This window comes from Stegostoma tigrinum, chromosome 23, assembly GCF_030684315.1.
Source record: "Stegostoma tigrinum isolate sSteTig4 chromosome 23, sSteTig4.hap1, whole genome shotgun sequence".
In the NCBI taxonomy this organism is placed as follows: Eukaryota; Metazoa; Chordata; class Chondrichthyes; order Orectolobiformes; family Stegostomatidae; genus Stegostoma; species Stegostoma tigrinum.
The window spans coordinates 33890453-33999458 of record NC_081376.1 but is presented as its reverse complement, the minus strand read 5'-3'; the positions used below and the strand labels follow the sequence as shown (position 1 = coordinate 33999458).

At 40.7% G+C, this 109006-nt stretch overlaps 1 protein-coding gene across 1 annotated transcript; it reads right to left on the bottom strand.

Annotated features, from left to right (window-relative positions):
- Positions 1–2613: 2613 nt before the first annotated feature.
- LOC125462488 (uncharacterized protein C16orf52 homolog B) lies at positions 2614–91190 on the bottom strand. Its single transcript, XM_048552563.2, has 3 exons — positions 90725–91190; positions 25630–25842; positions 2614–7469 (listed from the first exon to the last, which is right to left on the bottom strand). The coding sequence occupies exons 1-3, from the start codon at positions 90828–90830 to the stop codon at positions 7285–7287; spliced, it is 504 nt and encodes a 167-aa protein (XP_048408520.1). The 5' UTR covers positions 90831–91190; the 3' UTR covers positions 2614–7284.
- Between the last annotated feature and the right edge of the window lie 17816 nt (positions 91191–109006).

The following is a 109006-nucleotide window of genomic DNA, read 5'->3' as shown; positions in this document are numbered from 1 at the left end:
CCTTTTGTGATTTTAAGAGTGTGAAATAAATTGTCAAGTTGCCTGCCATTCTTCAGGTAAAACAGCAGAGGGAGCAGCAAACTACTCTCTAATCCTGGTCACAAAAACAGAACTTGCTGGAGAAGTTCAGCTGGTCTGGCAGCATCAATGCAGAGAAATCAAAATCACCGGACGCAAAACTTTAACTCTAATTTCTCTTCGTAGATGCTGCCAGACCTGCAGAGCTTATTCAGCAACTTCTGTTTTTGTTTCTGATTTACGTCTGCAGTTCTTTCAATTTTTCTGTAATCATTGTGGCTATCTCAAGATCCATCAGAATTAGACCTTTGTAACAGTAACTTGTGTAGCTCTTAATGTAACAAGATGTCCCAAGGATCTTCAAATAGCATTTTAAAATATAAGAGTAACACTAGGTTAGATGATTAAAGCTTGATCAAAAAAGGTTTTTAAGAGAATATTTTAAAGGAAGAATGTGACATTGAGAGATTTGGAATGGGAATTCCAGGACTTAGGGCCGAGGTAATTGAAAGTATAGCCATCAATGGTGCAGTGATTAAAATCAGGATGCTGAAACACTGAAATTTGGTCATTACAAAATCAGGATATTGCTTGTTGATCAAGAGCCAATGGAGGTCAGCAAGATGATGGATGAATGGCCACTGATGATTTAAGACGTAGGCAGCAGAGTTAAACCTGTATTAACTCTAATTAATCCATAAATATGATACTGTGTTGTCAGTCACCAGTAGTTACAGAAATCTATGCACACAGACAACATTCTTGTATTCCTAAAATAAAACAAAGCACTGCAGATGCTGGAGATCTGAAAAAAAACTGGAAATTTGTGATGAAGGTCAGCAGTAACTCTGCATTCTTCCCAGACATGCTGTCAGACCTGCTGAGTTTCACCAGCAATTTGTTTTAATTTCTATGTTCTTTTCTTAAAACAATGTTTGAATTCAACAAAATCCAAAGAAAACCAATAAAACTAAAATCATGTTTTTTGGGAATGTTTACTATCTGAAGGGACCATTTATCCTTCCATTCTTGATGACACTAATGCTCCTTATCTTTGAAGCAAGCGTGGAGGGATGAAGGTTAAATTTATGCCACCGTTAAGATATTTCTTAAAATCCATCTCATTGGCCAAGTTTTTAGTCATCTAATAGTATGCAAACATGTGAGTTAGTGTCAAATTGTGTTTTTCAGGTGTGTTGAACTATTCAAGAGTGTGATTCTCAGGTTCAGGTTCAGGTTGAGCCTGGCCTTGTTTTGGGGAAGGAATATAGGGAGGTCCACTCTGGCCTATTCCAGAGTCTGGTCTGCGTCCAGGAATCCTTGGAACTTGCACACTCAGGGCTTACAGCAACTGGTGGATACTGAAAGGCACAGTGTCCATAGATACACAAAATAACATTGATTTAGTTTTGTAGAACTCTTATGCCAATTAGTCTGTTGAAATTAAAAATGTGACAGCTCAAACTGCATGGCTCCAGAACGGAGGCATAAAACTACTCCAGCTTTGCTGTTTCGGTTTAACAATAATTTGAACATCGAGAGATCCATTGTTACATTTTTGTATCCATTTGGCTTATTAATCTGCTGGGCTTCCCTGTCAGTACCATAACTACACTGTTCAACTCCCACACCCTACATTCACTCATTATTCCCCATTTTCAGATCTTTTTGTTGATAATGTTCAAGTACTTTATATACACATGGGATGGTAGACAGGCTTATTGACCTTCCCGCCAGTAGATACAATTTCTTTGTATTTTGTCCTTCAAACAAAACCCCTCAGACAATATTTAGTAGTGATTTAAATCTCTAGTCCCTGCTGACACAGATGTCAGTTTGCATCGTTGCAAGGATTTGGAAGGGATCTTCATGGCAAGTTGGTTAGCTCAGTTAGCAAGAGTGTTATGCACACAGCTTCAATCCCCAATAAACTGGTGTAGCAGCACATACAGGCCTTTCTTCAGTTTGCCCCTGAAGATACATATAACCAATTGTCTCATGGAGAGAGATGCTGATGGTCCTTTGCAGTCCAAGACAGGAGAGGTGTTTGGATGCCAGGTTTCTAGGTTAAGCCAAGATAGCCATCAGCTCTCAGAACACCATGCTGACAATCTAGGTTTACAGTCCTAATGGAAAGCTTCAACAGATATTGACTTTCACATCAAACTATCAAGCGTGGACCCATCATTCCTCTCAAGCAAGTTCAAAACGATCACGTAGCCACTACTTGAAAAGTTCCCTGAACACTTACCCCTCAATCAACATGACAGAAAAAAAATCACATTTCATGGCAGATTGTGGGATTTCGTCGAGCATAGGTTAGTTGCTGCACTTTCTACGACACTGGCTATACTTAATTGCTTCATCCTTGGGAAAGAGGTTGGAAAGTCATGAAAGGTGCTTTAAAATATGAACTTGTATTTTGTATCTTAGCAGAGAGGAAGATTACTTGTAGTTCGACAAAGATCTTTTTGAAGGTGGAAGGATTCCTGGGATTTTACTTGTCAACTAGATGATCTCTCTAGTGCATTTTTAAGTGGACAGAAATCTGTTTAAAATTGAATTCTTGTAGCATTTGAAAAAAAAACCAGTTCCTTTAGTAGACAATTGTTTTATTTGATAAACTTGCTCAATAACAAAAATACAAGTGAGGGAAAATTATGTTCTCTTTGTACAGATGTATTAACAATGCCTCCTCTGAAATTATTGGTTTTAAAAACTGCAATAACCAATTATAAAACAGATAGATAATATAATAGGATATTGTACAGGCTGTTTGCAGATATCCCAAAGAGTCCCTTTTGTGACTTTATATAGTAAGAAAATGACTAGATCTCATTATGGATTTCTTGGATTAACCACTGAATCATTTGGACGCAGTGAGGCATTTGCGTTATCCTTCATTGTTGTGTCCTTCAGACTGGGGGGTTGATGTGGACTGGAAGCAAGGGGACAAATGAATGTAAACAGCTCACACAGAAACCAAGATATAATACAACCAAACCATTAAATAAAACATCAGGGAACAAAGTAATGTAATTTCAGTGTTTCCCACCAGATAAAACTGGCTCTAGTTACATTAACTCAACAACATTTTTGAAAAAGATCTCTCCCTCTACCCTACCCAAGCCCACATCATTTTAATGTGCTGCCCCACAGAAAACATTAGCTCAGAAATGACTAACAGACACAAATGATCAACAAACTGAAACATACAGGATTGATGTGATCTACAAGAGTTAGGGAGAGTATATAAATCTTTAAACAAAATGCAGTCCAAATAATGTTTTTTTCCCCAAAATAATGGGCTGCACTGATGATATTACTAATTTTCCTTTGCTCAGAGAGCACTAAATACCAAGTTTTATTTTTGCACAGGAGAAAAATCAAGCCATTAAAGTGAGAATTTAAAGGAAAAGTGGGAATATATGATGCTGTTGAACTGCTCAGTCAGTTAACTGCAGGATCTAAAGCTAAAGTCACTATCAATCTACTGGATTACAGGGTTTTGCTCTCATTAGACAGATTAACCAGAGGGCCACCAGGCCTCAGGCAAGAGGAGGGATTGAAAAGGAGAGTCCCTCATGGTAACTTCAGCCGGTACAGAAAGTGAACTCACAATTAGCATCACTCTGTGATGCAAAGCAGCTATCCAGTCAACTAAGCCAGCCGATCGTCTAGCTGCAGGGTGCACATAATGACTTCAAAGCCCCTCAAAAGGGCCCTAAATCTAACATGAGAAAAAAGGTTGAAGCGGTGGGCGGCCTGGTGGCTAGCACGGCTGCCTCTCAGGACAGGGACCCAGGTTTGATTCCATGCTCGTTTTCATGATTCCATGCATGAAACTGTGTGGAGTTTGCACATTCTCCCAGTGTCTGCGTGAGTTTCCACCAGGTGCTCTGGCTCCCTCCCACAGTCCAAAAACGTGCAGTTGTCTAGGGTGGGATGGTTCTTGGAGGGTCGGTGTGGACACAAAGGGCCAAATGACCTGCTTCCACACTGTAGGGATTCTATGATACTGTCGACTTGCTGATTGTATTGGATTGAGTGATATTTGTTTTTTTTCAAATGTTCAAAATGATTTGCACAGTTTGAGAAAATGAAAACAACTTGTACCGACTCACAAAGCATGATTACTGCAAAAGGATCTTCAAAACAAAAAGATATGTAACTTTGTAAACTGATGGTCAACTATTTTAAAGGTTGTAAGTGGGTCTTATATATGTCTTAAAATGTTGCATTACTAAAGTATACCTGCAATATTGTGTAAAATTTAGAATGCAATACAGCATGCAGAGCTGCTGTTTTCAAATATTTGATATTCTTTCAGTCAGATACCCAATTCCTACAATAATTTTGTCAAGTAATTTATTCAGAAGTCTGTTTCTATGATCTAGATATAGTTTAATACAACACTTGGTCAAAGTACATCTGAAGTTCCAAGAGCTATTCCTGGGGCTTTTGTTAGTTATTTACTGCTATCTCCTGTGTTACTGCTATAAAAACTGCACTCTGAAGTGAGGCCAGGGAGTAAGGAACATACACACATTGCACAATAACAAGTTATTACGCGGTCTGTAGCTGGCCTTTTCACTTATATTGGCAAGTATAGCTCAGCTTGCACCATCAATGATATCAACCAGGTAAAGTGGAAGACATGGAGAGGTCACAGTGTACACAGGTAGAAAGCGAAGCAGAGAGTGAAATGGACAGAAAGCAAAAAGTGAGCAAACGTAAGAGAAAGAAACATACACAGACACACACATATGGGCACAGGCCAGTAGGAGAGTGGCAGGGAGGCAAAGAGGAAGAAATGGGCAGGCTGCAGAATGAGAAGCAGAGAAAGCTAAAGAAATCATTTTTTTTTAAACTACTAAGACTTTACAACCACCGGTGGTCCCATGTTAGCCTATGTTAATCAGAACTATACATGAGTTCATGAAAAGAGGAAACTGTAGTTAGGTCGGCTAATAAAATTAGGTCAACAATCTTTTGTTATAGCGAGATGAACACATGAGCTCAGCCACAATTTCTCAAAGTATGTTTTGTTATTTAGTTTATAATTCAAGGTGTTTGCTTTAGAATACAGGGGATGTAATTCAGGAATTCTTGATCTACCAAATTAAATTATATTTCTGATTAATTAAAGCTTTCTCATACTTCCTGTTTTAAGCAGATCATTCACATCTCCATTCAGTTTCTTGCTGTACAGCACTGCTAGACTTGTCTTTTGTTTGTATTTCCAACAAGTTGAGATATGGGTAGGAATGTGAATGCTGAGGTACTAGGTCACTTAAATATACAAAATTGTTCCTTGATGGTTATATTACTTGTACATCATTTTCTTCAATACGCAGAACACACAGATTACTGGAAGCAGTCGCCTTTTTGCCAGAAGTAATATTTCTGGCATCGCGAAATGACTCAATCTTACTTCTACCCACATTCTTTCGGTGAACAGGCACCTCAAGCTATTGTGTTAGCCCACACACAACCAACAGTGATCCAATGTGAGGCCACAAGGGCTGTTCTTGAAGAGATATGCTCAAGAACAGATTAGTCTGGTTCCAAACAATCTCTTTTGAAGGGAAAGGCACATTGTACATTTGTACAGTACCTGCATCTAAACTTCATTTTTAAGAGTGAATGGGGAATAGCAATATTCCTACAGCTGTAATTACTGTGTCTCAGTGCAGATGAGTATCTTAGGATAGGACAGTAGTGTTCTTTATAGACATCTAAGCCAAGCTTTGTTGCTGATATATTAAGTACTAGGTCAGCTCAGTTCACTCAGAAAGCTTGTGTAGAACTGCAGCAGTCCTTCAACAGCTGGTCTCACACAGTTCTGTACTTGTTCTCGTCGATCAGATAGCTCAATCCGTTATTGGCATCATAGTGAACAACTTCACACTGATCCCGAAGCATCAGCACACGGTCTGAAAGGGAAGCTCAGTTTAATGGCTCTACATAGATGTATGGAAACTTATAGTTATCCGATCAGAGATAGTATCTTTAATTAATATTATACAATCGGATTGTGTAGGATAAGTAAACACAATGAAGATGACTGGAGCTGCTGAATGGGCTAAGTTAATGTACATCTGCAGGCAGGTGCACAAACAATGGATGAAGTTTTGATAGTAAAAACTGGAGGACAACTCTGGACAACCACAGCCAGTACATTAGTCAAAAAATTGTTTAAAAAAAAATCACGTTTAAGCAGTGGAGTGATTAAAAGGATATGTCACAATCTTTCTCCTCATATACAAATAATTTAATAAAGATAATTTCTTAGTTCAGCTTAGTCAACTTAAAAATAAATTGCACCCAGTAAGGTTTAGACATATGATAATATTGTGTAAAAACATGAAGTTGGGATCAGTTACTACAGAACAAAAAAAGCACAAAGAATGAGGTAACTGAGGACTTTCAACCATTCTGATCTCAAAATGACAGCAACTCGGAATTTGACCTTCTCAGCACAGTGTTTTCCAGTCATTTGAACACTCTTGAGTTGCATATACATTAAACTGCATCAGCCAACAGAAAGAGGAGGGGGGATTTATTCTAAACATTACTGAACAGAAAACATAATATTTGGCTTTAATATCCAGCAGGATTAAATTTTCATAATTGTTTTATACAGAATAGAAAGCAATTTTTGATCTATAGGCTTCATAACTTGATCCTGGTCAGACTGGCACTCCATTGCGTTCCAAGTCCTGAATCACATCCAATTTGGTATAACTTTTGTTTAGTAGTATAACATTCCTCACCAACTTTCAATTTTTCAATGGTTCACCATCTTGGAAATGTCGCAATAGTCTATTCTTCAGTGAGGCCTGCCCCACCTACATTGTCCAATTTACTTCCAGCCTAATACTGAATCTCTTTCTAAACAGTGAACAAAAATTGAGTGTGTGTGAACTTGGGCTCAAATGCCTGTTGCTAATATGAAGTAATGACAGGTATAGTGTTAATGGTGGGGACACAGGATAGATTTTGATGCCGCTTCAGTGAAGTAGTCTCCTCAGGTTGTTCATTTTCCAGAACAGCCCCATTCTCATCCACAATAAGCAGCAGTTTGTTTTTCCACAATATTCTGAATCAGCATGAAGGTAGGTGAAGAAAAAAACTCTTCTTTGTCTCCAAAGTGCATAGTGATATGAACAAATCCATCCTCGGTCTTGGGAGTTGCTCTAAGCAGTCCCCAGATGACAAATGCAACTCATATGTGTAACACTGGGCAGGCGCTTCTCTGTTTCTTCAACCAGGTAGGCAAACCTTCCCTGCAAACAGGAGTCCCACAATGGTAAAGAAGATGGACAAGACAAATAGCACGTACGATGATCCAACCTGGGTATTGTTGGGTAACTTGTATGGTTGCCCTCCAACTTCATTGATGTAAAATCCAATCGGAAATATCAGGGCTGCCATACAGAACAGGATCACTGACGAGGTTGTGGGGCAGGGGGACAAAAGAGAGAGAGAGAGCAAAAGGGAACAAGTATACATTAGTATATTAGTAATGTACATTGAGGCTATATAATTTGTTATTTCTCCACAAACATTCATCCTGATGAAATTTTACTTGCTTTTAACTTTGGTATGAACTAACTGAGCAAAGGTGTTTTTTGATTAAAACAAAAGGCAATGAAACAGGCGGAGAGGAAGATGGGTGTGCAACACACTAGGATATTTCTCCTTTCAACTCTTTGAATCCAAGCATCTTCTCAAAACTCTTTTGTAACATATAATCATGTTTTCTTGTGTGAAAAACAACCTGTATTAATAAAAAACCGAACATTTTTTCTTTATTCATTCACAGGATGAGGGTGTCACTAGCTAGGCAGCATTTATTTATTGCCCATCTCTACACTAGGGCAGTTGAGAGTTAACCACATTGGTGTGGGTCTGGAGTCACATGTAGGCCAAACCAGGTAAGAATGGCAGATTTTCTTCCCTAAAGGACATTAGTGAACAAGGTGGGTTTTTCTGACAATTGGCAATGGGTTTACAGTAGCCATTAGATTCTTAGTTCCAGATATTTATCTAATTCAAATTCCACCATCTGCTGTGGCAGGATTCAAACTCATGTCCCCAAAATGTTATCTGGGTTTCTGGATTAACAGTCCAGTGATAATACCATTAGGCCATCAACTCCCTATGTTGCCGATTCTTGACAGCCCTCTGAAATGGCCTAACAAGCCAATCAGTTTTAACATACTGCTATAGAAAGACTAAAAAAAACACGTCACTCAGCATTGACTTAGGCATTGGAAACACCACACCCAGTCCTATCAACCCTGAAAGGTCCTCCTCATTAACCTCTGGAGTTTGTAACAAATTTGGCAAAACTGTCACACAGATTAATCAGTCAAAATCCCAAAACTGTCTCTGAAGTATGATACAGGGTGTATTATGTCGTCCCAGGAGACATCGTCAGCACCATCCCTGTTCCAACAGCAAGGCAGAACCAACAAAGAAGGTACCACAAATAGGAGATGTTCTGAGAGTTTCATGGCATTAAGATAAACATGAGCAAGGAAACCTCCTAATTACCATCAGTTATCCTGTCCACCTCCAATCACCAAAGTGCTTGAAGGGGTAACTGACAGCGCAACAAAGCAATATTTCCATAGCAATAACTTAATCGATGATACTCAGTTTGGGTTTTGCCATTAGCACTCAGTTCCAGGCCTTTTTACAGTCTTGGTCCAAATATGAACAAAAGAGCTAAGCTGGAGGTCACGTAATGCTGACTACACTTTACACCAAGGCAGCATTTGATTGTGTGGAAACAAGAAGCTCAAGAAAATTTGAAGTCAATGAGAGTCAGGGAAAAATTTTCAATTGTTTGAAATCACGCTGAGCACCAGGAAAATTGGTTATGATTGTGGAAGGCCAATATTTCAGTCCAGGCCATTGCTGCAGAAATGCTTCAGTGTAGTCACATAGTGCAACTACCTTTAGCTGCTTCATCAATGATCTTTCCTCCATCACTAGGTTAGAAGTGAAGATGTTTGCTAATGATTGCTGTGCTCAGTAGCATTTGAAATTCCTCAGATAGTGATCCAGCCTGTGTCCATATACAGCAAGCCGTGAACAGCAGTCAGGTTTGGGCTGACGTGCAGCACAAATGTTATTTGCCATAAGTGTTAGGCAATAATCAACTCCAATAAGAAAATTTAATGATCATCTCTTGACTTTCAATGGCATTACCATAGTTGAATCTACCACTATCAATATGTTGCTATCTTCGAGTTACCACAGACCAGAAACAGAATTAGACTAGCCATATAAATTCTGAGAGTACAAGAATGGTCACAGGCTAGGAATTCTGTGGCAAACAACTCAACTCCTGACTGTCCAAAGCCTATTTATTTACAAAGCATATAAGCGGCACAATGGATGCCTCACAGCGTCAGGGACCTGGGCTCGATTCCACCCTCTGACGACAGAGTGTGCACATTCCCCCTGTGCCTGCGAGGGTTTCCTCTGGGGGTTCCAGTTTCTTCCCACAGTCCAAAGATGTGTAGGTTAGGTGGCATTGGCCATGCTAAATTGCCCATAACATCCAGGGATGTGCAGGTTGGGTGGATTAGCCATGGGGAAGTGTAAGGTTATAGGGATATGGTAGTGGTGTGGACCTGGGTGGGATGCTCTTCTGAGGATCAGCGTGGATTTGATGGTTCAAATGGCTTGCTTCCACACTTCAGGGATTCTACGATTCTAAGTGACAAGCGTGACTGAACATTCTTCCCTGCCTGGACTGTTTCACCTCCAACGACACTCAAAAAGCATGACACCATCCAGTACAAAGCAGCCTGTCTAGTTGGCATCCGTGCACCATCAAAAACATTCACTCCTTTCACCACCAGCACACAGTGACAGCAGTGTGTGCATGTGCATGTTGCACAGCAGCAACTTGCCAAACTTTCAATACTACATTCTAAACATGCAATCCCTACCCCCCAGAAAGCTGAGGGCAGCAGATGCTTAGGAAAATCATTGAAACAAAAATCAACTGGACTGCAGCAGTTCAAGAAGACAACGTAATGCCAATTCCTCAAGGACAGCAAAATTCTAACTTTGCTAGGAATGCCAATATCTTATGAAATAATAAGAAAAGACTAATCATACCCAACACTGCATTTTCATAAATTGGATTCAATTAAGTCTATGAACATGTAAAATAAAGTCACACCACAGGTCAGTTATAATTTCTGAAAATGTGCCCTAATGCATGCCTAATCAACATGGTTAGAATTTAAGCCAAGATCGGAATGGAAAATATAAGGGGCCTGGAAACAATTAAGTTTTATTCATTATTACATGTGAGATGTACAGGAACAACATTTTAGTTTGACAAAACAACAAGTTTGATTGAACCAGTCATTTTCTGCTGTAAAGGCAACAACTCTTGCATAGCCATTTGTAGGAATAATCCTAAATTAAAGCTCACGGCAACACTATAATACCGATTCTTGTAGCAAACTTGCTCAATCCAATTCAAACTGAATGCATTTGAAGTTAGCTCTGATTATGTCTTTAAAGGATATAGTCTGATCACACATGTCCCACAGATGTTGCTAGCTCCGTAAGAGCCGCTTGTGCTACAATGCATTTCATCCAGTGAAATGGGAGAACTGAAGCCAAGCTCACTATTAATACTAATTGCTCTAGGTAATATAAAGATGTCTCTGATGACACTATGACTGGTATCCCATGAACAAAGTTTTAAAAAAAAAATTGGAGTTGGCCTGATTTGCTAAAAATCATGTCTGGGATGTCATAAGAGCTTTATGGGCTTGTCCAGAGCACCAGAGCCCCCATGACCAAATTCAGCCAGACCAGGTGTTTATGCAGCCAGCACAGTTATCAACACCAAGGCACAAAGTCTCGCAATCACTGGCACCCACCACAGCTACACTCCTGCCTTGCAATCGACTCTGTCACTGCTGTTGGTAGCCACCTAAACAGCACCTCATAAACCCTGCATTGATTCTGCATCTTCCAAAGAGTTTGCTGGTGCTACTCTGATGTGACTGTAGTATGACAGTTTTGGCGTTGCATGCAATAAGATTTCACAGGCCTGGGGAGAACACACTTTTACTAGGTGAACTCCATCGCTTTCAAAACCAGCAATATTTGATGTCACATAATTGAATTCACCACTGTAACTGATGGCGAAAGGGAAGTAAGTGAATGAGAAATCTGAAAATAAACGCCAAGGCAATTCCCAAGATCCACAATAAATCTTCTAACAACGGTGGAATAAAACGCAAGTCAATATTGTGGGAAAATACAGGATCTCCCCAGTCACCAACAACCTGCTGTTTAAAGGGTGGCATGGTGGCTCAGTGGTTAGTACTGCAGCCTCACAGCGCCAGGGACCCGGGTTCAATTCTAGCCTCAGGCAACCGTCTGTGCAGAGTTTGCACATTCTCCCTGTATCTGCGTGGGTTTCCTCTGGGTGCTCCGGTTTCCTCCCACAGTCCAAAGATGTGCAGGCTAGGTGGATCGGCCATGCTAAATTGCCCGTAGTGTTCAGGGGTGTATGGGTTATTGGGAGATGGGTCTGGGTGGGATGTTTCAAGGAGCAGTGTGGACTTGTTGGGCCCAAGGGCCTGTTTCCACACTGTAGGGAATTTAATCTAATCTAATTTTGAGAAGATTTGTAGCATGGGTTGTGGATGAGGTTGTAGACTTGCTCACTGAGCCGGTGTTTGGTTGCAGGTGTTTTTTTAACCCTGCTAGGTAACATTGTCAGTGCGCCTCTGGTGAAGCATCGGTGTTTTGTCCTGCATATTATTTATGTGCCTCGGTTTGCTGGAGAGGTTGTTATCGCTTCCAGTTCTGTTTTTCAGTGGTTTGTATATCGGGTCCAGTTCAGTGTGTTCGTTAACAGAGATCCAGTTGGAATGCCATGCCTCCAGGAACTCCTTTGAATGTCTGTGCTTGGCTTGCGCTATTATGGATGTTTTGTCCCAATCTAATTTGTGTTCTTCTTTGTCCATGTGTATTGAGACCAGTGAGAATTGATCATGTCTCTTGGTGGCTAATTGGTGATCGTGTATCCTTATTCTCAGTTTTCTTCCAATTTGGCCTATGTAATGTTTTTCACAGTCTGTGCATGGTATTTTGTATATTACGTTAGTTTTATTGGTTGTGGGTATGGGATCCTTTACACTCATCAGTAGCTGTCACAGTAGTATGTGGAATGAATTATAGCTACAGACACGCCAAAAAAAAACTGACTTCCTGGCTGAAGAAGGGTCTCGACCCGAAACGTCAAACTTTCCTATTCGTCTGATGCTGCTTGGCCTGCTGTGTTCATCCAGCTTCACTCTGTGTTATCTCTGATTTCCTGGCTGTACTGGAATCAACACTAAGGAACAATGGACTCATGGAGGAAATACAAAACCATCAAACAGACGATAGTCCCAACACTGAGCAGAAAAGGTAAGTGAAACACATTCAGGGTGGTTGCTGGTTTGTGGGCTACCCTGATATCTAGGAGTCTGAGTAGTCTCGTGGTCATTTCTGAAATGCCCTTTTAGTACAGTAGGGTGACTAGTGTGTCTGGCCATGTTGTGTCTTCTTGTTCTGGTCAATGTGGAGGTAACTGTGGATTGTTCTGTTTGGGTATCCATTCCATTTAAAACCTCTGTGCTCCTGTTCTGCTTCGCACATTTCTGGATTGCTGCAGTGTGTTGTAGCCTGTTTGAATAATGTCCTGATGCAAGTCCATTTCTGGGTGTTGGGGTGATTGCTGGAGTAATTGAGTATTTGGTCGGTAGGTGTGGTCTTTCTGAATATGCTAGTGTGGAGTACCCCCTTTTCCTACATTTTACTATTCTGTCTAGGAAGGGTATTCAGTTATTGTTCTCCTCTTCTTTTGTGAATTTTATTCAGGCATGGATGTTGTTTATGTGTTGGTGGATTTCTTCTAGTTTTGTGTGTTTGATAATCACAAAGGTGTCATCTACATAGTAGACCCAGAGTTTGGGTCGCATAGTGGGGAGTGCTGTCCGTTCTAACCTTTGCATTACTGCTTCTGCAATCAGTCCTGATAATGGGGATCCCATTGGTGTTCCACCAATTTGTTTGAAAATACAGTCATTAAAGGTGAAGTGGGGTTGTGAGGCACAGAACCAGCTGTCCTTGTTGATGTCGAGGTTTGCCTGCCTGCCTGCCTTCCTGATTCGTCCAGCAGTGTGGCAATTCTCTCTTTGGCTAGATCGATGTTTATGGATGTAAATAGTTCTGTTACACTGAAAGATATCATTATCTTGTGCTGTTCTATTCTGGGATCCTTGATGATGTTGAGAAATCCTTGGGATGAATTGATGAAGTGGGTAGAGTTGCCAACCAAGTATTTCAATTTCCATTGTAATTCTTTGGCTAGTCTATATGCTGCCATACCTGGTAGTGGGACAAAGGTTCCAAGGGGTCCCCAGGCTTGTGTACCTTGGGGAGTCCATAGAAGTGGGGTGCATTGGATTCTTCTAGCTTCATTTTTTGGTAGTCTATCTTGCTGATATCTCTTAAATTGTGTAACTCCTTCAGGGTTGTTTTGATCCAGTTTTCTAACTGTGGTGTTGAGTCTATCGCTATCTGTTGGTAGGTATTGGTATCTGCTAGTAGTGCATTAGCTTTCTCGATGTATTGGGCTCTAGTAAGGATTACTGTCATGAGTCCTTTGTCCACTGTTAAGATTATGATGTTTCTATCTTCCATGAGTCTTTCCAGGGCTTTCTTGTCTTCTGCATTCAATGTGTTTCACTTACCTTTTCTGCTCAGTGTTGGGACTATAGTCTGTTTGCTGGTCTGTTGTATTTCCTCTGTGAGTCCATTGTTCCTTAGCCATGATTCCAGTGCAGCCAGGAAGTCAGTTTTTTTTGGAGTCTCTGTAGTTATAATTTAGTCCGTGTACTACTGTGACAGCTACTGACGAGCATAAAGGATCCCGTACCCACAACCAATAAAACTACCGTAATATACAAAATACCATGCAAGCACTGTGAAAAAATTACATAGGCCAAATTGGAAGAAAACTGAGAATAAAGATACACGAACATCAACTAGCCACCAAGAGACACAACCAATTCTCACTGGTCTCAATACACACCGACAAAGGAGGACTGACAATGTTACCTAGCAGGGTGACAAAACGTCTGCAACCAAACACGCCAGCTCAGTGAGCATGTCCACAACTTCAACCTGTTGTTTAATGAACAGAAGAGAATAGCAATTTTTTGTCACTTGTACTTTTACAAAAATTGCAGAGAAGTGTTTAAGTTGCCACATTCTTGTGCCTATATTAATAGCAGAAATCATATACAAAAGAAATTAAGACAATGTCCGCTGCAGAAAGCAGACACTGAAGCTGCCTAATACAACATATGGATACAGATGCATGAAACACCTCTCACTACAGCTGCTGCCTGACATGATTATTTCGAACAATTTTGGCATTTGTTTCACATTTTGAGCATCTGTAGAACTTTGCTTTTGCAGAATCAAAGTACTTTATCCTTGTTCCTTACACTGCATCCACTCATTTCTGTTACCCTGCCTGGAGGGCAATTCAACATTGCTCGAGGCAATGCACCTAATTTTAGAACAACAAGGTCTGATCCAGAGTCTACAATGTTAATTGGAATGTAAAATATTTTGTAATTTTACAACAAGTCAAAATCAACTGCATTGTTAGTTAATCATTGATATCTACCTCTGGTGCACAAAACCGTTGAAATCAATCCACCAATCTCAGATTCATTGCACTAAAAAGGTATTCAGAAGCAGTGGGAGGAAAGCGATGGTCTGGAAGTGGAATGTCAGAAAGTATCACAAAAGGGCCCGGTTTACCAGATCTTACTGTGGGCGGGAAAGACATCTCAAAAATTTGAGCAAGAAGTGAAGTTAGCTGCTTCAGGCTGTAACTATACCTGGGAATATGAGTGATCCTTGCCATTAACAAAATACTGTCATCTATCATATAAAAGGTAACGTGCGTTTATAAATTTCAATGCAGGAATATTGCTTCTATGCCATTAGATATCTAACTCATCTGTCCTCCAAAGGCTGGCGTATCATATTAAACACCATATACCTTTGGCTGTTTGCGACAGGCAAGGTATTGAATATATCCAGCCAGCCTGCGCTTACAAAACTGTAAACATTGTATCAAATATTAGATGTGATTCTGTGTTTGGACAGTTTTTGCTAACTAATCCAAACTGTACTAGAAATTATCCTGTCAAGAAATACAAGATGGTCAGTCAAATTTGCAGTGTGGCACACTTGCATGTTCTGAAAGCTGCACTGTATATACAGGATATGTGTTTTCAAATATTCAGAAAAATAGAAACTTAGAAAATAAGGGCAGAGTGGATCATTCAGTCTTTTGAGCCTGCTCCACCATTCAGTGTCATCATGGATGATCATTCAACTTTCCCACTTTCTCCCCATAGCCTTTAGTGTTATTAGACATAAAATTATATCTAACTCCTCCTTGAAAACATTCAACCATTTCGCCTCACCTGCTTTCTGTGGCAGAGAATTTCACAGACTCACCACTCACTGGGTGAAGAAATTTTTTTTCTCATCCCAATTCTAAACGGCCTATCACCCCATCCTTAGACTGTGACCCCTGATTCTTGACTCTTCAGTCGTCGAGGACATCCTGAATTTATCCTGTTTTCTCGTTAGAATTTTATGGGTTTCTTTGACATTTCCCCTTTAACTTCTAAACTCCAGTGAATATAGTCCGAATTGATCCAGTCTCTATTCACACATCAGTCCTGCTATTACAGGAACCAGTCTAGTAAACCTTTGTTGCATTCTCTCAGTAGCCTAAAGATCTCTCAAATATGGACTGCAAAACTGCACAGAATACTCCAGCTGTGGTCTCACCAAGACCTTGCACAATTGTAGCAAGACACCCCTTTTCTTGTATTCGAATCCTCATGATATGAAAACCAAAATATGAATTGCCTTCTTCATTGTCTGCAACACCTGCAATGCTAACTTTCAGGGAATGATTTATAAGGACACCCAGATCTCAATGCACCTCTGCCTTCCCAGTCTAGTGCCATACAGATAAAAAATCTGCCTTCCTGTTTTTACTGCCAAACCTCATACTGGATAACCTCATATTTATTCACATTATACGATATCTACCACGCATTTGCCCACTCACTCTCCTGACCAAATCACACCGAAGCATCCTCCTCATACTTCAGCCACCCACTCAACTGTGTCATTTGCAAACTTAGATAGTACATTTAGTTTCCTCATCTAAATCATTAATTGACTGAGAGTTGCTGAGGTCCAAGCACCGATACCTCTAGTAACTGGATGCCACTCAGAAAAAAGACCCATTTACACCCACTCGGTGTTTTGCATCTACCAACCAGTTCTCTATCCATATCTAACCCCAATAGCCATTCGGTTCAATTTTTCATGCTAATTTGTTATATGGAACCTAATCACAAACCTTCTGAAAGTCGAAGTAAATTATATCCATGAGCTCCCCCTTACCAACTCTACTAGTTGCTTTCTCGAAAAATTTCATTTCCTTTCATAAATCCAGGCTTACTCTGTTTAATCCTATCAAACAAAAAACATGTGTACACACTGCATCTGTTTCATTTAACAGCCATTCTCTGGTTCATTCCTCAGGACAATGTCTTGAATAATATGAGTTAATTTGCTTGGTTTAAAACGAAATGAAGAATGGCAGTTAACAGTCAGCCATTATCTAACTGGTTCATTCTCCATGATAACGCCTCTACCGGAGTCCACTTTCTAACCAATCAGCATTCTTTACTCCTAGAGTATATAATGTTATTACATTTTACAATTTCTTGCAGTGTTCTTATAAGGGAAAGATGAAAAGCTTTGACAAAATGCATCTTCTTTAGGTGACCTAGCTGACTGGAGGCAGTTTCTAACTGACAGCTTTGAGTTGATAGAATGCTAAGTTTATGAAACAACAACGTCCCTGCAGCCACTTCCAGCCCTTTAAACCTTTGAGATCTCTGCAGTCCTAATGATCTGATCCCTTATTCAGCCCTAAATTTAACTAATATGCCTTTGACAGAGATGCTTATGATGTATAGTCCCGAAGCTCTGAAATTCCCTATTTAATTTCACTACCACTTTATTTATCTTTTTCATATTAGAAACTCTTTGCCTGCATTACTTAATTGTGTAACCTGCTGTCAAAATTTGTTTGATAGTTGTCTATTAAAACACTGTGGGACATTTTATTACATTAAAAAACTATATAAAAGCAAGTCATCATTCGGCCTAAGTAAGCAACCAGATGAAATCTGAGACAGAAGGATGTACAGGTGTTAGTGAGAGACAAACAAATGCTTTCAGTTTTCATTTCTGTCCAGGCACAAGAAATTTCAGCCCATCATGGTAAAATGTCAGATGGTGCAGCAAGGTTTATCACAGAATTATAATGGCAGTTGCACAGCTTTCTGAATGAGCATTATGACTCAGTGCCATTCTCCTACCTTTCTCTCAATCCACAAAAATTGTTCCTATTTACAATTCCCTCTTGATTGCCTCAATTGAACATTTGTTCTCAAGTCTTTAATAAGAGGGAACAGATTCTCCTTATCTACTCCAGTCAGCACCCTTGTGGTTTTGAACACTTCTATCAAATTCCCTATCAAATGGGAGGGGGGCGATGCGTATACGAGTGGATTAGGGTGGAAAGTGTGGTGGATGATCTGTAGAATCTTGTTCGCTGGAGGATGAATCCTTTCATGGTTCCAGAAAAGGAAAAAGAGTGAGAGAAGTAGTGTGTGAAGACAGATGGATACAGTCAAGCCTGTCAACCAAGATGGAGGGAATTTTTAGTTGAGGAAAAAAGACATTTCAAAAGATTTGTTATGCAAGATGGCATTGTTGGAACAAATGCAACAGAGACAAATAAAGTGGGAGAATGTAACCGAGTCATTACAGGAATCAAGTTATGAAGAAGTGTGGTCAGGGTAGCTATGAGAGTCTGACAGCTTATCATAAATATGGACAGCTTTCTGAGGAAAGGTTAAGTCGGAAAAGGAAAGGGAAGAATCAATGATAACAAAGTGTGAAGCTGGATGATCGCAGCAGGCCAAGCAGCATCTCAGCAGCACAAAAGCTGACGGTTCGGGCCTAGACCCTTCATCAGAGATGGGGATGGAGAGGGGGTTCTGGAATAAATAGGGAGAGAGGGGGAGGCGGACCGAAGATGGAGAGAAAAGAAGATAGGTGGAGAGGAGAGATTCCCTGAGGTTGGTCTGAGGGAGGAGGGTAACTTCTTCAGGTTAGGCTGTTGGATCATGTGAAGGTGAGAGATGGAAATGCAAACCAAAGTTCATGAAATTCTTCAGTTCATGATGAGAGCAGGAAATAGCACTGCCCTCCACATACTGGAAAGAAAGAGGTGAGGAAGGGATCCTGAGTAGTGCAGAAACAAATAATATTCCACATATCCTATAAAAGGCAAGGTATCCAGACCCATAAAAAGTTAACAAAGCAAAAATGTTTTTATTTGGAAGAGGTGGGGGCAAAGGAAAAGAATTGTTCCATGTGTGAACGAGTTCATTTTGGAGAGGATGTGAATGGACTGTATTTCTTTCAGAGAAGAAATGGAAGAGTCCTCAGGCCATTGTGGTGGGAGATGGAGATCTTGAGAGTTCAGGCATCCATGCTTGCAAAGAGGTAATGAAGATCAGGAAACTTTAGAAATAAATTGATCAGAGTGAGTAACTGGTGTTGGGCTGATGGCAACCTCTCTGTGGGCCTTCACACCCTGTGGTGCAATAGCAAAATAACATTTCTGTCTAGACTTACAGACTCTTCCCTTGCCTCCAAAGACTACACTGTGGTTTCAAGTGCACCTGGAGCTGGCACATGAAGCTTCTTCAGAAATTCAAGTATTGCATCTCAGACCAGTGTGGTCTTTTGATTGTGGCATAAAGCTCCTTTTCATCTACCATGGCTACCAGCCAAATTTCTTGTGCCAGATCACCTGTTCTCTTAAATTCAACTTGAATTTTGACTTCAAATGCAAAATTAAATTGTAATGTTAAATAAAACTGCTAGTTTTAGTGACAGACTTGATGTCAAAATGGATGTTTTCCTCCTGAAAACACAAATGCTAGACCAAAGAGCCATAACACGCGGATAATGCTATTCTTTCAGCAAATCCCTGAAAGTGGAATTTTGTCTTCTATTGCAGGATAACTAAGTCAGCAAAGCATAATGCCCCTCCCCCAAAGGTTTAGGCTTTATACATGACAATCCCATGCTCTGTCTTTCAGAATTGAAGTCCAGGTGCCCTGCACTACTTTACCCCATTCTCTTCACTCAGTGTACATGCTACAGTAATCTCCAACATGGAACATTTATCTCCCTTTTTGTTATGGTGACCATGATCAGAAGATATAAATTCCTAACAAGGGGTTAATAAATTCACCACACTATCCCCCACCTCAACTAAATGCTGGCGATGAATTTTATTCTTACAGTAAATTATATTTGAAACCAGGCCACAAAACTGAATTCAGGAGAAAAAAAGAAGCAAAGGATAAGTATTGAAGAAATTACTAAAATTAATGCAGGAAACCATAGAGACAAACTATAATTGGAGTTGAAGAAAATAACATTTTCAATCACGTGTAAAGGCATCAAAAGGTAGGAACAACAAGGATGGTGAGAAGAGATGAGATACGCTTGATCAGCAAAGGTCCTATATGCCTCTTGTAACTACAGGCCTCCTGCATGGCTTCATGTGCCAACCCATCTTTAGAACTGTATCGATGTTTGGGTTCTCTAAATTACATAACTCTGCGTTAGTAGGGATCTAATTAGGAGACGGTGGCTCCGTTTTTAAAATATCCATCTGTGGGTTGAACAGCTTTCCATATGTCAGTTGACAGTACAAAAGATGTCAAACAGTGCCAACACCAAGCAGTAATGTCAAGGGTAGAAGGTAAGGGTGATGGCTTAAGAGGTATTATCATGAGACCAACCACACTGATGTGGGTCTGGCGTCACATGTGGGCCAGACCAGGTAAGGATGGCAGTTTTTTTCCCTAAGGGATGTTAGTGAACTGATGGGTTCTTCCAACAATCGACGATGGATTCATTATTAGTCTCTTAATTCCAGATTTCTTTCTACTGAATTCAAATTCCACCATATGCCATGGTTGGATTCAAATCTGGGTCCCCAGAACATTCCTGGGTCTCTGGGTTAACAGTCTTGCAATAATACCACGAGGTCTTCACCTCCTCAAGTGTTGCTAAAATGACTGGAATCTAATACATCTCCTACCCTCTAGTTTGTACCATTATGGACCAGACCAGAACCCCCCACAAAATATATTATGGTGACGGCCTAGACCCTAACCTTTATATTACTTTTAAAAGGCAAGTGTAAGCCACTGTGTTCTAGATACGAATCGACTGATTCGCCACTAAGCTTTAATTAAAACACACTTTATTCTTATAACACAATTAAAATACAATGAAAGGAAAAATTGGCATAACATTACTCTATGGAAGTAACAAGGTAATACATTAATTAACCATTAATTATCAACTATTCCATTATAGGTAGCATGCCATGAATACATGCTTTGGCAAAACATGTAATTCAGCAAAGCAGTTATGATTCTCACATGTCGTCTCTTTCTAGTCTGGAAGAAAGAAACAATCTGTGTCCTTTGACTTTTAAGAAGTCTCACTGTCTCAGATTTTACTCTTGCAGCAGAGAACTCATGCTTTTAAATTCTGCAGTTAGCAGAAACTGTCTCAACTAATAGGAAGCGAAACCAAAAGCCCTCCTGGGTCTGTGTGAGCCCTGACCCTGCCTACTCATGATTCGTTTGTTATTAAAAAATATGACCTAGGGACAACTCCAAACTATTCACCAACTGCCTATCTGAAGGAAATATTTCAGCATCGTTGTGACAATATCCATCTGCAAGACAAACAATTACAGTACATATGATAACAATTATAACTAAATATTAAAGTAAATGAAAAGCTTGACTACTGATGTCCATATTTCATTTAATATACTAGTGAAATGAATTAACAGTCAAGCTTACGTTCCATTATCCAGCACAAAGGTGCCATTAGGGGACATCTAAAGATGCATCGATTGGATCATTCATGGTGAAACAGGATCAACCTATTTATTATATATAAAATTCAAAGAAACTTCAAAGAATTATGAATTATTTTGCATTGCAATAATGGTTGAAACAGTCTGCACTGAGATTAACAACTGCCGGCTCATAATGGGCTGTAGCGATCTGAGGAATTTATGACTAATTTACCTAGAGCAAAAAAAAGTTCCCTATTAGTGAAGGTGTATGTCACTCTTCTACTTTTGTACTTCTTTTTCGTTAGTACCAAGGTCCAGCATCATTACAATAACTAAGAGGAGTTTCAATCAATTGACAGAACACAGGGAGATTAATACTGAACTTTGGGGACAGGAAGCATGAAGTCACTCAGCAGGCCCATATGATATATCTCCCATAGGAAAAGACCCTGCAATGCAGAAATGTCTTTGAGTGATTTAAACAAGCACCACATATCATTCTCACCACCCTCCATCCAGGAATCTGCAACCTGCATTTTTCCCACACAAGGGTTTGCCTTCACTACTTGCTGCTACAGATCTGCTTTAAAAAAATTCTTAAATTCTTCACTCTTAAAAAGGAAAATGCCGCACAATAGTACTGTGCTTAAGTTACCAGCTGGTACAAGAGATAACAAGGCCAGTGAGAACCTGTAACTCAAAATTGGAAATGAATAGCAAAGCACCGGCAACAACCTTTATTTCTGCCCGGTATTATTAAAAAGGAAGCAGGGCAGCTTTGACTGCTGCATCTGGAGTGTATCTACAAATGAAAACTACAGATGTGACAGAAGGGCATATGAAATGGATCATTTGGGATTGTCTCTGGAATGGGTTTTTAAAAGCAGAATTGGCTCAAAATGATAATTACCAATGTAAACAGTTTGTTATAGTCAGTCCTGCCATCATTGAAAATTAAAAATTCTTCCCAAGTTAATTTAAGAACTTGTCTGATTTTTAAAGGAAGAATAGCAGTGAATTACAATAAAATGGACACTAACATGGAGGATTCCATATTTCAGTGTGAAAATATTTTTTGTAAGAACAGCACTTCTGGAATAACAATTTCCGTGATTTAGTGTGTGACACCAGGGAGTGGAATTCCACTGAGAGTATACTTTCAAATTAATTAATCCTATGATGCTTTGGTTCTACGGCTTGTGATTGAGGACTGAGTGCTTGAAATTTAAATGTGGCTTAGAACAATCAGCACTGGAAACAGCAAATATTTAGCACTTCTGTATCAGTCACAGTAACAGCAGTTCAGAAAAACATCAATAATACAGAGCAATATGCTATGGAGACACTGCTTTTCAGGTGAAAAGCAGTCAGTGATACACAAGTACCTACAAAAGATAAGAGGACTATGTAAATTAAAGCTGAGCTTTAAAGCAATCCTTTTTTTGGTGAGCTAATATGCAGTGCAGTTTTTCACAACTGCAGACAGAAATACACAAAATGTAAATAGCAACAAGTGATTGAAGTACATTCTTCCTACCATCACTCTTTCACACTTCTGTAACAACTGAAGGCTATAAGTACCTGAGTGGTTGTAGCTCTTGTAGTTCAACCATGAAAGGCATTATTTCCTTTCTCTTATTTATCAAGGTTGTAACTCCGCTCATTTGTTTGCTCTCCTCCCCCAGCTAACAGCCATGGACCCCACTGCTCATGACATAATGGTGGGCAGACCAAAACATTTTGGTCATGTTACTTGGAGAACCAAAGCAACATGAAATCATTTTGCTATCCGAAATGATCAAACAGGACATTGATACAAGCATAATGCAAGATCATTTGGCTCTTCTACCCTCTAAGTATGATGAGGGTTAAGTATTAAATCTACTCCAGTCAACTGACAGGGACTAGAAACCACTTATATCTGTCCACACCTTCCCTCCCCTGCCCAGGGTAATCTAACCGAACTAGACTGTGACTAAAATCAGATCCACATTGTTCAAATCTGGCAAGCAGCATTCCACAGATGTAATCATGACTACAGCGAGCACAAAAGCCATTGTATCATGCAGCATTTGATCTGTTTCTTCTATTTTTTTATTTAACTAAGTCAATTAACATGTGTTCTTCTGGCTGAATGATATTTCCACGTTCCATCAGATTGTACTTGTGTCCTCTCAATCTGCAATCTCAACTCAGAGCTAAATAGATTCCTCATTCCACAATTAAGGGGATGTTTCCAAACAGGTGGTCACCTTTTGAAGAAGTTAACTTAGCACAGGGCGAGGACCAGCAGTTATTTCGTGAAAAAGCTTTCCAGTGTACTTTTCCCCCCAAGCTGAGCCACCTAGACAACAACTGTTGATCACTGGGTGCATAAAAAAGTGCTTTTTTCAAGCCACATGTAACCATCACTCTCGCGAACAAGTACGATTCCTCTTTTAACAGAGATTTATTAGCCTAGTTTGCTGTCATCCAGTCAGCCCTAAATTCTACTCCATACATACCCTACAAGAGACACGTAACTGCAAAGTGGGTGTGCTCCTATTTCTATCTTCAATCTGTTATGCTAGGTAGTCTAAAAATCTAACTGCTCAAACCTGGTTATAGGAGGTTGAGGGGTGACCTGAAAGTAGTTTTATAAAATCATAAGGGGTATAGATCAATATATAACAAGAATAGTAAAGGTCTTTTCCCTAGGGTGGGTGAGGTCAAAACTAATGGGCATTTTTTTTTAAGGTGAGAAGAGAAAGATTTTATAGGGATCTGAGGGGCAACTGTTTCGCAGAGGGTGGCCCGCATGTAGAATGAACTCCCTGAGGAAGTGGTAGATGCAGGTACAGTGGCAACATTTAAAAGACATTTGGATAGGTATATGAATAGGAATGGTTTAGAGGGATATGGGCCAAATGCAGGCAACTGAGATTAATTGAGATTGCAAGACTTTGCTCTGTGGCTCAATGACTCTTTGGAAGTTGCAACAGAGTTGCACAGTTCCAGCCAGGGATCAATGCTCTAATTCCTGCAGAAGCTTTCCCTGGATCAGGTGGTTAGATTTATCTCCTTGTTAAATTATTAGTATGTTGTTTCTATTGCTGCGTATCAAGAGAAAGAGCACTTTCCTCAAAAAAAGCACCATGTTTTAAGTAGCTGAGACTGTCCAAAAACCAGGAAAGGGAGATAACTAAGGAAATGTAAAACCTCTTGATCAAAAAAAGAGAATTTTTTTTAAGGCAACAAGGATGAGAGGAAGGATCTTTACAAGTAGCAATGCTTAAAACAGGATTTTTCTGCTAAAGTTATGTAAAAACAAATATTAGGTGCTAAAACCTTCCCAAGACACAGTGTAAAAGGACTTTTTAAAAATTCAAACCAAACAAAGGTGTGGCTCTCTTATGCCCCTCAAGGATTTAAAATACATAATTCATGGAACACTCATTCAAGCTTTCGGCTCACAGTTCACAGAACCTGTTGTACCAGAGTACAGACTGGATCATTTACCAGTGCTGGCTCCAAGTCAATTCAACAAAGTCGCTGTTACTTTGGGATTTACATCTTGACAGAACACTTTTTGTGTGTTCTGTTTGGATAGGTATAAAACTTCACAGAAATAGTTTCTAAGCTTTTTTTGTTTTGAAACATTCAAATATTCCAGGCTCGGTCTAAAGTCATGAAAGATGCTACATTAATGTAGATTTTTAAACATTTTTTTCCTACAGTTAAGTCAATAGCAATTAATTTATTGGACCTGAAGAAGTTTGCCAACAGACTTTTCTTCCTTTTACCTCCTCCTGCCACTAATTCTAGTTTCTAGACAGCAACAAAACCTCAACTTACCTGTACACTAAATAAAGAAACCATTATTGAAACCTTTATAATTCACTAATCCAAAGGTATTTAAAACAATAAAGCTTTCATTGGGACAACAGAAATAATGCTTGATTAAAGAATGTAAGTAACAGCGGATAGTAGACTATACCGTTTGCACCATCCTGTCAAATACTGCACAAATCTTTACAGTCCATTCTTAGCTGGGATATAATGTACATACTGCACGTTTATTAAAGGCAAGAGAGAATTAGCTGTGTAAATAGCCCTAACAGAAGTTGATAAGAGCTTGACTGCTCTAATATCCTGTTAGTATTTTAAGCTTGTTATTAATAGCAGGCCAACAAAAGACAATAGAAAAGACAATAGTACAAGGCTGTTTCATGAATAACCTTCACTAGGAAGTGAGTCGGTCTAGTAAATGAATTTGACCACAGTCACAAATCTAGTTCATGTTAACATAGTGGATTGCACTTACAACTTTTCTCCACACTGGTCAATGGCATAATTGTGATCATATTGATGCTGAAGTTATCCCTGTATGTTTGAGGGGGCTAACTATACCACTTGCACATACTGCCTCAAGTTCAATGAAACCCAGACTGCTCACAATGTGCATGTTTCTAGAATTTGCCTTAGCAGGTTTGATAACAAAATGAGCTTACTTCCAGCAAAGGCTATCCAGCGGGCATATTTGGTGGTTTCTCTTCTCCAATGTGAAGCCACTAGCAAACCGCATGTTACTGTCAATGAAATAATGCCCAGAATAATGAAAAACAGTGTTGTGACCCATTCGGGTGGAAGACGTGGAGGGACACATGTTCGTTCACGCCCATGGATGGTTTGACACTGACGGACCAGTCCAACTGTCAGAGCACCTGTGGGCACAAAGAAAACAGACAAAACAAATTATCTTTTGGTTTGTAAAAATGAAAAATTCTCCTCACTTAATGTAAGCCTAAAAACAAACTCACACCAATCTTTTGCAGATTAAGAGTACAATCTCTACATGGATATTTTCACACAACCCAACAAACAGATTATACAAAATAAACCTATATAATCTGGTGAAAGTGTCTTCTTTGGTGTTGCCTCACATTTACATCCATCATGATCAAGTTTCTTTAACCACTTGATCAACAAAATCAGAAAAAAGAGTGGGTGCAGAAAACCTAACTGGATAGACTCAGAGCAAACTCATATTGAAAATCTAACCTCCAATGGGAAAAATATTAATTTGTTCAGTAAGCCTCAAACCATACAAGCAAAACCAAAATGTTATACAACTTAGTATGTACCTACTACACACTGGTGTTGCATGTGCTTTGAGAGTAGATTATACACAAAATACTGTGGTTGGTTCACTCGCCGAGCTGGTTCATTATTTGCAAACGCTTCATTAGCCTGCTGGGTAACACCATCGGTACAGCCTCCCGATGAAATGTTGCTGTATTTTTCCACTTGTTACTTAAACTCTGGGGTCCATTGGAGTCGATTACCTTATTTCCAGTTTTTCTTTGCACTGCACCACATTATTAGTTTGTTCATTCAAAAATATGACAGGAAGATTACCTTAAGCCAACAGATTTTAATAATGTGAATTTAAATAATCGTCTTAGAATGCGCCGAACATTGGTAACAGATTTTATTTGGTCAATACTTTGCCAATACAACTTGGAATGCGCTCTCCCAGTGTCACCAAAATTTTAAACAGCAGAATTGATAATGACTCCTCTATGCTAAATAGTTACACAACCGCAATGATCTGGGTCCAACTTCCTGAAGGGTTAGGTGGTGTACAGCATCAGAGTGTTGCAGATTCTGTCATAATCTTAGATATCTAAGTCTGTGCTCACCCCACACTGAATGAATCAATGTGTCTCTATCATATGCTAGGTGTGGGTAACTCATTTGCGATAGGGATTAGGAACTGCAATCATTTCTCATGAATAAGGAATTCCAAGTAGGTTGGTCATAGCTCACACTGATTATATATTTTTTTCTCCTGTTTGAAGTCCATTGCAACAGACCATTTCAAAGCTGTTATGGGTGCCTTCCCATTTTCCACCCTACAGGAGCTTGAAAATGTCCAAAACTCCCCTATCTGAATACTGACTCAAATCATGAACCATTCACCAATCACCCCTGTATGTTATGGTTCACATTATCTTCAGACAGCAATGTTGCAATTTTGCAATTTGCAACCTCTTGTTTAGATCGTACTATGTCCTTGGCCCTGCCCATACATGTAACCTCCTACAATGCACATAATGCAGCACAGCTCCCATCTGGCCTCTTCAACATAGTCAATTGTAATCGCTCCACCACTGGAGTTGCCTCAACCCTATCCCTTGAATTCCGTCTCTAAGATTCTAGATCTTAGCATTTCTTTGTTCTTCTTTTAAGATGTTCTTTAAATGTTTCACTAGAGGTTTTGGAAATTCATTGCTCAGTGGAAAATTTTGTTTGATAATGGCTGGAACCCTCTGACAAAACCATTTAAATTGAAGAAATTGTAGAGTTCCATTGAAGAAAATAATTATTCAAAAAATGTAAGACGATTAACTATCTAGTCCAACTCCCAAGTAACTATTAAATTTATCCCCCACTTACCTCAGACATCTGCAACCACACCTTTCCCAGACCTTTACCCAACACTTTTCAACCCCAGGGACCTCACACTCAACATCACCAGACCAGATATTCCACTCTATTCCCAGGACGCAACATAACTCAGCCACCAGACCTGACAATTTTCACTAAGCCAGGGTCACGACCACCTCTCCACTCCCAATCCCACCCCCAACCCCACTCTAGGCCCAAAACCGTCCTTTCTGCCTTCCCTAAATCTTCTGCCCACCCCAACTAACCTGACAGATTCAATGACATACCTAGCCACTTTGCTACCTTGCATCCCAGCACACCATATCCCACCCACTGACATCTACCTTTCAGGCACTTTAACCTCACATTTATCTTACCTACTTATTCTTAGACAGTAGCTGTCAAAGTAGCTGCCTGTGATTCAGGCTCCTTAAATTTCAGAATACAGCAACTGACTGCTGTGAAAAAGGGCATGGTTTGTGTTCCAACAGTTCTGCACCATGAGGAATAAGTCAGAATGAAAGTACACCTCCCCATTTCAAAAAGGAGCCATGAACGGAATCTCCAGTCTGAAATATGGTGCTCTATCATGGTGTTTAAAAAAAAAGCAGCTTTGAAAAGCGTGGCCCAATATCTCTTGCATTCTAGTACTGCCAATTCAATATTCTCCAATTAAATCAAGGAATGGATTTATCTTAACTAGATACATTGTAATCTGTCTTTTATAACAACTTGTTTATATGATTCCAGTTCGCCACCAAGAATTAGTCTAAAAATGGCATGCTCATCAAATTACACAATATCCTGGGTTGACAGTGGTTAAAATGGTTTGGATAACAGAGGTCAATTGAAATTGTGTAGTACTAGTGGTACTTTCTCAAATATCAGTCACCTCCAACATTCGATACAGGTGCCCATCAAGATAATGTGTTTACTGCTGGGAGACAAAATGCTTTTTAGTTTTGACTTTATCAGTAAAATAAGAATTACAACATCAAGAATTCCCAATTAAGATACAACATAAGCTGCACATAGAATATAGCTCCCATTCTGCCCTGCATTAGCCCTCCACACCAATGTGGCCTCTTTCAATGCTCATGCCAACCATCGTACTGTGGCCTCATCAACTAAGAACAGCAGCAAATGCTAAAATAGGACGAGTTTAGATTATGACAGTCACATATCTCTCCAGTTGGCACACAGGACACTTGCTGCAATGCAATTTTCTCGAAAGGAACAGTTTTATTGGCACCAAGATATATTATAATTAACAGACTTTGACTAATAACATATGCGGCTTGCAAAGCATCAGGCCATTTGCACAATATGGGTAGTTAGGGCCTGTAATGTTCTATGTTCTCCTAAAATGCGATAGTTGCGCTTTTACCTCGCTCTTTAGAAAATCACGTTATAGGGAAATCGCTACACTGGTTCTGCAGAAAGTTCACATTATCCAAACAGTGTCCAAGATGCATCAATTGTGTTACAGCCAATTTGTGTTAAAGAAATATGCGTTATAGCAGAACTACCTGTACTCTAATTCTTTGTTACCACAAACCATTTCCTTACATCTTATTATGAGAACAAAGGGATCAAAAGAAACATTTCCAGTTCCCGCTGCTGCCTAATTTAATAGAAAGTTCCACATTTAGGAGGTTTAACCAATGCTTGAACAGTAATTCCTTACAGCAATGTGAATCTTTAGCTCTGTATATATTGTTTAGTTAATTTTAATGCTGCTAAGTTGGCAACTTAACATTCGACCTTGCCCTGATCCTTTAAGATGTGAAAAGGCGGCAATGGTTCAGTGGGTAAGCACACTATCAATTGTGACATCGACAAAGAAGACAAATTAGAAGCAGCAAGGTGCCATCTGTACAGTGATCCCAGCAGAGTGGCAGCAACAACTGGCAGTTGAACTTCAGCACTGGAGAGGGGGGAGGGGCAGCAGATGCAGGGGGCACTTAATCAGTCAAGTGTTCCTCTTCCCGAATGATATCTGGTGACATTTCATAAGAGGAAATTGAATGTTGGGGAAGAACTGACAGAAACGAGTTGCAATGGCTACTTTAATGCAATATTTTTATCCAGGCACACAGAAGACAATATTGGAGATCGGTAATTGGTCATTGACATTTGAGGAACAGGTGGAAAGATAAATACAAGACATTGGCGAAGTAGAAAACAACAGGAATTATTTATCAGGTCACTAAAATATCTATTGAATGACACGTTAAATACATTAATTTATTACAGTGCCTCCCACGTTTAATGAACTGTTCAAACAAACGTCTAAACCGGACAAGCTTTTATTTATTCATCAAATTCTGTGGTAAAGCCTTTCCTTCCACGTGGCTGCTGAACTGACCTTTATGATGAACTGCCATACTAGGAATGAAAACTTTTAAAATGAGTTAAGTTCCTATTATGTTAAATACAATGGTTGTAGTGTCCATGTGAAGTATGTCTAATTCATTAATGTTTTAAGCGACATTTTTGTTGTTGGTTATATATTCTGGAACCAATTCATTTGTTAAATACAAATGAAACTTATAGAAGTTGCTGAAGTACAAGTATGGTCAGCGTAGTACCTTTCATTTCTTTCACATAACTGAAGACACAGTATGCCACGTAGGAACACTCATTGCACTGAGCTGTTTACTCTGGCAGTTAGTGGCTCAGCAGTGTTGGAATATTATATCTGAAAAGGTCTCTGTTGAATGTCAATTTTCAACAGGATCACAGGGAAAGAAACCACAAAAAATGAATTTTAATTGTTACTAATTTGACCAAGATCTTTCTGCCAATCTTCTCTTTCTATTTCGGTCCTTCAATGTAAAGGTCCCACAGTTTTGAAGAGGTAAATAGTTGGGTAGTTTAAGAGGAGCCAGTGTATCCACTGCAGTTGGACTTCCAAACGGTATTTGATAAGGCACCAGACAAAAGGCCACTATGCAAGATGGAGGCTAATGGAATTGCAGGAGAAGAGAGCATTCGTTAATGGATAGGAAGCAAAATATGGGAAATAAATGGGGCTTTATCAAATTGGCAGTCTGTAATTAAAACAGTATCACAGATAGAGTGCTAAAGTTTCAGCTATTTACAAGCTACATTGATGACTTGATAAAAGAAACAGTGATTTAACTCAGTTTATTGATGATACAAAGCCAGGTAGGAATGCAAGCTGTCAGGGAAGGTATTCAGAGACTACAAAAAGTTAGTGGACAAGATGATAGATGGGTAAATGTGGGTAAAAATAAGATGATTAATTTTGTAACTAAGAACAGGAAAACATTTTTTTTTAAGAAAGGCATGAAACTTTTAAATGTTGAGGTCCAATGGGGCCTGGGTGTAAGCATTCACACAGCAGAAAGTTAGCATGCAGGTCAGCAAACATCAAGAATGGCAATTAGCATTTGGTCTTTATTGCCAGCTGACTGGAGTATACAAATAAAGAAGTAATGGTTAAGAACTGCCGATGTTGGGGTCAGAGATAACATAGTGTGGAGCTGGAGGAAACTGGAGGAGCAGCACCTCATATTCCACTTTGGGTGCCTACAACCAAATGGTTTAAATGTGGACTTTATTAGCTTCAAACTCTCCCCACCTCTGGCTTCATCCCATGACCAACCCTCCCTCTCATTCCCACCTCCTTGACCTGTCTTCTCTCCTTCCTATCCACTCCTCCCACCTCACTGATCAATCCCCACCACTGCCTATCTGCACTCACTTATCACCATCCCACCTACCTTCCTCAGCTCCATCTCTCCTCTCTATTTATTTCAGAGACCCCTCCCCACCTCCCCCATTTCTGAAGAAGGGTCCCGATCCGAAACGTCAGCTTTCCTGCTCCTCTGGTGCTGCCTGGCATGTTGCATTCCTCCAGCTCCATACTATTTTATCTACAAATAAAGAAGTCTTGCTACAATGGTTTGGGCTTTCGTGACACTGTGTCTGGAGTACTGTATACTTTAGCCTTCATTTGGAAAGGATAAACTTGCAATACAGTGAAGGTCCAAACCAAAGATTCCTGGATACAGTTTGTCTTATGATTAAAAGGCTGAGTAAGTTGAGCCTGTACTTTATGGAGTGATGAAGTGAGATGATGAGAAACTTCTTCATTGAAAGGATTGTGAATGTCTGGTATTTTCTATCCAATACAGTTGTGAATGTTCATTTGTTGAATATACTTAACGCTGAATTAGACAGATATCTGTCTTATGGAATCAAGGGATATGTCAGCAAGTAGATGGAATTGAGACAGGAAAAAAAAAAATCAGTGAGGTCGAACTGAATGGTTGGGCATAACTTCAAATGTAGTAATCTCTGGATTACTCCCAGTGCCATGTGCAAATGATTACAGAAATAGGAGGATAAGGCAGATGAATGAGCAGCTCGAAAGATTATGCTGGAGGGATGGCATTAGATACCTGAGACACTGGGACAGGTTGCAGCTGAACAGAGCTAGGGCTGAGTTCCTTACAGGGCATTTTGCTAGTGCTACTGGGAAAACTATAAAGTAACTTGGTAGGGGTGTGGAATCCAAAGTAGAATACTTGTGGCAAATGGCATTGGCATTGACAACTGGAAGTTAGTAGATGAAGTCTAAATCAGGGATACTGAGCATATATGTGAATGCACTAAGTATAATAAATAAGTCTGAGGAGTTAGGGGTGAAGATTGCCATGTAGAATTTTGATGTTTTGATGATAGAAGGAACCTGGCCAAGGAATGCCAAGGCTAGTATTAAATATTCTGAGTCTACAGGGTATTCAAAATAAGATAGAATAGAAAGGAAGGAAGGAGATAACAGTACTGGTTAAGGAGAATATTTCAGTGCTGTAGAAAGAGGATGTCTCAGAGATTGCTAGCATAGAATCAATTTGGCTAGAATGAAGGAACAAAAACAGCACCATTACGTAGCTAGGTGTAGTCTACAGACCAGAACTAGCAGAAATGATAGAAGAACAAACTTGTAGGCAAGTTAGAGGGAGATGCCTCATTATATAGTGGTTGTAATGAGAGATTTCAATTCCCTAAATGTAGGATATTTATAATGTAGTGGATAGTGAGGGTAAATGTTCCTGGATTGCATGCAGGGAAGTTTCCTACAGTAGTTATGCTTCCAGTCCAACTAGAAAGGTTACACTTTTGGATCTAGTTCTTAGAAATAAAGTGGGCCAAGTAGATAAACTGATAGTTTGGGAACATTTAGGAGACAGTAATCAATATAGCGCAAGGTTCAGGAGGATGATGGAGAACGAGATGCAACAACCTAGGATGAGAAAAAAATCAATTGGCAGAAAGCATACTTTAATGGGGCAAGAACAAGGACCTCAGCAAGAAAAACAGCAAGTGAAAAACTGGCCACCTTCAAAGAGGAGATGGCTCAGCTACAGTTAAGATCTTTTCCCTCTGATGGGAAAAGTAGAGCAAATAAATCCAGAACTCCTGGATGACAAAGGAAATAAAAATTAAGATAAACAAGAAAAATGGGCTTATGACAAATGTCAGGTAGAAAATAAAACTGAGAATCAAGAGGAATATTAAAGGTTGAGCTAGAAGGAGAAAAAGCAAATAAAGAGAAACAAAGAAAATTTATGAGACAAGTCTGGTTTCCAACACAAAGAGGCATCCTAAAGTCTTCCATCTGGCCATATAAATGAAAAAAGGGCAGTAAAATGGAGGGTAGGGCTGATTAGGGACCAAAAAGAGGATTTATATCTGGAGGCAATGACATGGCTGAGGTCATAAACGAATATTTTATATCTGTCTTTACCAAAAAGAGATGTTATGCAGGCTATGGTGTCAGAGGTGGGAGCTCAGTCATAAGAAGGACTCAGAATTGATAGGGCAGAAGTGTTGGATAGACTGTTTACAGTTGACAAGGCACTGGGACAAAATTCAACACATTCAAGGAATTTGTAAAGAGAAATTGCAGGGACACTGGCCACAATCTTTTAGTCTTTCCTAGACTCAGAGGAGATACCAGACGACTGGGAATTGAAAACATTATGGCCTTGTTCAAGAAAGGCTGTCAGGATAAGCACAGCAATGACAGACCAGTCAGCTTAACTTCAGTGATGGGGAAACTTCTAAAGTTAATTATTCAGGATCAGATTAGTAACCACATAGAAAAAATTGGTTAATTAGGAAGAAAAGGAGAAATCGTGTTAAACTAAAATACCAGAGTTTTTTTGAAGTGGTAACAGAAAGACTTCATGAAGATAACACTGTTGTTGTGGAGGACGCAGGCTTTCAGAAGGCATGTGATACAATGCCACAGAACAGACTCGTGAAGAAAGTTACAGATCATGGAATAAAAGGGATAAAAACAACATTGATACAAAATTGGCTGAGGTGATGAGAAACAGAGAGTAACAGTCACTGGATAGTTTTCAGATTGGAGGGAGGTTTATACTGGTGTTTGCCAAGGCTTGGTATTCAGAACCTTGCTCCTTCTAATATACATTAATGATCTGGATCTTGTCATGCATGGGACAACTTCAAAATTTGCAGATGACATGAAACTTGGAAGAACTCTAAACTTTGAGGAGGACAGAGCAGAACTCCAAAATGCAAATAGGTGGAACGAGTAGATAGGTGACACTTGAATTTCAATACAGAGAAGTGTGAGCTGATTCATTTTGGTAGGCAGAAAAATCATATAAAATGGGGGCACAGTTCTAAAGGAGGTGCAGGAGCCAAAGGACCTGGGTGTATATGTGCACAAATCATTTAAAATGGCAGGTTAGGTAGAGAGAACAGAAGTAAAGCATACAGTATCCTTGGCTTCAGGAGCAAAGGGACAGGAGCAAGGTGGTGATGCTGAACTTGCGTAAGATAATCAGAATCATAAGCATTCCTACATTGCAAATAGGAGCCATTCAGCCCGTCGGGTCTACACCAACCCTCTGACAGCAAGGCTAATCCACCTAGCTTGCACATCCCTGGATACTAACGGGGTAATTTAGCATGGCCAATCCACCTAACCTGCACATTTTTGGACTGTGGGAGGAAACAGGAGCATCTATCAGAAATGAATGTAGACATGGGGATAAATGTGCAAACTCCAAACAGACAGTCACTCGAGGCTGAGACTGAACCTGAATCCCTGGTGCTGAGAAACAGCAGTAAATCCACTAAGCCACCTTGCTGCCCAGAAGTTCAGAAGCCATTTACAAGAATGGTTCCAGGGATGAGGAACTGCAGGTATGTGGCTAGATCGAAGAAAGTGGGACTGTTCTCCTTGAAGAGGAGATCTAATAATTGCTTGAATGGGCTAGATACAGTAGATAGGGAGAAATTGTTCCCACTTGTAAAAGGAACAAGAACAAAAATGTACCATTTTAAAGTGTTCTGCAAAGCAAGGATGAAGCGTGGAGAAACTTTCAATGAGCCAACAGTTAAGGTATGGATTCCACTGCCTGGAAGTATGGTTGATGCATTCAAGAGAGCACTGGATATTTATTAGGTTAAAAATAATGCGCAAGGATATAAGGAAAAAGCAAGAGATTGACATTCGGAAACGACACTCATTTAACGAGCTGGTATAAGTATGATGAGCCGAATGCCTACTTCTACACTGCAACACTTCTGCAATTCTGTGTTTTACTAGGGTCAATAAAAAGCAGTTATGAAGGTAGGTCAGGGAGACTTATGATTGCACAACTATCTCCCACACATGTATTTCCTCACTTGCAGCCTGCCCAGAGAGATCTTAAAATGTCTGTGGGCAGTATGTAGGTCTTGCACATGAATGTAAATCTAACCTGTGCATCAATATGTATTCCACTAATCTTGTACTGAATTGTAACCATTCATATGGAAGAATATATCCTATATGGCATCTACTACCTCAACTAATCCTGCCACCTTGAAGGATTTGTGCACACATCACCCCTAGTCCCTTTGCTTCCATGTCCCTTTTTGAACTATACTCTTATATTGCCTCTCCTTTTTCCAACCAAATTAAGTGCTTCACAATTCTCTGCATTTCATTTGTCACCTGTATACTCATTCTATTAAATAGCCCAAGTCTTCTTGAAGTTTAGCAATATGTTTCTTATGGTTCACATTACATCCTAAATTTTACCTCCAAATATTTTGCAATTGTGCCCTGATCATATGAATTAGGAGGAGATCAGACTCTCAAGGCTCTCCATCAAAGTCCAAGATCAAGAAAAGCAGGCCTAACACTGATTCCTGGGGTCTCTGCATCTTCCTCAGTCCAAATATAATTAGCCACTGTTACAGCCTGATTCCTGCTAGTCAGCCAACTTTGTATCTGTGTTTCATGTCCCCTTTTAATTCCAAGTTTGTTATGTGGCACTTTATCAAATGCCCTTTGGAAATCAATTTACTCCACTTCAACAGCACAACCTTCTTCAACCCTTTCTGTTGCACCATCTAAAAAAGTAAATTACCTAAACGCATTTGTCCTTCACAAATCCATGCTGGACTTCCATAATTAATCCATGTTCTTCCCAGTGACTTTTAATTTAGTTCTCATTTATCATTTCCACTGATTTCCAAAGTTGATTTGACTGGGCTGCACTTGCTGGGCTTATCCTCACATCATTTTTTGAAAGAAAGTTTATATTTGCAATTCTCTGATCCTTTTGACACCACTATGCATCTAAGTAGGATTGGAAGATTATGGCAAATGCCCCGATTTCCATCTTAGCTTTCCTTCCGCATCCTTTCATCTGGACTGATGACTCATCAAATTTAAAGTAAGCCGACCTATACAATGCCTCCTCCATCAATTTGTAGCTCCAACCATCTCCACCTTTCATGTTGGCTTGGGCAGCATCTTCTTTAGTAGACCACCTTGTTCTGCCAAAACTTGTTTAGCATCAAAGCCACATTCACCAATTCTATGCACAAATTCCCTTTTGTTGCCCAATCAGCCCTGCTTCTCCTTTCACCATCTTTTTGCTATTTATATGCCAATTGAAGACTTTTACATTCCCTTTTACTTTAGGAAGCATGTTCTGCTGTATGAATTAATTCAATTCTTACAACGGATGTCTATTCAGCAACGAAGAAACATGAAATGTTAAGGCATCACGTTGATGTATTCTTCGAAGAGAAAAACTTTGCATGTTATAACGAAAAGGAGGGAACGGAACTACTTGAGTCACTCTGGTAGAGTGCTAGCACAGACACAAAGGGGAAAATAGCAACCACCTGTGCTTTACTTGTTAAATGAATCTATATCAAACTTCAACAAATCAGAAGAGTCACTCAGGTTTAGAAATAAGTTTTGTGGAGGTGGCACTGTTGCAAGTCACCACAGTCCCAGAGGGCCACAGGCTGCTCTCTCATGAGAAATGACTAGTGATAAGTTTAAACAGGGTTACCATGCTGCAGGTGAGGGGTGAGGTGGAGAAAGCGGAGCCTTCTTGATGGTCTCAGCCATTATGGGAATTGAATCCATGTTGTTGACATCATTCGGTATTCTAAACCAGCCATCCAGCTAACTGAACTAACCAACTCCGAAGGAGTTACCAAGCACTGGCCATGAATCAAACCCAGGTCTCCCATGTGGGAGGCATGAATTCTACCAGTGATCCACAAATTACACTCCTTCAAAGGGAATTGATGGCCGAATGTTATTGCTTCCAGATTATTAATCCAGTGACCCAGGTATTGTTCCAGGAACCCAGGTTTGAATCTGGTCTTGGCAGATATGGAATTTGAATTCAGCAAAAATCTGAAATCTGGTGACCACGAAACCGTTGCAATTATTTGAAAAACCCAGCTAGTTTACTAAATTCCCTTTAAGGAAGGAAACTGTCCGCCTTCCCTGGCCTGATTCACAAGGTACTCCAGCCTCACAGCAACGTGGTTGGCTTTAAACTGTCCTCCGGTCAATTAGAAACAGACAATAAATGCTGGCCTAGCTTCTGATGCCCACATCATGGCAATTAATTTTTAAAAAACTGACCGTTAATCCCTTTGATTTTAATTATGCATCAGTAAAGTAACGGTTGAAACAACAAGGGTCCCCAAGAATTTATTTAAGCACTTAATATTGTTTTGCTGTGTACAAAAAGATGAAGAGCTGCTGTTAATTCTAGATGAATAACAGGCCAAACTCCTGAGATATAAGAGTTGATACTTAAAGAAATCTCAAAGAAATTCAACAATAGTAAAACAGCCAATTGCAGGAGAAATTTAAAATAGTTTTTTTATGCTTAAATTAATAGTTTTATATGTCACTTATCAGCTTGAAACATGAATCTTTTTCGACTATTGTTACACTTAATTGAAATCCTAATGGAAGTGGGTGCATGAAAATCTTTTTTACATCTCCATTAAGGTTTAACACAATTCTGGTGACAAGTCAAATTTTGAAAACTTTGTTATTTTAATATCATTAAAAAGTAAAGTCCAGCAACATTTCTACTATCTACTTGGAAAATTCAAAACTTCAAGCAAGCTATACAATGAAATTTCCTGCAATTTGCATGGCTGAACCAAATGACACATCTTGTTTAATATCAGCACTGTGGTGCCAATACTTCATATCAAAACAGCAGTTCATAATTAGGTTATACTATTAACCAAGATGACATGCCATTCCGCAAACACAAATTAGTCATGATTTAGCAGCTAATTTAGTTTTGTAATAGGATTGCCTGATGGGAATCTGTCCAATGTGACTGTTGAAATGAAATAAATTTTAATCTTGCATAATCTTTCAAAGCAATATAATCATGGAGTTGGACTTGAATTAGTCCCGTAAGAGATTCACTTAAAATAAATTAGGACAGGACTGATGTGTTGAGTGCATGATTTTTTTAAAAAATAACTCGGATTGGATTTATACAACACATTGGGAACTGGTGTGATGCAGTCTCTTGAAATTGGGTGTGTGTGTGTTCCACTTTCCTGCCACCAGTGCTGGTGCAGAAGAGGAATATTAATACAGTCTGTTCTGATATAACCTGTGTTTCTTCAATTTGAATGGGCTTTAACACAACTGAAGAATTTAGGCTGTTATTTGTAGAACGTGAACTTTCCTTACCTGTATTGGCTATAATGCAATTCTAGCCCCATTAGTTTAAATGGCGCGGCCTCTGTATGATTTTCCTATAACGTGAGATTGCACAAGAATGGAACTATTGCATTATAGCAGAATCGACCGTATAGCAAGGGGCTCTTATTTCCGCATGTAACATACCCAATCATTCTCTACTTTTACAAATTATTTTATATTTCATACTTTAAGTCTATTTTCTCTAGTTCTTCTATTCTCATTTGATTTCTTCTGTCTCATTCCTCTTTTTTAACTTGTTATATTTCTTTCCTCAGTGACTTTTTCTTGTTTTGTTATCCCAATGATATCTAACACTCTTTAAGGCTCCACGTATTTCCACATGTACAAATGTGCTTTTACACCCTCTACTCCGCCTCATTACCCCTGCTGATTCTCTCTCTGTTGACCCCACATATTAATCAAAATTGGCCACAGCTCCTCCTGAAGTCATCAAAACAAACAATGAAGTAAATCGTCACGGCATATTGGGATCTGTTTTGAAGACTGCATCTCCCTTTTATAGAATCATTGAGTCACGCAGCACGGAAACAGATCCTTAAGTCTAATTTGTCCATGATGACCAGGATTCCCAAATTAAACCAGTCCCATTTGCATGTGTTTGGCCCATATACCTCTAAACCTTTCCTATTCAGGTATCTATCTAAATGTTTTTTAAATGTTGTAACTGTATTTGCCTCAAGCACATCCTCTGACAGTTCATTTCATATATGCACCATCCTGTGTGTGAAAAAGTTCCCCTTTCAGGTCTCTTTTAAACTTTCCCCTCTCACCTTAAACCTAGGCCTCTGGTTTTGAACTCCCCTACCCTGGGGAAAAGACCTTTGTCTTCACCTTACCTATGCCTCTTATGATTTTATAAACCTCAATGAGGTCACCTCTCAGCCTGACACACTGCAGAGAAAAAAGCCCCAGTAAATCTAGCCTCTCATACTGTCCAGTTCCAATAATACCCTTATAAATCTTTTCTGCACCCTTTCCAAGTAATAACATCCTTACTAAAGCAGAGCAAATAGAACTGTAGCTGTTCTTCAAAAACAAAATGGCCCCACCAATGTCCTGTACATCATAACATGACATGTCAACTCCTGTACTCAATGTTCTGACCAATGAAGGTAAGCATGCCAAATGCCTTCTTCACCAACCCGTTTACCTGTGATGCCACTTTCAAGGAAATACATACCTTAACCCCTAAGTCTCTCTGTTTGACAAAACTCCCCAGGGCCTTACCATTAACTGTGTAAGTACTGCCCTGGTTTGTCTTACTACAGTGTAACACCTTGTATTTATCTAAATTAAATCTATGTGCCACTCCTTGGCCCATTGACTTAGGTAATCGAGATCCTGTTGTATTCTTAGATAACTTCTTTCACTGTCTATTACACCACAACAGTGGACCCAGCATCAATCCTTGTGGAACATAGTTTCTGATATTGCAGGGGGTAAGATAACAAAATATCAACTTGATAAAGTTTCAAATGCTTTCACAGGTGATGCCCAATATTTCATAGCAAGAGCTGAAAATTAACATATGATCACTTTATAGAGAGCTCCAGGCAAATTATGTTTCATTGCAAAGGGAAGTAGAAACATAGATTAAAATGGGTGGTGGTTGGAAAAAATATTAGCTATGCGGAGCATATTACACTTAGTAACTACAAATTAAACCAATACAATTCAACAGAAATTACTAGTACAGAGCAACAATGTCCATTCAAAATATTACATTGTGATGTTCAATGCACATTTTTGGTTTGTCTCATCATCCAAATCAAAATGCTTCCCAGCTATTAAAATCTAACATGCAAAGATCTAAATTAGTTTTAAATCTCCATTAGAAATCCTTTTCTTTAACATAAACTTTTCAGGGCATCGGTGGGAGATTAATGACTGTGAAAATTTCTAGAGTATCAGCAAGTCTCCTACTGTTCTGTGGCTCAGAACAGAGGAAATCCTCTGCAAAATGGCATGCTATTCTGGTGTCTTTGCAAGCAGTGCACAAACCTGCATGCTTGGCGAGCCTTTCATTTACCAGATTAATGTTCTAACAAGAATGGGTTACGAAAGCAATAGATTAGACAAATTTAACAGATATTTCTCTGCACAATGCCTTTCTAATCATCACCCAACGGCTCCCCTGAGCAACAAGAAAAGACTTCCTTTTAATAAAAGTCAAATCTGATATCCTAGATGTTATATGTAGAGCTGTAATTTTGTTCCCTGGAATAATAGTTTCCATTCAACATGTCAAGACTAAAACAAACACATTCTCTTATTGCCAAATACCATGTGGTGAAAGCCAATCTTGAGATTCATTAATATTCTGGGTGAGCATTCCTACTGCTTCCTACAGGTTTTTCGATGTTCCTTTAGATGATGAACTTAACCATGACCTTCAAGAGAGGGTTTTTCCAGGCTCATTCTGTTCCTCAGTTCTCAATTTCAAGTTTTCATATCTTTGAAGTAGTACACTGCTGCCACTAAGCTGATTTAGCACATTGATACTTATATGTTAAGGTGGGGACCAGGAGTGAACAAAATTGAGGTGCAATAGGAAAGGAGACAGAGAGGAAGAAGAGATTGAGTAAGAGGGTGTGTAGGGGTAAAGCAGCAAGGAAGAGGAAGCAAAGGGAGAGAGAAGGAAACAAGGACTTTTTAAAAAGAAAAAGAAAATCTTGCATCACCACATTAACGTTGCCAAATGCAACTGAATGCACAGCTGTTCTTTGATACATCAGAAAACATCACTGGCCAGTAAACCACACCTAGATTTCATGCTCAAGTCCAAAGTCCAAACAAAGATATTATAAATATTGACTAACCTCATAAAAAGACTTGTACATTGTGTCACACTCATGTCTGACTTGTAACTGAATACATAACGTTCTTGAAGCCATCAATCCAATCCAGAGCAATCATCTACGTGTAGAAAGGAAGGCTGCAGCTCAACTTCACTAATAAATTTAGGGAAGAATTTGCCTGGACATGAAAACAGTCATTGGTGGTCAGATAGCGAACTTAGACAAAAACAAAACAGGTCAAAAATCTTTTACTGCCAACCCCAACAGGGATGATCCTCACTCAAATTCCCTCAAATTGCATAAGTGTCAGAGGACCAGCCAAGCTTCTTACATCATTCAAATTAGAGAACAGAAACCTACAGAAGGCATTTGGATCTTTTATGCATTAAACAAAATGCTAGTGCAGTGCTCTTTGAATACTGCAATGATGTGCCAGCTGAGACATGTTCACGACTCTCTGGAATATGGCTTCCAACCTACAGGCAAGTGTACCCCTGAGTCAAGGCCAACACTGTCATATTCTTTTAGTTCTGCACGGCCTCAACCTCTGCATTTACCTCAGGAGGCATCACTGCCCAAAGACATACATACTAGATATAAGGTGCTGCAGTACCAGAAAATGTTTTACTAGGTCTCTCAAAGTACTGCCAGTTCTATAGTTCACGAGGCTGGTCACAAAATGCAATCACTGTCTATCAAAGTTGAGCCTCAACATCCTGCATCAGAATACTAGGTTAGGAGATAGATCAATAATAACAGTAGTAAAGTTGCCACAGTCCCTGAGCACCATAGAGCTGCTCTCTCATTAAAGATGCCAGTGGGAGTGGCTTAACTCAAGGATCACCATGCTTCAGGCACAAGGTGAGGTTGAGATAGTGTGACTTTCATGATAACATCAGCCAGTATGGGAACTGAAGCCCCACTGTTGGCGACACTCTGCACTGCCAGAAGCAGTACCAGACATGTAAAGGGCGAGTTCAGAAAACATCTAAAAACAATTCCAAGGGGATGTCCCTTCATTTATGGTTATCAAAGTTAAGGAAAGCATCAAACTTAAGAAAAAGCAAAAACTGTGCAAAGATGAATGGCAGGTCAGGTAATTAGTCAGAACATAAAGAACAGCAGAGTGTGCCTAAAAGATTAATCAAAATAAAGAAATTAGAGTTGAGAGGAAGCTAGCTAGTAATGTAAAAACAGAAAGCAAGAGATTCAACAGGTATCTGAAACAGAAAAGTGTAGTTAAGTGAATGTTAGCCCGCTAGAGTGAGAATGAGGAGACATTAGCAGATAAAGAAATGGCAGATTAAATGAAGAAATATTTTGCTGCTGTCTTCGCTATAGTAACAGTTATAAATCAGCAAGGAGAACAAAGAGGAACTTCATGAAATTAATATCACCAGGGAAGTGGGACTGAGCCAACTGATGGAGCTGTGGGATGACAAGGCTTTGGGTACTGATAGACTTCAGCATGTGTTTTAAAAGACATGGTTAATGAGATGGTAGGTTGGTTGTTCCAATGTTCCAATATTCTCTAAACTCTGGAAACATTCATCAGACTGGAAGGTAACAAATATAACCTCTTTATTCAGTAAGGGAAGGAGGCTGCAAACAGGAAACAATAGGCCAGTCAGCCTGACCCTGATGTGGGAAATGTGTTCGAATCAAGCATTAAAGAAATTATAGCTGAGCTCTTAGCAAAACCCAAGGTGATCAGGAAAAAACAGCATGGTCTTCTGAGAAGAAAATCATGCTTAACCCACTTATTGCATTTGTTTCAAGGAGTAACATATACTGTGGAACAAACTGATTACTGCAATGAGATTTTCATAAGACATTTCACAAGGCATCACATAAAAGATTATGCAAAGTAGGAGCTCATACTGTAGGGGATAACATACTAGCAGGGATGGTAGACTGGCTAGTCAGCAGAAAGCAAAGAATTTGCAAAGAATTTTCTAGGACCTGTGACATAACTCCACGGAGGCTGGTATCCCACCACCAAGTTACCCTTTATTTACACATGGAAGTCCTCAACAATGATTCAGCTCTCTCAGAGCCAGCTTTCAGAGTAAACAGGATGTCTGACAAGCCAGTTCTTATTGGTCGGCCAGGGCTCCTTGACTGGGCCAGATTAACAGCCCCAATCAGGGAACCCATACTCTATGATGTCCACACGGCTGACCTCGTTATAATCACTACATCCCTCCCCATCTGTCGCTTCTTCTGGAGCATTTTAGCACCTGGTCAGGTTCCTCCAACTTTGCCTCTGATAAGGCATGCATGTAACACACAGCGTCTCGCCTTTTGCACCCGGAATGTCTCAGAAGAAATTTGTTCTTTTCTTCTGGCGGCAAAGGCATCGAGTCAGCAACATCTGCCATGTCCATCTCAGATTTTGAGGTATCTTCAACACTTGACAGAGAGGGAGAACCTATGGGTTTGCACTACTTGCGAGTCTGTAGCTTTCATATGGTCCACACGCTTGTTCAGTCACACCTACCTGAACATTATATATCACTGGACCAGAACTCGAGTCAACCATGCTTCTTAGCCATGCAGGGCCATTCTTGTGGTTCCTATACCAAACTTCATACCCTGAAGTAAACTGTCTCTCTTGCTTAGCAAAGTCTTGTGTCTGGCACTGGTGTTCCTGATGCCTGTCACCTTCCCCACCAGGTACAGGAAGATCAAATTTAACCTGGTGTGGAGTCTTCTCCCATTAACAACACTGGTGAAGCTATCCTTGTGGTTGCAGGAGGGGTGGTCCTATAATCAAATAGGAACCAGGACAGTTTGGTATCTAGTGAAGCTGTAGGTTATTTCTTTAAGTCTGCCTTCAAAGTTTGGACTACTCTTTCTGCCAGACCATTTAAAAGTATGGTATGGAACTGTCCTTCTATGTCAAATACCATTCGACTTTAATAAATGCTCAAATTCCCTGTTAGTAAATGGTGGCTCGTTATCTGTGACTAACACTACTGGTAGTATGTGTATTGTAAAAGATGTGCGCAGTTTTTCTAACATTGTCCCCAAGTTTGGCCAATGAACTCTGTGCACACCTAACCACTAAGTGGGCGTCCACAATATTCTACAAAGTCTACATGGCTGGTTTTGTTACAATCATTACATTCTCAACTTTTACAATTACTGTAATATACATGCCTTAGATCAGGGAGCAAAGGCATGGTTTTTAAATTTGCAATGACACCGAGTTGGGGAAGTGAAGAGGACATAACGATTTTGTAGAACAATATAAATAGGTCGGGTCAGTCGACAAAAATTTGGCAGGAGTATAAATTATGGAAATGTGAGATAGTTAACTTGGGCAGAAAGAATAAAAATGCAGGGTATTGCTAAAGTGTGAATAAATTGATGAACTCACAGTACAGATGGATCTAGGTGTTCTAGAGCACGAATCACATAAAATTAGTACGTAGGTAGAGAAAGTAATGATGAGGCTCATTAAATGACTAGAATTGATGTATAATGGGAGGAGTTAAATGTAGAAGTAAGGATGATATGCTTCACTTATATAGGGTATTGGTGAAGGCACATCTCAAATAATAAGGCCTAGACCCTTCATCAGAGAGGGGGATGGGGTGAGGGTTCTGGAATAAATAGGGAGGGGGGGGGAGGTGGACCGAAGATGGGTCGATGAAGGGTCTAGGCCCGAAACGTCAGCTTTTGTGCTCCTGAGATGCTGCTTGGCCTGCTGTGTTCATCCAGCTTCCCACTTTATTATCTTGGATTCTCCAGCATCTGCAGTTCCCATTATCTGTGATACAATTTTAACCTCACTGCGATGCCTCTTCCAGGGATGCCTAACCTGAAGAATTTACCCTCCTCCGTCCGGACCAACCTCAGGGAATCTCTCTCCCACTGCAATTCTCTTGTAATACCTGTCCGTCTTCCCTGGACTGACCTATCCCCTCCCTACCTCCTCACCTATACTCTCCTCTCCACCTATCTTCTTTTCTCTCCATCTTCGGTCCGCCTCCCCCTCTCTCCCTATTTATTTCAGAACCCTCACCCCATCCCCCTCTCTGATGAAGGGTCTAAGCCCGAAACATCAGCTTTTGTGCTCCTGAGATGCTGCTTGGCCTGCTGTGTTCATCCAGCTTCACACTTGATTATCTTGGACTCTCCAGCATCGGCAGTTCCCATTAACTCTCAAATAATCTGTGCAATTTTATTTTCCTAAATTATAGAAGGATGTAAATGTGTTAGTGGCAATTCAGAGAAGGTTTACTAGATTGATACCTGGAACAAACAGGTTGTCTTATGACGAAAGGAATAGGCTTGTTTTCATTGGAGTTTAGAAGATTGAAGGGTGGCTTGATTGACGTGTATAAGATCCTGAACAGTCTTGACAAAGTGAAACTGGAAATTACGAAGGTCAGCCAAGAATTGTTTTAAAATTAGTGGTGTTCCTTTTTAGGACAGAGATTAGGAGCATTGTTTTCTATTGAAGGATTGAGCCACTTGAACACTCTGCCTCAGAAGGCAGTTGTGGGGTCATTGAATATTTTCAAAGGGAATTCTTGTCAGGCAGGGGAATAAAGGTTATTGGTGGTAGATGGGAATATGGACTTCAAAATACTAAGATTAGCCATGAGGAAGTTACAGTACTTTGCATTACATCAAATTTCTATGGGACAGTATATGGAATGGAAAGGTCAGCTTAGGGTTAGGGAACAATGATGATGCAGCACACAGTCTGAACAGGCAGCCAAAATCTTCATGGTGTCAGTGCCTGAGGCAAGTTGATACTGACAAAAGCCAAACAGCGCAAGTTCAGTTTTGTCAAAACTGTCAAGGTATTTCAGACAATTTTGGAATAAAGTCAAAAATAAGTAGTTAACACCAATCATAAAGAAGTATTTCCCAAGAAATTACCTGAAGACTGAACAATATAGCATTATGAGAAGACAAAATGATTAACCCAGATTGCAATAAGGCTACAGTAACTACGTTAAACTGTAGATACAACAAATGCAAAAGAGAAACTGGCATCAAAAACAAATTTCTACACAACTGTATACTTAAAGCAATGGACAGAACAGTGCAACATGTTGTTAAGGTGCAGTGAGCAGATGTTAAAACTGAATTCTGAAAGCTGGACACAGAAAGCTGGAATATTTCATTGTTATATTGTAAACAGATGCTTCAAATCAAAGACAGATTAAATCAGTGGAGTCATGTTCAATGCTCAAACAATAATTGTTTTCCACGCATCTGTGTACAGCACAAAAAAATGTGGCATCATTATATCAGAGATGAAGAGTGCTGTCAGGACTTGAAATGCCACTAGTTATTTTCTGTTCTGAAACTAAAGCACCAAGCCACATTCCTTTGTTAACCTGAGGGATTGGGACACTTACTAGTTAAACAATAACTTCTCCATCCAGGTAGTTATTCCTCTTCGGTCAGCATCAGTGTTCACAACAGTTTGCATTCATGTTGCTTCACCAAGTAGCAAAAAATGCAGCAGAGAAGCCCTATTGTAAAGGTGAAAATTCAACTGCTAAAGACTTTACTGTCTGCAGTAAGTCAAAATGATGAAAATGCAGCGATTACATGCAAATAGAATAACAAACTCAATTGAAATCTGTCTAGAAAAATGCCTTATGCCAGTTACATTTAATGTATGTACATTTAAGGTAAGAACACAATGTAGTCCACAATTCCCTTAACTATTCATGTCATCAAAATTTGTTTGTTTTGAATCTCTGGACCATAGCAAACAAATAACTGCCCTAATAGTAATGACTTGCTTTTATCGAGTGTCATTAATGTAGTAAAATGTCCCAAGGTACTTCACAGGAGCAAAATAGCACAAGATGTTGATACTGAACTATAAAAGAAGGTACGAGAACAAATGACCAAAAAATTCTTAAAAGGAAGAAAGAGATATTTAATCAGGGGAAAATTTGGTGAAGGAATTCCATTAGCTAGGCCCAAAACAGACATCTCACAGGATTGCAAAATTGGAAGAGGTTACAGAAATCAAAAGAAACAAGGTCACAAACAACACGCATTTTAAACTTAAAATAGTGCCTGAGGAAAGTGAATACAGGAGCAATGGACGAACAGCACTTGGTCAAAGTGTGATATGGGTTTTAGGGCTGTCAATGTGTTTGAGCTTATCGAAGATGGAAGCTCATTGACTGGCTAAGAAAGCACTGGAATTACCGAACCACAAGGTAACAAAGGCAAGAGTGAGAGTTTCACAGTTGAGCCAAGGCAAGGCTGAAGTCAGCCAATGGTAGGGAAACAGAAATAAGTGGTTTTGCTAATGGCACAAGTGTTCAGTGATTCACCTCCTGATCCAATGTGACATCCCAGTTATGACTGATCTGGTTCAGACTCATGCAGTTGACGGGACAGGAGCAAAGTTTTTGGCAGGAGGGTAGTTTTTGGCAGGGACCGAAAATAATATCTTTGTTCTTCTTGGTGTCCAAATGGAGGAAATTTCTACTTAGTTCTGGAAATTAGACATGCAGTCCAACAAATCTGCGATAGCAGAGTGATTAAGCGAGTTAGTGGTGAGGTGCAGTAGGGTGCTCCCAACTAATATACAGAACTAGAAGTTCTGTCTTCAGGTTATGTCACCAAGGGCAGCATGCGGAAGAGAAATGGTATCTTCAGAAGGGAGTAGAAGTTACCTTGCGAAAGAAGTGTGCATAGGATGCTCTGAAGGGCTGGATCAAAAGTCTTGGTCAGTCTGTTGAGTTGATGGGTGTGTTCTTTGGTCGATTGGTAGATAGGTATCGCAGTGTTTCTGGTTGTTCAGGTGTCAGTATACTTCTTTGCAGTAGTCCGTTCTATTTTGTATCGCAATGGCTCCTCCGCTGTCTGCTGGTTTGATGACAGTGCTGTGATTGATCTTGAGAGCACGAATGGCATTGCACTGTGCCTGGGTGACGTTCTGCGCTACCCTGTGATTGCGGCTAATGAATCTGGCATTAACGGATCTCCTGACAGCTTGAGCTTACGTGTCAAGCCTAGGGCAGCAGCCTTCTGGAGGGGTCTAGCTCAATTCCTTCTTCTTTGGTCGCTGCATCACGGATCTCTGTCAACTGTTATGGTTCATTGGTTGTCTCATTGGGCTCCTGCTGATATCTTGTGAAAGAATTGCCAGAGCCTCGTTCGCCTGATGGGTTCCTTGGCGTCTGCTGCCAGACCAATGGGATCCATTTTGGTAGTGGGGCAGAAATTAAGCCCTCAGCCGAGAACTTCAATTTTGTCTGGCTGAAGGGTGTGATCAAATAAGTTGACAATGGGCTTTTCCTGTGGTGGTATTGCGGTAGGCTCAGTTATTGCTGGTGGTGTTGCCAAATTTCTCTAGTTTCTTGTTCTTGGTGTGCATGTAGGCAGTGTAGTTCTGTAAACCATGTCAGCTTGGCAGTGTCTCATAACTGTTCTGCTGTATTGTGAGTGCAAGCTGAGAATATGGATTCCATCTCGATTTCAATATTGCAGCGCCTGCTACAGAGTTGGTGTACGAAGTGATTGAGGAGTTTGCAAGAGATGCGACGGCAGAGTCTCTCGGTGTACTCTGAGTTTTAAGTTGACTTAAGTGGGTTTATGATCTGTAGTCCTCTTGGGATTTTTTTTGTTTTCTTGCATTTCGGCAGAACCTGATGTCTGTGTCCATTTGCGCAATCTTCTTGGAGATTCTCTCCACTTTGAGCAGGCAGTTTGTGGTGTTGATGGTAGCTGTGATGTGGAGGCGCTAGTTTTGGACGTGTCACGCTACAGGTGATCCCACCACACTGTTCTGTATCTGTGAAATCTTCCTTACTTTTCTGTTTTGGCAGCATCACCTTGATAAATTGTTACGATTGCTCTATCTTAACTGGTTGGTACAGTTTTGAATTACTTATTACACACTCTCTCTCTCTACAATCTGTAGTCACGGTCAGTCAGTGTGGCATCTTATAAATAAAACAAGCCTGATTCCTGGTTAAAACTCAGAATCAGATTCTGAACAACCTCACACCTACAATTCAACATCTGACCTGAGATGTCACCTTTAGTATATTCCTATGGCTCTCCCTGATAGTCAATGTCAGTGCTGTGCTACCATGTCAAGACAATGTAAACACTTTAAACACTGTCTAGCACTCTTGATCACCTGAAGAGACTTACTATCTGACACTCCACTCACACCGTTTGTATGATCTTTTGGTCTCTCTGCCTATAAACTCAGTGTCTGTGTGCCCTGTTCTCCCACTGCACCTGATGAAGGGGCTGTCCTCCGAAAGCTTGTGTGATTCCAAATAAATCTGTCAGACTATAACCTGGTGTCGTGTAACTTCTGACCTTTCCCAATTTATCACCTTTCAGACAATGATCTGAACAGGGGTCTGTTCTGGGTCCTCTGCTCTTTGTGATCTTTATAAATGACTTGGATGAAGAAGCGGAAGGGTGGGTTAGTAAGTTTGCTCATGACACAAAGTTTGGAGTTGTGGTGGATAGTGTGGAGGGCTGAAGTTGGTTGTAACAGGACATTGCCCAGCTCTGCATCCTGTCAAACAAGTGGCAGATGGAATTCAACCAGGGTTACAGATTCTTGGCAATATGGAGTAAAAGAGGGATCTTGGGGTGTCCACATCCATCGATCCCTCAAAGTTGCCAAGCAAGTTGATAGGGCTGTTAAGATGGTGCATTGGCTCAGGGGAATTGATTTTAACAGCCGTAAGGTTATGCTGCAGCTCTATAAACCCTGGTTAGACGACACTTGGAATATTGTGTTCAGTTCTGGTCACCTCATTATAGGAAGGATGTGAAAGCTTTAGAGAGGGCACAGAGGAAATTTACCACGATGCTGCCTGCACTGGAGGGCAGGTCTTAGAAGGAAAGGTTGAGGAAACTAGGGCTTTTCTTATTGGAGCGAAGAAGGATGACAGGTGACTTGATAGAGGTGTACAAGATGATGACAGGAATAGATAGAGACTTTTTCCCAGGGCGGAAATGAATATTACGAGGGGGCATAATTTTAAGGTGATTGGAGGAAGGTATAGGGGAGATGTCAGAGGTAGGTTCTTTACACGGAGAGTGGTGGGTGCGTGGAATGCACTGCCGGTGGTGGTTGTGGAGTCACATACATTAGAGACACTCAAGTGACTCTTGGATAGGCACATGGGTGATAGTAAAATGTCGGGTATGCAGGGCAGTTTGATCTTAGAGTAGGTCAATAGGTCGGCACAACGTCGTAGGCCGAAAGGCCTGTACTGTGCTGTACTGTTCTACGTAATAATCCACCTTCCTCTTTTTGCTACCAAAGAGAATAACCTCACTCATCAACTTTAAACTCCATCTACCATTCAGTTGTGAATAGCTAGGGTCCAAGCACTGATCCCTGCAGTATCCCACCAGCCAGTGCACCCCACTCTGATAAAAGACACGTTTACTCCTGCTCCATATATCATTATGATTTAAATTGTTACGTGATAATGTGACCAAATACTTACTGTAATCCTCAATGCCTGAAATGTATAATAGCTTCAGGTTTGTTTATTAAATATGAAGCAATGTGAAGGTGATGCCTTTTTGTCCGATTTGCAAGTTAGAAGTAATTACACTTCATGTGATGTTGTACTGTTTAATGACAGAGAGATGGTAGGTTTGCAAAATCCTTAATTTAACTCAGTCTTGGCTACAAGAAGCAGTTCAAAGATATGCCTAATTTAGACCTTTCATAAATGCTAGCATTCAATCTGTTAATCATATGCATAGGTATTAGAAACTGTTAATGTACTTCAAATTAATAGCAAACAGCCTAAAGGATCTTGAAACTACATTCTTTACATATTTTATGGGATTTAACGTGAGTCCATTTTACATTAATGCAAATTTATGGTCTTGATATTTTCAGAGGACTTTATTAAACTCCAATAGATACACAGATTCAGTACACCAAAAAGTGTTTTAAATAGAGCCATTGTACAAAATGAAGTAATAGGTGAAATGCAAATTCAAAGTTGTGTTTGCTGGTATGATGCAGCTGCATCTAATTGAAGAACTACAAACTATAAAAGAACAAGTTTAACAGCTTGAAAACTAATGACTGACTATAAAGTGAAACTCATTTAAAACTCTGATGCCCAACATCCTAATTTGCCCAATAATTTTAGTTGTTCATGGGAATGTGGACGTAGATGTCATTGAATGGGCAAGTATTTATTGATTATCCCTAGTTGTTCTTGAGGTGAGGATGGTAAGCTGCCTTCTTAAGCTGCTGCAGTCCAATAGGTGGACCCACAATGCCATTAGGGAGTGAATTTTAGGTTAAAATGACTAACCTCCAACAACCATAACCATCTCCCTCTGAGTTAGGTATGACTTCAACCATCAGACAGATCCCACTTCCCCCCACCTCCCCCCTACCCCCTACCCCACCCCCATGATTCTCACTGACCCAGCAATAGTGATGGAACACTGACATATTTCCAGGTCAGAATGCTAAGTGGCTTGAAGGGGAAATTACAAGTGGTGGTTTTTCCATGTATCAACCACCTTTGTTCTTCTAAATGATGGTGATCATCAGTTTGGAAGCTACTGTCTAAGGAGCCTTGGTAAATTTCTGTAATGCATCTTGTAGATGGTATGCACTGCTGGTACTGAGCATCGGTGGTGGAAGGAGTGATTGTTTTTGGACAGTGGTGCCAGTGATCTGAATGGTGTCAAGCTTCTGACTGTTGTTAGACTTACACTCACACAGACAAGAGGGAAGTATTCTATTACCTTCCTGTCTTGTATATTATAGACAGGGAGTCAAGAGATGAACTACTTGATGCAGGATTCCTAGCCTCTGATTTGCTCTTGTAGTCAAAGTACTTCTATGGCCAGCCCATTTCAGTTTCTGGTCAACAGTAACTCCCTGGATATTGATATGGGGGATTCAGTGATGGTAATTTCAGTGCACGTGAAGAGGAAATGGATTCTCTCTTGGTGGAAATGGTCACTGCCTGGCACTCGCGTAGTGTAAATGTTGCTTGCACTGTCAACTTACACCTGCATATTGTCCAAATTTTGCTGCATTCTGACACACAGCACTTCAGCATCTAAAGAACCAGAAGAACTGCTAAACAATTATCAACAAACATTCACAATTCTGATCATTCAACAGTGGGAAGATTATTGATGGAGCAGCTGATGATGGTTGTGCCTAGCACATTAACCCAAGGAAGGCTGACAGAGACGCCGGAGATGAAATGACTAACCTTCTTTGTGCTGGATATGACTTCAACCAGCAGAGAAGCTTCCCTTGATTTCCATTAAAACGAGTTGTGCTATGGATCCTTGATGTTACACTCCGGTCAGTGTGTCCTTAATGTAAAGGTCAGTCACTCTCACCTCACCTCTGGAATTCAGCTCTTTTGTCCAGGTTTGAATTAAGGCTATAACGAGGTCAGGAGCTAAGTGTGGGAACCCAAACCAAGAGTCAGTAAGCAAGTTATTGCTAAGCAAGTGCTCTTGATGGCACTATTGATTATACCTTCCAACACTTTAGAATGATCAAGAGTTGACTCAGGGCAGTAATTGCCAGGTTGGATTTGATCCTACTTTACATGTACAAGGCATACCTGGTAAATTTTCCACATTGTCAGGTAGATGTAGATATATTGTACCTGTACTTGGCTTAGGTTGTAGCACATTTTGGAGCACATGTCTATTGCCAGAATGTGAGGGCCCATTGCAATGGCCTAGTGGTATTATCGCTGGTTAATTCAGAGGCCCAGGTAATGTGTGGGGACCCCAGTTTGAATCCTGCCATGGCAGATAGTGGAATCTGAATGAATAAAAATCTGGCATTATAAATCTAATAATGATCATGAAATCATTGCTGACTATCAGAAAAATCTATCCAGTTTGCTAACGTCCTTTAGCAAAGGAAACTGTCATCCTTATCTGGTATGGATTACGTGATTCAAGACCCACAGTAATATGGTTGACTCTTACTGCCCTCTGGAATAGACAATAAATGCTGGCCTTGCCAGCACCTGATGGGATGAGTCATCCTCATCCTATGAATGAATGTATTTTTAAAAATTCCAGCTATTTCTTGACATCATGTGGAATGAATCAAATTGGTTGAGGACAGGCGTTTGTGATGCTGATATCCACTAGGGTTAGGTACTTCTGACTGTAGTCTGTTGGAAATGCTTTCGCACTGATATGCTGGACTCCCTCATATCTGGAGACTCCACCGCCAGTATTTTTTGTCCAATCATCCTGTTCAGTGACATTACACCTGTAAGCAAGCAGGCTTTGAATCTGGGTCTCCAGGCTCCGTGGTAGGGACACTACCATATACCACAATTGTCCACAACCATTCATGGCTGCAATTGGCAGGACTGTAGTACTAAGATCCAATCCCAGTTTGTGGAATTGCTTTGCTCTATCTATCATTTGCTGTTTGGGACAAACAAGCAGTCTCGTTTTGTAACTTCACAAGGTTGACACCTCATTTTTAGGCCTTGTGCAGCTCCTAGCATATCCTCCTGTACTCTTCAATAAACCAGGCTCAATGCTCTGATTTGATGACAATAGTTAAGAGTCAGGCCACAAGACTTCAAATAGTTTGAGTACAATTTCATTGATATTGATGGCCCATGGCCCCTCGTAAATACTCGGTCTTGAGATGCTAAATGTGTACAAAGTCTATCCCATTTAGAAGGATGATACTGCTTCACATACAGATGGAGGCAATCTTCAGGGTGAACACTTGACTTTCTCTACAAGGATTATACAGCAATCCGTCTTACTGATGTCATCATAGACAGATGCATTTGCCACTGGCAGACTGGTTTGAATGAGATTGGCTTTGTTTTCCCTCTCGTGAGTTCCCGCACCAAATGCTGCAGACCCAAACCTGCTGGTCTATCCTTTAGAACTTAATCAGGTCAGTTGGTGGTAGTGCTGCTATTCTATGCCCTTGGCACGCTCAGCACTTCCTCCAAGTAGTCCCTGAGAGGTTGGTAACAATTACTTTGCAGGATTGACAGGGTTGAGTGTGACACTGTCGCTTCTGGTGCCTTTGCCAATGCCAGGTGGTCATTCTAGTTTCATTCCTTTTTTAAGACTTTTTAGCAATCGATACCAACTGAATGGTTAGGTCTTTTAGGAGGACATGCCATGTGACATGGTAAGCAGGGCAACTTTCCTTCCCTAAAGGACATAGTGACAAGTTTTCACACCTATCAACAATGGTTTCGCGGTCACCATTAGACTTTAATTCCAGATTTTTATTCATTCAGATTCCACTATCTGCCAAGGTGGGATTCAAACCTAGGTCCCCAGAACATCGGATAGGTATCTAATCCAGCAGCAATACCACTATCCCACTACCTTCCCCGTGTACATCACTGTGTTCAGTAATAATGATGCTGGTGCCCAAATTCCAAGCAGGCATCAAAAATGAAGCAGTTGTCGCATAGCAATGTCATTGAGCTGATGATATTCTACTGATAAAGACATTGAGCAGTTCCTAAGCACCAACTCATCAAATCACAAGAATGAGGCCTTGATAGGTCCAGCAGGGGGAAATGCCATGTTGGAAACTGTGCAACAATTCCCTTATCCCAACAGCAGCAGACAGATCTACCATAGTCCGAGGACAAATACGTAGGATCTCTCTCTAAGCAAGAAATTACAGATCTTCTTTCAACACTCTTGGGATAAGGATGATACAGGAGTTAAAGAAGACTGGAATATTCCTCCTGATCAATGACCAAATGACCAGTTCACCTCGCATAACTAGAAACTGCACATGTAGACGTATACATGTCCGTATTTGTCACAGGTAAACAATGCTTTATAAAGTACACAGTCTGTTTCACCAATAAATTCGTGTTTTCATACAGTCATAAAGGTATGCAGCACAGAAACAACCCCTTTGGCCCAAATAGTCCATGCTAACCAGGTTTCCAAAACTGAACTAGTCCCATTTGTCTGTGTTTGCCCATATACTTCTAACTCTTTCCTATCCATGTACCTATCCAAATGGCTTTTAAATGTGTAATTTTTGTTGTATAGGACTTTTTTTTCCATTTTAACCTCCAAAAACAAACTGTCGTGCATTTTTTCCAAATCTATTTGGAAATCTGTAACCTTTTAAAAATAGCTCAAGTTGAACTATTTAGACCAGCACAGTTTTAAATGTTGGATCACGCAGGGAGCTGAAGCAACAAATTAACATTTCCAAATCCAACAGTGGGCCCAGCAGGCTACATACAATAATATTGTTCTTCTATTCCACTGCTCCTCTCAGCTACAGCGCAGTGCTGACAGAAAATAACATTTCTTACTTCACTTTCTGTAAAAGTGCTGAACATTATATTTTCTATCAAGCAAGATTTTACACCTGTTTTTATAACATTACACTTAGGTCAAGGATAATTTGCCAAATTTTTCTTCAAAGTCTTTACACATTTTTTTAATGTCCTTATCGAATTTATTGCATTGTACACTGCAGAGAAATAGCATACTTGCCACCTCATTTACTTCCCTAACACTGTGCTTTACAGTTTCTTCAGCCAATTTTGATTTTTAACCTCATAAACGCAATGGAAAACAAGCTGAGCCAGCGCCAATTTCTCTGGTGGTTGCTAAGCTAGCAGTCACATTCCTCTTAGAAAGCATTTCCTCCTAACACTACTATTCAGCTAAAAAGTCTCCAGTCTTATCAGCTGACAGCCATAATAAGGAAGTATCTATAATGTGGATAAGAATTTAAGCAAAGACTCACAATGAAAACAACCTCAGCTTCATCTGACCAAAAATAGTGCTGTTAGTCTTCTCTTTATTTTGTTTTAGAATTATAACAGAAGAAAACCTGAAGAATCAATGTAACTCCTGTATTCAACAATTTCAGTTTGCAAAAACTTCAAAGTTGCACATGGTTAATACCTCAGAGCACAAAATGAATGCTCTATCAGAAAGGCCATTAGAAAATAAATGCAGCTCGATACTACAACCAGTAACCGAGTTGGCTGAGTCCTAAAAGACAAAGCTGCGAGATGGGTTTGTGGTAGGCAGGGAAGGGAAATGCATACTTGACCTGGTCCTCATATAATCTACTTGTCATAAACTCATCCGTCCATAATAGCATTGCTAAAAGTGAAAGCCACAGTCCAGGGAGGGGATACAAGGTTCTTTCTTCACATTAAGGATGACCTCCACTGTGTTGTATCAGATCGATTTAGAATGGATCTAGCAACTCAAAGTTTGGCATTCATGAAATGCTGTGGTCACCAGCAGCAACTATATTGTAGTCAACTTCACCTAGCATATCCCCACTCTACCATTACCATCATACAGTGGTCATACTTGATTCAATTAAGTGCAGAAGTGCATGCCAGGCACAGGATCAGGGATATCTAGAAGTGAGGTGACAACCTTGTGAAGGTGCAATACAGAAACACTGGCATGCCAAACAGCACATAATAGAAACAGCTAAGCAATCCTACAACCAACAGTTTAAATCAAAGCTGTGCAGTCTTGCCACATCTAGTCATGAACAGCTTTGAACAATCAAAAAAACAAATCGAAGGAGGCGGCTCCACAAACATTTCCATCTTCAATGAAGAGGGAGCCTAGCACATCAGTTCAAGAGACTTGGTTGTTACATTTTGAAAATACCTTCATTCAGAAGCATTGACGATCCATCTCAGCCTCCTCCTTAGGTCTCAATGACTTAAGATGCCAGTCTTCAACCAATTCAATTCACTCCATATGATAACAAGAAAGGGTTGCAGGCACTGGATACTGAAATGGCTGTAGGCCTTAAAATTCTAGTAGCACTGAGGACACATGTTTCACAACTAGCCATGCTCCTTGCCAAATTCTTCCAGTACAGTTACAACAATAATCCAACAATCTGGAAAACTATCCAAGGCTACATCCTGTTCGGAAAAAGCACAAGAAATCTAACCTGGCTAAATATTGCTCCAGTCTGCTCTTGATCATCAGCAAAGCAATGGAAGGTGGTGTCAACAGTGGTTTTGGAAGGCAATTATACAGTGCTAACCTGTCCAGGTTCTTTCAGGGCACACTGCTCTTGACATCATTACAGCCTTGGTCCATATATGGACAAGAGGACTGAACTGGACAAACACTGCAAGAGTGACTACACTTAACATTAAGACGGTATTTGATCAAGTTTGGCATCAAGAAATAACAAGGTGTACAGCTGGGTATACACAGCAGCCAAGCAGCATCAGAGCAGCAGGAAGGCTGAAGTTTCAGGCCTAGACCCTTCTTCAGAAAAAAAATGGATGGAGAAGGGTCTAGGCCTGAAACATCAGCCTTCCTGCTCCTCTGATGCTGGTTGGCCTGCTGTGTTCATCCAGCTCTACGCCTTGTTATCTCAGATTCTCCAGCGCCTACTATCTCTAGCATTAATAAATCTGAGCAAAATGGGAATCGGATTGAAAATACTTTGCTGGTGAAGTCATACCCAGCACAAAGGAAGATTGTTGTAGCTGTTGGAGGTCAATCATCTCAGTGTCAGGGCATCACATACTGAAGCAACTCTCGATCATATACAGCAAGATTTAACAAGATTCATGCTTATGTGGCAAGTTACATTTGTGTCATATAAATGCAGGTAAAGACAAATTTCATGAGAATTTTTAACCATCTTCGAATAACATTCCATTGTATTAACATTGCTGAATCTGCCAATCATCAATTTTGAAGGTGGGGGGTGGGGTGGTTGTTCACCATTGACCAGAACGGACCGTTACAACTGCAGGTCAGAGAACAGGAATTTTACGTCGTGAATCACCTTCTGACTGTCCAAAATATGCACACTATTTACAAGGCACAAGTAAGGAGTCTGATGAAATACTCTCCAATTGCCTGAATGACTGTAGTTCCAACAACACTCAACAAGCTCAACACAAATCAAGATAAAGAAGCTTGTTTTACTGGCACGCCATCCTCTACTTTAAACATTAATTCTTTCTGCTACATATGCACCCAACAGCAGCAGAAGGTACCACATACAAGAAGCGCAGCAGCAATGCATCATTTTTGACAGTTTCCAAATTAGTGACCTGCATTACCTCTAAGGACGAGGGCAGCAGACACATGTGAACACCGTCATTTGCGAATTCCCCTTGCAAGTCACACACCGTCCTGAATTGGAACTATATCACTGTTCTGTCACTGTTGCTGGGTCAGGATGTTAAAATTAACAGTACTTTGAGTGTACCTTCACCTCAAGGACTGCATAAGTTCCAGGCAGCAGCTCAACACCAGCTTCTCAACAGCAAATATGGATGGGCAGCAAATGTTGGCTGAGCCAACGACGCACACACCTTTTGAAAGAATGGAATAAACAGCCAATTCAGCAGACTTGGAATCTGGTTTCTTCATTTTAGCTTCTCACCATGCAATTTAGTCAGGAACCCAAAACATATTGAAAGCCCACAAGAAGCTACTACTGCCTGAAATGCAATATGGTTCACCTCAAAACAGTGCATCACAAAATACTATAATAGATCCTGAGGGCACTTACAGGTTATCACTGATAGAGATCACGAATGCTGCAACAGACACTGTATTTGGTAGGTTATTCATGCACCAGTGATTTAAGTTAAAGGTTTTACTGTAGCATATTCATTGCAGTATAATCTATACATGCTTAGAATGGGATTCATTTCCTTCTAAATTTCATCACAAAATTAATGTTTATGTATTGGCGAAAGATGGCATCAGGAATGTTAACCTTATATTTTTAAGATTCTGCGGGATGCACCATCAGCAATTTCAACAGGATTCCAAATGTCAACCATGGTGAACCTGGTAGCAAATTCAAATTCATGCTTCACTAGACTGGGGTTCAAACCTCACTCCAGAACTTAATTATTTATCAACAGGCTGGGACTCAAATGCAGTGATAAACAGGATGAGTGCACTTTCAGAGTGAGCCATACATTAAACAGGTTCACATGTGTCTATTCCAGTGGTTTACATTGCTTTTAAGATCTAATAACATTGGTCAAACAGTCCTGGACCCACTAGAAACAGGTTAACTAGTTCATGCATTGCAGTTTGATGCATTGTACAATGTGGCAAAATGCTGCTACATTTGTGTGAAAACATTCAGCACCCTGAAACTTGGTCCATCTTTATTATTTAAAGTGGTGCTTCTCAACTTTTTTCAAGAATGCGACAAAATTTTAATGCCTCATACATTACATAATCCCAGAATGAAAATTTGAAAGATATGAAAGTTTCTGAGGAGGTACGACTTTAGTAATTTACTGAACACGGGAGAAACAGGACTTGACTGCAGACATAGTTGATGAAATGTCAGCCTTTCCACTATGAAAAGCAACCACTTTATAGTTTTTATCAACTGTAACTGGGGCCTCAGAGGACAAACCATTAGGTCACACCTATCAACAAAGTAAAAGTGAGGATTTACTGGGCGATTGCTACTTCCAAGCCTGAAATCCCAAAATCTTGTATCATAGCACTGGTGATGTCTGGAAGCCCTTACTTAAAAAGGGAAGAGGACAAAGTAAAATATAGTAATTCTGAAGACCTGACTTAAGGTGCTATCCCCTTCTGAAATAAAGTTCAACCAGTAAATAAAATGTTCTACTAGTCTCAAAACACGTAGTTTTCAATTTAGCAGCAATGATCTGTAATTCCTGTTGCACCACTTATGAGGAAAACACTAAGTTTAACTCTAAGGAGAAATTATGCTAAGTAGAATGAACAAAAGCTTTGATGATGAGATAGGTTTTTGGAAAAATGTGGAAACACAAAGGTTTAGCAAAGGTAATTCCAAAAGAAAAACTCGTGCATCAGTAGATTTGGTTGTCATGTAGCAGTTTCAGCCAGCAAAAAGATGTCACAAAGGATCACAGACAGAAGAACTGGTAAGCCAGCCTTTATTAGTCACAGCATTGAATACAGGAGTTGGGATGTCATGTTGCAGCTGTACAGGACAATGGTTTGGCCACTTTTGGAATACCGTGTTTGATTCTGGTCCCCCTGCTATAGGAAAGGTGTTATGAAACTTGAAAGAGTTCAGAAAATTTTTGCAAGGGTGTTGCCAGGGTTGGAGCTATAGGGAGAGGCTGAATAGGCTGGGGCTATTTTCTCCGGAGCACGGAGGCTGAGGGATGGCCTTATGGAGGTTTGTCAGATCATGAGGGGCATGGATAGGGCGAATAGCCAAGGTCATTTTTTTTTAGGGTAGGGGAGTTCAAAACTCGAGGGTATAGGTTTAAGGTGTGAGGGGAAAAGATTTAAAAGGAACCTGAGGGGCAGCTTTTTCATGCAGAGGGCAGCATGTGTGATAGAAACAGCTGCCAAAGGAAGTGGTGGAGGTTGGCAAAATTACAACATTTAAAAGGTATCTGGATTGGCATACAAATAGGAAGGGTTTAGAGGGATATGGACAAAATGCTGGCACGTGGGGTTACATTGATTTGGAATATTTGGTCAGCATGGATGAGTTGTACCGAAGGGTCTGTTGCTGTGCTGTACAATTCTATGACTCTATCTCAGTGGGTTTTGTTCATGAGCAGCAAAGCCATATCTTCTGGTTCCACACAGATTGCCACCACTCCTTTTGTGGTTATTCTCCTGCCCTTAATATAGTTATAAAACTTCTTCAGATTTTCCTTAATATTACCTTCACTCTCCTAATTTCTTTAAATTATCGCCTGCACGTTCTATACACTGAAGGCATGTGCTGTTTTAAGCCCTCAGTGTCTGTCCTTTTTTGGTCCTTATCCAATCCTGTACATTGCTGGACATTCAGGGTTCTTTGGACTTGCTGATCCCACCATTCACCTTTACAGAATCATGTTGGCCCTGCATTCTCACTTTTAACCTTTTGAATGACTCCCACTGCTGTAATGTGGAGTTTCCTGCAAGTAGCTTCTCCCAATCCACTTTGGTTGAATTGTACTTTACAATATTAAAATCAGCCTTCCCCCCAAATTCAGAACCTTTATTTCCATTCCATAGTTGCCCTTAACCATAAACTCATTGAACTATGGTCTCTATCACCAAAATGCTTCCCCATTGATGTATCTACCACATACACAGCTTCATTCCTTAAAAATTAAGTCCAGTACCATGTCCTCCCTTGTAGGATTTTCCACATGCAGGCTTAAAAAAATTTGCCTCGTCATGTTTTAAGAATTCTGTCCCCTCTAAGGCTTTCACAGTTTGACAATCCCAGTTAGTATCCAGGAAATTAAAATCCCTTTTATAACCCTATCGATTTTACACTTCCATGATTTGCCTGCATATCTGTCTTTCTGTCTCTCCCTGACTGTTTCGATGTCCACGGTACATTCCAGCAAAGTAACTGCTCTCTTTCTGTTTTTAAATTATCTCCTATGGTCGCATTTGAAGAATATACTAAGATATTATCTGTCCTTACTGCTATGTTGCAATATTTACCACCTGAAGACTCTATACCCAGAAATATTGAGCTGCCAACCTGTTCCTCACTCAAACATGTCTTTGCAATACCAACGATAGCTCACCCAATGTGTAAATCAGCAATCTCAACTCATCTGCCTCACTAACATCAAATAAACGTTATTCACCAATGTGCCCAAAGTTGACTATATTCACACCGCATTCGAGACTGACTTGATTCTTCTTTTATTCTTACCTGTGCATTAACTGCTCTACCTCCACTCCATATCCCATTCTCCTGAGAAATTTGTTTAAACTGCAACCAACCACATTAGCAAAACCCCCGCAAGATGTTTGTCCTGCTCTGGTTCAGGCACAACTCTGCTGGATTTGTATATGCCCTGCGTGCCCAGAAACAACTCCAGTCATTCTGGAATCTGAAGCCCTCCCTCCTGCTCCAACTCTTCAACCATATATTCAGGTGTTTGATTCGCCTACTTGTACACTCACCGGCATGTATCACCAGGAGGAATTCAGAAATTACAAAGCTTTGAGGTCCTGCTTTTTTAATCTGCGACATAGCTCCATAAATTACTGTTGCAAGACCTCATCACTCCTATCTATGTCACTGGTCCCAAAGTAAGCCACTATTTCTGTTTCTTCACCCTCCCTCTTCAGTATGCTGTGCAGTGACATCCTTGACCTTAGTACTACAACGACATCCCGGAGGTATGTCTGCATCCCTTACTGTTGAGCCAGCTATCACTACTGCTCTCCCTCTTTTTCTACTCGTCCCCACCCCCTTGAGCAACTGAGGTCTAGCTGCACTCTCAGAGTAACCTTCACCCTCACTAATGACCTTAATAGAAAATATAACCTTGAGTGAAACTCCACACTGGGGCTTTCCTGACTACCTGCTTGCCATTCTTCTTCTAAACAGCGGTCATCCAACCCCTCTCTAACTGCAAGTTAGACCATCCCAGCCAAGACTGGGGTACAGGCATCTGATTTGGCCTTAGAGCCCTTGGACAGCAAGTGACAAGACCAATCTCTATTAGAAATGTGTATGTCTAATGTCTAAACATTGCAACACTTGGGTTCAACAGCCCTCTTGAAAAGACTCACTACATATACTGGTCACTTTGCTGATGTACTGTCAGTACCCCTTGAACTGTATTACATTAATGAAGGAAAATTATTTGAAGATCATTCATCTAATACATACATTTGTGTAATGCATACATGATGGAAATTCTGTAACTTGTCTATCAATATCCAATATAATTAATCCACATGTCAATGAGAACCAAATTCTCTGGCTTCAACATCAGATAGCATATAAAAATTAAATATAACATTCCATTAGTTTTGCTCAGTTGCCTCTTCTTTAATAATCTTGCTTTGTCTCATTCTCATTGGCACGACAACATTTCCTAAAAATTATTTCATTGTGCTAGATGACGTTCCTCATCTCATTTTAACTTGATGGAAAATTATGCCACAGTTTACAAAGCTGACACGCTCATTGTCACTTTTAAAGGTCCAGCCTTTCATTTTGACAATTAGAAAGACAGAAAATTCAAACTGTTAAACTTCTGCAAATTACAATTATTTGTCCAGTAACATAACCACTGCTTAGGGTTCGATTCACAAAGTTAAGACTGAATCATTACGTTATATTCGTTTATAAATAACCTATTGTTTAAAAAAAAAAGCTGGTCACAAAATGCTGAATTCATTTCATTTGAAAATTTCATACCTACTAAACATAACCCTTATATTTAAATCCAAAAAAGGGTCACACCTTAAAATGGAAAGCAGAAGACAAAACTATTTTACAAATCAAATAGCATTCATTTAAAAAAAACAGCAAGGTTATACCTCTGCTGTTAGAGAGCTCTTATGGGCACAGTACCTGTAGCCCCTACCAGAATGCCTGTGTTCAAGACCTATATGCTCCAGAGATGCGTCATAACATGTCTGAACACATTCTTTAATCAGGTAGATCTTTGGCTTTACTTTTCAGATATAGTCTAAAATTATTCAGCCACACGAACACCAACACTACGAAGGACACGTACAGCAAGCAAAACGAGAGACAGTGAAAACTACACAATGTTGAAGTGAAATATTGCTTCTTCAGGGTAACAATATCAAAATTCACATGACACCAGGTTATAGTTCAACAGATTTATTTGAAATCACAAGCTTTCGTAACATAGCTACTTCGTCAGGTGCAATGAGAGGAGAGCACACAGATACAGAGTTTATAGGCAGAGAGATGAAGGGCACAGAGATCAAAGGATCATACAACTGGTGTGAGTGGAATGAACAAACCTAAAATGGCTGACTAACTGCCTCTTGTTGAATTTTTAATCAGTCATACATTCCTGTATTCCAGAAATTGCAGAAACTGGGCATGGAAAACTCTGTTAGAAAGGAGACGCAAGTTTTGATTGATTAAGATGCAAATTCCAGAATCAGTTTCAAGTCACTGTCCTGAGATAATTAAGGTTTCATCGGTGTCTGCTTAACTTTCTAAACTTCAAATGGGCGGAGCGACATGTGTGAGGTGTGAGACAGCATGCACGTGGCTGAACATGTGCACATGAGGGTACGAGAGAGACTGTGTAATAAGTAATGTAAAACTGTGCAAAGTAATTAAGGTATTAATTTATCAAGGTGGTGCTGTCAGAATCTGCTTTGACAGCATCACATTGATAAACTGTTATGATCTCTCTACCTTAATTAGTTTGTACAGTTTTGGATTACTTATTACACACTCATTCTCACACTTTCTCACACGCACGCGTACACACACATACACACTTGTTTTTTTGCAGATACATTCTATTTGTTCAAGAAACACACAATTTGTAGTCACAGTCAGTGTGGAATTTTATTATTTCCTGTTTTTGGAACAAAACCAGCCTGAATCCAGGTTAAGACTCTGACAGATTCTGGACAAGGCCTCACACCTACAATTCAATGCCTGACCTGAGATGTCACCTTCTGTATATTCCTATTGTTCTGCCTGTTTGAAATTTGGAAAGCTAATCATACACTGATGAAACCTTTAATTATCTCAGGGAAGTGACTTGAAACAAATTCTGGAATTTGCATCTTAATCTTTCAAAACTTGCATCTGCTTTCTAACAGAGTTCTCCATACCCTGCTTCTGCAATTTCTTAAATGCAGGGCCATGCGAATGATTAAAGCTTCAATAGGAGGCAGTCAGCGAGCCATTTTAGGTTTGTCCACTCCACTCACACCAGTTATGGGATCCTTCGAAGGGTACCAGCTTCCAGAAATACAGCAGTCAGCTCTCGTGATCATTCAAGCTGAAATTATGCATCTAGGACCTTCTAATGTGTTGTTCGTACTGGCTTGAACTGCAAGCCCGATAAAAGTTTTCAAAGATGCACAGTTGCCCTTCAACGTTTAGACCCATCATCAATCTCAAACAATCTCTACCCAACACTTGAATTAATTCCAGGGGATTTTGACAATCACCTGTGATCGCCTAAGATGCTTCAAACTACTAGAAGTGAACTCTGAATTGTTATGAATCTGAAATTTTAGACCCCGTCTCTTCTCACTGGCCTCCACATAGCCAATGTCCATCTTAAAATCCAAAGACAGCCCATGTCACAACAAAGAATGATTTTTGCATCCACAGCAGTAATATTCCAAAATAATTCTGACTGAGGTAACGGGAAGTTAATTTGAATCTAAACTTTTGAATAAAATTGCTGTGCTATATGACTGTTGGCATCTGGAAGGAAGTGTTTAATGCGTTGCCCCCGATCTGGTTATTAGGATTAGGACAGCTATTTTCAAAATATCTTATTGACCCAGCTATGGGTATATATGGCATTATCTCAAAATCTGCAGAGGATGGGATACTCAAATGTAACAAATAATGAGTTCAGAAGGATGCACTTAGGTTAAAAAAAAGGGGCAGACACTTGACAGAAAAAATTTACTGTAAAGCAGTATGAAGTGATATATTCTGGTTGAGAGTTTGAGAGGTAACATGATATGACTGCACGGGTTTCCTTGAGGTGCTCCAGCTTCTTTCTACAGTCCAAAGATGTGTAGGTTAGGTGGATTAGCCATGGGAAATGCAGGGTTATCGGGATAAGGTATAGGAATGAATCTGGGTGGGATACGCTTTAGAGAGTTGGTGTGGACTTGATGTGCCAAATGGCTTCCATACTGTAGGGATTCTATGATTCTACGAATACCGCTACCAAACATCTCCTCCACTCCCCTGTGACACTTTAGGCCTGCAGTCCAACACTCATAACACTTTGTCATACTCCCACTGCACGTTCCCCTGCAATCACAAAAGGTGTAACATTTACCCATTCACTAAAAAGGTTCCTCACTGTTCATGGCCCCATACTCAGTTTCTAGGTGAAGCAGAATTTTACTTGTACTTCTTTCAATCTCGTCTACTGTACTGACTGCTCACAATGCGGTATCCTTTACAGTGGTGAGACCAAACACAGACTGAGTGACTACTTTGCAGAACATCTCTATTGTTTCTTAGAATGACCTCAATCTTCCAGTTGTTTGCTATTTCAATAAATCATCTTGCTCCATCTTACTAATATTTCTGTCATGGGCCTACTTCAGCCTTTCAGTGATGCTCAACTTAAGCTGGAGGAACAGTACCTCATTTTCTGCCTTGGTGCCATATGAGTCCTTAGTTTACACAATAAAATGTTGAGTTTAACAACTTCAGAGCAAGATTTCTGTGCTCCATGTTGATTAATGCTCTAGCCATGTGCCTTATTGGCTTAGGTCTCAATAGAGTGGAACCATCTTCTACATTCACAACGAATAATTACACCTTTATTTCTGTTCCTGTCCACTGTTGGCATCGTACTTGTATCTTTGCCTGTTCCACTTGCTGCGCTGTGCTCCCCCGCTCCCAGTTCTCGTTCTAGTTATCAACTTGTTAGAAATTCAAAGGAAAGAATCCCACTCTTAATAAGTAAGTCAGACTCCAGAGGTCTGACAAAGCTGTTTGCATTGATTAATGACTTTGGAATTCAAGCAAGATATACAGTCTTATGTGCCTGTAATACAACTTATCGTAGAAGGATTTTGTGAAGGTCTGGCATTCATCAGTGAAACAGTATTGAATTGGCAAATTATGATTTCGATTTTTAAAAAATTTAACCCTTAACTGTGTTTGTTGGTGTAAGGGTGGGTGCTCATAATCAAAGAAAATTGGGCTTTGATCATAGATATTAACTAGATTGCCTTGCTGTTTATCTGTGTTCTGCTGAAGTCACATTATAAATAATAAATTGCTAATTTTTGTCTAACTTATAAACTTGGTATCCAAGGTCTATGATTTGTAAGTCTGCTAGGAACAGTTCAGCAATTTTGTGGGTATCTGAATATTTCAAGTTCACTGTGTTGCAAATCCAGTGATAGTGAGGCTAACAAAATCAGAAATTGCTGGAAAAACTCAGCAGGTCTGGCAACATCTGTGGAGAGAAAGCAAAGTTAACATTTTGGGTCCTGTGGCCCTTCTTCAGAATAGTGAGGCTAATTTGGTTTGGTTTGCTATCTTGCTTACATAACAAATTGTGCAGTGATTGACCTGTCCAATGTTACTGTTAGCTGAGATCATAACACATGGCATTATTCAAAGAAGACCAGGAAAGATCTCCTCTGTCCTGGGCAAGGTCCCCCTTTTTTTTGCCATGCACTGTTGCTTTAAGGGTGCAGACTTTTAAAACTATTACCACCTGAACCTGGTAACTTAAAGCAGCTGTCTTGAAGGGAGGCTGCCAAGGAATCTTTGGGTCATCAAAAAAATGCACAAGTTGAATGTTGATCATTAACAAATATTTATCCCTCACTGAGATCTCTAAAGCAGATTAGTTGGTCATTATCACATCAGTGTTGTGGGAGCTTTCTGAAACTGCTATGTTAACTACATTAGAATGGTAACTATGTTCCAGATTACTTTATTGGTTGTGCAGTGCTTTGGGACAGCTGAAATTATGAAAGACATTACATAAATGCATTTTTTTAAGATCAAAAGACTTACATTTAATTTTGAAGATGCTGACAAGAAATTAGGTATAGGTCACGGATGTACTGCCACTAGCAGTATTCAGAGGATTCTTTTTCAGGGACCAAAAGCTATAAGCATTAAAGCAGAAGGAACTAAAAGGAGATGACAAAGAAAATGAATATGTGGTAAATAAATAATTTTACTTCAACTTCTTCTGAGGTAATACTCCTCAGAAATAAAAGAAAGCAGACAGCATCAAATGAATTTTAAAAATACATAAAGGGAAACTACAGAGCTCAAAAATAGTAGGACTAAAAAGGTTGGTGGTGCACAGAAGTGAAATCCACACACATGAAAACAACATCAGCTTTATCCCATCTCTGTGCAGTTGGTATATATAACAGCTTTCCTGTTTGTACAGGCTCAATAAACACACACTGAAATTGGGCCAATCATAAACTGATTTTCTCTAATCACTTCTAAAATATACTGCTCATGATTTGGGCGCTGCAATTACTAGTGAAATTCATGTAGGAATTTATAGTCCATTGTGGCACCATAGGACAAAACATGCTCTTGAAATTCTCAACTGAATTTTCACAATACCCCAGTTCTTAATTTAACAACCTTGATGAGGGAAATACCCAGACAAAGCAAAATACACCAGAGGAAGCAAGACATTATTTAATTGGGACAGCAAAGATTGTGAGTGTTTTATAATCTTTTACTGACATGATTTTATAACTTTCTAATGCATATATGTGCAAATATAATATCCAAGATAACAATAATTATGTGCAATAAAAGATTACAGGCCAACTGTTTGCTTTCTATTATGAACGCTGCTTGTAATAGCCAGTAGCAAGACTGAAATTCTGCAATCTGACACCAGTTCACTGATAGTCTTTGCAGCATCTCAGGAGCACAAAAGCAGATGTTTCGGGCCTAGACCCTTCATCAGAGAGGGGGATGGGGTGAGGGTTCTGGAATAAATAGGGAGAGAGGGGGAGGCGGACCGAAGATGGAGAGAAAAGAAGATAGGTGGAGAGAGCGCAGAGACAACGCATCATCCTCCGACACTTCCGCCATTTACAATCCGACCCCACCACCCAAGACATTTTTCCATCCCCTCCCCTGTCTGCTTTCCGGAGAGACCACTCTCTCCGTGACTCCCTTGTTCGCTCCACACTGCCCTCCAACCCCACCACACCCGACACCTTCCCCTGCAACCGCAGGAAATGCTACACTTGCCCCCACACCTCCTCCCTCACCCCCATCCCAGGCCCCAAGATGACATTCCACATCAAGCAGAGGTTCACCTGCACATCTGCCAATGTGGTATACTGCATCCACTGTACCCGGTGTGGCTTCCTCTACATTGGGGAAACCAAGCGGAGGCTTGGAGACCGCTTTGCAGAACACCGCCGCTCAGTTCGCAACAAACAACTCCACCTCCCAGTCGCAAACCATTTCCACTCCCCCTCCCATTCTCTAGATGACATGTCTGTCATGGGCCTCCTGCAGTGCCACAATGATGCCACCCGAAGGTTGCAGGAACAGCAACTCATATTCCGCCTGGGAACCCTGCAGCCTAATGGTATCAATGTGGACTTCACCAGTTTCAAAATCTCCCCTTCCCCCACTGCATCCCTAAACCAGCCCAGTTCGTCCCCTCCCCCCACTGCACCACACAACCAGCCCAGCTCTTCCCTCCCACCCACTGCATCCCAAAACCAGTCCAACCTGTCTCTGCCTCCCTAACCGGTTCTTCCTCTCACCCATCCCTTCCTCCCACCCCAAGCCGCACCCCCATCTACCTACTAACCTCATCCCACCTCCTTGACCTGTCCGTCTTCCCTGGACTGACCTATCCCCTCCCTACCTCCCCACCTATACTCTCTCCACCTATCTTCTTTTCTCTCCATCTTCAGTCCACCTCCCCCTCTCTCCCTATTTATTCCAGTTCCCTCTCCCCATCCCCCTCTCTGATGAAGGGTCTAGGCCCGAAACGTCAGCTTTTGTGCTCCTGAGATGCTGCTTGGCCTGCTGTGTTCATCCAGCCTCACATTTTATTATCTTAGGTGGAGAGAGTATAGGTGGGGAGGTAGGGAGGGGATAGGTCAGTCCAGGGAAGACGGACAGGTCAAGGAGGTGGGATGAGGTTAGTAGGTAGATGGGGGTGGGAGGAAGGGATGGGTGAGAGGAAGAACAGGTTAGGGAGGCAGAGACAGGTTGGACTGGTTTTGGGATGCAGTGGGTGGAGGGGAAGAGCTGGGCTGGTTGTGTGGTGCAGTGGGGGGTGGGGACGAACTGGGCTGGTTTTGGGATGCGGTGGGGGAAGGGGAGATTTTGAAATTGGTGATGTCCACATTGATACCAGTAGGCTGCAGGGTTCCCAGGCGGAATATGAGTTGCTGTTCCTGCAACCTTCGGGTGGCATCATTGTGGCAGTGCAGGAGGCTCATGATGGACATGTCATCTAAAGAATGGGAGGGGGAGTGGAAATGGTTTGCGACTGGGAGGTGCAGTTGTTTGTTGCGGACTGAGCGGAGGTGTGCTGCAAAGCAGTCCCCAAGCCTCCGCTTGGTTTCCCCAATGTAGAAGATGCCGCACCGGGTACAGTGGATGCAGTATACCACATTGGCAGATGTGCACGTGAGCCTCTGCTTAATGTGGAATGTCATCTTGGGGCCTGGGATAGGGGCGAGGGAGGTGGTGTGGGGGCAAGTGTAGCATTTCCTGCGGTTGCAGGGGAAGGTGCTGGATGTGGTGGGGTTGGAGGGCAGTGTGGAGCGAACAAGGGAGTCACGGAGAGAGTGGTCTCTCCGGAAAGCAGACAGGGGTGGGGATGGAAAAATGTCTTGGGTGGTGGGGTCGGATTGTAGATGGCGGAAGTGTCGGAGGATGATGCGTTGTATCCGGAGATTGGTGGGGTGGTGTGTGAGAACGAGGGGGATCCTCTTTTGGCGGTTGTGGCGGGGGCGGGGTGTGAGGGATGTGTTGCGGGAAATGCGGGAGACGCGGTCAAGGGCGTTCTCGATCACTGTGGGGGGAAAGTTGCGGTCCTTGAAGAACTTGGACATCTGGGATGTGCGGGAGTGGAATGTCTTGTCGTGGGAGCAGATGCGGCGGAGGCGGAGGAATTGGGAATAGGGGATGGAATTTTTGCAGGAGGGTGGGTGGGAGGAGGTGTATTCTAGGTAGCTGTGGGAGTCGGTGGGCTTGAAATGGACATCAGTTACAAGCTGGTTGCCTGAGATGGAGACTGAGAGGTCCAGGAAGGTGAGGGATATGCTGGAGATGGCCCAGGTGAACTGAAGGTTGGGGTGCAAGGTGTTGGTGAAGTGGATGAACTGTTCGAACTCCTCTGGGGAGCAAGAGGCGGCGCCGATACAGTCATCAATGTACCGGAGGAAGAGGTGGGGTTTGGGGCCTGTGTAGGTGCGGAAGAGGGACTGTTCCACATAACCTACAAAGAGGCAGGCATAGCTGGGGCCCATACGGGTGCCCATGGCCACCCCCTTAGTCTGTAGGAAGTGGGAGGAGTCAAAAGAGAAGTTGTTGAGGGTGAGGACGAGTTCCGCTCGGCGGATGAGGGTGTCGGTGGAGGGGGACAGGTCGGGCCTGCGGGACAGGAAGAAGAGGAGGGCCTTGAGGCCATCTGCATGTGGAATGCAGGTGTATAGGGACTGGACGTCCATGGTGAAGATGAGCTGTTGGGGGCCAGGGAATTGGAAGTCCTGGAGGAGGTGGAGGGCGTGGGTGGTGTCACGGACGTAGGTAGGTAGATGACATGTCCATCATGGGCCTCCTGCAGTGCCACAATGATGCCACCCGAAGGTTGCAGGAACAGCAACTCATATTCCGCCTGGGAACCCTGCAGCCTAATGGTATCAATGTGGACTTCACCAGTTTCAAAATCTCCCCTTCCCCCACCGCATCCCTAAACCAGCCCAGTTCGTCCCCTCCCCCCACTGCACCACACAACCAGCCCAGCTCCTCCCCCCCACCCACTGCATCCCAAAACCAGTCCAACTTGTCTCTGCCTCCCGAACCGGTTCTTCCTCTCACCCATCCCTTCCTCCCACCCCAAGCCGCACCCCCATCTACCTACTAACCTCATCCCACCTCCTTGACCTGTCTGTCTTCCCTGGACTGACCTATCCCCTCCCTACCTCCCCACCTATACTCTCTCCACCTATCTTCTTTTCTTTCCATCTGCGGTCCGCCTCCCCCTCTCTCCCTATTTATTCCAGAACCCTCACCCCATCCCCCTCTCTGATGAAGGGTCTAGGCCCGAAACGTCAGCTTTTGTGCTCCTGAGATGCTGCTTGGCCTGCTGTCTTCATCCAGCCTCACATTTTATTATCTTGGATTCTCCAGCATCTGCAGTTCCCATTATCACTGATAGTCTTTTCTGCTCCTAACAATGTGAAAGTAATTTGGCCTCTATCTAACATACAGACATCTTCACTCTGTTGGTAGCACTCTCATCTTTGCCCAAAATTTGTGTTTCCATTTTTACCCAACACCTCCAAGCTTCTCTGTAGTTTAATAACAATGCCATTTCTGCTTGCAACAATTACTTGCAGTCATAATAGCATCTTTGTTATACTAAAACCTTCCGACACATTTTATAAGAGAGTTAGCAACATATTCTGACACTGACCTTCAAAAGGAGAAATATAGAGACGCATTAAAGGTCTGAATTGGAGAAGCAAAAATCTTGGAGGCTTACATAGAATGCACAGCACAGAAACAGATCATTCTGTACAATCAATCCAAGCTGGCGTCCACGCTCCACTCAAGCCTCCTTCCATCATCCCTCACCCAAGTCAATCAACAGTACTCTCTCTACTCCCTGATTTCTCACTTGGTTATCCTAGCCTCCCTTAAATGTATCTCAGTCATTTGCCTAGACTATTCTCAAGAGTACACTAGCTACAGTAACAGATTCCCTTGCTTTCACCACCCTCGGAGTAGGGGCATTTCTTCAGAATTTCCCATTTGAATTATTAGTGATTACCTTCTATTGCCTGGTGTCTAGTTTTTGCTCTTCCTCCCAAACAGAAAAACACTATCTGCTTTATCTTCCAAAACCTATCAGGATTTTAAAGATATCCCTTTCAGAGCATCATATATCTTCAAGGTGTAGGGCTGCAGGAGGTTCCAGATATAGGGAAGTGCGAGATCATGTTGGGATGTGAAAACAGGATGAGAAATTTTACAAAGGCATAGCATGTGCAACTTTTGGAGATGTGAGGCATTTATTTTGGGCATCAATTTCATGATGTCTTGGAGTGAACTTTGCAGTGAAGCTCTACATATAAGTGACAGGAGATAATACATTTTGAAGACTGCATAGAAAAGAGCAGTCTTTGACTAAAGGCGGGATGAAAAGCCAGAGACAATTATGAAAAGCTGGACAATGATTTGTATATTTCAAGAATAGAACATGTCATGGTAATTAAGCTTAACACGCACATTTAGTAGCAAAATACGTAAATTCATCAATTACAAGGCAGATTTGAAAGATCCCACACCGACAGCATTTAATTGTCAAAACACACAAAACAGGGAGCAAAAGTAACAGTATTTAAACTCTCAGTCTTGGTCAGTGGATAGCAATCTTGATCCTAGAGCCTTGCAGCAGAGACAAGTCATACTCCAGGCCCTGAGCAGAACACTCTACTACAGTGTTGTGGGAATGCAGCACAGTCAGAGGTGCTGTCTTTCAGGTGCAGTGTTAAATCAAGCTCCTTCTTACTCTCTACAGTGGGTGCAAATGATCCCAGGGCAATATTCAAAGAAACAGTGGGAAGTTCTGCTTAATATCCTGCGCCAATATTTATTCCCTAACCAACATCAGAAAATAAATCTTATCATTGTCAGCTTATTACTTGTGACAGCTTGCAGTGTGCAAATTGGCTATGGGTTTTCCTACATTACAACAATGACTACCATTCCAAAAAGTACTCAGTTTACCATAAAGCACTTCCATGACTCAATTGTTGTGAATGGCACTACATAAACACAAGGCTTTCACTGTGGCACTGAAGCAAAAAATTTAAACATTTATATCCCATTCCATTGTTTATAAGAATTACACAGATTGAACAGAGACCAGCCCTATTTTCTAATTTGTACTTTAAACAAGATGATTAAAGCCTTTAAAAAGGACCAGAAAGCTTCCTTGGCGTCTGACTAACACAGATGACAACTAACCCCAATAAAACCAGATTGAGCTGTTGTGCTGTACAATATAATTGGAGAAACATTACAAAAATTACTGCTATCAAGCATATGAATCAAATAACATATGTGAATTTGGACTCAAACTGGTTGTTGCTTGAATCAGTCAATAATGAACTACACAACTTATAAAATACCAAAAAATTTGATTTCAGTGCTGCCTTCATCTCTTAAAAGGGAAGCTCATATTGACAGTCTCAATCTCTCGATCATCAAAACATATGGCACAAAGAAGATGGGTTTTTCAACCCATCAGGTCTCTGGTGGCCTTTTGAAAGATCTATCCAAATAGCCCCACTCCCATGCTCTTTCCTCAGCCCTGCAAATTATTTTCAAGTTCATTCATGGGATGTGAACACTATTGGCATCTTTTGCCCATCCTTAGCTGCTCCTGAAAAGGTGATTGTCAGCCGCTTTCTTAAACTACTTCAGTCCATATGGCGTTGGTTTCCCCCAAAGTGCTTTTAGGGGTGGATTTTGATCTAATGACAGCCAAGGCATAGCTATGTACTTCCAAGTCAGAGTGGTACTCAACGTGGAGGGGAGTTTGCAGGTGATGTTGTTTTCACGCCCTGCTGCTCTTGTACTTCTCGTTGATCCAGACTGCAGTCTTGGAAGATGCTATTAAAAATGCTTTGATTTGTTGTTGCAATGCATCTTTTGGATAATACACAATGCACTGGTGATGGAGAGGATGTACATTTAAGATGGTGGATGAGATGTTGTTTCAAGTTTATATCTGATTTGTCTCTTGAATGTTCTTCTACCTTTGATACATTGCATCGAAGTCACAACTCAGGATGCAAACATATTCCTCATCTCCCTTCTAGTTCAATTGTTAAAGGTACTGTCTACAAGGCCATATACCATAATGCATAGACAAATTGTTATGGATCAACCTTCAAATGCAATGCAGCTCTTGGCCTTAAACTTTGAATCATTGTAGCTGTAAAGCAAACAGCCAAGAGGTAGTACTTAGCAATAATATTACAGAATGCTCAATATTCTCCTATTGGAAGGCAAAACCATACAATGAATAAGGTTAATCATCTGAGATTTATTTTATCAGTGGAATTCAGCAGTTCAAATATATCTTTATATCTTTTGCAACCAAGCCTTAATAAATTGGTCAAATGATGTGGAGGTGCTGTAATGATTCATGACTCTGTTGGGTGAGATCAGAGTTCCTGTTCTTTCATACACAGCAGATACTTTTGTTCAAAACAAAAATAAATAAGTCATGTTAGGTTGTCTTCCATAATCAAGTTATCTATAAACAGCAACCAAATTTCAAATTATATAATTGCCTGCTAGAAAGTTGTATCACATAAGCTAAATCAAACCTAAACAAACAGGACAATCTGCAAAATGTAAGACAGCAAGCAGAGATATTTTATAATAGTGCAGATCCACTCTACACCGTGTTACTGATCTACATGGTTTCTTGTAGCAAAAACAATTCTATTCCAAAAGGCATACATGAAGGGAAGAGGAAATAAACTGACAACCCCACACAAGAGGACTGGAGAAAAGTACAGAGTTGACTGGAGTGAGAACATTACAGCAGTAACACAGAGTAACTGGCTGCATTCAAAACTATTGTCCAAACAAATGTAACATTTAAATCTTTTGGAAAATAAATTCACAGTGCATCCTCAAATAGGGCTCTACGCACTTTCTTATTGTGTCACTGCTGAAAAGATAAAGGAGTTGATAAAAAAAAGTAATCTCACATTTGAACAGTTATTGTAAAACCATTGAAGACAAAATCCCAAGATGATACACAGACAAAACTTGATATGGAACCAGAGGAGGAGACATTAGGAGTGGTGACAAAAGCTTGGTCAAAGAAGTAGGTTTTAAAAAGCATCTTAAAAGGTGGACACAGAAGGAATAACAGAAATTTATAGAGGAAATTCCAGAACCTAGGTATAAGGCACAACAAGTTGTAATGAGAGGAATACAGAATACCTGGAAGGTTAAGGGAGGTAGGGGGAGGAAAATCAATACGAGTCCACTGCAAATCAGGTCAGAGCAAAATTTACTCCAGTGAAACATCCTTTTTGTCATAAAATATCTGAGTTTTTCTTCACAAATTTGGGGGTTATGCCAAGCTCAGTTGACAAAGTAAATGTTTATCAATTACCAATATGATGGAACATAATGTCAGTTAACTGTAGAAATCATTTAAAATAATGTTTAAATGATAACTACACGAATGCGTCTACAAATAGATACCTGCACATCAAATTGTTAAACCTAAGCCCTTATAACATATGGAATGAAAGATATAGGTTTTCTTCCCTATCTCTTTCACTCAAATAGAGGAGGATGGCATGTGGGGAGGGAATTTCAAGCATTACACGGCTGAAAGATCCACTGTCAAAGCTGTAACAGTGGGAGGGGAGAGCAAACTGGTAGCCATCGATGAGAACTAGAGATGATTGCAAAGGTGACTACGGTGAGGGCACAAGAGAATGTGATATTTTCAAGTCACCAAGGAATTAAGATAAGTTTGAAGGTTTGGGAGCGATAGACAAACAGAATTTCATCTGGGTTGGGATACTTGAGCCAGAAATTTGGATAAAGTTATGAAAGATGGAAGTCCAAACAAAGTCACTGGAGAAGTGAATCAAATTTAGAGATAAAAACAATGAGAATGACATTTCAGTGAAATTGGGAAAGATGAGCAAACAATAGGGAGGGGATAGAGCCAACGGAAACTGTGCACTTGGTTGTCAGACAAAAAGTAATGGCTTTTTGCTCTTAAACTGGAGGGGATGTTAAAATAAAAGCAGAGGATCCTAGAAACACCCAACAGTCCTGATAGCATCCATGAAGACAGAAATGATGTTAACTCTTCAGGTCAATGACCTTTCACCATGTACATATTTTGGTGCTTCCAAACAGCCAACCTGACACACGAACAGTTCCAGGTTAAAAGAGAAAGTCTATATATGGTTAGATTTAAACTCAAGGCTGACCCTGTAATCAGCTGGCTGCCCCAGGGGTGACAGGAGCAGAGTCAAAAAAGGAAAATTTAATTAAGATTGGCTACGTTGAGTTGAATGGAACAACCAATTGTGGCATGAACCTTGAATTCTCAATCCCATGAGGAAGGGGCGCTAAATTTTTTTCCAGGACTGAGGCTGAGGGGCACTGGTTAAGTAAAGAAATCAAGAGATATGAAACTAAAACAGGTGAACACGGTTGAGATACTGGTTAACAATCACCTAAACAGGTAGTGTACCAGATTTTGGGATTTAAAAGGTCAGCTTTGGTTCTATGCTTCAGTCCCTTCTTTTCCAGTATTTACTTCCAATGCTGAACCATCACCAGTGGTGGATGTATAACAGCTTGCCTGCTGGCTGTATAAAATCAATCCCAGCTAATGGGTTAATGATATACAAGTATTAGAGAACAAAAAGACAGTTCATAGTAACCCATTTGCCTTCATAATCTGCAACCAGCAAATCAATTACAAGACTTTATTCATTGCTTAAGGCTCACCCTTCTTAGCATCTGTACTTATCTACTTTCCAGACAACTCAAAAACAGAAAAGAGAACTCTAAAGTGTAGCTTCAAGCAACAGAGTCAGGAACAGCTGCTACCACATACACTGAACTGACTAATCGTGGTTGATACTCTATTTACATTCATATGTGTTGCAAAGATATCCATGCCTACTGCTTTTTACTCAACAGTGCTGTGAAAACAAACAAACAAGTACAATATCACTTGTCTACTTTATGAGGTTTGCAATGTGATTCAGATCACTGAAAATCTCATTTTTGGACGGATTCAATATTTCATCTTTACAAAACACTTCAATTATGATTCTGTTTTAATGAGACCACCCTTGTGGATGAATTAGTACTGTCATGACACAAGCAGAAATTTACTTATTTGCACACATCAATTTGCTGCATTCACATACAGTCTGTGGCTAATGAGGTATAATAACCTTCAGAGATTTAAATGAATTTAAAAAACATTTAACAGAGGACAAGAGTTGCCACGTGAATTTAATCTATATGGAAAATATCCATATTTTTGGTAATATTAATCTGTTCTAAACAGATTAAAAATAGTGTACCTGCTGGTAAAAGTACTGGGAGATTTCAGCTACCCATCAATGCTCCTCATGTGTCTCCCATAATCTCCCAGTGTCTTTCAAATTTTACCACTTAAATCTATCTGTTCTTCTGGATATATTAAAAGTCGTAAAATAGATTAAAAGAAAATAGACAAAACAATTTTCACATCTGCAAAACATATTCAAGTATTATATAACACATCAATAATTGATGTCATTTCTCACTGCCACAACATTGCATCCCAATTGATGAAACCACTCGCAATGCAGCAAAACCAGTTATAAATACATGAACAGGTTCTCCATGAAGCCAGAAACCACTTACTGATTCAATCGCCCAAAACCGTCCCACTGTTATTGAAATTGCCCTGTTCATACTGTATCCGAGTAACTACTGTTAACACTACTCAGAATAAATCCTTTTGAAGCTGCAACCTTCCCCAAAGCTTAAGGAAGTTCCATAGTGGGCCACAGCAGCAAAAACATTTCTTTTATTCATTCACAGGATGATGGTGTCACTGACAAAGCGAGCATTTATTGCCTATCCCTAAATGCCAAGAGGACAGTTTAAGAGTCAACCACGTTACTGTTGGTCTGGAGTCAAGTCCCACCATCAGCTGTGGCAGGATTCAAGCCTGGGTCCCCAGAACATTAAGATAACAAAGTGTGGAGCTGGATGAACACAGCAGGCCAAACAGCATCTCAGGAGCACAAAAGCTGACGTTTCGGGCCTAGACCCTTCATCAGAGCATTCCCCAGAACATTACCTGGGTCTCCGGATTAATAGTTTAGCGGTAATGCCACTAGGCCATCACCTCTCCTTTGCTGCCAATTGGCCAAGCAATGGAACCGCACCAGCTGGTATCTCTGACAGCACATTGTCATGGGTGATGATATTTGCAACAGCAAACTTGAACAATTATAAAGCTCATACCCACCTGTGGCTCAACAGGGGAAAACAAACACGTGCATATAAATACTGTAGTGCTTTTCATGATCACTGGGCATCTCGTGCAGTGTTAATTAAATACATTCGGAAGTATAGTCACTGCTGTAAAGTAGCATATAAAGCATATTTAAGTATCATTAAATACATCACAGTAAAATAATGACCATTCTCCACCTATGTTAATGCACCAGGATACAGGATTATTAAATTTGTCTTCAGCCTTGACCATTTCAAAGTTGAAATAGCTACTGATAATGTCAGCAACTACACCCATAGCGAACTCCAATAAATAAGTGTGATAAATGCGATAATTTCTTTTCAAGCTTTGGCTGAATGATAAATATTGGCCAGGGCTTTTTTTTTGGGGGGGGGACGCGGATGTGACATTACCCTAGGGGCCAGTATTTCATAACCAAGTGACCCTTTACAGACACGTGGAGAGTCCTTGACACTGGTCCAGCTCCCTCAGATCCAGCTCTGAGAGTGAACAGGGCGTATGACACTCCTGTTCTTATGTCAGCCAGGGCTCTCTGATTGGAGCAGATTAACAGCCCCAGTCAGGAAATTCATATTCTCGGAGGTCCTCCTAGCTGACCTCATTATAATCAATCCATCCCTTTCCGAGTCCAAGGACATAAGCCTTCTTTTTTGGTATACTCTTCCTGGGGCATTTTAGCACCTGGTCAGTTTCATCCACCTCTGCCTCTGATACAGACGGCAGGTAACCCACAGTAGCTTGCCTCTTGCACCTGGAGCATCTTGGAAGAAACTCATTCTCTTCTTCAGGCGGCAAAGGTGTTGAGACAGCAACATCCGCCATGTCCACCTCAGATTCCGAGGTATGTTCAATGCTTGACAGAGAAGGAGAACCAACAGGTTCCAGAACAGTCAAAAAGCTTGCCCAGGAGCTGCACACGTTTTGCTCCTGCACCATTGTCAAGTTTACAGCTTTCATATGGTCTACGTGCTTGTTCAGAACCGTTGCACCGAACTTTACATGGCATTGGATCTGACCTCGCCTATGACTCTTAACTATGCAGGGTCATTTCCATGGTTCCTACACCAAACTTTGACCCCTGAAGTAAAAACTCTCTCTCTCGCTTTGTGGAGTTGTGTGTCTGGCATTAGTGTTCCTTATGTCATTTCACCCTTCCACCCCCTGATCTGGGAAGATCAGTTTTAACCTGATGTGAAGTCTTCTCCCCATCAGCAACTGTACTGGAGCCTATCCCTGTAGTTGCATGAGGCGTGGACCTTTAATCAAACAGGAACCGGGACAGTTTGGTATCTAGTGAAGCTGTACACTGTTTCAAATAGCCTGCCTTCAAAGTCTGGACTGCTCTTTCTGCCAAACCATTGAATGAGGGACAGAATGAAGCTGCCCTTATTTGTAAAATGCCATTCGACTTTAGGAAATATTCAAATTCCCTCCAGGTAGATGATGACCCATTATCTGTGACCAACAGTTCCGGGAGTCTGTGATTTGCAAAGGATGCATGCAGTCTGTCTATTGTCATTCCCATGTTTGACAAATGAACTCTAGACACATCCAGCTGCTTTGGGCAGATGGCCACAATAACTAAAAACATTGAGCCCATGAAAGGGCTTGCACAGTCAATGTGTAACTAAGTTCAGGGTTTACCCATCCATTCCCAAGAATGTGGGGGAGCTGCTGCCACTAATTTTTGTCCTTATTGGCACTCTGGGCACTGTCCCACCAATGTGGCTATGTCTGCATCCAATCCTAGCCACCAGACGTAACTTCTTGTCAACATCTTCATTTTGGGAACTCTAGATGACCTCAGTGGAGTTCAGCCAGTATCTGGTGGTAACCTTTGCTCACGACAATCACTCTCGCTCCCCATAATAATGCCATACTTTGATCTGGTCTCTCCGGGTTTCAAATCTGGTTGCGACAGCCTTTTGGTTTCCCCCATCACATCAGCTGCTTCAGTTTCGCCAGGACCGGATCTTTCTGCTTGCAAAATCTGATACTGTCAACTGTGACTGGAAGTGTGCCCAGAAAGTTTAAAACCATTGCAGACTCTCCCAGTTGCAGCACCACTGGTGGTGTAAATGCCAGCGGGAGACAGCTCAATGTGTCCACATTTGCTAATTGGCGCACCATATGGTGTCCCAACTTGTAATAATATACACTTAGTGTTAGAGCCCAGAGCTGAATTCTGCCTGTAGATATGGGTGGCACTGCCTTGCCCTCTTTAAGCAGACCTAGCAGGGGTATGTGGTCCATTACTATTACAAATTTGTACGTGTAAAGCTCTAGGTGGAACTTACTGACTCCAAATATGATTGCCAAACCTTCCTTCTCTATCTGGGGTGTATTTACACCCTGCATTAGTCAAAGTCCTGGATGCATACACAACTGGGCGTTCCTTTCCATTAGGCTACCTATGAGCTAGTACTAACCTGGTGCCACATGGAAGGCATCGCATGTCAACAGCAGATCTCTCTTGGGATAACAATGTGCCAACACCTTTGAGGATGATGGCTGTTTCCTCACTTCCCTGAAAGCTATGGCTTGGCTGCGTGACCATTTCCAAGGCTATACAGGGTGATGTCTGAAAAAGGAGAAGTTGGACTCTACAGCCTGTTGAGCCTGCTACACCATTCATGAAGCTGAACTTCTACCTCAATTCCACTTTGCTACCTGCTCCCCAAGTTTTTTTTTTAAATTCACTCATGGGATATGGATATCATTGGCAGGACAAACATTTATTGCCCAACCCTAACTGTCCTTGAGAGGGGCAAAATCTCACCGAAAATCTATTCATCTCAGCCTTAAATATATTCAAAGACCAAGTGCAGTATAATGATTGTGAAAGTACTTCAGAATGACAAAAATGAAAGCTGTTGCTGGTTAGAAGTGTATAACGCATCTAAAGGAACATGGAAAGTGGCAGTTTCTTCAAACCATAACAAGCCACGACGTATTCAGAAGAGAACAGTTCTGTTTTAAGTAGGTAAGTCCACGGGGCTCCAACTAGATGGCAGATGAACATTCAAAGGCCTACTAACTGATGTGTAGGAAGCACAAATTTGCCTTCAAAAGAGAAACCAAACACATAAAATAATTAAAGAAATCAGAAACACGCTATCTGTAAACACCATGAGAACTAAACCATTAAGCAGTTACCAGGCTTCGCTTAAAAGTTATTTTTACTCTTTTTCCTTGTAGACAGATTTCACAGCAAGTGAAACATTTTTATTATATTTTATATATTGTATTTTATTTCTGTTACTGAGCACTTATAATTATAATTACTCAATCACACTGCCACGTGTAACTCCAAAACATCGACATGCACCTTGGTTTTGCAGACACATGCTATCCTAAATGGCAAATTAGGACAAATCTTATGATAATTAATAATTAACATAGGATTTCAGATTTAAATTTTGCAGTCCCTCCCTCTAACTTCACCTGAAACATAATCACAATAGCTTAATTGAGAGTTCTGAGTAACTGCCAAATTTCTCATGTTATAACAGCAAATGCATTTCAAAATTCACTTAATTAGCTTTAAAGTGCTTTGAAGAGTTCAGTGGTCATGAGGAGTGCAATGTAAATGCAAAATATTTATTTTCTTTCCCTCTATGTATGATACGATTGAGATCTTTTGTTTTAAAACCCTGCAAATAAATCAATATACTGCTAATTCAGTAATTACTTTAGCCACAAAACGTCACTCAAGAGAATTAGACTACTAGACTATGTTGGTTAATTATCATCTGCATCTTTTTTCAAGGCAAAGTTAGAGCAGAGTTCATCAGAATGATCTCTTTGAACTATGCATTATTCACACATTTTAAAGCCAGTTTAACTGCAGCCTGCACTGAGGTCTTATGTTAAAAACCATAAATAAATGCAGTTAAAGCATTACCAACAATAGATTAGCATTGGTCTTTTTCCATTAGTAAGGATCACATTTCCTTCAGTCCAGTATGGCAACATATTAGGCCAACAGATAAACATCAATCGAAAGGAATCTCATGCATATTACACTGTACGTGGGTCACGTCTGGCGTATACAGGACATGCTCCAAACTACAGTTCTGAAGTAATCCTATCTAAAAAGATGTGTTATCTAAGCATGTAATGACAGGTTCTTTGATGGTTTTTGACTACGGCCCACAACCTAAAAATGTAACTAAGTTCAAAAACACTTTTTGTCATTTTTTTTAAAGCAGATACTATTTATACATTTTAAATCGCAACTGTGAGGTGATTTATTTTCAAAATCAGCCTCCATCCAAACAGATTCCTTGAGTTAATACTCAGTAAAAAGACATATCCAAAAATGTAAGGTTACACCATAAATGTTCGTAAGAAGCTTTCTTTTCCAGATTCTGACCGGCCTGTTGTATATTTCCAGTTTTTGTTTTTGTTTAGAGTAAGTTGCTCAATTCAAACACAAAAATCCAAAATATTAAACCAGTTGCAACTTTCTTGCCGAGGGAGAGGGCTTGACCTCAGTATCAATTTTTGTTTCCTTCCGTCCTTCAGGATGCAGCTCTGTGCAAAACTATAATCTGTTTCTATAGCTGGCTTCCTTTTTATATTGGAGACCTTTCCTGTACTTGGCTTTTGAGGTGATCGCTTCCATGAAAAATTCTGCAAGCAGACTCTACTTTTGTCTCCAAGTCTGACAAATTTTTATTTTTGAGATTTGAATGAATATGGGCACTAAGACCAGTAATCTGATTAAATAAGGAACCATGTCAGTATTTGAGGTCAGGCTAAATTTTCATTCAATTTAGAAATTTGTACCAACAAAGTTGCTTCACTATATATACACACTTCAATCCCAGAATAAGCATAAGATAATATTATGGCAATCCATCAGAGCAAAGTTAATGACTCCAGTGCAACTAGGAGGCAAGTTAATTGGCTCAAATAGAAAGCAAAATGTTATAAAAGGTGTCAATGGAGAATCTTAAGCACCTTACAGCTACAGATCAAGAGGATCTTGGTGTTCTGAGCGCGTGTTATGCAGGTCTACCAGTGTTTCACGTTGACTGTGGTTGTTAGAAATAGCCCCAATCTATTCAAAGAAAAGTAGACTGTGAGATTTGGAACAGAATGAGTTTTAGAGCCAATAGATAAGGGAGGGAGCAAGAATCACAAAGCAGTGACAGTTCCTTACAGAATCTGCAAGAAAAGTCTCTTTACAATGCAAACTACAGTAATGTTAGAGCATTCATATAAAACAAACAGCAGACAGTTTGCAGTGGGGATGACTGTGCAAAACAATGGGAGTGCCCGAGTTCTCAGTTCACTCCACTTTTACCTTGGCAGCAAGGACAGAATAAATACACAAACAATTGCAATGATTTTCAAAAGTATAACAGAGCCACTTTAAGTCTGCCTCCAGGACAAACAGGGACATTTTTTACAACCAAGTGGCAAGCTACCTAAGGTGATATATAATTCCTGATTTGCAGGAGCTGGGGCATCAATTTGAACCATAAAACAATCTCCAGAACGCAACTCCAACCAACAAACCACAACATTAATTTCACATTTTAGTCCATCACATTAATAATATATGTACAAAATAATGCACTAATGTCCAAGAACAGCACAGCAGTTGTTCCCTCGGTTGCTACCATCTCGTTTGCGCTGAGACTGCAGATGCCCGAGATCATCCAGAAATGCTCATTATTGAAATGTTGGAAGACTGTTGCGAAGGTCAGCATGAAGTGACTCAAGAATCTATAAGGCAAGCACATTGGACTCAAACCACATAAAGCTCAGATCCTGTAAAGCATTGGAAACCATTTCAAGAGGTATAAACTGCAGATGTGACGTACTAAAATACGACAGAAAACAGAACTGACCATTAATGAGAGTCCAAACAGATAATCTAAACCCATGATTTATGGTAGAGTGATGTCGTTAACAACTATCAATGTTAAACCAATGAGAAAGCAAAAAAATGCATTTGTACCCTCCTACAAAATCAAATTAATGGAATCATTAAATGTTTTTCTTACTTTTAAAATTAATGCAAAGTTTGCAAGAAACAGTGGTCTAATGGGATTAGACACTGTCAAACATGGATTGTGTCAACTCTTAACTTTGACTCCAAAATAAGTACAAAAATGATCCATTAGTGGAAGAAGCCAAGAAACAAGGGCATCTCTGGTGTCAGCATCTGAAGAGCCCAGCCCAGACATAGGTACATGTAAAACAACCCGTGAGGTTACTTGAAGCTAATCAGGCTGCAGTAGATTATAAATTATGTTTTGTTCTGTAGCATTTATGCTGGAATTGACACTAAAAATCGCATTCTTGCTTTAATCTAACACGTTTACAAAATACAATGGTAGTTTTGTTACAGGACATGGGTTAACGCCTGTAATCATCCTGACAGCAGAACTTCATATGGGACAATCTGAAAACAGGTTCCACACAAAGTAGCTGTAAAAGAACCAGATCTAGAATCAAACTGAAGAATAGGAAGAGCATCACACTACTGGGTGGTAAAATAATGTGCAAAATAATTTAAAGGAAATGGTACAAACCAAGAGAATTGAAGACTTCAGTGAAAGTTAAGGCTTTCACAGGTTATTGTTATGGGCCAAACATGAAAATCGAGGTGTTAGAATAAGTGCAATAAAAAAATGCAGCTGCTAAATCAATCAGGAAAGATCACGGAAGTCAGCTCAACAAAACTACGCAATTAAAAGACCTACTCATACTTTTGGAAATTATTTTAACAACTGCTGATTATCTCAGACTTTATAAAACATTGGTACATTTAGACTTGCTACATCCAAAAAGGTCAAGCGGTTCTTCCAGTAGCTTAGCAAGGTTGTTTTGCTTTGTGCTACTGATGAAAATTCCACAATCTCAATAATAAAAATCTACGCATAATCGCAGGAAGCACAGAAAGTCAAAAAAAGACTTTTAATCTGCTGTTCAATCTAGTGATTTCTAGCTATTTGAAAATCTAGATGTATTGAATTCTGCGATAAAGTGTGGAGCTGGAGGAAAATTCTGAAGAAGGGTCCCAACCCGAAACGTCAGCTTTCCTGTTCCTCTGATGCTGCCTGGCCTGCTGTATTCCTCCAGCTCCACACTTTGTTATCTCTCATTCCAGTTCTTGTTATCTCAGTGTATTAAATTCTAGCTAGTTGTGGCATAATTGAAACTATTTGTCTAGAATAACATGCAATCAGAATGCAAATAGGGCTACTTATACAATACTGTGCTCAGTAAAGTATGAACCATTTAGTAACTTGAAAGATTTCAATGTGAAACCCTGCATAACTGCAAAGAATTAAAACATAATTTCTTTTCCCATAAAGTGAATCAACTACTTTATAATTTGAAAAGGCATTAAGTGATTCTCAAGTACTTAGAATGACAGAAAACACAATTTAATAGAAATTACCAGTATGGTTAGAAACTCTTTGGACTATCAAAATATTTTGCACTGTTATTCTTAACTAAAAGCTTAGATGGCTTTTTTTAAAACAACATTTTTATGTACTGCAATGGGAAAAGATGCTCATCCCCTCAAACCTGTTCCCCCATACAATCAGAACACAGCTCATCTAATTAGCTCAACATCCACAGATTTTGAGGGAAGAATTCCAGATTTCCATCATACTTTGCTGGATAAAATGCTTCATGATTTCATTTCTGAATCACCTAGCTTCAATTTTAAGATTATGTCCCTATTGTCAGATGCCCTGGTGGTTAGAAAAGACTTGACCAAATCCATCAATTTAGTTTATAATTTTATGTGCCTTGATCACATCACCACTCAACCTTCAAAAATGCAAAGAACACAAATCAAGTTTATACTCCCGAGAGCTTTTTCACATTAACTTTAGTTTACAATGTCTTCCCCTACACCATCCATACCCACTATTTTACAGAAAATAGAGGGCAACTAGAGACAGCAGGAACGAAAGCACAGCAAAGAAATCACAGCCGCACTTCTGTGGTCAAAAAGCAATGCAGAATAGGAGCCCGGAAGACAAGACCATTCATTGCATAGAAATCTCGTTAAAGTTTAAATTAATTTCCTTCTGACCTGGGAAAAAAAACACTGGCATGCTGTTTGGCTTCTTATTGTTTAATCAACAAACCCACAGCAAGATCACAGGGTGCATACATGCTTGTGAATGAGTATCTATACTATACGAACAATGATAGTGTCCGTTTCTCATTGATTATTAATTAACGATCATAAATATAGTTAGCCACACCATTGAAATGAAGCATGATTAGAATTAATTTGAAATCTAACATTTCATCTCAAAAGAATCAGTTACCTACATCTTCAAACTATCAACTTTGCATAAAGAAATTAAAGAAACAACACTTAAGAGCAAAAACAAGAAGTTGGACCTGGACCGTGCAAAAAAAAGGCTATTTATCTATGTATTATAAATCTCCAAGTACGAACTAAAAGGAAATCCATTAGCTACACTGAGCTGTTTTCTAACATTACAATTTGAGAGATTGCTATGGTTACTGATTGCACCACACAGTTGTTCGGAGAGGTTAACAGCCATTTAAACTGGGCTGCTGAAACATTTAATCGGCAAAATACTCAGCGCACATTAGCAACTTACATGAAAATTAGTCCACCTACTCAAAGCCCCTCAATCATTTCTAAAGATGCTCTGCAGCAGAAACAGCAGTAAGAATGCCAACAGAAAACTCTTGGAGGAAACTCACAGTACAAAAACAGAATGAAAGTGCAAATATTTACTTGATGTCTTTGACATTCCCAGGTTTTCCCAAACTAGTTTTGAGGCAATTGTTGTTTGAGAGGTGCAGTTGCTTCAAGTAAATGGACAGGACTAAATGTGCAGCAAGACCCCAGAAACAGCAATGGGATAAACATCTAAACTGATTTTGTCATAAATATTGATCAGTACGTCAGGCATTGGCTGCTTTTCTTCAAATAGTGTTCCCAGATCAGTGATGCAGACATGAAAATAGAGCCCTACTTTGATGTCTCATCCAAAAATGTCACCTCTGACTGCAGTTTTTCGCCCAGGTGTGTCAGCCTTGATCATGTTCTCAAGACTCAGAGCAGGAGCGCCAACACTGAGCCAAGGGTTGCCACAAAAAATTAATGCAAAATAAATCAGTACCAAGATTTAGTCGTATGTGAAACTTTCTGAGTTTTAATTAAACAATGCCAGGTGCAGTGTAAGTGCACTGCTGTATGATCATGAACATCCCTGTCCCAAAAGCCACAATAGGTCACAGATCGGCTGCAACCATCTGCTCTAGTTTTTTGCAAACTTCATTTCTTCAAAAAATTACTAGTTGTTTTTTATAAGCCAAAACCTCCAGGAATCATAAAGTTAAAATAGTATTTCTAAATTAAGAAGCATTTGCAGTCATATACACATGATGTTTTCAATATCTGTACCATTACACTGTTTGTAAAAATCAAGTACTTCTAACAAATTTAGCCATATTAGATCTTTGAATCTCTAATAATCATACCGTTTTTATTATTAATAAACTGTTCCTGCTTTCCTTTCAAATTCTTCTACAGGGCAGCATTTTAAAAGTTCTGCAAACAAAAGTATTTGGTTTTTAATATTAAAAGATGGACTATTCACATCTATTTTGCTTACTGCATTCTATTCTACTGATTACCAAGTCCTCATTTTAAGTATCATTTAATACAAAGGAATAATATTTTACATCACTTCAGCTTGACTAGTAACGTGTAAGTGTGACAAGACGGCCTTTAAAAATGCAAACAAAGAATCACACATGAGAAATATTCAGCACAAGTGAGCTACTTAAACAGATAGCACACCTCTTAAAACCCAAAACAAATGTATACGACTTGAAACGAGATCAGCCACTGCAACATTTCAAATCAAATGGATCTGGTTTGTCCTGATATAGGGTAGGAAAAGTTTTCTCTTCAATATGTGCCACACAAGATTTCCTGAGATAGTAGGAACTGCAGATGCTGGAGAATCTGAGATAACAAGGTGTAGAGTTGGACGAACACAGCAGGCCAAGGAGCATCAGAGGAGCAAGAAAGCTGACATTTCGGGCCTAGACCCCTCTTCAGAAATGCGGGAGGGGAAGGGGGGTCTGAAATGAATAGGGAGAGAGGGGGAGGGGAAAATGGATAGAGGAGAAGATAGGTGGAGAGGAGACAGACAGGTCAAAGAGGCAGAGATGGAGCCAGTAAAGGTGAATGTAGGTGGGGAGTTAGGGAGGTGATAGGTCAGTCCAGGGAGAACAAACAGGTCAAGGGAGCGGGTTGAGGTTAGCAGGTAGGACAAGAGGGTAGGGCTTGAGGTGAGAGGACGGGATAACTGGGAGGAAGGACAGGTTAGGGAGGCGGTAGGGGGAGGGGAGATTTTGAAGCCTGTGAAGTCCACATTGATATCATTGGGCTGCAGGGTTCCCAAGCGGAATATGAGTGACTGTTCCTGCAACCTTCAGGCAGCATCGTTGTGGCACTGCAGGAGGCCCAGGATGGACATGTTGTCTGAGGAATGGGAGGGGGAGTTGAAATGGTTCACAACTAGGAGGTGCAGTTGTTTAGTGCAAACCGAGCGTGGGTGTTCTGCAAAGCAGTCCCCAAGCCTCTGCTTGGTTTCCCCAATGTAGAGAAGGCCATAACTCAGTAAGTGCTACACCTGCCCCTACACCTCCCCCCCCACCCACATTCCAGGTCCCAAGAAGAATTTCCACATCAAACAGATGTTCACTTGTGCATCTGCTAATGTGGAATACTACATCCACTGTTCCCATTGCAGAGGAGGAACAAATGTGATAACTCGCATCATACGCCAGAATAAATGATTTCTTCTTGATTAACTTAGAATTTAAAAGATTAAATCAATACAGTGTGGAGCTGGAGGAACACAGCAGATCAGGCAGCATCAGAGGAGCAGGAAAGTAGACGTTTCGAACCTGCACTATCCAGTCCCAACAACGGGTCAAGGCCCAAAACGTCCGTCCTCCTGTTCCTTTGATGCTGCCTGACCTACTGTGTTCTTCCAACTCCACACTGCAATGTCCCAGGGTGTTATACTTTTTACACAATAATAGGTCGGTGCATTGTCTCATTCACTAGCAAAAACAGAGAGAAGTCCCGAGCAGAGGCAGGACTAGGGGAAATGGGAAAGAAAGAAACAGGCAAAGGACAAAACAACAAGAAGCAGAGGTGAGGACAAACAAGTGGGAGACTAGCGGGTAAGGGGCGGGACGTTGATGGACCCAAGAGGTAAGGGCACAAGGGTCTTATCGTTGAGGGAACACAGGGCACTCAAGGTGTTGTTTGGGCAGAACCCGAAGGCAAGAGGTCAGGGGCAGACACAGGGAGAAAAGAATTAAAGTTATCAGTGAGACGGTTTAGGATTAGGGATGTTGTGAAGTGTTTGGGAGGCGTAGAGGGGAAACGGTTTGGTAGGAAGAATGTACGGGAATGGGGAGATCTGGGATGTTGGATGAGAGTACAGGATAAGGTCCAGGGGAATGGTTTTGTTGTAGGGATGTGGCTGGGGTGGGAACAGACACCCACCTGCTGACTCGCCGGTGTTGATCCAGTCAGGGTTGGCCAGGCTGGCGATGGCGAAGATGTCGGCCGCCAAGAAGAGACATCCTGAAATAATGGTCAGTTTATCCATGGCGGGTCCCAGCCGGCGGCAATGGGAGAGCGGCCGCCCTCACTCCGCATTCAGACAGCGGCGGCTTTCAGCCGCCCGCCCCGAGCCGCGAAGCATCGCCCGAGCCCAGCCGGGCCCGGCCCGCGGAGCCCAGACCACGGGGCTCGGACCCCGGCCCTCAATCCGAGCGCGGCTCCTGCTGATTCCCGCTTCGGTCGGCCTCAGTTTCCCGTCTCCATTGTCGGTAAGTGACCGGGGAAAAGGGAGGAGGGTAAACGGGTGAGAATAGATCCGATCGAAAGACCACCCCCCCTCCCCCTCGGCCCCAGGAGCGCCTCGAAAGACGAGGACAGCGATTCACTCAGCGGCGACCGCAACGCCAGCGTGCGCGCCCCCGGCGCACGCAGCCTGCCCGCGGGGACACGGACGTAGGCGGGGTCGCGAACGCCACCAACCCGCGGGGGACAGACGTAGGCGGGAACGCGCGCGCATTTCAGTTCCCGCCCCCGTTCCCAAGAGACGGGATGAAGCCTACATGGCGGAATCCCGGATGGTGCTGCAGGTCTGTGTGTTCAGCGGCAACGCTCCGATTCAGAAGGTTCTGGTTTCAAACCCTGCTCCCGAAGGTCAAAAATCGACGCCGACCCTGTCGCAATGCGGTGCTACGGGAGCGCCGCACGGTCGCGGGGTCAAAAGTGAGGGAGTGCTCTTCTTGAAGTTCAGACAGACAAAGGAGGGGTACAGAAGTTAAAGGGATGCTGAGTGGGGAAGTAAAATTGCAGAAGTGGAAATCGGAAATGCATTCACTAAAAGACTCTTGACCAATGGCAGTTGACAAAAGGTCATCGATTTGAAACATTAACTTTGTTTCTCTCTCTGTTGGTGTCCAGAATGTGCAGGGTGTTTCTAGCATTTTTCATTTCTATGGTTACTGGTAGTATCGCGTGGTTTTACCTCCGTTCCAAAAATAATTGCAATCAATATTCTTGCCACAATACTGAAGTGATGTTTGTTAAAGAAACTAATGACATTCCCTGTGTCTTCAACCATTCCTCTCCACTCTTTTCAATCTGGCTGCAGCCTTTGATAAAATTGGCCACGTCATTTTCCTTCCAGTTCTGTCACGTTGTTGTCCAGCTAATTTGGATGCCACTTGCTGAGTTCAATTTTTATTTCTCTAATCGTAGCTTCCTGGTTTCTTTTTCTTCACCCTTTCCCCCCCCCCCCCCCCCCCCAGCCTCTGCCAAGGATTGATGCTTAGCTCCCTCTAGTATCTCATCTTCATCCTGGCCCTTCGTAACACAATCAGTCATCCACGTATCCACTGAATGTACTCCACTCTATCTCATTACCATCTCTCTCAACCCCTCACCTTCTCTAAGTTGTCGGACTGCTTATCTGACAGCCAGTCCCGAATGAACAGAACTTCACTCCTGTAAATAACAGGAACAAAGAAAGCATTGCCTTCGGGCTCAACTGCAAAAAATGTGTTGCTAAACACTGATTCACTTCATCTCTGGCTATTGTATGAGGCTGAACAATCTTGAAATTATATTTGACACCTCCAATATAAGTTTCTGACAATTTATCAAGTAAGACTATTTCCACTTCTATAACTTTGTCTCTGTCTCTACCCATTTCTTGCTAAAACTCACATTAATTTCTTAATTACTTGTAAACTTAAGTATTCCAATTTTTAAAAAGTTATTCACAGGATGCAGGTGTCGCTGTCTGTGTCAGTGTTTAATAGAGTCATAGTGTCATACACTACGGAAACAGACACTTGGGTCCAACCAGTTCATGCCGAACATAATCCTAAACTAAACTGATCTCACCTGCCTGATCCTCTCTTGTATTCCTCCAAACTATTTCCTATTCATGTAATCGTCCAAATGTCTTAAACATAATTGTACCACATATGAACCACCCTCTGTGTAAAAACTTTGTCTCTTTTTAAAAATCTCTCTCCTCTCACCTTAAAAATGTTCCCCCCAGTCTTGAAATCTCCCACCCTAGGGAAAATACAGCTACCATTAAGTCTATGTCCAACTCTCATTATTTTATTAACTTCTATCAACCTCCTATGCTCCAGTGAAAAGAAAGTCCCAGCCTATCCTGCCTTTCTTTATAACTCAAACCTTCCATACCCAGCGACATCCTGATAAATTTCATCTGAATCCTGTTCAACTTGATACTTTACTTCCTATAACTGGGCGACCAGAATTGGAGACTGTATTTCAGAAGAGGCTTCACCAATGTGCTGTACATCCTCAGCATGACTTCCCAACTCCCATACTCAAAGAACTGAGCCATGAAGGCAAGTGTGCCAAACGTCTTATTGACCATCCTGTCTATATATGATGCAAACTTGAAAGAATTGTGTACCTGCACCCCATGTTCCTCTGTTCTTCAACACTTGCCATTGGGTGGATTAGCTGTGGTAAATACAGGGTTATTAGGGTAGGATGGTTCTTCATAGGGTCAGTGTGGATTCAGTGGGCCGAATGGCCTGCTTACGTACTGTAGAGATTCTGTCATTTCTGTACATTGGTTCTTAATTGCCTTGATTTTAAAATTATCATTCTTATTTTGAAATAATTTGCTCTTCCCTATCTTTGCAATTTCTTTACCCACAATAGGCTCCGTGATCGCCACAATCCTTCAACTTTGGCTTCTTTCATAGACCCGACTTCAGTTGTCCCACTGTGAATAGCCATGTTCAGCAACCTGGGCCATGAGCTCGAAACTGTTGCTTCACTAAACTTTTGCATTTCTCTTAAAATGCTCCATAAAATGTGCCTCTTTACCCAGCCTTTGATCACCTGTCCTAATACCCCCTAATATCGTTTGGTGTTAAATTTGTTTTCTGTTGTTCCTGTTAAGTATCTTGGGATCGTTTACTATATTAAAAGCGCTATTTAAATGCATGAGGCTGTAGTTGATTTTAAGTTTACAAAGACGAAAACACTGCGAAAAAACATTTTTACAGTAAGAGGCTTAAAATAAAGTTCAAAATGAATAGAATACACAATTTTGGTGAATGGTTCAGGAATTAATTCCACAGCAGATATTAAACTGAAATTTGAAGGCAATGCATCTGAACTGAGGTGAAGAGCTAAATGGGAAACAGCTCCCTCGTGTGCTAATGTTAGGGAATCTTGTTGCTGCAGACTGTGCAGATGTGGTGAAGCAGTTTAATGCATTTAAGCAGAAGCTTTTATTAAGAACCTACAACAAGGCATCACACTGCATTATGAACGCAGGACTAGACAGGGTAGATGCAAGGAGGATGTTCCCAACAGTGGTGATCCTGAACCAGGGGGTCACGGTCTGAGGATTTGGGGTAACGATTTGGGCCGGAAATGAGGAGATATTTCTTCACGAAAAGAGTGGCAAACCTGTGGAGTTCATTACCACAGGAGGTAGTTGACACCAAAACACTGAATATATTCAAAAGGCATTTGGCATTTGGGGCAAATGGGATCAAAGGCTATGGGGAGAAAGCAGAATTAGGCTATTGATTTGGATGACCAACCACAATCATGATGAATGGCCTTCTCCTATCCCTATGTTTACATGTTAAAACTAAATGAAAAAGTTTATTGCCTCTAAAACATTGAGCTTAACACAGTAAAGGATCTACAATGTGGAAACCTCACCAGATTAATTCTCTATAAATCATAACTGGATCCCTGAATCCTGAGTACCCCTACTACTTGAACTTTCATTTGTCGTGTGGCAAGTTTTCTAAGTGTATCAGAGATAATGGGAACTGCAGATGCTGGAGAATCCAGGATAACAAGTGTGCAGGTTAATTTTTTGCCCAACTGGGTTGGTTGCACATCATAGAGTGGGAGTTGTTCCTGAGTAGGGAGCAGCAGATGATTTATTCCCTGTTGATTCTATTTGAAAGACAATCCTACAGGATCACCGCAGCCCACCCAAATACTGTCACCAAGATATCTCAGATAACAAAGTGTGGGCTTGGATGAACACAGGCCAAGCAGCATCTTAGGAGCACAAAAGCTGACGTTTCTCACCAAGATATGTCCACTGTTTTCCTCCATCGATCTCCGTTTAATTTCATCAAGTTCCTTGGTCCGAACTCTCAACCCTTTTCCTGTTTTAGCTATTTCAGGCGCCTGTCAATGACAGACAACCGGTCACTTCTTTATATCACTGTTATCCCTTTTATTCCCATATCAACTTTCAAAACGTGCCCAGAATCCTTACTGTTCATGAGTGTTTCAAACGCAGTCCAAGGAATTCACGTTGTCTGTTTTTGTGAGTTGAACGAAGCTCCCTCCCGACGGGTGATGTGCTCGCTTTATTGATTGTTACGAGTGAACAGCACAAACTGAGACCAGAGCAGCACCTAGGGCTTGAACCCTTTAGACCCTCAGCTTAGCATACCGAGCTTCTTCCGGCTGAGCTATCCAGACACCCTCTCACTCACTCCAATTCCCTTTTTAATACACGGACCACCTACATACAACGCCAGTCGTTCAATTTACTTCCTTTGAAATCTTCACCTTCAAAAAAGGTTTTTAAAACGTATTTATCCCGTTGAAATGAATTAATTCAGTCAGTATGTAACTTTGAACTCAGACGTAAATCCGCGACCCCCAAGACCGCAAGTAACGGAGCGGAATTGGAGCAGATCGAGTTTGCTGTAGTCATTTGTAATCGAGGTGGTGAATATTGATACAATAGTAACTTGTGGAAGTTTTCCAGTTGCAGCTATCTGCTCGGGGATTTGCCAATTTGCCCTAGCAATCTGGAAGCATCGGATTTGCAACATTCCAGAGTAATAACATTTTCGAATTTAAAAGGTTCCCTGAACAGTTCTCTGTTGCTATGGGAGATCTGGGGTTTGTATTTGAACGCGCAGGCAACTTTGCCTGTCACGTTGCGCGGGGACTGAGCTAACCACGCAGTCACTTAAATCTCACCACTTCCCACATGGTCATTTGTATTGCCACCGTCTCCCGGCCCAGGGCCACTGCAGTCATGATAACCGAAGATTGGAATGTACGCCCTGTACGAGGTGGGCTTGATGGGGAAAGCAGCAGAATTTCACAGGGGAGGGGGCGCTTTAGATTGTTTGGCCGTGTTTTTCCGCTTTCAACGCGTTGTGCACTCGGGAATCCCATAGATGGTGCATGCACGGGAAATTATCGTCAACAACTTACATGTACAGAGCGCCTTTAACGTACTTAAACGTCACAAGGCGCTACACAGGAGTTGAATCAAATTAAAATTTTAAAACTCAGTCACAGAAGGAGGTAGTTTATCAGATGGCCAAAAGCTTGGTCATAGAGGTAGGTTTTAAGGAGCCTTTATTTAATCCTGAAATGAGTTTCCGGCCCATATCTGCCCCAGAATCCCCCCCCAAGACCACCACATCCATTCCACGCTGCCCAGCTTCAACACATCTAAATCTGATGTTCAAAGGTCTGCCACCCAGTCCTGTTTACTGTCTCTGTTCCTTGACTCCCTCTTTGGCTCCCAGTCCCACAATGGATTGATTTGAAGATTCTTTTCTTTCTGTTCAAATCCCTCAATTCTCCTTATCCCCTCATATCTGCGTTCTCCTCCTGTCACTCAATTCTCTGAGGTCTTTGTGCTTTTTCCAATTCTGGCCCGTTGTACATCCTGATTTTGTGTGACAGCACCTTCAGTTCAAGCTCTAGGATTCCTGCCCTAAAATCTCTCTGCTTCTCAACCTTACTCCCTTCATTTAAAATGCTCTTTCAGAGCACTTGTGTTGCAGTGGTAGGGTGTCTAACCTTGCATCAGGAGGCCTGGGTTCGAGTCCCACCTGCTCTGGAGGTGTGTAATAACATCTCTGAACAGGTTCGATAGGAAAAAATGGTAAAATATGTCATTGACCAAGTGCCTTTAATGGACTTTTAGTTTATGTGTAAATGCAAATTGTTGCAGTTCCTGAGCTGATTATTAGTACAAAACTAAATATCTGAAAATACAGGCTGCACAACAGAAACAAGCCGTTGGGTTTCTGCTGATGTTTATGTGCCCCTTCCACCTCTATTCATCTCAATCTATCAATTTATCCTTCACTTCCTTTCTCTCTTGTATTTGTCCACACTGACTTTACATGCATCTGTGTTGTTCACTTCACCCATTCCTGTGGTAGCAAGTTCCACATTTCTGGCAACATGGAAAACAGAAGGAGATTTGGACATTCAGCACCTCGGGTCTGCTCTGCCATTCAACTAGATTATGGCTGGTATTCTGGCTCAGCGCAATTTGCCTGCTTTGTCCCTTGATAACTTTAACATCTAGAAATCTATTGATTTCTGTCTAAAATATACTCAATGACTGAAACTCCACAGGCCTCTGGGGTAGAATTCCAAATAATCACACATTCCAAATTAAGACCTTCCTCCTTATCTCAGTCCTAATGTCCTTTTATGCTGATATTAGTCCCCTTGTTCTGTGCCACAGCCATATTCTTCCTGCATTTACCCAGTTGAGCCCTTTAAGAAATATGAGTGCTTTAATAAGTGCATCTCTTGCCCTTCTAACCTGTAGAGAATGTACACCCAGTCTCTTCAATCTTCCCTCACTATCTTAGGGTTCAGTCTGGAGAATCTTCACTGCACTCCCTAAATTACAAGTATATTCTTCCTTGAGTAAGGAGACTAAAACAACACACAGTACTCCATTGCAGGCTTACCAACGTTCTTTAAAATTGAATCTCTTTGCTCTTGTATTCAAATCCTCAGGATAAAAAGCTAACACTCTATTGGCTCACTTAGTTACTTGCTGCAACTGAATTTTAGCTTTCACTGACTTATGAGCAAAGAAACACAGGACCTCTTGGATAGCAACACTTCCCAATCTTTCACCATTGAGAAGAAATGCTCTGGATTTCCGTTTTTCCTGCCACATGGATAACCATATTTGTTGTTGTTGTATTCTATCTGCCATGATCTTACCCACACATTTAACCTGTTTAAATCCTTTTGAAGCCTTTTCCTCATCTTTCTCACAAGTCACATTTCTTTCAAGCTTTGTATCAGTAGCAAGCTTACAAATATTATATTTGATGCCTAATTCCAAATCAAGAAAATAGGTTGTGAATATTTGGGGCTCAAACATTAAAGTATCCAATTAGTCACAACCTGCTAATCAGAGTATGAATCGCTCTGCGTTCTTTCCATTAATCAATTCTCAATCCACGGTAATATATAACCTCCAGTTCCATTTACTCATGGAACCTTTTTCAAAAGTTTTTTCAAAATCCAAAATACACCACATCCACTGGTTTCCCCATTATCTACTCTGCTAGTTACATTATCAAAAAAAACTCTAATCAGTTTGTCAGATATGATTTCCTTTTCACAAATTGATGTTGCCTCTGCTCAATTCTAACATTATTATCTAAGTACTCAGTTATCATATCTTTTGTAATTGATTCTTGTATTTTTCCTACTACTGATGTTACGCTAACAGGTTCAATTTCCCAGTTTTCTCTCATCCTCCTTGCTTAAATAGAATATTCTACATGAATCATTCCAGAATTTATAATATTTTTGGAAGATTACAACCAATGTATTTACTACCTCAACAGGCACCTGTTTCATGACCTTGAGGTTATTAGGACCAGGTAATTTATCCATTTTCAATCCCAGTAATTTCTTTACCAACAGTTAGTAGTTAGTCATTTCTTATTGCACCTTACTAGATCTAAAATGGCCCATTCTCTATTTTATGCATTTACTATACTGGAAAATGTACATTCCAGGAGTTTTTCTGATACAACATTAGTGCTAATTTATCCAGTCTATATGTGAAGTCCCCTAAATAACTGCTCGTTACATGTGCTGTAATTTCTTCATTTATATTATGCCCTATGTTACCACTATTGCATGCTGGCCTAAATTCTACCAATGTTTGTTGTCTTTTGCTGTTTTCCCCATCTGGACTTGATCTTCCAACCTAAGATCCTGTCTCTGATGCACTGATTTCATAAATTATTTGTGGAGGCACTCTTATTTGTATGCTCTGTCCCTTTCTGCCACAATAACATCTTACCTTATTATTACTTGTTCACTTGCCTTGTCTTTAATTTATCACATTTGATCCCCCTTATCCCCTTGGTCCCACTATTTGATTTAAAGCCCTCTCTACCATCCTAGTTACATGACTCATCAGTCCCAGCATGGTTCAGGTGAAGACCATCTCAGTGGTAAAACTCCCACTCTCCCAATACCCCATGAATTGAAACCCATTTTTCCCACTCCAATCTTTGGTCCTTTGAGTTAGCCCTCTAATTTTAATTACACACCTCCAATTTGCTTTTGGCTCAGATAATAATCCAGAACTTCTGCTTTTTAATTTAGTTTCTAGCTGCTCACACTTTCTAAACAGAACCCTTTTCTTCCTTTCTATATGATCAGTGCCTATGTGGACCATGACAGTTGGATCTTTACTATCCCACAGCAAATTACTTTTCCCCAAGGTAGGGAAGCATAAGTTTAAGGTGAGAGGGGAAAGATTTTAAAGGAACCTGAGGGGCAACTTTTTCACACAGAGGATGGTGCATGTATGGAATGAGCTGCCAGATGAAGTGGTAGAGGCTGGTACAATTACAACATTTAAAAAATATTCAGACAGGTACATGAATAGGAAAGATTTAAGGGATGTGTGCCAAACACGGGCAAATGGGACAAGTTCAGTTTAGGAAACCTGGCATAGATGAGTTGGACCAAAAGGCTTGTTTCTGTCTGTTCACTTGATGGCTCTAGCTCGAAGAATAAGTCATGAACGTTGGAACCAGGCGGATTACACACAGCTTTCTGGAGTGTTGCTGTTGACTGCAGAGAACAATGTCTCTCTGCCTGATATGACACCCTGTACTACCACCATATTCCTTATAGTGCCCCTGCTTGAATGCGTTCATGAACTTTGGTGCCATGGTTTGTTACTCATCCAAACTGTGACCCAATTTCATCCATACAGGTTGCAAGAATCATAAACTTATTGGACAAATGCATGGCAGAGGCTCCTCCATTTCTATCCTCTTGGTTCCCCTTACTTGCCTCATTCACAATCACACCCTCTTTTCCCTTTACATGGACCAAATGAAACAACCTTATCTTAAGGAGTATGACAGCCTCTTGGATAAAATGTGCAGGTAATGTTCACCTTCTGTGTTCTGTTTCAGTGTCTACCGCTTCAAATCTCAATCCTTGGAGAAGAGAACTTTCTTCTGAATTCCTCAGTGGATTTTTTGTGACTGCTTTATACTGATGGCCCCAAATTTTAGACTCCCTGTCAATGGAAACATCTTCTGTACACCTATGCTATAATTTAAAAGGCTTTATCAGATCATCACTCAGCCTTGTTTTTAATGATTAGAACCCCAATCTGTTCCAGCATTCCTGGTACAATTGTAGTGTATCCTTGTGACTCTACTTTTTGCACTTTCTTCATTATATTACAGTGTGCAAATGATACACATAGTTACAACCATAGTCCCATGAGTTAAACAAGGCTATTCTGTGTTACAGAACCAGGTGGAGATATGAAAGACGTTCCAGAACACAATTTAGGTCCCAGCCTAAATACGTTAATCAAAAAGGATGTTAACGGCCTGGGTTTGGTCCTGATCGAACATGGATCCTTTCTGCAGATTGTTAGTATTATTGGGAACAATTCCGGAGGCAGCAATACAGCAGCAAACCTAAAGCCAGGTAGTTTAAAAACAAAACAATCTATTACAAGAAATCTGATGAAACATAACTACACTTTCAAAACCAGTTGACAAAGGGAGCAGGGAGGGTGATAAGTGGGAAGTTCAATTAAATTAAATTATTTAATTAAATAAATCTGAAATAGAAGCTCGTATCAAAAATGTGAAACTAGTAGATTATCATAAAAATTTATTGTGTTCACTAATGGCATTTATCAAAACAAATCTGCCATTCAGACCCATATTATTTACCCTCTGAAGTGAGCCAGCATTCCACCTACTCAAAAAGAAATGAGGAATCCATGCCAACCTTGCCACATCCCATGAATTAATAAAAATTAAATCACAAAAAGATATATCTTTCCACTTGTGGTGGGAGCAACAATGTTAGTCCAAAATAGAAGTGAAAACCATAAAACAGTCACTATTAAAATCATTTGTGAAGAAGCGTCCCAACCCGAAACATCAACATTCCTGCTCCTCTAATGCTGTTTGGCCTGCTGTGTTCTTCCAGCTCCAGAATCTGTTGTCAGAGTTTAGAGGGATATGGGCCATATGCTGGAAAATTGGACTAGATTCATTGAGGATATCTGGTTGGCATGGACAAGTTGGTCTGAAGGGTCTGTTTCCACGCTGTACATCTCTATGACTCTATATACTTCCTCCCTACCATGTGTACTTCTTACAGGTTCACCTCTGTCCGCAACGCTCCCCAAAGGTAATTGTAATCCTTTTAAAGATTTTGTTTAGGGCTTTACCTAACCACCCGTACTTCTTAGAAATAGAATAAAGGTAAAATTGCCATACTTTTACTAGACAAAGGGGCTGGGTCTCTCATTAGAGAGATTTGGCTGGTGGCGGCTTCACCTGAAAGTCACCATGTCTTTGTTGAGAAAGAGAGTCTTTCATGGGTAACTTCATGCAGGAACTGAACCCCCCACCGCTGACATCATTCTGCATTGCAAACCAGCTGTCCTTCCAGAGTTAATCTGGGAAAAGTCCTTCAAATGGTGTATTGGTATATTATTAACCTGAGAAGGCAAACAACACCTCCATTTAACATCTCATCTGAAAGATAGCACTCCAAAAGTCCTTCGCAGTGAGTGTCAGCCTCGATTTTGTGGTCTAGTCTCTGGAGTGAGACTTAAACCCACAGTTTCTGACGTGAATTGAGAAAGCTGCCACTGAGTCACGGCTGACGCTTGGCCAATTTGAGTGACTCCTTAAACTTGAGGAGTCACCTGAACAAAACTAAGAATAGCATCCTCTTCCCATGGACTAAGAGACTTATAAAAATATTTTTATGGGAGAATATTTAATGTTAAAATTATTTTTTTAAGCGTCTAATTTAATATCCAAATTTGCATCTTTAAAAATCTGTCAGTTAAAATCAATGTGCTACTTAGGATAACAGAATTCAATTATGCTAATACATTCAATTTATGCATGAAATTAAGATAGAAAATGTCAATGCTGCATAATTCAAAATTGAAATGCATGTTACAGAACCTGGAAGCGATGAATCTTAAACTACTTAAGGGGATTAATTATATAAATTACAAACAAGGTTTCTGCGAGTGTCTGAACAAAAATGGAGGTTTTAATCCAAAATTAAAGATTAAAATATTGCCTCAAGGGATAGGTCCATCCGTTTCAGCAACAAGAGAAACAGTAATGGAACATACCAAGAGTACCAGTCACAGTGTTGGCAACTGAAGTTACTGACTAGCCACAGTGTTATTACCAAAGCAGAAGAGTGCATTGTCACTATAGTACCACTATTCAACAGCTCGAAGCTTGGAACAAAAATATCTTTTCCAGTTACCAAAATAGCTAATGAAAGACCTTGTCTATATCAGGATTGAAAGCAAGAAGTTCTATCAACCGGACTTCTTAACAAACAATTATGGGTTTATTATCTATAGTGATTGGAACCAGGTGGACCTTGTTGTTTACAAACTCCTTGGCTGAGGTTCTTAGCCTGGGCCGATCAGGAAAGCCTGCCTTCCCAATATAACCAGGAGATAGAATATAGAGATAATGGGAACTGCAGATGCTGGAGAATTCCAAGATAATAAAATGTGAGGCTGGATGAACACAGCAGGCCAAGCAGCATCTCAGGAGCACAAAAGCTGACGTTTCGGGCCTAGACCCTTCATCAGAGAGGGGGATGGGGAGAGGGAACTGGAATAAAATCCAGTTCCCTCTCCGATGAAGGGTCTAGGCCCGAAATGTCAGCTTTTGTGCTCCTGAGATGCTGCTTGGCCTGCTGTGTTCATCCAGCCTCACATTTTATTATTTATGATAGAATATAGAACAATACAGCGCAGAACAGGCCCTTCAGCCCTCAATGTTGCGCTGACCTGTGAACTAATCTAAGCCCCTCCCCCTACACTATCCCATCATTATCCATATGCTTATCCAAGGACTGTTTAAATGCCCCTAATGTGGTTGAGTTAACTACATTGGCAGGCAGGGTGTTCCACGCCCTTACCACTCTGAGTAAAAAACCTGCCTCTGACATCTGTCTTAAATCTATCACCCCTCAATTTGTAGCTATGTCCCCTTGTACAAGCTGAAGTCATCATCCTCGGAAAAAGACTCTCACTGTCCACCCTATCTAATCCTCTGATCATCTTGTATGTCTCTAATAAATCCCCTCTTAGCCTCCTTCTCTCCAATGAGATCAGTGGACTGATTCTGAGCTGGGTGACCACACACAGTGTATTGTGCATAAATAAATAAAGGGTGACTTGGTGATGGGATACTGGCCTCTGTGCAGTTATTGCATTATCAAAACAACCTATTCAATAAAGATGCAATAATATTGTAACATAAATATATATCCCTCTAAATATCACCAAAATGCACACATAAATAAACCCTCAGTTTTCAGGAAAAATGAAGATTTCTCCGCAGAGATTGATTTTAAAAAATACATTTTGACCATGGGGATTTTCTCAAAGTCAAAAGGACATAAGATGTTTCAGACTCTGTTGCACTGCCGTTCCAGTGTTGTTGCCTTTGAGGTCTTGCAGACTCATTGCTCAAGAAATACAAGCCTGAGACAATTTTTCAATCACACTTTGAAAACAAGAAATAGGTTTCACTCTAAACTGAACAAGAGGGTTTCATGTTCAGAAATGGGAGAGATTTGCGAGGCAGCTTGTTCATAACTGGATAAAAACCAAAAGAGCTGTGGATGATGTAAATCAGAAACAAAGAAATTGCTGTAAAGCTCGACAGGTCTCGCTACATCTGTGAAGACAAATCAGAATTAATGTTTTGGTTTTGTTATGGTGAGCCTTCCTGTAAATGTTGATAGCTAGGAAAATGACAGTTTTACGCAGGAGAGGGTGGGGGGAGCGAGGAAGGAGTAAATAATAGGTGAGGATAGAGACCAAAGAGGGAGAAGAACAATTGGACAGACAAAGGAGTGGATAACGATCTTGCTAGGAGTATGATTAGCTGTTAATGGAGACTATTAGTGGCTAACAACGAGTTGTGTGTAATAGCAGACAATGTGAGAACAAGGCCTGGTGTGTATGGGTACAGGGTCTAGGACATAGCAGAGTTCAAGCCCTAAAGTTACTGAACTCAGTATTGAGTCTAGAAGATGGCAGGAACTGGGAGAATGGAATAGAGTTCCTCCTAGTTCTTCCATCTCCGTCGCATATGTTGCAATGATCCCAACTATGACAAGGGAGCCTCTGAAATGTCCACCTTTTTCATCAGTTGAGGATTCCCCAGTGTTTTTGTTGACAGGGTCCTCAACTGAGGTCTAACCCATCTCCCAAACTTTGGTCCTCAACTCCTCCCCTCCCCTAGGGTTCTCCTTGTCCTTATCTACAGTCTCACCAGCATCCACATCCAGAAGATCAGCTGCTGCCACCTCCAGCCAGAAACCACCACCAGACGCATACTCCCCTCCCCTCTCCTTCCTTGCCTGCCTTTTGCAGGGACTGTTCTCTCCGGGACACCCTGGTCCACTTTTCCTTCACTCCCAACAACCCCAAGCTCCTTCCCCTGCAGTCACTGAAGGTGTAACACCTACCCATTTACCTCCTCCCTCCTCAGTATCCATGACCCCAAACACGCCTTCCAGGTGAAGCAGTGCTTTACCTGAACTTGACACAAGCTAGTCTACTGCATTTGCTGTTCACAATGTGGTCTCCTCTACATTGGGGAAACAAACCATAAACTGAGTGACCGCTTTGCAGAACATCTATGTTCTGCCTGCACAAATGACCCTGATCCTCCAGTTTCCTGCCACTTCAACACACCACCCTGTTCCCTGGCCAACATCTGTCTCAGGCTTGCTGCAGTGTTCCAGGAAAGCTCAGCACAAGCTGCAAGAACAACACCTCATTTTCCGCCTGGGGACCTTGCAGCCTTCCAGTCTCAATGTCAATTTCAATAACTTTCAGGTGTGAACTCTCCTAGTCCCCAGCCTCATACACCATGCCTTGTTATCACAGTCTGCTATTAAATACAAACCATTGTTAGTCTCTAGTTATTCACTGTCCTAGCCAGATTGTTATCCACTCCTCTGTCTGTCCAACCATTCTCTCTCTCTTTGGACTCTAAATCCCACCTATCGTTTACTCCGTTCCCCCTCCCCCCCACCCGATATCCTGCATAAAAAATGACGTTTTCCTAGCTACCATCAATTTTGAGGAAAGGTCACTGGACCTGAAATGTTAACACTGATCTCCCTTCACAGATGCTGCCAGACGTGTTGAGCTTTTACAGCAATTTCTGTTTGCGTTCATAACTGGGTTTCTTCCAATTTAGCTTACTAGGCTTTCCTCCAACTCAGCTGGTTCTCAGCAGGCTTTCCTCCAACTCAGCTTCTTCAATTGAACAAGAAAATGAGAACTGTCCAAATTAGTCACTGTTAAAAGGAGCCCAGTAGGGGGGTCTACAGCGAAGCAGTTATCACCAGTCATGCAATTTCTAGGAATCAGTTTTTTACAGTCCTTCAAAACTTAAGTTCTATAAACAATATTAAATATAAAACACCTTCATAACAATACATGATCTTATTTAAACATTTTTAGATTTGCTATGTTTGCTTTGACGATGTAATGGCAGGGCGGAGAAGGGAAATCTGCACAGTGTGTTCATTTTTGTCAGTGTGCTCCTTTCTCCTTTCATTTTTCTTGCCCATTTGTATTTACAAATAGGAGACATCCTGGTTAAAATCGGCAGCAAAAATGTCCTGGGCCACAATCTGCGGGAATTGCGCCGCCTAGTGGGTGAAATTCCAATGGGAACTCAGCTGCAACTTACTGTGTACAGAAATTATAAAGACCTCCCAGATAATTGGAAAATGCAGCCAATGACTACACATTCAAACGAGAGGTACTGCTTAAATATTTAATGGTTCAGTTTCTGGGCATAACTACATTAAACTTTGGGAACACGTAAAGAGTAAGTTGTTTTATCAGCCTGTGGCTCATTGAACACACTGCATTATTTGATATGGTTGTGATCAATCTAATCGTGGCGTTATTTCCACTTGTTGAAAAATTCATTGATGGGATCTGAATGTCACCAGCTAGGCCAGTATCTATTGCTCAACCTGACATTGAGTTGCCTTCTTGAATTACTGAAACCCTTGGGGTGTATGGATACCCGCAGTGTTAATAGGAGGGGGATTCTAAGACTTTGAATCAATGACAACGAAGAAACATCAAGTTTCAGCTCAGCAGCTGGTGACATTTTCCTGCATCACAACCCTTGTCTTTTTAGGTGATAGAGGTCATGAGTTTGGAAGGTGCTGTCAGAGGAGTATTGCTGAATTACTACAGTGCATGTTGTAGATGGTATACATGAAAGGACTGAATGTTTAAGGTGGTAGTTGGGGGTGCCAATCAAGTGGGCCTATCACACACAACTCTCAACTCCCTTGTTGTTCAAAATATGTCCTCAGTTTTGAATGTATATGGGAATAGAATGCCACCTAAGACTAATAACCCTTTGAGCAAAGAAATTTCTCATCTCCATCTTAAGTACTTTAATTTGAAACTGTGCCTTTACCTGGCTCTCCATTTTCCTATGAAAAGAAGTATCTTCCCATCATCTACCTTGGCAAACACAATGTAATCTTGTGTTTCAATAATGATCACCTGTCATTCTTCTTGAGTATAGTCTCAAATGAGCTGTAATGTGCTAAGTGGGACTGTATGAAATACTGAAGCAGGAGAGCAACGACAGAGTTATTAAGCCAGCATTATATTCCCAGACTGGTATGAATAAACAGAATTTTAGGATGCATAAAAAGGGATAAATTTGATATGTTTTACTGTTAAGTGTATCATACTACTACAAAATCAAAATACTGTCACTACTGGGAATCTGACACAAAAAAAAGCAAATTAGACAGTATTTATGCACACAGAGATAATGTTTCTAGTAATTTTAGTTCTCCACCTTGCTCCTATGCTGACCTCTCACTCCATGGCCTGTTATTGTGTTCCAGTAAAACTCAAGTTTGAAGAGCAACACCTTATCTTTCAACTTGGCACTTTATAGCCTTCTACATTCAATTTTAGAATTCAACAACTTTAGATCATATACCCAGCTTCCTTCGTTTTTTTTTCTTTGTTTTGCTTGGTTGGTCTTCATCTTGTTTTTTTATCCTTTCATGTTGCAGTCAAATGGCTTTTATGAGACAAGCCATGGCTCATTTGGATACAATTTTTGTTTCTCCATTCCATCCATCTTTTGCATCTCTACCTTTCTTCAATTTTGAAGATAAATCATTGGCATGAAACATTTATTTTGTTATTTTCCACAGATGCTGTTGAGTTTTGCCAGTTACTTTTCTTATTTGGAATCATACATGAAATGAATTTGTTGTATTTGTTCCTGGTGATACCACATCTGGGGTACAGTTTGAATTTCACTTCTTTTATAAAGGATATTGAGTTACTGAATGATACAAAAGTGCACCATCGATCACAGTACATTTAGAGGAATGACATGAAGACAGAATGACTAAACTGGGTCTTTTCTCACATGAAAAAGAAAAATCTACATCCCCATAGTGTTAAGTATTTACAATTGTGAAAAATTGAGTTTTGCTTTTAAACAGTGACTACAATGCAAAACCACTTCATGAGATGTAAAGCATTCTAGAAAATCAAGGTTTTTAAAAGCTGTTGTAAAATGCAAGTATTTCTTTTTTCTCCAGCATTCAATTCAGCTATGAGGAAGAAAACTGGTCAAGCAGCAGTGATGAAGAGGACAATGATGAACACACTAAAGTAAAGTTCAAGAACTTTAAGCCCCTTTCCTTATTTTGGCATGACAAGGGTATATACATCCCACCCATCTCCAGAGCATGGCATGCACCAAAAAAGAATCAAAATGTACTCCTGGTTGGCCCCCATGTTGGCTGTGACATAGTGCTGCACCAGGCTTTTGATGATGATGTCATTTCCAATGATGATGAGGTCATCCCTAATCTTCACCCTCTGTGGTCTGCGCAGTCAGATACCACAAGCTCCGCATCGTCTTCTTCATCATCCATAGACTTGGACTGGATTCAAACTTCAAGCTCCAGTGTTGGCAAGAATCCTTTGGATAATTCACCCCAACATGATCCCATTCCACATCCAAAACACCTAGAGGGTGAGGAGCCGGGTGAGAAGATAGATACCACTGAATCTACAACCATTACCACTACCCGAGAGAGTACTGTTAGCTCCAGCTCTGAATCCCTGTCGCAGAATTCCAAAAGTGAATCCTTGAACATTTTCTCACAATCCAACGACACAGACTCAGAAACTTCTACCTCAACAGAAGATCAGATGACAGGATCATCCAGTTCGGACACAATCATTGACAACACTCACCTACGAAGAGAACGTTCTATTTCAAGATGGCTAAATAGCACTTTCTCTAGAGACAGAATTTATAGCACAAAAATTGATCTAAAGTGACCCTTATGCTCCATAGATACTGTCTCCAATTCCTTTTTATCTAATCCTGTCAATATATTCTTCTAAACCTTTCTTCATGTTTATTTAATATCCCTTTAAATGCATCTATGCTGTTTGCCTAATAGTATTCCAATTTCTTTAAATTCTCTGGCTGAAAAGGTTTCATCTAAATTTCTTAGATTTATTAGTGACTCTCCTATTTATTGTCTTTAGTTCTAGTCTCCCCCACAAGTTGAAAGATTTTCTCTCAAGGTTACTCTCAGCCTTCTTTTCCTAGCCCACTCAAAACTAATGGTTTGAACCTTTCAAGTTCCAGTATCACCTTTTTGCATCTTCTCTAAATCATTTTTGTAACTTGGAGACAAAAACTGTGCAAAACGTGGTCTTAAAAAGAAAGGTTTTGTGTGACTGCAAAATAGTTTCACTGCATTTGAATTCTATTCCTTCAGAAATGAACCCAACTGCTTTGGTGAATTTTTATGGCCTTGTTAACCTTTCCATTTGCTTCCCAGCACGGATTATGGTCA

Coding starts and splice junctions, on each gene's coding strand:
- LOC125462488 (XM_048552563.2), bottom strand. CDS start 90,830: ATGGATAAACTGACCATTATTTCAGGATGTCTCTTCTTGGCGGCCGAC. Junction 25,843..90,724: donor CAACACCGGCGAGTCAGCAG/GTGGGTGTCTGT, acceptor TTGTGCCCACAG/GTGCTCTGACAGTTGGACTG. Junction 7,470..25,629: donor CTGGATAGCCTTTGCTGGAA/GTAAGCTCATTT, acceptor CAACCTCGTCAG/TGATCCTGTTCTGTATGGCA.